At 40.5% G+C, this 144,179-nt stretch overlaps 2 protein-coding genes across 3 annotated transcripts in view; both read left to right on the top strand.

Moving 5' to 3' along the window:
- The window catches only part of zc3hc1 (zinc finger, C3HC-type containing 1), a 14,145-nt gene extending 3,299 nt beyond the window's left edge, over positions 1-10,846 (top strand). Inside the window, exons 2-10 of the mRNA XM_052033730.1 lie at positions 485-599; positions 1,690-1,840; positions 2,821-2,904; positions 4,540-4,667; positions 6,140-6,297; positions 7,154-7,397; positions 7,483-7,689; positions 9,360-9,584; positions 10,527-10,846. Of these exons, the coding sequence (XP_051889690.1) occupies positions 485-599; positions 1,690-1,840; positions 2,821-2,904; positions 4,540-4,667; positions 6,140-6,297; positions 7,154-7,397; positions 7,483-7,689; positions 9,360-9,584; positions 10,527-10,595 (1,381 nt within the window). The 3' untranslated portion in view covers positions 10,596-10,846. The remainder of the gene's footprint in view (positions 1-484; positions 600-1,689; positions 1,841-2,820; positions 2,905-4,539; positions 4,668-6,139; positions 6,298-7,153; positions 7,398-7,482; positions 7,690-9,359; positions 9,585-10,526) is intronic.
- Positions 10,847-30,788: 19,942 nt separating this feature from the next.
- ube2h (ubiquitin-conjugating enzyme E2H (UBC8 homolog, yeast)) lies at positions 30,789-129,943 on the top strand. Of its 2 annotated transcripts, none has more exons than XM_052033737.1 (7): positions 30,789-31,450; positions 82,106-82,182; positions 91,866-91,940; positions 106,996-107,035; positions 111,650-111,702; positions 119,686-119,814; positions 126,801-129,943. In XM_052033737.1, exons 1-7 carry the CDS (start codon positions 31,398-31,400, stop codon positions 126,923-126,925), a joined length of 552 nt encoding a protein of 183 aa, XP_051889697.1. In that variant the 5' UTR covers positions 30,789-31,397; the 3' UTR covers positions 126,926-129,943. The 2 variants fall into 2 exon arrangements, with proteins under 2 accessions (XP_051889697.1, XP_051889698.1); XM_052033738.1 differs by lacking the exons at positions 30,789-31,450; positions 82,106-82,182 and adding exons at positions 48,225-48,463; positions 49,093-49,191.
- Positions 129,944-144,179: the final 14,236 nt, after the last annotated feature.

The raw sequence follows: 144,179 nt of genomic DNA, 5'->3' as shown, positions 1-144,179 counted from the left end.
GACATGGGGAGAACGTACAAACTCCTTACAGGCAGTGACCGGATTTGAACCCAGGTTGCTGGTACTGTAAAGCATTACGCTAACCGCTACGCGAATGTCTCAGCCTTGACATTAGCACTCATGTCTGGGCCACACCATGGTGTGATTTGTGCTCTCTAGTTTATCATTGCCACCTAAATGTAAAATTTCACCTGCCATCCATCTGCTCGTTCCACCAGCCTGTATGTATCTCCTTGTATTCTATTACCATCTTCCTTGGAGTGTCAGCCTAGTTTATATGCTCAAGTCTCTGGAGTGGAATTTCAATCAACCATTTTCTGATGGGCTTGTTTACCCACTGAGCCAAGTTTGCTGCTAAGGCTCACACCTGATGATCACAAACGTATTGCTCAAAAATAAACTCAAGTTACTACCATTGCTGAGCTAGTAGAAGATCTAGCATTATAGTATTGGTATCCAAGTGTTATTAACCTTTGTTTCCTAGCGATCAGTCAAGTTCCATCCTTGAATCACCGGATGACAGTGATTTACCAGGATTGCCCGTTCCTTGTGACTCGGCTAATAAAGAAGCTTTTTTCTCACGGGTTGAAACTTTCACAATATCCTTCAATGTTGTCATATATTCACAGAGGCATGCATCAAAGATCTTAGTGTTTAAGTATAACAAACTGTAACACCCAATGGTTCAATTACAGAGTATTTCCTGTACTTGAGTGGAAAGAGCATTCTGGGTTAGGTAATGCCAAGGTGAAGCACTGGTGCTGACAAGTTCTAGGTCAACTTTGAGGTATTGAATTTCTGGTTCAGTGGAGGAAGGCTCATGTGACATGTAAATGTGCTATTGATTAATGGATCATTTAAAAGAGATAGGAGGAAGACAGCTCCAGATAGTTAAAAGGCTAAAACCAGCATGGGCATGAGGGGCAAAATGACAGCCTCCTGGAGGATGGTTTCTTGTTTTTTCAAGGTGAAATAAAAAGCAGAAAATAATTGATAGAAGAAATCTTAACATGAATTTGCATATTAAATGCTAGGAGGTAACGAAGTGCCATGTGTGAGGCTGCATCACAGTAGGGCCAAGGTTCGACTGGTGATTTGTACTGAGATAGCTGAACAACCACAAACTGCTGTGAACTGTGCTAGGTTGGGTAAAAGGCCAGATATGCAGCAGAAGAGCAGAGTTGCTGTATCTAGAAAACTACAGTCTGATTTATTTCCAGTGCCCCATATGGTTGGCTAGCTTGTCCCTACCAATATGTAGGTGCATAATGAATGACCATTTATTCAAGCCTTCTGAAGGGTGTAGTGAGTCAACAACCTCACAGAGTAGAAGAAAGAGAATCTGGGAGGGAACTTAAGAAATGTTTTGGACAAACTGCATCATTCCTGGTATGCAGCTCTTCCTTCCCACTTTCCTCCTCCATACATAGTTGTGGAAGGAGTTGGAGCCTTATTTTGAGCCAGCAGTGTTCTACTGAACTCAGCTGATGGGAGGTGGCACTTCCCCCTCCTTCTCCATGCCTGTGATGTTATGGGATTAAGAAAACTATGCTCCCACTCTGCATACACAAGTGACCATTAATTTTACGACAGACTGAGAATAAAATAACTTGTGGTGGGAATGTTGTGCACAAAGTTGGGAAAGCTTCCTGATGAATGGACTAAGCACTTTTTTCTTGACAAAGATACTCATTCAGGTGGGCTGGGATGTCGTTTGAGCTCTCCCCTTTACAATGTGCTAAGTATGGCTGGACCAATGTTGAGTGTGATATGTTGAAGTGTTCCAGTTGTCAAGCTTTCCTGTGCGCGACTCTGCATCCATTACTGGACGTCAATAAATGTAAGATGTGTGTTTTATATTGAACCAACAGCTTGTTCCTTTTTAAATTGTTTTTATTTGCCTTTTCACCTTCCAGGTCAATCTTTACTCTGATGTAAAACAAACACGCTTGCTCAAGCTTTGTTGAAGGCCTAGACCCTGTAGAGACCATGGAAGATTAGGGTCTGATTTTTTTCCCCATCACCATTCAAGCCCTGCCCCAACTCAACGATGCATGAATTAAGCTCCAAAAAATACTTATTTTCAAAAATAACAATACAACTACAGGGAGAAAATGGCTTATTTAACCCAGCAGGTACATGCTGGTTGTTAGGTTCCACCCTATTTATTTGAACCTGATCAGCAAGATTCCTTTTCTCCTCCTGAAATTAACTGTCTTCCTCTTAAATGCATCCTCTTTGTGGTAGTAAGTTCACATTCCAATTATTTTATAGGTTAATTTGTAATATAGAATCCCTGTTGAAATTACTGGTGGATTTCTTATATCTATGGCCCCCATTTTTAGAATCCTACACAACTGGAAACATCATCTGCACAGCTATCTTTTCAAATCTATTTGTAATTTTTAATTAGGTCACCCCTCAGTTTTCTACTTTAAGGCGAAGGGAACAAGCTGTTTGACTTTTCTTGAGAGTTACAACTTCTCAGTTCCAGTATCGTCCTTAAGTCTTTTTTGCATCTGTTCTAATGCCATTCATGACCCTAATGTAACACGGAGATGAGAACTGTGCAGAGTATTTCTTTTGCACTCTTCTCCCTCAATCCCTTGTGCCTCTGAGACACCTTCTTGAATTTACATTTTCCCTGCCTTAGTATCCTACTTATTGATGATTCCCATATGCTCAAGTAGTGAAATCTACCTCGTACCAAACTTGTGATGAGCAATGAACTGTTCAGAGTTTTCCTCAACTGGTTTTATGTTGAGGAGTGGTTTTACTTAAAATGGACCTAATTTTTTTTTTGCAATTTTTACCTTTAAGATAAAGAAAGGGTCGCTGGGCTGCGGGATAGTTTGAAAACAGCGCACGAGAAGTTCTGCTTCTGGCCTGACAGTCCCTGTCCAGGTGAGGTGGGAGGAAATATGTAGAATTTTCTGTGTTCCTCACTGTGCAATTAAGGCTCATATCTGCAAGTACTTGCAATCCATTCTTCCTTATCTCCTATTTTCTTTCTTGTCCTGGAATGCAAATTCTACATACAGTTGGTTGGGGGTTGTAGATAGTGGTCATTATAACAGTTTAAATTCAAGGTAATGGAAGATTATTAGTACCCTGATAATCTCAAAACTTGGCCTTAAAGTCTTTTGAGAATAATCATCTGTTTTGTTGAAGCTGAATATTGTTAAGCATTGCATGATTAAGTAGACATTGCCATTTCCCTGCTCCTAACTTGTTCTGCCTGTTTACTTCTTTTTGGGGAATGAATGAATTCTTAAAAATCTGGCACAAGAAGTTTTGTCCTATGGGCAGTGATTGAATTAGACAAGGTTCTCCATGTTTAAAAGAATTGGAGCTAATTTTATTGAAACATAGTTCTGGGATAGTTTGATTTGGTAGCCATTGAGAGACTGTTTTCCATGGTTGGTGTCAAAAATTGCGGTTCAAGATAAACTATTTGTTATTTAGATTGAGATGAGAAAAAAAGATTCTTCACCCAGAAAGAATGAAATTCTCTGTCCCAGAAATCAGTGGATGCTCAGCTGTTTAATCTCAGTCTTGAGGTAACAAATGAACTTTTGAACAAAGGTGGACTTGAGATAATTTCATAATTTTTCATAATTTTATTTACAGCGTGGTAACAGGCCCTTCCGGCCCAACGAGTCCACGCCACTCATTTTAAACCCATATTAACCTACCCGTACGTCTTTGGAATGTGGGAGGAAACCGGAGCACCCGGCGGAAACCCACGCAGACACGGGAGGACGTACATGCTCCTTACATACAGTGACGGGAATGGAACCCCGATCGCTGGCACTGTAATAGCATCGCGCTAACTGCTACACTACCTTGGAAGATCAACCACAATCTTATTGAATGCAGATTAGACAGAAGGCCTACCCTTACTCTAATTTACTCTACCCTTACTTAAATGATTTTAAAAATATGAGCAATGTCAAAATCAAAATGATAGTAGGACTGAAAATTTAAAGTAACTTTTTGTGAAATTAGGGACTGGAAATGAACAGTGGAAAAATGAGGGAAAAGATGGGCAAAGAGGGTATTAGAAGTGTATCTCCAGAACAATACAAGAAACATTTGGATTGAGAAAAGGGCAATGGGTATGATGACCTATTCCAGTGTGTTCTATGTGAGAGTGCCTAGTCTTATATAGTCTAGGATTGTCTAGTCTTTTATATTAGGATAAACCCCTTGATGAAGGTGATGGTAGATATGCCCTTGTTTTCTTTTTTGACCAAGGACTTAATGCCTTGTGAAGAGGAGATCAAAGCAGATCAAGGGGAAACAAATAACAATGGTGTAATGTCTCTTGTTCCTTTAAGTGTCAGTGTCATTTTATGCATGAGTTGGAAGTGTTGAGGCCTTTTCTTTCTTGTGAATTTCCCTCCTGTTTTTCTCTCTGTGTACAATACAGTAAGTTTGTGAGCAGTGGATTTTTCCATGGTAACTTTGAATGAAGCAGGTCAAGGACTGGATGACATCTATGTAGGTTACTCCATTTTTTTTCCATTTTCCTGGCAGATCGTTTCTGGGCTTTACCTCTGAATGAACCAGCAGCCCTCCTTCATGGGATGGTGGAGCGGTTCAAGAGTCTGTGCTTGCTGGATGTCCAATTACCGGTCCTCAAACAGGATGACCTCAAAGACATGGTGAGTTCAACAGGTTGACCACCCACCCAGCTCCTGTCTCTCTGCTGGGGTATCATTCCATGGGCCACAGGGTCCCCTTCATCAGGCTGCTTTCACCTTAGTTTTGCTGACATGCAGCAGTTTTGACTCAATGCTTCATCTTTTTTTTCATCTCATCTGCAGTAATATTGATTAAATGAGGTCACAGGAAGTTGAAGTGACTCCATGCATTGAGTCAAAACAGCTCGGGAGAATTTTCCATACTGGACAGAGGGCAGTAATAAGCTGGAAATGTAACTTGTGCTGAAGCAAAACTTCCTTTTGAGCTTCCTGTGTGACAAATAATTTTTTTTCATTGACCTAGGAGTATAAGTGCATAGTTTGTTGAAAGTGGCATCACAGGTAGACAGGGTGATGAAAAGGCATTTAGTATGCTGGTCTTCATCAGTCAAGGCATTGAGTGTAGAAGTTAGGACATTATGTTCCAGTTGTATAAGTTTTTGGTGAGGCTTCACTTGGAGTACTGTGTATAGTTTTGGTCACCCTATTATAGGAAAGACATGGTTAAACTGGAAAGAGTGCAGAAAAGATTTACGAGGATGATGCCAGGACCAGAGGGTTTGAGTTACAGGGAGAGGTTAGCAAGTCTAGGTCTTTATTCCTTGGAACATAGGAGAATGAGGGGTGACCTTATAGAAATGTTTAAAATTATGAGAGGCATGGATAAGGTGGATGGTTATAGACTTTTTTCCCAGAGAAAAGGAGTCCAAAACTCAGGGCATGGGTTTAGGGTGAGAGGAAAAAGATGAAAGGGAACCTGAGGGGCAACTTTTTCACGCAGAGGGTGGTGAGTATATGGAACGAGCTGCCTGAGGAAGTGATTGAGGCTGGTACAATAGTATCATTTAAGAAGGATTTGGATAGGTACATGGAGGGCTGGGGCTTGGAGGGGTATGGGCCAAACGCGGGAAATTGCAGCTACCTAGGTGGACAGCATGGTCAGCATGGACTTGTTGGGCCGAGGGGCCTGTGGCTGTGCTGTATTACTCAAATACTCTACAACACAATGAAGAACAGGTCAGTGCAGAAGCATATGCGATGAGTTTCCATTTTGATGCAGAGAGCAGAAAGATGAGAATCTTTAGTGCATTGAAGAAGCAGCTTGTTATCCTCTTCTGGTGGTGTAACAGCTCATTAAGGCCTGGTTGCCAGATGGGTGAAGTCCTTGCTAAAACTTGGCTCACTGATACAAGTGCTCCTCAAATTTCTTTGTGATAGTGAAGTTCCTTGATATAGATCACTGTCTATTGATATCCTCCTTCGTGTTACTGTTACTAAATTGATCATTTGAAAACCCACTGGTGTGCTGGTCTTGGATCAAACAATGGTGAATTATGAATCCATTGTTCCTGGGAATGATACCAGATTTACTTATTTTGAATTCAGTGGTGATAGTACAGTAAATGCAGCACTGACCTCCTCCTCTCAAACAGACCATCATGGAAGAAACCATCAGTGTCCTGTTGCAGTTGATAGAAGATGAATTAAAGTGTAACGCTACGGGAGACAGTCCTGTGCTGAAAAGCAGTGGGGATCTCCTTTCTGTCCATGTTTCAGCCTGTATCCTTGCTCTGTCTGGCTGGACTGCTGGGTAAGAATCCAAAATGAATTAGCAGTTTCTGGATGCTTTCGTGGACCTGTTGCCTGCTTGGAATCACTGCTAGATCTTGAAACAACATTTTATTACTGTGTCCTTTACCCCTCATCACACAATTTGCTTCTCAGTCAGAGAATCCAGTGATTTATCACCCATGTTATCCATGACCTTTCAACCTTCAGCACCTCCTCCTTCCCCCATCTTCTCAAAGCACAAAGGCTAACAATGAAATGCAGTTCCACAGACAATGACCATCTTCTTTCACCCAAAACTTTGGCCATTCTTCTTAAGCATGGATAGGTAGTACCAGCAAGTGGTTCAGTCATTGTCGAAAGTGCAACAGTCAAAATACATGCAGTACACTCCCACAAAAAGAAATATGCAAATATGATAAAGGGATGAATATTGTCCTGGGGAACTCCACAAAATACAATTTGAAGTAGTATCATGGGATCTTTTACATCTACACAAGGCGGGGGGGAGGGGGGGGTGGTTTGCGAAGGAACCTCTGTTTGACATCAGAACTGAGAGAAGGCACATCCAGTCATGCAGCACATCCTCAGCACTCTGCTGGAATTTGTCTTTTGCATGCTCTCCACCACGAAAGATCCAATTATGGACATAAGACTGAGCTGTATCTATGCGTTGTGATTTGATGCATATAAAAAGTGAATTTCAAATGGGATTGCTGGACTGTGTGTCTGTACACCCCACTGCATGACACATCTCCCAGCTGAGTCACTGAGGAGGGTGAGGGGCTAATGGTGTGGGGAATCAGAATCTGTTTCTAAGTGGGATTTGCACCATCACATTTATCTAACTCTCTTTCCTTTATTTCCAATGTGACTAGACCTTCCTCAGATTTCCATCAACTGCCAGTTATCACCTGCTCCTATTGCATGAGGAAGGTGGGCCTGTGGAGTTTTCAGCAGATTGACACCGTTTGCTCAGCGAATGATCCTGACAACCCTGTGTGTGGTACCTCTCCACAGGAGAACAAATCAGAGGCGTCAATGCCAACTCCCCCTGCCATGTCTCCCCGTAGGATGATTACACGGAGCCAGGATGCTGCCCAGATACAGACCAATGAACAGGTACCATAATCTTCTCTTTGGCTTATTCCTATCATATTCACACACTCCTTTGCTAAAACTATGATTTCTTTTTTCTTTTAATCAGCATGAAACCAGCCCTTTGCCTATTGGGGCTCGGACACGGAGTCGAGATGCCCACAGCCCTACTCTGGTCGATCGAAGTGAGCCAGAAACCATCAGTCCACACCAGCGGAATAAGCGGCCTGTGACTCGAAGCATGGGCCAGGGCGATGTACCCTCCAGCCCACAGAGGAAGCCTAAGCGTCTGCGCCTGTCTTCATCTACCAGCTCTGTAAGTAGCGACATGAAGTGAGAGGATCACTGGGGAATACTGTGCCACCAAGCTGTTACGTTGGCAAATCCACAGCACTCAAAATCAAACTACAAAATGTACTGGAACTACATATCAGAGTCAGCTCACTGTCACACCCAGACTCTGAAGCTGTTCCATTTCTGTCCACTTCAGTCCACTGTTGGTAGTCATGTCCTCAGCCAGCTGGACTCTAGGCTCCAAAATTTCTTCCTTAAGTCTCCCTCTCCCTCCCCCTCCCCCCACCCCCCCTCTCGACCTCAGCACTGTTGATGTCGACAGGAGCATGTGCACTGCCCCCCTTCCTGAAGTCAATGACTAGCTCTTTTGTTTAGCTGGCATCGAGGGAAAGAAAGGTTGTTGTCTTGACACAACATCACTAAGCTCTCTATCTCCTTCCTGTACTCCGACTCATCGTTATTTGAGATAAGGCCCACTACAGTGGTATCATCTGCAAACTTGTAAATGGAGTTAGAGCAGAATTTGGCCACACAGTCGTGAGTGTATAGGGAGTAGAGCAGGGGGCTGAGGATGCAGCTTTGTGGGCACCTGAAGGATGTGATTTCACTGGAGAGCGTGCAGAGGAGATTCACCAGGACGTTACCTGGATTGTAGTAATGGAGGGAGATTGGATGGGCTGGGCTAGTTTCCCCTGGAATGAAGGAGGCTAAGGGGTGACCTGATAGAAGTATATAAGATTATGAGAGGAAATAGATAGGATAGATAGTCAAGGTCTTTTTTCCCATGTTAGGAGTATGAAAAACAAGAGGGCATAGGTTTAAGATGAAGGAGTTTTAAAGAGAATCTGAGGGGTACGTTTTATTTTCACAGAGGGTGGTTGATATCTGGATCTTCTGCCAGAGGAGGTAGTAAAGACTGGTACAATTACTATGTTTAAGTGGCATTTAGACACTTGAATAGGCAAGGCACAGAAGGATATGGTCCTAATACAGGCAAATGGGGTTGGTGTAGATGGATGGGGCGGAAGGCTGTATGACTCTGACTCTATGACTGGAAAATTGCAAGTTGCCTTGTTGAATAAAGGATGTGTAGTTAAACCAAATAACTACACAGCAATCAGTTGAATCTCAGTGGTGGGTAATCTCAGCAATCAGTTGAATCTCAGTGGTGGGTAAGCTTTAGAAATGATAGTCAGGGACATAACTGGCAGTCATTTAATTAGAGGGGAAAGTGTGGGGGAACCGTGAATACTGAGGGTTAGTTGGAGCTTTCAAGGCAGGTTTGGAGATATATTTGTTAGGAAATGATACAAAACACATGGATCAAAGGCAGGTAAATGGATTGATGAGCTGTGATCCGATTGAATGAGTAGGTGCTGAATGGGCATCTTTTATCCTGTGGCCAGTTCACTAACCAAGAAATAGACACAGTGGGCAGAAAGACCTAGTTCTGTGCTGTACAACTCCATGACCTTATGACTCAATGAAACCCAGATAATAATGACCACTTGGGTTGGCACAAGAAAGTAGTCACAGTCCATGAAATTACACAGTGGCGAGGAGCATTTGGGAGAAGATAGGTGGATGTAAAGGAGATTGGAAAGTCCAGAAAATACACTGGTAATTCTAAGTATGTTGTTGAGTAAGGTTCTGTTTGATTCCATTTTCTTCCATTTTAACTATGTTTTACAGGATAGTAACCGGGGATACTTCAACCCTGTCTCCCAGCACAGGGATTGGTGTCCATGGATTAGAAGAGAACTAAAACCAGGAGATAAGCTACACAGCCCAGAGCCAGAGGAGCAGGGCTTGACCCTTGGGTCACCTGAGAAGACAGAGCCAGGGTGGAAGGCAGTAATTGAGGTCCTGTTGTCACTGAAAGGATCTTGCAGCCCAAACGAGGGCTTGGACAGCATTGTAAGTAGACAGTTTTGCTTTTTATAAGGCCGTTCATGTTCCTCTTTCCTCAAAAGGATGAATTCCTTGCAGAATATTATTCAACTGACAGGAATCCTAGATGGTGAGTGGAGTTAGGACAAAAACTATGGAGATTTAAATAAGCAGTTCTAATTAGTAGTGGTGACATCTCGTGGCAGAAAATCGGTATAATGCCTGCTTTTACTTTTACTCTATTGACGGCCTGTCCGATTTGTAAATCTTTTGATCATTCTGAGGTCTGATCTGAGCATCCATTAGATTCCCAGACACTGGCAGCATGCTGTGGCCTGTTGCTAATCTCCAATTTAAAAAGCTGCTTAATTTGGATGCCAAGATTGGAGTCCTTGTCAAGTTTTAACGGGAGGGAGAGAGAAATATTTAACCTCTGCCTGCTTTTGTCTCCTTCCACATCCTGGGAAGCTGCAGAGATCATTATCCTGGCCAGATTGGCCAGTGTTGCTTATTCAATCAGACAGGATAGTTTATTTGTGCCCACAATCATCCTTCAGGTTGCCCTTCATTTGAAGCACTCAACATAATTTTTTTACCTTTTGTATTGGGAGAGATCCTATTGGAGCTGAGAATGGGTTGGATTCATCGGTCTTCTGTGGGAGGTAAGGGTGGGGATGGGGGGGGGGAGGGTGGGGTTGGTATCACACACACCCAGCCCAGATGGGCATGGCATTTTCCTTTCTTTGCTTAAGTGGGTTTCTGGCTAATGGTTCTCTCTGCAACTGATTAGAGAGATGCTGTGAATTCTGTGCTGACCTTCTCATGCTCTTCCCATCTGGAGTAACTAGATGCAGCAAAATGCCATGTTATCCATGGTAATGTTATAGTTCAGGAGGAGGCTATTTGGCCCCTTTAGTCAATACTCCAGTCAAGCAGGCCCTGCTCATGTACTTTTTTTTATGTGGTTAGTCTCTTTCAGAAAAATCGAGCAAGGTGTTCCGAATATTCCGACAGTGGCAAGTCCCGTGTTCCCTATAGTGAGAGTCTTCCTTTAGAGGCGCTGGAGGTGCAGCATCTTTAACCAAAAAAGGGAGAAGTAAATGTCTAACCTTTGCCTGGTTTTGTCTCCTTCCATTTCCAACGGATTGGGTGATGTTAGTTTTGAATGCTTACAGCCTGGATGGGCTTGAAATCTCTTTGTACCAACTGACAGATTAAAACGAACTCCAGGTTTCTTAGAAACATACAAATGTCTTTTCAAATAAAGCAGCAAAACTTGCAAAAAAGAATGGAACTGGTCCATGTTTAATACATCCTTTACTCTGTTAAAGGGCCCCACCTTTGCTGATTCTTGTCTCAGCTTCATTGGTATTCATTTTCTTCTGGTTTTGCATATAATAAAATGGCACAACTGTTTGTGCCAAGTATGAATAAAGACTGTCTGTTTTAATAAGATAATTAATTGCCCTTTAATCTGTAATCCAATAAAAAGTTCCTATCGTGCATTGTGAGGGAAGGGATGTGACATGAACATCAAATGCAATTTGGTCTGGGTGTCATGGTAAATTTTAAGAATGCAGAAACATGAGAAACCATTCTGTCCCCTTCCATACATTCTGCCATTCAGTGATACCACAGCTGAGAAAGCAGAGGAGTTGTAATGCTAAGTTTAGAAAGGAATCCCAGGCTGTTTAACGCCACGTGCTATCCCACTACAGCACCATTCTGACGTGGACAAGACTGCAGAATAAAGGCGGGCAGGCTGAGTAACTCCCCCATGCCTCTCCCCATACCACCACCATGAGTCATATCAAAGACACATCAAAGGTCTACTAAATGCTGTTTAAATTATGGACAAAAAACTGGTGGAGTTTAGGGTGTCAAAACCAGATTCCAATGAGAAGTAACAAGACGGGGAAATATGAGGAGAAAGGAATTCGATATGGCTGCCAATAGCACAACCATGTTATTGAATATAGAACTCTGCAGTGTATCAGGCCATTCAATGTATTGTAACTATGCTGGGCAAGAGCTATTTGATTATTTCACTTGCTGGCTCTTTTCCCATAGCCTTGTAAATGTTTCCATGTAAATATTTCTCCAATTCCCTTTTGAAAATTGCTATTGGATCTACTTCCACCACGATTTGGGCACTATGTTCCTGATCATAACAAGTTTATTTTAAACACAGGGTTCTTTTTCCTCCTGCCTCTGGTTCTTTCACCAGTACCTGGCTTCTGACCCATCTGTCACTGGAAATGTTTTCTGTTTTGTTACTTTGTCAAATATTGCATGTTTTTGGGAAATCCCTTCTCACCATTTTCTGCCGTAAGAACAATCACAGGTTCACCAGTAATCCTTGTTGTCTGATTGCCCCAGTCTGCTGCTGCTCTGTGGTGCAAACTTCACAGCATCAAGTTGAACATGACCCGTCCCTGCAAAAAAAATTAAAGCAGTTTTAAACTAAATAGAAAACACTGATTGGTAACTGAAACCCTACAGAGACTATTGATAGCAAAAGTTCATCCAGAGAGTTCATCTCGAGTTCATAAGCTGTTTTTACAATGTCCTTTGAACCTCATGAATAGTTTCAATGTTGAGATCAGTTACACAACCCAATCATGAGAGCCCTCGCTAGTGTAATCGGAACCAGAACCCTTTGCTGCCCTCCTCACGTCCTTAATTTATAGTAGCGTTCAGTGCATCCTTGCTGCTGTCAAACTGCAAGTGGCCTCACTGTGACCCGGGTTGGATCCTGACCTCGTACTGTCTATGTGGAGTTTGCACTTTCTCCCCACGACTGTCTGGGTTTCCCCAGTTTCCTCCCATCTACCATAGATGTGCTGGTAGGTCAATTGGCCCTGGTGTAGGTAAGTGGTAAAAGAGCTAAAGGGAAGTTGATAGGCACGTGGGAAGGAATAGGCTCCAGGGAAATAAGAGGATTAATGGGATTGTTCTGCTGGGAACAGGCATAAATCCACAGAGTTGAATGGCTGCCTCCTGTATCATAATCAGTAAGGTTATGAATGGAACTGTCTGCCTGCTGATGGACTCCCACAATACACAGCTGCCTGAATGACCACAGATTTAAGAATCAGGCAACATGCCATCTGTGAGATGCCTATGGCTTCTCATAACGGCAGTGAAATCACTGGTGCAATGATAATGCAAGCCAATGTCTGTCCTGTGGCTCTCCCCAGTCTGACCCTGTCTGCCCACAACCAAGCAGTCTACCTTCTACACTGTTCTTGACATGCTCTAGTGCAAGCTACAATTACTGTAGGGGTGGAAAATGATTCATTTAAGAAAATCTAGATAAGCTCATGAGGGGAAAATAGAATGGAAGGTTATGCTGGTAGGCTGAGGTGAATAGAGGTGATCAGAGGCTTTTGTGGAATGTAAATATTGGTATAAACTTAAGGCCTCTCTATGCCATGTGTATAAGGTAGTGTTAGGCAGATCTTACAACAGAACAATATTGGTCATATTATAAAGCAGCAGAATGTTAAGCAGAGTGTCTAAGGCAGAACAATTGACCTCAATATTCCTCTGGCTTGACATAAGAAATTTAATTCTTCTCATCATACAGTGATCCTGGAAGGGGCTTGGTCTGTAACACAGAAGCCTCCCCAGTCAAATAACTTGCTGCCAGTTTACCCTGTGAAGAATGGCTATCTGGAAGGATTATTGCATGATTTTCTCAAAGGTCTTAGACTCCAATATCCTAACCTGGAAGATCAACTGTGGTCTAAATCAGGAAGTGATCACATACCACTAAGTTTGGCTTTGTTGGAGTAAAGGGTGAATATGAAAAATAAACATATAAAGATCTTGCAGATCTTTGCCCTGATGTATAACATATATTTGACTGCAACAATGGTATAAAAAACAGTGCTGTTCCAATCAGTTGTTTTAAGGACTTTAGTCCAAGGCTGTAACTAATTACTACCAGATCACAAATGTAAGCAGGTTCACTTCACTTCATTTTGCTCTCATGAGGCCCCGTGCACAGTTGTGTGACGTTAGACTAAGAGTTTTTGAAGTACGATGTCAAGATAGAAATATATATGGTTAATTGCTGCTTACAAATGTGAAGTATCAGTAGGGTAACAAACTGTTGCAGAAACTCAATAGTTTAACCCAGAGGCTTCTGACAAAATCACTTTTTCCTCAACTCACCCAATTTGGTGCTGATGCTGTCAGTAATTAGAGTAAGTGCTGCCAAGGTGTCTATCAGAAGAATGGTGTTACATCTAAGCCTAATCTGGGTTACTGTGCATCGATTGCCATCTTCAGCTACTTAAAGAATGACTATATATCTATCAGAAGCCAGAAGTTGGGATATTCACAGAGGATAACAGTGTTAAATTCCATTTGCAACACCTCAGATAATAAAGCACCTTTGCCCTGGTGTGGAAATTATTTCCAACAGGATGAAGTCTAACCACTTCCCTCTGACATTCAATGGTGTTATGATTGTTGAATCATCACTATCAACATGTTGTGAGACACCGTTAAACAGAAACTTAAATGGATAAACACACAAATACTATGGATTCCAGAGCAAGGCAGAGGCTGGGTTTGTGTGACTGAACTCCAAAGCCTTTCCACCATCTACAAGGAACAGGTCAGGGAAAGGGCCAGACTGAGTGAGGCAATTAGGGAAAAGATGTTAGAGGAGGGAGTCTGAGGAGGTGGGTATTAAAGGTGGGTGGAAAACAGGTTGGGAGAATGTAGGGAAAGAGCAGTTCTCATGGTTGTGGTCCAAGTGGGCCTATGTGCTTAGATTGCGTGGTTGTGTATGTGTGGGTGCTAAGTCTGTGCAGCAGAGCCTCTGGTCTCCAATCATCTTGAACCTCCATGCCATTGGGCCAAGGCTTCATTCTGTTGAGCCCATGTGGTAGCTGGTGCACAACAGCCACGCCATGTTACAAGAATTCTCGCACACACATCTTCCACTCCTCAAAAGTCATCCTCAAATCCGAGGGACAGCCTATGAAGAAGACTAAGCAAGTCCTCATGACTTGGATAAAAAGGTACGGAACTGAACTGGTATTGCACAACTCAATCCAGCCTGAATGTTTCATCAAAATATAGTCATGTCCTGTTAACCTCAAGTTGGGTAGCCAAACTCTGACCCACAGACTCCCATACAATAAGCAGCACTGTTGTAATTTAAGTGAACTCAGCACTCAATTTACATAGAGCAAAGGTCAACAATGAATTAAAAAGAAACTGGTTTAGCTGTTTGTTGAGGATGGACTTTTGAGCAACATTCTACAAAAATCCATGGCTTTTCTTTAAAGAGTGCAGTCAAATATTTAACACCAGATCAAAGAAAGAATTATACAGAAAAGACAACAAAGAAACAAGTTATTTGGCCAACCTATTCTTCCTGTTGGTTGTGATTCTTCTGAACTTCCTCTTTCCTTGTCCAAGTCTATCAGCATAATCTCCTATTCCTTTCCCCCTTCATATGTATCTAGGTTCCCCATAAACGCAACAATATCATTTGCCTCAACTGCTCTCTACGTCAGTTAATTCCACATTCTCACCACTCTTACATCTTCTCCTGTTTGGATAAATTTTCTTCTGAACTCCCTATAGAAATAGACAAAGAAAGAGTCACAGTTCCAGGTGGCCTTCCCAAATCCATGCCTTCCCAAAGCACTGTAACAGCTAATTAATTGCTTTGGAAGTGTGGTCATTTTTTATAGTAGGAAGTGTAACAGCCAATTTGCACACATCAAGGGTCCCAAAAGCAACAGCATGCTCATGGCCTGATAATCTGATTTCACTATAATAGTTGAAGGATAAATACCAATCAGGACTAGAAGGAATTCCCCTGAATTTCTTCAGACAGTGGCCATGGGAACTTCACGTGGGAGATGGGGGCTTGGTGTAATATCCCATGTGAATGGCAGCCCCTTAAGTGGTGCAGCAATGAAGTGTAGCCTAGATTATGTCCTTGCTTCTGGAGTGGGAGAAGGGTTTGGGGTTTAGATACCATATGGTATCTGTTAAAAGTTTTTGGACATGTGGAAATTGATTGATCTCATGAGACAGAGAAATTTGATCTTACAAAGAGACATTTGTTAAACATCTCCCTGAGGAAAATAATTGTAATGTCTTGTGATATCATTTTACTTCTTACATTCCATGACCTAATCAGCTCACTCTGGATCTTTATTTATTTATGATTCATTGAAACATAGATGGGGTAATGCTCTAATTTTTATGTTTAAATTAAAATAAATTTCTATCAATAAGGATGATCTGAAATTTGAAGTGTAACACCAAAAGACAGTTAAAATAAGATATTGCATTTGTTTCTGTTGTGGGTGAGGGTGTGATGGAGGTGGGAAAATATTTGCAGGCTTGATTTTTTTTATCACTTATTCATATATGGGTCATATTCCAAATAATGGTGGTGGATTGTGGAGGAAAGACGAGAAATGAAAACCTTGTGGGACGCACCAAATACCACATAATTATATTTCATTTAGTACCACAGGGTATAAGGCCTCTGTTCAACCCCTGGGCTAATGCAAGGCAGATGCTGGTTGCAAGGAGATATGCCAGCGGTTCATTTACCTGGGTGGCTAGCGATGCCAAACTAAAGGAGTAATTTGTGGGTCAAGAACCAAACAATATGTTGAGCTTATATTTGGGCTGTTTAGCTTCTTAGCCTCAATTCCGAAACCTCCTGCCTTACGACCCTGCACGATTGCTGTACTACTTTAATTCTAATCTCTAGTCCACTTCCAATTTTCATCACTACACATTAAAGATTATATTTACAACTGCCAAGGCCCTAAACTCTGGAATTCCATCCCAAAGCCTCTGTCTCTCACGTCCCAAGAAACTCCCTACAAGTTGTTTCTTTGGCCAAATTTTTGGTCATGTGTGTTTGTATCTTCATATGCGGCTTGGTGGCAGATATTGTTAACTACAGCTTCTATGGAACACCTGGGTGTATTTTGTTACATTGAGGCTGACGTTATTGCTGTTAAATATTAGATATCTCTAATCATGAACACAGACCCACTTTATTAGCCCTTTCCCTTAGAGGGAAACCCACCATATGACCTCGGCCAAGGCGGCTGTATGGACGGTGAATCCTAGCATGGAGTCTGGAGCCTGCTTCATTGACCCCATTCCCTTCTGTGGACAAAATTTTGTAGACCACCAGATAAATTAAGAAAAAAGTGTGGGGATTTACTCACATTATTCACTCACAGAAATATATCCAAATTAGAGCCATGGAAAGGAAAATTTCCCAGTATACGATCTCTATACACAATTTTTAGTCTCTGATAGGAAAGATTGGTTCTCAATAGGTATCCAATCACACATTTTAAACATTGTCTCTATTTCTCAGGACTAACTTAGTTTCTGTTCAAAAGTCAACATTTTCTACAATTCCCAAATGTGACATAATAATGGGTGAGCATCAATGTGATCCAACAGTCCAGCACTATCCCACCTGTTTGCAAAGATCCACTCTCTGTGTCACTGGACTACAGCTCAGTCTCTGAACTGAGCTGTGGATACAACTCAGTTTCTCTATGTCCATCCTGGAATATAGCTCGGCCTTTGTGCTCTTTTCTGTCAAGAAAATAATTCAGTTGGTGGTGATTGTACAACATCGAAGGCAATGGCTCCAGCCTGCTCAATGTGTAACCGGAGTAATTATTATTTATCAGAGACTAGGATGTAAACAATGTCGCTGCCCAGTGGATGATTAACAGAATTAGGTTTTATTAATTCCACATTGTAATGTTAAATTGTTTTTCTTAATCGTCCTTTGTAGTCATTTTAAAGATTGTTTATTCCCCTTGCCCTCAGTTCTTGCCCAAAGGATCTATCAAACCCAATGTAACTCGTCTTGCGTAAAGTGGTCATTCAGCATGAAGGAACCATTTCATGAAGCATGCAGAATTCCACCCTCCCAACCTCCTAAAGTGAGATCTTGTGCTCAGGTTCCCCTCTCTTAGTCAAACGTTCCTGAAATCACATTGCTAAACATACCCTCAGGTTTCTTAACATACCCTCAGGCACGGTAGTGTAGCGGTTAATGTAACGCTATTACAGCACCAGCGACCCGGGTTCGATTCCAGCCACTGTCTGTAAGGAGTTTGTACATTCTCCCCGTGTCTGCATGGGTTTCCTCTGGGTGCTCCAGTTTCCTCCCACGTTCCAAAGACGTACAGGTTAGGAAGTTGCGGGCATGCTACGTTGGCGCCGGAAGCTTGGTGAAACTTGTAGGCTGCCCCCAGAACACTTTACGCAAAAGATGCATTTCACTGTGTGTTTCGATGTACATGTGACAAATAAAGATATCTTAAATTGAATGACTTGTGGTTCCCTCTGCTTTCACAATGGGAGGGAACGGACCAGGGAGGAACAGAAGACATTCGGTCGCCAAAGAAGATCAACCAAAAATTCTGCCTAAAATTGGAGAACCCTTCACTCCTCCAATGCTGACATTTGTCAATTCAAGGAACAGAGGGAAATTACGTGGTACAAGAATCTGATAAAACAATAACGCTTTTGGATATTAGAGGACCTGTTGTATGCTTCCAGCATTTGAGCCTCCTCTCAACAACAATTATTTTGCATTATCGAGATCAGATTCATGAAATTCTCCATACGTTGATAAGATTTGTCCATGTCTCACTTTTCAAACCCTACACCTCATACCCAAATCACATATCTACTGCTGTCCTTCTTTATGGATTGCTTTTACATCATAAACACCAAGTGCACAGAGGACAAATGACTGTAAGCTGCTGTTTTTTTAAATTATTCCCCTAAACACCAGACCTGAATGTGAATTTTGTGTCGAACTATTATTTCTAAGCTGGTGCCAGGGTCAGGAAAAGCTGCAGAAAGACTTTGAATTAGACACTCAATTCACATATAAGGCAATTAAATCAGAGAAGTATGACTCAAGTGTCTATGGAAATCCATCACAGTCTTTAGGTTATGTCATGATTAATGATTTGACAAAAAGAAATCTTTTTTTTTGACTCCTTAAACTGTTTGAATGTGTCAACAATTGCTAAAGCAGAAACCAAGGATTAAATTGTGCACTATTGGAGGATTTCGTCTACAATCTGGTAAGGTTGGCTTTTATCATCAGTCTCTAGTTGGCCTCTGAAGGTGACGATTGAACTAATGCAGTGTAACTGTTTGAATCAATTGAGCAGACTTTTTTGGCTGTTAAGAGGTGACCACGCTAAAGTAGGGATGAAGTCACATGTAGGCCAATCCAGGTCTACAAGTCCAGGTGAGGTAACATCAAGAAAAAAAGCAAGGCTGGGCAAAAGCTCCCCCCTGTATCTGTTAGAGATGGAGAAAGAAAACAGACTTCTTAACGTCAAGTTGATGAGGATGAGAATAGGGGTGAGTGGGGCAGTTGTACTGCAGGATTGTCTTCAATACAGAGGCTATGTCTTAACACAGAAAGAAAGGTAACACCTGAGTTTTGTCCTTTAAGAAATTTATTTATTTTCTTGAAGCCTGCTGAATACACATATCTGCAAACACAATCCTTAGAGAGATCTTTAACCAGCTGAAAGAACTTTTTTTTCTGTTCCTGTAAGCATCCTGGATTTAAATCCTATCAGCTTTTCAGAGTCATCTTCCATCACATGGGACAACACAGCACCACACCATACGGTGATATGTTACGCATTAAGAATAGTCCTTTGCTGGTTAAGTAGTGTACTGACACATTAACACACTGTCTGCACAAAAGCCTCTTCTTCAGCTCCAGTCCACCTCCATTTCACATTCTTTGTGCAATTGGTGCAATGAAACTAGGACAGCTGCTAGATTTAGCAAAAATCAATTAAAATAATTTAACAATCCCAGATGTGCCTCAGCTCAGTTTCCTTAGTTGAAGCAGATCATTTGCAATGGCATTTACCTTCTCTTGAACTGGGTGTAGCCCTTTAGGGAGTACACTCTGTCCCAAGTACTATACTTCATTTGCCAAGAAAATTTACTTTTTCTTCTTTAAACATAGGCCTGCATTTTCCAGTCTGATCAACTCTTGTACCAGATTCCACAGGTGTTCTGCCCTCCAGGCTCCCATAACCAAATTATCATTCCAAGCATATAGTGATCCTGGGAGTGTCCTACAGCAGCCCCTCCACAGGTCACTGAAAGATAGCAGGTGCAGATGAAATCCCGAAGGGGAACTGGTAGTAAGTGAACAAGTTGTTGTGTTTATAACAAATAAAAATCTTCACACTGCTCCACCAGATAAAAGAGCGAATAAGTTTTCTATTCTAGGAATGGGATACTATTCCAGGAATGCATCATAGAGCACGGGGACAAACCATTTGGCCCACCGAGTCTGGTCCAACCATCAAACACCCATTTTAACTAATTCTACATGAGACCCATTTTACTCTCTTCACATCCCCATCAAATCCCCCCAGATTCTATCACCCAGATGCACACTTGGAGCATTTACAATGGCCAATTAACTTATCAACCTCCATGTCTTTGGGATATGTGAGGAAACTGGAGCACCCGGAGGAAACCCACACAGTCACAGGGAGAACATGCAAATTCTACAAGTAGCTCTGAAGGTCAGGATTGAACACGAATCATTGGAGCTGTGAGGCAGCTGCACTACCATCTGTCCCACAAGACTCAACTAACAGCCAGTTTGTGATCTCCACGAATCCTGATTTAACATGGTTTAACACTGTCACAATAAATGCTGCCCACTCTGCACTCTGTACTAACTCAATGTAACTGCACTGTGTAATGAATTGACCTGTACAAATGGTATGCAAGACAAGTTTTTCACTGTACCTCGGTACAAGTGACAATAATAAACCAATACCAATACCAGGGGACTTAAAAGGTTCCATTATTTTCTTTCTGAGAAGCCTGTCAATTTCATGCCTCCAATTTTGGCTTAATTGCTTAAGGCACTGATCTTGGTTTCATGAACAGTGGTGGGGCATCAGGATCCACATAAACTTGACAGTGTTCAATGTGTTCACTTTACCTTTGAAAATCACTTCACCTCCTGTAATGTTCCAGCCTCATCATTTTAACATGATGAACATTCCTCCATTCAGGGGAATTTCTTTCAGCTAGCCTCTTCCCAACAGATTTGATCTGTAGCCTGCAACATTTCCTAGTAATGATGTTTTAATGTCTTTATTACATATTGTAAGCAATTCCAGTTACTTCAGTGCTTTCACCTGTACAGGTTTTCAGACATAGCTGTACCTGGCCAGTCGCATATTCAGTCTGATTCATCAGTATAACTCAGCACGCACAGCCAAGCTCAAATGTCACATCCCTGCCATTCACTTTCATGACACTATCAGTGGTTATACCCTTGTTAGGTAAGCCCTTCTTCTCATAAATTATCTTGAGCAGTTCCTCTGAATTACAGTGTGCCCTTGCTTCCTTTACTTGATAAAGAATGAATACTTGAAAATTTTGTGCATTTTCCTTTAATTTCTTACTTTTGACGCAAGAGATTCTGCAGATGCTGGAATCTGCAGAACACATGCAAAATGCTAGAGGAACTCAGCAGGTCAGGCAGCATCTATGGAAGGAAATAAACAGTCGATATTTTGGGTCAAGACCCTTCATCAGGACTGGAAAGGAAGAGGGCAGATACCGGAATAAGAAGATTGGGGGAGAGGGAGGAGCACAGGCTGGCAGGTGAAAGGTGAGTCCAGGTGACAGGGGGAAGGTAGGTGGGTGGGGGAGGGGGGATGAAAGGGAGTGATGTAAGAAGCTGAGAGGTGATAGGTAGAAGAGGCAAAGGGCTGAAGAAGGAATCTGGTAGAATAGGACAGCAGACCATGGAATAAAGGGAAGGATGTGAGGAATAGATAAGCAGGTCATGAGGGCAGGGAAGGGGAAAGAGAAGAGGTGAGGGGCCCACAGGAATGTGGAAAAATGAAGGGGTGAAGGAGGGGGAGAAAGAGGGGAGGCGTTACTGGAAGTTAGAGAAATAAATGTTAAGGCTGCCAGGTTGGAGACAACAAAGGTGGAATACGAGGTGTTGTTCCTCCAACCTGCGTCTGGCCTCAACGTGACAGTAGAGGAGGCTGTGGATAGAAATGTCAGTATGGGAGTGGGATGTGGAATTTAAGTGGCTGGGCACCAGGAGATCCTAGCTTTTGTGGTGGACAGAGCGAAGGTGCTCGATGAAGCAGTCCCCCAATCTGCATCGGGTCTCACCGATGTAGAGGAGGCCGCACCGGGAGCACCAGATGCAATAAATGACACTCTTGGATCTCCACGACTCCCTTGTCCACTCATCCCTCCCCACAGATGACCCTCCCCATGGATGACCCTCCCGGCACTTTTCCCTGCAACCATACAAAGTGCTACACCTGTCCCTACACCTCCTCCCTCACCACCATTCAGGGCCCTAGACAGTCCTTCCAGTTGAGGCAGCGCTTCACCTGTGAATCCAAGGGTGTCATTTATTGCATCTGGTGTGGGCTCCTCTACCTTGGTGAGACCCGATGCAGATTGGGGGACCGCTTCGTCGAGCACCTTCGCTCTGTCCGCCATAAAAGCCAGGATCTCCTGGTGCCCAGCCACTTAAATTCCACATCCCACTCCCATACTGACATATCTGTCCACAGCCTCCTCTACTGTCATCTTGAGGCCAGACGCAGGTTGGAGAGCAACACCTCATATTCCACCTTGGTAGTCTCCAACCTGATGGCCTCAACATTGATTTCTCTAACTTCCAGTAACCCCTCCCCTCTTTTTCCCCTGCCTTTGTTTTCCCATGTTCCTGTGGGCCCCTCACCCCTTCTCTGGCCCCTTCCCTGTCCTCATGACCTGCTCATCTATTCCTCACGTCCTTCCCTTTTCCCATGGTCTACTGTCCTATCCTACCGGATTCCTTCTTCTTCAGCCCTTTGCCTCTTCTACCTATCACCTCTCAGCTTCTTGCATCACTCCCTTTCATCCCCCCTCCCCCACCCACCTACCTTCCCCCTCTCACCTGGACTCACCTGTCACCTGCCAGTCTGTGCTCCTCCCTCTCCTCCGACCTTCTTATCCTAGCTTCTGCCCTCTTCCTTTCCAGTCCTGATGGAGGGTCTTGACCTGAAACGTCGACTGTTTATTTCCCTCCATAGATGCTGCCTGACCTGTTGAGTTCCTCCAGCACTTTGTGTGTGTTGCTCCGAATTTCTTGCTTTTATTTCGTTTACTCAACATTATGCTTATTCCCAAAAGCTCTGGAAATGTGACCTTTTAAACCACATGCATGACCTTTTTTCTTTCCTGACCAACATTCAGATGGTATATGTTTCACTCACTCCATAGTGGTAACAGCCTTTGTTTAAAATCTTTCTAAAATAACAATCAGTTTGTTTGGAGACAGCGTTTTGTCACTTGTCCTGTGTGCCTGCTGTTAAACGGAACAGCCAGCATCACTTGCAAATCCAGAATGTTTTTGCCAATTCCACTGCTTATGCAATTTTCGGTACATTCTCAAAGGTCAGATTTACCTCTGGTAACAACTGCCTCTAAATTTGTCACTGTTTTGATTTCTTAAATGTGAATGAAACTTAAACCTTTGCACAATCTCACTTGGCTTTGGGTTAACGTACTTCTTCAACAAGAACACCAAATCCTTATTTTTTTATTACCAGGTACTTCCAGGCTCAGCAAGTTTCTCATTAAACTCTATGTAGACACCCTACCACTTTAATTAATATAGCCTTATATTAATTTTCATCATCAATGTTCCTTGCATTGAAGAAGCATGACAGTATCTTGCAATCTGTCTCCCATTTCTAGGTTTGAGAATTAAATGCTGCAAAGCGAGCCTATCGTAGCCATTTTCCTCTCTTTTTAAGGTGTCAGACTTTCTCTTCTCCCAGTTATTTTCTGAAAAAGAGTTTTTCATCAGTTCTACCTGACTCCCAGAACAAATTTCCTTGTCACCAATATGTTTTATCATAACACACTAAGAAATGTGGAGGCTTAGTTTCATCCTTTAGGAACTTTTATTTTTTCAAGCCTGCAAGGCGCACATCTGCAAACACAGTGCTGACAGACATCTACCAAATGGTGTCTGCCAAACATCAAAATAGTGACATTAGATAAGCCTCACAAAAGTACCATGAACAATGCACCTTGCTGGCTTTGAGGAGAAGAACCATTAACTATTCACATTCAATTAAGTATATATTACTATGTAAACTAAATTCAGTACATTATGTATAATTCTCAACCCAATCTGGGGTAATGTTTTCATCCTGTAGCCATACAGCTAAGAATTACAGGATGAGTGTCCTTGACATGGGAGGGATTTGGACCTCAGTCAGAAGGTGAAATGTCAGGAGCCCCAGTTGCCATGAAAACTGTTCCTCTGTGAGTGCACCGGGTTAAGCAAGAACCTGAATGGACAAAAATGCAGTTAAAACCATAGTTAACAGGGTCAATGGCTACAGATTCAATCTCTTTAAAATATTACAAATTTACCAAGGGCATCTTTAGGTTCCTTAGTTGCATTCTTGGAGAAGGTGGGGTGGATTATTCCATCAGCAATTTGTTACAAAATATCCAAGTCATTCTAGGAATTAGGTTCCAGGAAGGAGGGAATGAAGAAAGCATTTTTAGGCTTGAAGAGAGGAGTGTTCAGTGGACCATTAACCATGGTGGGACTCATCAAACGGAGAGACAAGACTGGTTGTCTCTCTCATGAAATGAAAAGAAACATCTAAAACAAAAAGAAAATAACTAGTGCTTTTTGTGACCTCAAGGTGTCCCAAGGTGGCTTACATCCAATTAAGTATATTTTGCAAGTGCAGTTATTCATGTAACATAGGAAGTATACAGACAGTGAGATGCTCCAAATATTAGCATAACAATGACCAGATAATATTTGGTTGAGGGATAAGTATTGAAAGCACATTAGGGATAATTTCCTGTCTATTCTACGGACATTGGAATGTTTAGACTACTCTGAAAGATGAAGCAGCAAATTGTGCTGCATTCCCTCAGATTTTTGGGGGGTAATGTCAGCCACGGTATTGTGCTCAGGACTCTGAAAGAGAACATAGATCCTTACCATTTTGGCTCAGAGGTGTGAGTGCTGCTTAGTGAACCATGGCTTACCAGCAAACAACAGGGATCAAGAACTGGAGAGGCAGATCCATAAGAACACAAGGAATGGAATCAGGAGGAGGCCATTCATCCACCTGTGGTTTCTAAACCATTCAACAAGATCACAGCTGGCCTTTTACCACTTACCCCATATCCCTTGATTCCCTTCACAACTGATTTTTTAGAGAAGTTGATATATGTTTGCAATAGTTATGGCAATATAATTGCTGTGAACTGAAAGTGTTGTAAAGCTTAATTGTTGAAGGAATTGAAATTCTCAGAAAATTGTGGAGGTTAGAAATTCACCTCTCCTTCTGCATCTTACTCAAGACCCTCTTGCATTAGCTGGTAAAAGGATCTCAACCACTTGTAATGAACATGCCAACTTCAATCTGCTGTCAACAGGCAAATATAATTTACCCCATCAGATGAGGGAAATTATTAATCTAGCACCTGCAGAATGTCCCCCTCCACTGAAAATTAATCATTCTGAACCAGTTACTGTACTTTACCCCCTCAGACAGATTATCTAATTCCCGTCACATTGCTGCTTTTGATTCCTTTCTGTGTCATATTGGCTGCTGTGTTGCCTGCATGGCTACCATATGACAACACTTCAGGAAGTAGTTCATTAGCTGTAAAACACCTTGGGATAATCTGAGATCATGAAAAACACTTCTTTCTTTTTCTGTCAGCTTGATCTGCTGAATATTACTGCCATTTTCTGCTTTGAAATTTCTACCACATGCAGTATTTTATTTGACCTACAAGATCTCCTCATTTAAATTAAATATTTATCACACATCTTGTTTATCTCTCAGGGGACAAACAGTAAATGGTTTAAATGAATCTTTCTTCTGGGCTCCTTTGGTAACATGTCCAAATCTTTGATAGGCAGAATCTTCCATTGTCTCTGCCAGGATCCATTCATACTGGACCCCGGCAGACACAATGGAAGACTCTGCCCGTCAATGATTTCATCCTCTCTTTCTAAATTCTTTTTCTTCTCTGTTTCATTCTCCACTTTTGAAATCAATCCATGGGATTTATTCTTTTTGTTAAAGCTTCAATTTTTTCCCTTTATTTAATGCTTAAAAGTCTGTTGCATTGTTTGAAATTAAAGGATTCCTCAGATGTGCTGAGAATTATTTTTTTGATTGGGTTATTTCTGCAAGGATTCAAAAGCCCTGGTGCTCATCAGCACTGAATTCTGAAAAGAATAAATGATAGGGTAAGGTAAGCCATGAATTAATGGAAGGGCAATGGACAACTTTTTTTTTAGAAGTTTAAGGCGGTTAGATTGAAGGAAAATTTGACAAAAAATGGGTAATTGATTGAACTGCAAAATATAAAATGGCTTTCTTTTGATCTACAATTCTATAAGTGATACAGAGAAGAGAATATGACTGCAGAGGTCTCAATGAGAGTTCAGGAATCATCTTGAAATTTGATCTTTTTTTATTTATTCATCTCTCAGTACCTGACGGTCACTGGCAACGTCAGCATTTATTGCCCATCTTTAATTTCCCTTGAGAAGATGGTGGTGAGCCAGTATTGATGAAGGACTACCAATATACTTCCAAGTCAGGATGATGTGTAATGTAGGTGGTAGAGTTTCCATGTGCCTGCTGCCTATGTCTTTCTTGGTGGGGAGGAGCTGCAGGTTTGGAGGGTGCTGTTGGAGTAGCCTAAGTTAGTAACCACAGTTTTGTTTGTAGGTGGTATACGCTGTGCTGGTGGCTTAGGGAATGAATGTTTAGGAAAGTAAATGGGATACAAATCAAATGTACTCCTTTGTCCTTAATGGCTAAGGACATGAACTTCTTGAGAGTCTTTGGAGCTGCACCCATCTAGACAAGTGGAAAGTATTACTCCTGATTCATGCCTTGTAAATGGTGTATAACCTTTGGGGTGTTAGCAGGTGAATCACTTCCTTCAGGATACCCAGCCTCTGTTCTTGTAACACATTCATGGAATGTGTGTGGCTGGTCCTTTTAAGTTTCTGATCAATGGTGGATGCTGATGGTGGGGACTCAGAGATAGTAATGCCATTAAAATGTCATTGTGGCTAGGCTCTCTCTCTTGTTGGGGATGATCATAGTCTGGCACTTTGGTCATTCAATGGTTTAAGGTACATGCAACATTGCCCAACGTCCTCACTATATGTTCGATCATAACAGATGATCTTTAGCTTATCATCCACTGAACAACAATGAATGATGCGTTACTTTATTAACCTGGAAACTGGCCTTGTTCTGGCACCCATCTAATTGAATTTTGTTAGCTTCAGGTTATATTGTCTATGTCAATTCAACTCAATTGGCTGCTTTGAATATATCACCTCTCTTTTTCAATGTCTCTATTTCAATTTCTATCACAATTTTTGGGTAAAGACAACAGCTTTTTTATTTGCAGCAGAGATGATTTCCTTCAAGTCAGGTCAAGCTACAGCCTCAAATAAACTGTCAGTTAGAAAATAATATGGTTTATGATTCTTTCTATGATTCTTGTGTAGGTAAAGATACAAAATTAGAGCACAGAAATGGGGCCTTTCAGCTCAGCTTGTCCATGCTGACCGTGATTCCAGTCTATGCTAATCCCATTTGCCTGCATCAAAAAATTGAACTTATATGATACACCCAGATCATCTTATGCTTTACAAATGATATGCCTTTTATAATGTATTACTATTGTAATGAAGAAATTACAGCATCTAACTTGAGCGAGATTGGACAAACAGCAATAGGAGACTGGCTGTATAATCTACTTAGTGATACTGCTTGAGATATAAATATTAGAACAATACAACACAGCAACAGGCCCTTTGGCCCACAATGTTATGCTGAACTAATTAAATTAGTAATCAAATGCCCAACTAAGTTTATCTCTTCTACCTACACAATGCCATATCCTTCCATTTCCTGCACATTCATGTGCCTATCTAAGAGCATCTTGAACACCCCATTGTATTTGCCTCCACCACCACCACCCCAGGCAGGGCATTCCAAGCACCCACCACTCTCTGTATAAAAAACTTGCCAACATGGATCCGATTGACCAAATGGCCTTCTTTGGCTATAAGAACAAGAGAAAAAATAGAAAGACAGACACATTTTATAGAGCCTTTCACCTTTCACTCCATTTTCAGAATGTCCCAAAGTAATTTATAGTTAACAATATTTTTGAAATGTAGCCTTGACGTAATGAAGGAAACACACAGTAATCTAACAAGACTTGATTATCTGTTTTTATAATGTTATTGTATGTTATTATATGTTTTTATAATGAATAAGAACAACAGACTTAGTCCTGGTGATCTGGTTCCTTGCTCTTCTTCAAAATTGTGCCATGAAATATTTTGCATCAATTGGAGGGAGATAAGGTTTAACATCTCATCTGAGAGATCGGACCACCAACAGTTCAGCAGTCCCTCAATATGGGACTGGAGAATCAGCCTAGAGCTTTCTGCTCAAGTCTCAGGAGTACAATTTGAACCTACAAGCTTCTTATTTTGATACGAGAGTTCAATTCACTGATCCTTTGCTGACTCAAGAAGCTACTGCTGATAAGCAATGATATAAAGTTAAATTGTTCATGATCTATTCGTTTTACACTATCAGAAAATGAAAGGCAAATGACCAAGTTTGGACTAAGGAAAGAACATACCCTTATAATGTTTAGGGAAGTTCCTGCTTGTATTTTCTTACATATGTATACATATGAACACATTTTTCACAGCTCATGACATCTGTATTCATACACCTCCCAAGCAGTTTAGTTTCCTTCTGCCTAATATTAAGCCTGTGTAAAGGGACTGATGACTTAAGCTCAGTGTGATTATAGGGGATTGAAACTCATTCATCCTTCTGGTCCGTGGGGTGTGGGGAACTGGGTTTCTGGATTACAGTCAGTTCACAATATTATCGAGGCAGCACATGTGATGAAGTTGAACTACTGAGCTGGTGACTGTAATATATACACTGCTTTGCACTCCAAATCAATGGATGAAACCAATCAATTAGACGTAAAAGAAACAAAGAAAGAAAAAAAAACTGAAAAAGTATGGAAATAAGTAGCAGGCCAGGCAGATGTGGAGAAAGAAACAGTTTATGTTTCCGGTCAATGCCTTTAATGAGAACGAAGAAAAATTAGAACTGAAGCAAATTTTCATTTGCAGAGAAAGGGAGGAGGGCAGAGAGAACAAAAAGGAAGGTCTGTGAAAGAGTGGAGATGAGGAGAGATAAAATGATGCGAATGGTGGTGCTAGCTGAAAGAGAATGCTAAAGGACAAGAGGAATGTCCGGTGGAGGCATAAATAGGAAGAGATGGATGAAACCTAAAATGTCAAAAGAGAAGAAAGAAAAAAACCTGAATACTGGAAACATGAAATAGCTGATTACGTGTGGTTTTTTTTTAGTGCTCATAGAGATGCTGCCTCACAAATTCAGCAACCTTGGTTCAATCCTGGACTCAGGTGCTCTCTGACTGGAGTTTGCACATTCTTCCTGTGACCTCATGGGTTTCTTCCAGGTGCTCTGGTTTCTTCTCACACTCCAAAGAATTATGGATTGGTAGGTTAATTGGCCTCTGTAAATTGCCGTGGTGTGTAGTTGAGTGGTAGAATCTGGGGGGAGTTAATGAGAGTGTGGGAAGAATAAAATGAGATGAGTGAAGGGTTAGCATAATTGGGTGCTTGATGGTTGGCATGGACTCAGCGGGCTGACCAGTTTAATTCTATGCTGCACAACTCTGTGAGTGCTGAGTCCTGAAGGCTGAAAAATGCCAAGCAGAGCTTATGTTGAGCTTCATTGGAGCCCAAAGACAGGGAGGTCAAAGCAGGAGTGGGATGAAGAACTGAACAGAGGTGTTCTAGTAAGCTGCCATTCTGCTTTATGTTTCCCCAATATAGGGGAGATCACTTGGTGACCAAATGCATTATATTAAATTGGATGAAGTACAAATAAATTGCAGGGCAGGTGTTGCTTCTCCTACAGTTCCACAGGAAGGTGCTGTGAGAATGGGTGAGCATTGGTAGCGATGAAAGATTGGACCAGAGGATCAAGTAGGGAATGCTCCCTACAGATTGCTGAAAGGTTGTTTTACCTAAGGTGATAGAAGTTTGCTTTGAGGACTTTTTAATAAAGTGAGGCATACGTGGCCATCAGGATTGTAGCAAAGCACTGAAGAATCTTCTACAGTTCTTAGGGCTGGAGAATGAGGGAAGGTATGTGGGAAGGTGAAGTGGAGGAGAAAAGATCTAGACTGTAGTTAAAACATCTCCATTTTAAAGGCCTCCCATTGTTCAACTGCGGTTTTGCCTGCCAAACTTTGATTACACTTCACCCATTCCTGATCTGTTCTCTTTCCATTGAGATTGGCCCTTCTTCAATCTACTATTTTCACCTCATAGTGGTCTTCATCCTTTTTTAATTGCTGTTCTGAAACTTATGATCACAGTTTTTAGATGTTCCCCCACTGATAACCTGCTTCGCTGAGCTTGGCACATTTCCCAGAACCAAGTCCAGCAATGCCACTTCCCAAAATTTGTTCAAGTACTTTTCTGTTTGTGGGATTTTTCTATATGCAAATTGCCTTTCTCATTTCCTACATAAAGCACACGATGAAAACACTTTTTAAAATTTGTGATGCATATAGAGACATTCTGGAGATGTGAAAGGCAGTATATAAATTCAATTTGTTTTTCTTCCTTTGCATTTATGCACGTTTTGGAAACAATTTTTCATGAAGAAAATTGCCCTTTAAATCATTCCAATGATCGTTCCAATGTATGGTATCCTTACCACATTTCTTTAACATACCTTCTCTGCCGCCACCTACTATCTTCTCTCAGCGAATAACTAGCTCAGGATACCAACTACAACTCCCGTCATGCTTTACCACGCAAACGCACTGTCGACACATTCAATTGGATAATACCTACCTCGACACCGTTGGTATTTGGATGACCGCCCACCTTTCCCCCCAACATTAAAGTAATGTGCATCTTCTTAATATAAAATAACAAGTAGTTTTATGAAAGTTTATTTGAAAAAAAATTGTGAATGTGTCACCTCAGTTAAAAGGACTACAAGTCCCAGAAAGCCTTTCGAGGAAGGGGCGGTGAGCCGCGGCGTCTGGAGCACGTACGGCGCCGTGGAGGACGACGCTGACAAACAACAACGTCAACGTCACGGGCGAGTATTGGAGAGAAGGTTCAGGATCAGAGAGTCAGAGTGAGAGGAAGCTACAGAGGAGGTGAACAGAGGCCACGGAAGAGAGTGGGGGGAAGGAAAAGTGCGAAGTGGGAGGAGGACGAAGGAGGGTGGAGGGTGGGATAACCGTGTGAGGAGAGGGGCCAAAACAAACAGCCGCCATCACAGCGCTCATTAAAGTGAACCTCACAGACTGGCAGAGAATCAGCTCAGCCTGAACAGGACAAAGTGGCGTCGTCCGAGTGAGGAGTGCAGAGTGGGGGACCAACCCCTCAGACGGACGCCTAGCTCCCCACATCCCCTGTCTTTCTTGTTGGCTGAACGAACGCACACGCCGATAAATATATATCTTTGCGCCCCTCGAAAGGGATTTCGTGCCTCGATTACACCTGAGAGAGTTTGGTTGTTTTCTGTGTGTTGTCTACTCGGGGGTTTGGAGGAAGACAGGCCCAGGGAAGGATTTAAAAGCCAGCTCGCCTGCCGTCACCTCCTCAACAGCACCGACATGTCATCCCCGAGCCCTGGGAAAAGACGAATGGACACCGATGTGGTCAAACTGTATCCTTCAGACAAGCAAACCTCCCCACAGAGGGGCTTCATTTTTCTCCCTCTCTCTTATTTCCCCCTCCTTCTCTGTGTCTTCTTTGTCTCGCCTGTTAATTATCGTGTCAACTGCGCCGTTTGTTTGTGTTAAAGGCGGATTTCTTTTATTTCATGTTGTGCCGCAGGTTTAGCCCATCAGTGGATATCTTATTGAATTGTGTATCTCTAGTCATTTATGAAAAAGCAACTGACATGATGGTTGAGATTTTTTTTGAGGTTCCGTTTATCAGGTTCTCGGGATGTTTAATGGTTTATATTAGAAAACTGTTATCGTTCAAATGGTGACGGATTTTAAGGCGTCCCCTTTTATTTTGAAGTTTTATTACTCCCCAAGTCGACCTTTTTTTTTGTTTAAGAAGACATTGATTGGCATTTTAGGAATGTTTATTTAAATTCGTGCTATGCAGTTCTGAATTTGTGACAGTATTACAGTTTTTGATCGTAATGTCAAATTGTTCTGCTGCCTGTTGGGCCTGTATCTTTGGAGGGGAGGGAAAAATCTAGCCCTGTTATTTTGTTGTGTCGTTTGTTTGAAAGCTAGATGCTTCACTAGACGGTTTATGATTATAAAACACCGTCACATCTCATCAAACCTTGTTTGTATGTTTTCAGCTACAAAAGAGGTTGGGGATTGTCTGACGTCGTTTATTTGCAGGGTATTTTTGGCTTGTTGATCAGTGTAGGTTTAGTTGAGAGGGGGATGGGGAGAAAAGGAGAAAAACTAAAGGAATTTGGTCGTCGATGTCAACTAGTTTTAACCAGATCACACTTTCATGCTCCATTTGTGCATTCGATGGGGCAAAGTGACTTTCTTGAATATTTGCTGTCTAATTATTGTTTTATTTTTCGTTCTTGTGAATAATTTTCAGTTTTTTTTGTTTCCTGTTGTGTTTTGTCACTTTCGTTTTATGGTTAAAATGTATGAAATGGATTTTATTTTTCTTCTTGGATGGGTGGATAAATGTTTCATTTTTAATATCTTGTTAGCCCCTCGCCCATTTTGGCCTTGTTTTTTTTAACGGTGTTACCTGCTGGAACTCGTTGGACAGCAACTGTTGGTCCTAAAGTGAGCTGCAGAGAGCGATTGGTTGCACTGTTACCAGCCGGAATTGGGTTGGAGGAGGAGCTTGCTTAACACACAAACACACACCAGCCGATACCTCAAAAGAAAGATTTAAATATCTAGCTCTCTAGTTGGAGGTTGAAACGCAAGTTACAGCAGATTAGTACTAATAACAATTTGGCTTCCGTCACTACTACCCTTAACCACAAATTGTCAAAATTTTTAAAAAAGGAATACTGTAATGTTTTAAAGTAGTTATTCCAAAGGTTACTTGTGTTAAGAGGTCACTTAATTCAGAGAGGTTGTTTAATTCCATTGTCTTGAATTACTTATTCCGAGTTGCCTACTGTTAGAAAGATCAGTATTGCATGTAATCGGAGAAAAAATGTGAAAATTTATCCTTTTAAAAATGTAAGCACCGATTCATGTCTAAATTTAGTTTGTTTTTTTTAAACATGTTTACGGGAGTATTTCTTTTAAAAATGCCCTCTAAGCATCAGTCAAGGACTATTTCATTTGTATCATGCTATCATTTGCACCATGCTATCATTTGCACATGTGCAAGCTTGATGACACCAGTGTTTTCTAATTTATCTGGCTATTGCAGCCCAGAGGATAAGCATCCAGGTTATTCCCAGACTGCCAGTGTTCTGTCAGCAGCTGGTTTTGTATTTTTTTTGCATGTTGTCCTGCAACAAAGGCACCCAGGTTAATATTTGGTGTCACTGACTGCTTAGTCCTGTTTCTTCTGCAGTTGTCAGGAAGGTAGTTAGGTCTGGCATGTTACTTTTTTCAAGCTTTGTATTTGCACTTAACTGCTAACATGATACAAATGTTGGCATTGTCCTGCTTGATGAAGTAAGATTGTCAGAATTCAATATTGGTTCTCATAATTAGGTGAAGTTCATTAAAATAACCTCTGCACCGAAACTATTTTCTGATCTATGGCTGATATTTTGTGACTGTGTTGAACTTGACCATTAAGAAAATGGGGGGGAAGATTAGGTTCACTGACCACAAGAAGCTGAGTTTGATCATTTGATACTTGGTCAGGCCTGACAGCTTCTGTCCTTGAGAGCATCTGAGTTGGATGTTTTCATAGGCCTCTCCTAACACCTGTTGAACTAATGCAATATTTTTCATCCATTCTTGATGTGAGGGCAAGAAGTAGTAAGACTCGGGGGGGGGGGGGGTGTATGTTTTTGTCATTAATGTTAATCTTTTAGTGAGGATCTTTTAGAAACTATTGTCTGAGCTGATGTCCTTGAGTTCACAGCTCCAACCACATCCCTGAACTCCTGATTTCAGTTTACATCCTGAATGTTAAATGCAGGAGATCTGTTTGACTGTTAAAGGCAATGCTTCTGTGCAGGATTCTGTTCTCCCTGATCTACACATATACTTTAAGCAGTACCAAGTGAGACCTTGGCTGTTTTTATTTCCCCCCAGTACTGAGTGTTCTTAGTTTCATTGGTTAAGGTCATGTGATATGGTTGGACTTGCTGCTGTAGAATGTGAGATGCTATTTAGGGTGGTGTTTGCAGATTATCCTTTTTGCAGTTAAGTGATTGCTTGACTGTTGGTATCTCTAGCAGTGCCCTGTAAATGAGGCTTTAAAATCATGACTAATTCACTAAAACTCTTCCAGAACACTTCACAAAATGGGAAATAAGGCTTCAAGCAGGAGTTGATTGAAAAATTTGACTGAAGAATTAGTGTGGGTCTTGATGACTGAAGTCTGCCTTTGCTGAAGTGGGGGAGAGCAGATAATGGAAATGCTTACCATAATTTGGAGTTTGGGCCATTCCTCACTGATTAAAATTAAAGTGCCGTGCGTGAAATTAAGGTTCTGGAAAATTTTTAAACTTTTAAAGATCTATTCTTGCAGTGTACAATTTGGATCTACTCAATTGGATTGATGTTACACCCATGTGCAGCTGATTCCAAGACTGGATATCTGTCTTTATTAAACTTAATCCAACCTGATGCCTCTAAAAGGGAACTGAAAAAGAAATATTTTATCTAGTTTTGGAATGCAGTGTACATTCCATGGAAGCAAATGGAACTGGTTGTACAGGAGGTTATCAGTTCTTTTGTCTTATTGTGCCATTATATTTGCCAAAAATGACCCTGAGAATATCATTCTGCAGTAGACCTAATTGAAGTAGGAAGATGATTGAGAATTGAGAACATGGCTGTCTAAAGAATGTAACTTATCTGATGAGCGTGAATTGCTGATTTTGCTAATGTATATGCAGGTGTTGCAGTTTGAATTTTGGTTGCGATTCATGAATTTGCTGAAGCTCACTCAATATTCATATAACACAGTCCACAAAGCCTGCATCTGTAAAATGTTCACGTTATTCTTGCCTGATTTTTGTTTTTAAAAAAAACATCAATTAGGATTTCAGTAAAGAATGTTGGGTTTGTGGTATACTCTTGGTCTTCAGAGTTCACCAGTAGGTGAAAAGTATCAAGCAATATAATAACCTGCCTTTCCAAACTAGGGCTGTGTCTGGAAAGAGAGCCTAACGGGTCTAGAATGAAGTTCTGGTAGTTATAACTGTTACATGGTGCTGGCTAGAATTTGAATTGATGGGTGAAAGCCTATTGGCATCTGTATTACTTATTTCAGTAATCTTTTGCCTATGATACATGAATGTCAAAACCTAAATCCAAGTAAGGGTTATATAACTTAAAGGCAAAAAATCCCTGCAGATGCTGGAAATCACAATGTTGGGGGCAGACAGTAAATCAGGCAACATTTGTGGAGAGAAAAAAGGAGTTAACATTTACAGTAAATGAACTTTCATCAGTTTATTGGCCTGAAATGTGAACTTTATTTTTCTTCAAGATAATAACCAAGATTGCAGCAATAGGCAATTCTTTTTTTAAAAAAAGAATCTTTACTCAGTGATGACTTGTCACTTATAGCATCTTTTCCTATTATAGCCAGGCAGTTGTGAATACACTAGGGTGCACCAGGAATTGTACTTGTTTTTGGTCTGTATGGGTCTTGTATGTCCAAGGCATAGCAGCCTGCTTGATAGGCACCCCATTCACTCACTCCACACCAATGCACAATAACAGCAATTTGTACCATTTACAGGATGCACTGCAGCAACTCTCAAAGGTTCCTTAGCACTTTCCAAACCCTACCAGCTAGAAGGACAAGTGCAGCAAAAGCATGGGAACAGCACCCAGAGGTTGCTCTCCAAGCAACACACTATCCTGACCAGGAAATATATTGCCATTCCTTCACTGTCACTGTGTCAAAATCCTGGAATTCCCAAATGGCATTGTGGGTTTACCCACATCTCAAGGACAGCAGCAGTTCAAGGAGGCAGCTCATCACCTTCTCAAGGGCATGTAGGGATGGGCAATTGAATGGTGGCTCAACCTGCAAAGCCCACATCTGTTGAATGAATAATTTTAAACCTTTAACAACTGAGTGATTGAAGAACTTTTAACACTGGCTTCAACAGTTAATTATAGATGTATTGTGGTCAAGAAATTTCATGGCTGTTAAGATTTTAATTCAGTGATGTTGTCAATAGATCAGAATGGCATAGTTTCATTATGATACCTGGGTTTGTTGGACTAGGGTGATCAACTTCATGAATTACAGATGCCAATTTTGTTTAAGTTTGTATTGTGGTGAAGTGTTAAATGTCATGACTGTTTTGGTTGGAAACAATGCCAATTTTGTATAACATTGTTTTTTGATAGCCTGATATTCCCCAAGGGGGATAAATAGGAGGTAAAGACAGAAGGAATTATTTCAATAAAAACTGTCCCTGCCCTATAGAAACAATGTGCAGTTTCTGAATCAAATAATGCGAGATTGAAAGGCAACATGGTGGGGCTAAGATAAGACAATGGCTAAACCTGAACAGAGGGACAGAACCTATTAAAAGAAGTTGCAGTTGTGCATACTGTTGTTGCTTCTGATTACTAATTACGTTTATAATCCTTTGCATAGTACAGGCAGCTAACTAAGTGTGAGATTATCAAAAGTGATATTGCACAGACTTGAGGCCCTGGTCCAGTTTCTGAGTTGTGTAGATCTGTCAGAATAATGTATTCACAATACTGTCTTTCAACTGAAGATGGGTAGTTTGATGTGGATTGGTTGCTGTATTTTCCCATGAATATGACCATGCAGTTCAAAAGGTAATTGTATGAACAATTTTAAAAAAATTAATGTGAAATTTAGTTAATGTTGACTTGGCTATAGTTGGGATTTGAAGGCGTACAGTAAAACTCTGTGAAACAGTTTGGAACTGCTATAACAATTGCCATTCAAGTGATATCTTGACTGCTGGCAATTGACAGATGGAAATATGGCTTTAAGTGTTTAAGTATAAACGGTTTTGATTGTTTTCACATTGGAGGCACTTGGCAGCTGTTTATTGAAGAATAGCCCCATCTTGTTTGGCATTGGTGTACATGCTATTCTCCCCTCTTGGGATGCCAAACTTTTTTTCATTTCAGAAAATGTAAATTCTCATTCTCTAAGCCATACAGCAACTGTTTGTAAGGCTTCACAAATGTTGCTCTGAAATGATTACTGGAAGATGCAGTCTGGTGTCAACTCCATTTTGATTTCTTCCCCCTTTTTTTGCCTGTTAAACTAGTGGGCAACATTTAGAAAATTGCCAGTTGAAGTCTTGGTCCTTCAAATTAATACTATCCAAAAGAAGTTAACTTTTATTATGGGAAAGTCCATAACCTGAGAGGTCAATCCTATTATGGATCAATGTGGCAGTACATGAATGCAGCAGGATCAGCATTCAAAGCAGATTTCTTTCTGTCAATTGGCTTTCTCAAAGGTTTGTGCATGAAAAATGTTGTGCTTGAATTGTTGATCAACTTTTCCTTTTTAGTTGAGAAAATAGATGCAAAATAGAGGAATGCAGTGAATCTTGGATGCATACAAGATTCTGAGAGAGACTGGCAGTCTGGTTAGAGAATCTAGAATACAAGATCTTCTGAGGATGAAGAATTGACTGAGGACTGAAATGAGAAGTTTATTAATGGAAAAAGTTGTGGATATTCTAAGTATATTTAAAGTTGAGATTTTTGAATACTAAGGAAATCAGAAGATTGCCTGTTTTTGTTTTCAAAAGATGGATGAAACAGAATAATCAAATTTCATGGAAGAAGACACAAACTTCCAAAAGAGTGAAGAAAAATAGGTCTGAAGATGATGAGCAGGAAGAAAGTAGTATTAATATTTTAAAAAGCATTTGAGAGAATAGATTGAAAGCCATTTGGGCCCCAGAACCTGATGACCAGCACTCCAAGGTTTTGAAAGAGATGGCAATGGAGTTGGTTATCATCTTAAAGTTACATAAATTCTAGAACCTTTTCTGCAGATTGGGAGTTAGCAATTATGTCCCCACTATTAAACAAAATGAGAGGGAAAATCAGGAACTATAGACTCATTAGTCTGACATCAGTAGTATGGAAAATGCTGGAATTCCTTAAGTGGTAACAAATAAATTTGAAGATGGGATTAGATTTTCAGAAGGCCTTCTGTTATTGTACAGTAGAGCAGCAGAGATTAATGGTGTGGATTGAGTGTTGGTTTGTGGACAGCAATAAATGGGTCATTTTTGGACTGGGAGGCTCTGACTGGTGGGCTGCTGCAGACTGGTGTTAGACCTTGGTTGTTCAATCTACATCAGTGATATATGTTGTTTGGGGGGGGGGTGGTGGTGGGGGCGTGGGGTGGGCACAAGTATAATGTATCCAAGTTTGCTGCTGATGCCAAACTCTAACAGTGAGAAGGGAGAGAAACTTCAAGGGGAAAGAGGCAGGTTTAGTGAGTGGATAAGGACATCATAGTTGGGATATAATATAGGGGAAACTATCATCCACTTTAATAGAGAAGCAGAGATTTGCTTTAAATGGTGAGAACTTAAAAGATGTTGGTGTTCAGAGGGACTTGGGTATATCTAGTTCACAAATCACTGAATGATGACATGCAGCTATGGTAAGCAACTAGGAATGTGCACAGTATGTTGGCCTTTTTATTGCAAGCAGATTTTTATACACTAGTAAAGAAACCTTCGTATACAGTGAGATTGCATGTTGAATATTGCATGCAATTCTGATTACCCTACCCAAGGAAGAACATACTTTAATTGAGTGCAATAAACACTCACCATTTTTGATTGCTGGGATTGGGAGGGGAAAAGCCCTAGGAGGAAAGTGTAACTTGGGCTGGGCATATACTTTGTTTAGACGAGTGGTGATCTCATTGAACCACAAAGTTCTTGCAGGGCTTGACAAGGTAGATGCAGAAACGATGTTTCTCCTGGCTGAGGCGTCTTGAACCTGGGAACTGTACAGTCTGAAATAAGACATTGACCACTGAGGATAATGAGAAGAAATTTCTTGTCCAGAAGATAGTGAATCTTTTGGAATTCTCTACTCCGGGGGATTGTGGAGGTTCACTCACTGAGTGCATTGAAGAATGATTAGATTTTCAGATAGTAAGGATATCGAGGGATATGGGGTTGCCGCAGGAAAGTGTTAAAGTATCAGCCAAGATCTTATTAAATGGTGGAAAAGGCATGAGGGCCAACTGTCCTACTTCTTGTGAAATTATATTAATTGTTGCTTCAGTAAAGTTAACCCAGCAACAACTGCAAAATGTTGAGTGAGGAAACAGTTAACAAGTCAATGATCTTTCATTAGAATAGTTAATTTCTGATCATCATTGACCTGAAATGTCAACTGTTTCTCTCTTCACAGATGCTCCCTGACCTTAGTATCTTGGCATTTTCTGTTATTTCAGATTTGTAACAGCTGCATTTCTTTTTGCTTTTCAACAGTTGAATATTGTCATTGAGGACTATTGTAATGTATTGATGTTCCTGGTTGCAATTGCAAGGCATGATTTTCCCCGTATCTCCACTTAACTGCACCACTCCTGAAGTTACTTGAGATTAGGTTTTTTCCTGTATATTTTTGAGAAGCCTGAGCTGTTTAATTATGTAGTTACTTGTTTTCATTTGACCTCTTATTGTTACGATCTATTTTCTCCTGGTCATTTGCATTGTTTCCATTTGGATTCTAGATAAGTATTTCATCACCACCAACACTCCAGTGCAGTGAAGCAATAAAAGGTCGTGCTTCGTGGTGTCATGAAGGATAAACAACTTGAGTTTAAAAATGAGGTTTGGTTTATGGGAGCTTTACTCTTCAGAAGTAATTTATTTTGATGTAATGAGGCTCTTGATGAATGTAATCGTATTTGTTCATGTCCATAGATTGATCTGCAAACAGGTAATGGGATGATTCATGGGAGGCTATTGCAGCCTTGCTGATCTGTGGCAGGTTGTGGATTTGGGTCCCATTTGAGACATGGGTGCAAATAGGCTAGCTGCCTAGTGCAGTGTTGAGGAAATGCTGTGGATAAAATGGTAAAATGAGGCATTTGTTTTCCAGAGCCATATTTTTGGAGAAAAGCAGTGCCATTATCCTCTGTCCTAGTTGATGTTTGTTCATCAATTATCCTTGCACAACAGAGTATCTGGCCACTTTCACACTGAGGCCTGGGAATTTAAATACTGACATTCTCACCCAGGGTGAGACTTGACAGGCAGATTATGGGCAGCTCAAGGAACAAAGTGGTGGGTACTACTGAAAGGACAAACTAGCAGAGGAACACCATCTTCATTGGGGTGGGTTTTGCAGTCAAGAATAAGATAGTTTGGTATCTCAGTGACTTGCCCTGTGGAAAAAGGAAATGTCTCATCCTCCAGCTCATTCTAACACAGAACCAGCAAGCTATGGTCATCTGCACAACCCTAGAAGCCTCAGATGTTGCTAAGGAGTACTATTTCTAACCTTGGGGGTGTGGAAGAAAAACACTCATGGCAATAGCCTCCATCCATTGTCATCGTCCAACTAAGACTGTTAAGGATGTCTGTATTGCCTGTGCCATGACAAATTTAAATGACGCTTGGACTGACCACAGCCTAATCCTCTTATATCCACCAGTATAGCCCCCAAACGATGGCAGTAATAGAAATACTGCTGCAAAAAAATCATTAGTTGAACATCCCAGAGTTTTTCCTCAAACAGCACCTGGTAGACATCCTGACAAAGCTAATTACCAGCAGCTGCAGTGTCTGTGCCTGGATAGCCCTGAAGACTGCTGTAATTAGCATCAATAAGGTACTCTTGGTTTTTAATAGAAACCACTAGGACTGGAATGAAGAAAATGATGATAAGATCCATAAATGCAAGGTGTTCTTAGATTTGTGAACTCCACCACCCCTCAAGAGGAAAGAAATGTTTAATGGTGATGTGGATTCTTCAGCACAGTCAAGACCAGTTATGGCAAAAACATCTAAGGGTCCATACTACTGAGACCCAAAAACCGAGGCAAGTTTATCAAGGATAGAGAGGTAGTCAGTGGCCACTGGGAGGAACACTTAAATTAACTCTGAAGTGAAAACTGAAACAGCTGGGGGGGGAAAATCCTAGCAAGTCAGTCTGCATCTATGGAAAGAGAAACAGTTAATATTTCTGAGATCCTGCATCAGAACTTCATCTTTCCACAGATGCTGCCCTACCTGAGTTTCCTTAGCATTTTGTGTTTTTATTTCAGATTTCCAATGAATGCAGTTTTCTTTTAACATTTCCTTAAACTCCTTAGCCATTTACTCTGCCACTGATGTGGTGCTCTTGACTCCATCCCACAGCAAACTACCTGGTCCAGACACACAAGAAATCAAAAATCTTATGTCATCCAAGGCCTCAAACTGAGAGTGTCCCTGCTGAAGTTCAAGCTTGGCTGAAAGAGTCTTTGGTCTCAGATTTATAGCCTTGCCTCCCATATCTGGGAAACAGTGGACATGCGAGAGGATCACCTTCAAGAAATGAAGCAAATCTAAGAGGGATCTTCCTGCTGTGTACCAAAGGGAAAATCATTTCAAACATTGTCCTGATCTTTCACCTTCAGTGATCAAAATGTTTCTCTTCTAATTGCAGTGTGGATTTTGTTCATTTTGATAGCATAATGGCTATGATTTTCACTGATAGTTCCAAGGGAAAAATAGGGATTAGCATCAACTACTGCACATGGACTCTTTTGACTTCCAAAAGCCTTTGAGTCTGTCAAATGAGAAATTTGACTGTACTTGGAAATTTGTCTCCATCCTGTATCTGATGGTATGCAGGTAGTAATCAAATCACTGTTAACACAGATCCCAATCTCAAGGGCAGACTGAAGTTGAGCAATACTGTGTCATTGCCTCAACACTTAAATTTTTTTTTGCTACTGTACTGCATCTCGCCTGCAATAAATGTGGGAGTTGAGCTGATCTTGAGGACAAAAAAGGAAACTGTTCAATCAACATTGCCTCTGCTGCAGAACCAAGGATATTTCAAACTTGGTCATCAAACTGCAGTACACAGATGATGCTTGTATATGCTCATTTAGAGGCCAATATGTGTCATCACTGACTTGGGCCCTCATAAGTCTTGGTGAATGTTTTGTTGATATTGGGTTCAATGCCCAAAGGTTCTCTACCAGCCTGTCTCTTCTGCACATCAGTGTCCATGTACAAGACCTGGAAAATGTGGAATTCTTCTCATACCTCAGAAGCTACCTCTCTGAAGGCAGACATTAAGGATGATCACTGTTGGCTTCAGTAGACTTGTACAGCTTTGGCCATCTCGGGAAGAGTATGCAAATTGCCAGCACAATCTTTACCGGGAAACAGTATATGTGATGTGGACATAAGCTACTTCAAAGCACCAGAGAGGCACCATTTGCAAAGTTCGGCCAAATTAACAGGCTGAATAAGCAAACTCCGTTAGGCTGGCATTATGGCTTTAGTTGAACACAGTTTGCTCCAATGAGCAAACCATTCTGTTCACATGTGAGACAACACTCTCAAAACAGGCATTCAGAGCTGCTAAATGGCAGAAGATTACCAAAAGGGCAGAAAACCATTTGAGATATTCTTAAGCCTCCCTGAAAGGGTGTCATATTTCCACCAACTGGGGAGCCTTGGCCTTTAACCCCACAAAATGGAGTATTTAGGATGGCACCAGGTACCTTGAGTCTCTTCATTGGGAGCATGTGAAAGCTGAGGGTAAATGAGGAAAAGATTGCACCACTTCTCAAACTACAAATCCAAGCATTATCTGCCAATCTGTGTCAGTCTGTTGATCCCACCTTGGAACCCACAGAATTGGAATGGAGACAAGTCATCCTTTATCCCAAGGGATTGCTGAAGGAAAAGACAAGTGACTTCCCTTTCATAAGTGCTCAGATTGACAGGTGTTTTGGGATGACTGTTGTTGAAAATACAAAATAAATGCAAGTCTTGTTTTACACAATGGCCTGTCCCCTTATTAATCAAGGTTTTGAGCACAAGATTTCCATGGAGGTTAAACATTTAAAAAAAACTGAACTTTCTCTGCCTGAATAAAGGCTCATTTCATTTAGCAATCTTCCAACTGCAGTCCAGGGATTAATGCACTGATTAGCATAGTGTCATAAATTGTGCTGCAACCTCATTGTATGTAATTTAAGCTATGGAGCTATTTAACATCACTCACGAAATACAGCATGCACATCCTTGTTGTGATCCAGTGACATGGAATGGTTGAGCTTTATCAGCTGTGATAATTTGAAAGGAATTCAGTTTTTTATCATTGCTATCTTAATAGCATGGATCATTGTATGGTTACCAGATTGCTAGTTAGTCTTTAATACTTTCTCTACTTTTAGCTACACTGGGGATAAATCTACCTTGAGAAGTGTATTCTGGGGGCTAAACTTGCATTTTTTTTATATAACAATTTGCTGAATAAATTGGTGGGTGACCCAATTCAGTCTCCTTTCATTTGATGCTACTAGCCCCTCCCCCCTGTCTACTCAACATTGAAGTCTGGTGGTCACTTGTAACACCACCTTTTCATGTAGTATTGGATCATCTGATTTGGTTCTTGAAGTTGGTTAAATTTGCCATCACTTTAGGTTCTTAATGCAAGATCACCTGATACTGGCTCTTTCTTTGACCATGTTCTCAAATTGACTTGTCTTGGTCATTTCCACAGATGGCAAGTGATTCCTGGTACTTTGAGTACACGTTTTGATGGTGGAGCAAATTATTTGAGCCTCTACTCTGCAAATAAAATTAATGTGGTTTCCCCCCATACCTTTTCTCTGATTTGAGATTGCTAAAATTTGTTTTAAAATATATTAATTTAGTATCAATGGAACTTGATAGTATTCCAAATCTACTTGTAACTGTAGTCCTGACTATGATTTTTAGACTAGACTAAGGCTCCTAGTTTTAGATACACCAACTGGCAGAAATGCATTTTGCTACCTATCCCATTAATTCCCCTTTAAATCTAACATTTCACTCATCCCTTAATCTGCTAAATTCCAGGAAAGCAGTTTCTGTAATTTCTCCTTGTAATTTGGCTCTTGGAGTCCAGCCACTAATCCATACTGCATTCTCTCCAGTGCTAAGCAGTTCCTCCTGAGGTGTTGTGCCCAGATCTGCACAAAGTACTGCAAATGTGGTCTAACCAGGCACAATGAAACTAAATTATAGTTTGTCTCCTTTTATATTCCATTCCTCTGGGTTTAAAGACTAGCCTTCCATGTCCTTTTGCACTTATGATATTTATACTTACCAGTCTTCTATATTTTCACTGTATAAATTTCTAATGTTATTGTGTCCAATGTGAATGAATGATTCAGATTTGATCATTTTGATATCCAATTGCTATAGTTTCTGTTCACTAGATCTATTAATAGCTCTTGTAATTTAATTCTGCAATGATATCTTTCTGTTATTAGCATATGGCTTTCTGTTCCATTGCTGCAAATGTCCTGACAATTCACACCCAAATACTAACGTGCTACAAATTTTTAGAACCTTCATGTTGAGTAGGTACTCTAATTTCCAAAGGTGTTAAATTGCCTCTATCTTTCACTCTCCCTTTGAGTCAGAAGGTATGGGTTCATGTTTCAGGCTAAGGTGTTGCTCTTCATTAGGCCACGATTGTGGTGCAGTAGTGAGAAAATGGCTCTAAGTCCAAGCTCCCTGTCTGAATGCCATAAATTCTATGGTTGATGAAGAGTAGCAGCTTCTCATTGTGCCCAACTGAATCTTGTCCTTGTAACTAAAAGGTCTAATCTGTGGGCTAGTTCGCAGTTGTATTTGCTTGTGATAACTTTAAAAAATTGGAGTAAAGTAATTTAAGATGATTCCCCTAAATGTGATAGTACCACATTTTTCATATTCGCATCCCTTTCCTACAGGAGAACTAAATAATCAGGAACCCTGAATGAGATTTTCTTTCCCCCCTAGCCTTGTTTTGAAAACATTCATGGCTTTATCATGTACTAGTTGAGATAGTTAAACCAATTTGAACCCAGGACCTTCTCGGTGTCTTTCTGTGTTGCCTAGTTGATTAACCCAGCTGTGTCAAATGTTTGTGGTTAAGTCTTGAAGAATTATTGAACTTGTGCTGCACTGGACTAGTAGGTTCTTTACCCATTCTATCATGAACAATGTAGTGATGCAGATCGCTGGCTGAAATTTCAGGAGCCTACAGACAAACCTCGGGTTTGTTTTCCAGTTGGTTCTATGGCTTTTATGTAGTGGACTGCATGCTTGTCTGTCAAAAGTCAGGTTTCTTAACCTTGATTTTGCTTCTGGTTCTTGAACCTCCCTACTTTGTTCCCACTTAGCTATATGCCTGTGCAGCTTGCCAGCATTCAATCTTAAAATGCAAAGTAGTTAATTATCACTTTAGGTTGTTAATGCTTGATCACCTGATATTGGCAGACCTTGCTGAAAGCAAGGAATTAACTTAATGCTCTTTATCTCCCCTCTACAATAGCATTGTGGCAAGAATAGCTTGTTGAGTTGAAGCAAATATAAGAATTTCTGAAAATCGGCTTGACAATACGTTAATATTTTGGATAGACAGACCAGAGAACTTGACGTGTATTGCACTGGTTTCCTAATAACTCGATTGCTGTCACCATTACAGCAGTAGATTCTATGTATGAATCCTATTTGCTGGTATCTGGAATTTGTCCAGTTAGAGTACAAAGCAAGTAACTAGCATGCAGGAAGAACTACAGCAGGGTTTCAGTCAACAATAAGCAGGATTTTCATTGATAAGAGAAGGATGCATAACCAGCTGCATAAATTTGAGTATTTATTCTGTTGTTAATGACATTAGACTGGTTATCTATTGAAGTTAATTGGTAATAATTAGACTGAAATAAAAGAACTTGATTTAAAAGTCTAATATCTGTGGAACTGGTTGCCTTTTAATATGTTACAAGCACTGTCTGCAGTTATTGGAGGTCAATGTAAGGATCATTGTGGTTGTGCATTTCCTGAAAATTGCCTTCTAGTTAAGAAAATATCTGCTATTCTCATTTGTAAATGTTGATGGAAGGAAAGTAGCTAGGCTTTGACTTTTCAGAGGTCTGATGGATATAGGCTAGTTATAAATCTGAAGAATTGATTAAATATGGAGCTGCAAAGCTGATCTGAAGAATTCTGGTATTTGAACATTTTTGTATTGTTTTTTGTGATCAGACATGATTTATGTCCTTGCTCTGCTTTTTAATTTGCAGGACAGTCTAAAGTTAAGTGTGCATAGATGTCTTTGGAAACAAGTTGCTCATTGGAATTTCTTCAGTCCTTTTTAACTGCATAATTCATGCTACATTGTTTTCAGGTTTTTAACTTTGTTTCTTGCGGGCTGCCCCCAGGACATTTAACGTAAAAGATGCATTTCACTGTGTTTTTATGTACATGTGACTAAAAGATATCTTTATCTTATCTCATATATTGGTCTTATTCATGTGAGCCTAGAGCTGGTTCAAGTGTTAGGAAGCTATTCAACTACATTGCAGTTATGCAGGAGTTGGCGAGACTGTATTGCAGTAGTTACTGAGAGCCCCACACATGAATTTCTAGTAGAGAAATAAGCATTATCAGAAGTAGGAACCTTGTCTAGATTTACTAGTCCTAAACTGGGAGTTGAAGGTAATTTTAATACTGACTGAGATAATTGATTGAGCTGTTGGCTGAGGAACAGTCCCAAATATTCTGATTTGTACAGCTTTATTGCTTGTTGACTTGACCGGCTGAGTCAATGCAAGGAGCCTAGTGTAATGTGAATTTTTGATAGTGATTTGCATTTTAGGTTTACAGAATAGCAACTGTTGCTTGTCTGAATTGAGAGTGAACAGGAAATGAACTGGCTTAGAAGAGGCATTTGGGTATATCATAACAAAGCGAAGGGCGTTGGAACTTGACTATATGTAGCAAAGTGGTAGAAAGGAAGGGGAAAGGCAGAATGTCTTTGAAAGGCTTCATGTTTGTCAAAAACATGTTTGAGATTGGTGGCTAGAAGGTTTGCCAGTTTAGGGCGCAACAGATCTAACTCTTAAACGCACAGCTTATGAAGGTAGTAATTTAAAATCAGAAAGGAGTTGCTTTAGTCTGTTTTAGTCTAATAGACTTCCATTAGCTTTTGAATGTTCAGTTAGATGGGGAAACTGAACTGTATATACTTCAAGTACAAGAAATTGCATTGTCATTTGCATATTTGGGTTAAAATTTCAGTTTTTGCAGCTCTTTGGAAGGAGGAAACTGATGCTTATTTCCAATCATGTCTGTCTAGAATTTTGCTGTTTTGTTCCAGTGCATCATCTAAAAGATGATTACTCATGGTACACAATGCCTGTGGATCTTTTGTAGCCCTGCCCGAAATTAAGTCTAATCATAAACGGCTGTAGCCCATTAGTGCCTTGTCCAACAGCAGCTACCTACCAATTAGGAGGCACTGGTGGGAGGAGTTTTGCTGTATACAGGCTTTATTCTATTCTCACATTTATTCTCTTTTAAAGAATTTTAGCTCTTGATTTTTGTGTTTGCTTGGGTTTTTCTTTGGTCTTTAACTCCAGGATGGCAAAATTCTTTGTAGTTCTGTGTTTAAATCTGTTAACAGATAAATATAGGAGTAGTGACTTTTAGGAGGAAGGGAAGACTGAGACAGGAGGTCCTTGGAGCTTTTCAGCACACAATATGGTAAATAGCACTTTCTGAATAGTTCTGCACTAAGTAGGTTCATTAACCCAAGGATTTAACACTAAACTTTCCATTACAAATTACTGTCCTAATGATGAGCTTTCATGAATTGTAGCTGGTCCAGTGTTTCCTCCAAAGGCAACCTGACCTTGAGGTATCAGTCTTGTAAGCCTTTCCTAAAATAAGAAGATTAGTACTGCGCATAGTACTCCAGATGTGATCTCTCCAGTGCCCTGTATAACTTGAGAATTACCTCCCACTTTTGTGTTGAGTCCTGTTTGCAATAATATTTTGTAAGCTTTCTTAATTACTTGCTGCACCTACATAGACTTTTACTGAACCCTTCATTAGGTCACCCAGTCCCTTTTGCATCTTGGAGCTCTGCAGTCTCTTACCATTTACATAATGGTTTTTCTTGCCATAAATGGACAAATTTTCATTTTCTCAATGTATGCTTTTCTATATGCCAGATCTTTACCCGGTCACTAACTATCTATATCCTTCTGTAGGCTCCATTTCCTCACAATTTAACTTCCTACCTATCTTTGTTGCATTAGCATCAGCAAATTTAGCAACTGTTCTTTCAGTCCCTTCATCCAAGCCATTTATATAAATTGAGGCCCCAGTGCCAGTCTCTGTGCCTCATTACTCAACACTCAAGGATTCAGCAGGATACAGACCAGTCGGAAATGTGTGCAGAGAAATGGCAGAGTTTAATCCAGACAAGCAAGAGTTGTTGGAGCTGCAAGAAACTGCAGATGCTGGTATCTGGAGCAACACAGTGCTGGAAGAACTCGGCGGGTAAGGTAGCATCTATGGAGGGAAATGGGCTGTTGACATTTCTGGTCAAGACCCTTCATCTGGAAGTGAAATTTGTTGCACTGTGGGAGGTCAAATGTAAGAGTAAAGTATTCAGTAAATGGTAGGACCCCTGGGAGAATTGATGTACAGAGGGATCTTGGGGTACAAGTCCATGGCTCTCAAAGTGGCAATGCAAATAGATAGGGTAGTAAAGAAGGCATGTGGCATGCTTGCCTTCAGTTGGGGTATCAAGTATAAAAGTCAGGATGTCATATTGCAGCCTTATAAAACTGTGGTTAGGCCTCATTTGGAGTTTGTGTAAATTTCTGATTGCTGCATTACAGGAAGGATGTGGAGATTTTGAGAAGGTGCAGAAGAGGCTCACCAGGATGTTGTCTAGATTAGAGTATTAGCTACAAGGAGAGGTTGGACAAACTTGGATTGTTTTCTCTGGTATGTTAGAGGCTGTGGGGTGATCTGATGGAAGTTTTAAAATAACAAAAAGCCTAGATGGGGTAGATGGTCAGACTTTTTCCCCAGCGTGGAAATTTCAAGTACTAGAGGGTATAACTTTAAGGTGAGAGGGACTGTTTAAAGGGGCTTCATGGCAAGTTTTTTTGTTTCTACAGCAGTAGATACCTGGAGCATGCTACCGGGGAAGGGAAGCAGATGCGATACCAGTATTTGGACACATGAACAGGCATGGAATTGAGATAGACCACATGCAGGTAGATGTACAGTTTAAATTGGCATCATAATTGGCACAGATGTGGGTCGAAGGGCCTGTTCATACACTGTACAGTTTCTGTTACATCTTCCCAATCGGATAATGGTCACCTACATTTACTCCATTTCCTAATAAGAAGATGAGAACACAAGAAATAGCAGGAGTAGGCCATCTCGCCCATCGAGCCTCCTTCACCATTCAATAAGATCATGGCTGATCTGACTGTAGACTCAGATCCACCTACCTGTCTTTTCCCCATAACCCTTAATTTCTCTTCTATACAAAAATCTAACTGTCTTAAATATATTAAATGTGGTAGCCTCTACCACTTCCATTGGCAGAGAATTCCACAAATTCACTACTCTGGGGGAGGGGGGAAGCAGTTCCTCCTCATCCCTGTCCTAAATCTACTCCCCTGAATCTTGAGACTATGTCCCCTAGTTCTGGTCTCACTTATCAGTGGAAACAACTTTGAGATTAGAACTGGGGGATATAGCCTCAAGATTCAAGGGAGTAGATTACCAGTTAGAGTGCTCTAATAGCCAACCAATGTTCCATCCACACCAATACTACACTACAAACTATTTTTCCCTGCATAGTATGCTCACCAGTTCCCCTCTATCCACAGCATGTTACAAATGTAATAGTGCAATTGAACCTGAATGGCTTGTTAATCTGTGCAGCGTTTTAGATGATTGCAAGATTAGTCTTTTGGAGGGGGGGGGGTGGGAGGGAAGCTGGGGTTGCTCAGTGAGAATTAAGCAAAAAGCATCACCATTTTAAAGGGGGCTTTTTTTTTTCTTTTGAAGTTCCATATTTCAGGTGATTTCAGTTACCAGTAAGCATTTGGGTTCTATATTTTGACTTTATTTGCTTCATTCCCATTATCACTAAAGAGCTCAGTCTGTGAAACATTTCTTGTATGGAATGTCATTCATTGTGTGAATTCCAATAAAGAAGCTGTCTTGTTAGAAATCACATCGGATTGTAGTTGTGGTTGAGTGACTGAATTGAGATACCCGAACCATTAGCCAACAATTGGTGCAAAATGTAGTTCTAATATTTTTCAGCTCTAGTGACCAGCATCATTCTTGACCTTTGTGTCTCTGTGCAGTTAGCATATTCTCCCTGTGATCATGTGGGGTCCCATTTCCTCATCATCAAAGATGTGCTGGTTGGTAGATTAATTGGCTGCTGTATATTCACCCCAATGTAGGCGGGTAACAAGAAAATTGTTGAAGTTGGTGCTCCTGCAAAAGAATGTTACAGAGAAATGAGAGGGGGATAGGATTGCTGAGACCCAACAAAGACTCTGGGCCAAAACTACATCATGAAGGTTACTTGTGTTATTTGTTTAACTTAGTTGGCATTTTGAATATCCAGTGTGGAACTACACAAGTGTATTGATTGCGAACAACTGAAGGAAAGATCAGCTAGAGCTGCTGCTGCTTCTCACTACTGCATACTGGCTCCTGCTCGAATGTGTATGTGTTTTTCTTGAAGACAGTATTAGATGTTGCTGTGATATGTGTTTCAGTGATCTGCCAACGCTAGCTTTGTAGGCTTCAGTTTGGAAGATGATTACTTGAGAAAGCCATCACATTGCAAGGTATTGAATACGAGTTGGCATCTTCGAGTAGAATTATTTTTAAATTGAAGTGCTGCCAGCTGACATCCATCAAACAGTTTAACCAATGTGATGGTGCTGTTATGAATTTGAAGTTGGAAGCAATGTTTGATGTTTAAAAACATGTTACATGTAATAAGCCACATTTTTACAGTGGGATTTAAGAAAACAAATTGTTTAGAATCTGTCCCAGTTTACGTGGCACATCAGAATTTCCACAGGGAGAGAGGAAGTGCTGTTCTTTGAATGCCAGCAAGCTTAGAGCTGATACAGTCTTAGAAAATCAAAATTAGGAAAAAAATTTCAATTTCTCAATGTAGTGGTTTAACTCTTAACGCTTTAATTGGTAATGAAGTCCAAAGTGAAAGAATGTCAGTCCAGGGAAGAATTCTGGGAAAGGAGCCCAAGTGTGGTAACCAGAATTTGGGTAATAAAACTTTCCCTTTTGACAAATCATGGAAGCATTCAAAAACTTCATGCAGATTGCAGATGATGAAAAATTAATAAGGGAAATAGTGTATAAAATTCTTCTTTCTCACCACCCACCTTGGTGAGTGTGTAAGGAGGGTATAGCATGAACATGATGGGGCCTGTATTGCTTTTGCCATGGTTTTTTAAAAAAAAGCCATGGTTTAAAAAAAAATGGCAGAATGAATTGTGTTCATTTGAAACCCAGGATGCCCAAAAATGTGTTAGAGCCAAACAAGTAGCTTTGAAATGGAATCACAGTTGTAATATAGGAAGCATTAGAAACCATTGTAAGTGCAAGATTTTAGAAACTGCACATTGATAAATGATGTGATGGGTTCTCATAATTTAGACACTCTAAAGTTACTGACTCCTGAACGGGAAATGTCTGTTTCAACATTGAGCCAATACCTTAATACTACAATTTTTTTTGGGAGGGTGGGGTTTATAGTTTACACTTTATTTTTCAGTGGAACTTCTGATAAATTAAGTGGCACCTCAATCCCATTAGTGGCCAGTTAGATCTTGAAGATTGGAGGAGGAGAGGCTCAAGTAGAGAACAGCAAATGGGGATTCTTGTTGCTAGGAAGTGGCAAAATGAAATCTGAATTCAGTTTTTTAAAAAAAAATTGTTATCTGTTGTGGCCTGAACGTGCTATTCTTATAGATCTTGTAGTAGTGTAACAAGTTACTTTAAATGTAAAATATATTCCTTTTTCAATTGACTGCACTTTGTCGAATTTTGTGACATTGTTTATTGAACTGATGAGTGCCACTCCAAGCTGTTACTGTGCCTTTTTAATTTGTGTAACTTTGCTGGCCAGCTTTCCAGATCTTCCTTTTTGTGTTTGGAGAAAGGAAGTTGTTCATATCACGCTTTCCACTTTGCATTTGCCTTTCCTCCCAGGTTTCTGTATACCTATCTGGGCAGAGAATAATTCAAGAGAAGCAAGTTAAATTTTGTGCTGGGGAGATTACTGTGGCAGATTGCTGCTTGTGAAGCATTCATTGGGTGCTAGGAGAAAATTGGATTAATACTTAGAGTTGGTTTTCCCAACTGGTTTGATCCAAATAGGATATCGGAATATGTTATAAGATGAATTTTTTTAAATTATTGGACCCACATTCATGAAGGCTGCTCTAAATTGAGGGCAAAATAGTTATTCTTGACAAATGGGCCTACTGTGTTGCAACAGTACTGATTTTTTTTTGATTTGGCACTTTTTTCTTGTGGTTCTGATTACTAACCAGTAGAGACCAAGTTAAACCTTCATTTCCAGATCATGAAATATCTTATTCCGAGACTCCTTGCTTGCTTGGCCACCTACTTATTCCATGTAGAATCCCAGTAGGCAGAGGAGGAAGAACTGGCTCTATTGTGATTAGGGATTGGTGGTGATTCAGCTTTTTAAAAAATTCTTCTTTTTCCAGTATTTGGGCACTACTGACATGGCCAGCAATGTGTTCTAGTTTTAATCTGTTTGTGTGAAACTGTAACCTCCCTTGTGCTTCTCAAAACAATGCCATTTGCATTTATTAAATGGATGTAATGTTTGCATGAATATCAATATATTTTGAAGCACTATTTTACACTAAAGATTCACTGAGTTTTATTTTTATTCTCTCTCCAGACTTGACCACACATCTTTTTGATATTTTTCTTGTGAATCCAGATTTTTTTCATCAAACAGTTTGGTAATGGAATGTATCAGTGTCTAAATCTAGCCATGGCTTTTTCATTCTGATGGGCTTATCAGCATGAGTTTGATATTGCCAGATATATTTCATCAGAAGAGGGTTTAGGAACACCCATCTTCAAATGCTGTTTTTTAAACTTAAGTGAAATTTCATAGGTTGCAAAAGATCAGTGGTGTTAAGAAATCTGCTATTTTGTCGTCAACCATGTAACAAACAGCCAAAGCTATCATGTACCAAATAATAGAAAGTACTTGAAATTCTTGGCAAATTAAGCATGTACCATGGACAGAATACTTATCTTGGGTTTGTAATCTTTGGTTAGAACTTGTTTAAACTTGTTATATCTACAATATTTAAAAAAAAAAGTGGAACTAAGGCAAGATGTGTGATACTACAGAAAGCAGGAGTGATATAAATAACATGGGTTTATCCTGCAAAACAAGAGGTGGTGAGATAAACAAAATGTGGGTCCACTCTGCCAGTGTCATCATTCAGTAGACAATCCTTTGCAATTTCTAACAGTTTCAAGTTTATACCACTAGGCACATCTTGCCCTCCTCTCCCCTTTTCAACATTTCTGTTCATGACTCCCTAGTCCACTTTTCCTTCAATGAATAAAGATACGCCATTGTCAGATGACCTAGCGTGAACCACTGAGGCAATGGGTAGAGGTTCCCTGTGAGGCCTGGAGTTGGACAGGTTGGGGCGAGAAATGTGATTGCTTGACACTGAATTGCAGGATTTAAAAGGTGCATCCTGGCTGGCATGTGAACCATGCAGCAATGAGATCACTTGAACTGTTTCAATGTGGTGGGAGTGCCAGCAGAAGCCTGATCTCTCCATGAAGTTCCTGTCACAGTAGTGCACAGCAGGTAGGGCAGGGCAGTACTGTCAGTAAGGCAGCATCTTAAGAAAGGTACCAGGGTTTTGTTTTAAACTGGACTGTCATGATGAAAGTTTCCTGACCTGAAATGTTAACTGGTTCCCTGCCCTCGGATGCAGCCTGACCTGCTGTGTGGTTTCAGCATTCTCCATTTTTATCTCATAAATAGACGGTTAGAACTTGGTATGAATCCATCATTCAGCTCCGTATTCAGTGTAAGGCTGCAGATCCATCAAGAAAATGGATTGATTAGACTGTTGTCATCCCAATTAGCGGCTCTGCACTCACTTGGTGTAGCAGTGTGCATCAAGGAGGTGGAAAGGACATAATCCAGAACAATGCACAATGCCCCGACACCATTCACTGTAATGTACTGCCTCCACCGTTTGCCTCTTATCTAAGAAATCAGTTAAATCAGGGCAATTTGTCTCCTCCCCACAATGCCCTGCTTCCTTTGTTGTGAGGTTGGCTGAAGTGCTTCTTTTACAATTGATCTTCCAAGCAATCCAGTACTGGTTTGCAGCCCATACTTTGGGGGGTGGGAATACTCCAGTCTTGATGAAAATAAATGCTTGCAGCTGTAAAAACATTACTGGCATCTGCTATTCAAAAAAAATACAAGAGCAGTAGTTCTGGTGCCATTCATGTACAGCAGTCAACTGGATGAGAAGAAAGCCTTGGATGTTGGGAAGCTGCTAGAAATTGCACACCTTAAGGACTCAGCCCAGAGCCAGTCAGAATCACTGAGCTGATTTAGAAAATGTTTGTGGGATCCCCAAAAGGAATAGTGTAAGGTTTGTGCTTTCAGTAGGGCACACCAGGTTCCATCTCAAAAAAACCTCTCTCTACATCTGTCTGCACATTCCGGGAAGTGAACCTCGGACCTTCTGGTCTAGCTTTGTACCTTGTGACATCTATTCAACTGTAAAGTGGTTGAAGAGTTGGAACACTTTTTTTCAATGAAATCTATTGAGAATTAGTTTTAATGATAAGTTGGAACAATGGCTTAATTAAATGTTGTAAATGAGATCATGTTGCTATCCCCCCAGGCTAGGGAATGGACTATTGCACAAGTAATCCTTCAAATCTGAGAAAGATTAGGGATATTATGATGTATTGTAGATCTGTACCATGTAATGGCACAATGTTTTCGTCAAATTGGAGTGCTGCAGGGATATTTAAGAGGTACAGGGGTTACAAATGACCTGACTTTACAAATGATTTGACTTTATGCAAATTCTCCCATATTTAAAACATTTTCAAGCTCTTAATAACATTTCATGGTATTCATTAATGACTGGATACAGTATATATTCCATTAACATGGGTAGGATTAATGTGATTATTCAATGAAATGAAAGAATTATAAGAAGTGTATGTAGAGCAATATGATATGGGTAGCTGTAGAAAACGTGGGTTTCTGACGTGGAGAAATTGGTTTATGGGCAGTTCTCAGGAACAGAACCCTTGCGTAACTTGGGGACTGCTTGTACTCACCAGGAAATGGCATGTATGCAGTCCAAAGTAGGAACTGATGTGCAGTTGTACAAATGTTCTGCATTAATTTTTTTTGATTCATGCAACAGCATATTAGTAACTTGGCAATGTTAATGCAAATCTGGGCTCTGCAGTTGTACTAATCTTTATTTTTAAAAACAAACAAGGAACTGTGATTTTTTTGTTGTGTGCAGGTGCCAATAAACTTGGAAACTTCTGGCTCGTAGAAAAATATAATGGTTCAGTTAGAGCCAGGGTGATGCTCAGACTAAATGGGGAAGACTGTGGTAACATCTGAGAAAAAGGGGAAGGCTATTGTTAACAGATGACCAAATTTCATTAAGCAGCACATTTGCTTGTGTCATAAATGTCTTGTTTAACCTTTGGGGGAAATAAACATTATTGGGATTATAGTGACAATGGTAGCACAGTGATTAAGTTACTGGACTAGTAATCGAGGCCTAAACTAACTATCCAGAGTTTAATTTAAGACCAGTTAATAATCTGGAATTTAAAAAAAATGTAGTTAGTAATGATTTTAAAACTATGGGATTATTGTAAAACTGTCTGCTTCTCCAATGCTGGTCTACATTGATTCCCTGCAGTATTGTTGATTCTTAAATGCCTTTGTACAATAACTATTGTACTGAAATAGAAATAAAATAAGACAGAGCACCTGTCATCAACCTAGGCAAAGTTGTTCCCAAATCAGTCCATTCTGTCAAGTATCTGCAAACCACTTTGCCCAAGCAAGCACAAAGGGCTGAATTCCAGAGATGAGGCAGGGCCAACAGCCTTTGACATCAAAGCAGCATTTGACTGAGTATGGTCTCAAGGAGGCTAAATGAAACTGAAGTCAATGGGTATCAAGGAGAAAAGACTCCAACCTTTGGACTTGTCTTACACAAAGGAAGATAGTTGGTGATTATAGGAGGTCAATCATCCTTGCCCCAGATGTCATTGCAGAAGTTCGTCAGGACACTGACCTTGGTCCAACAATCCTCAGCTGCTTCATCGATGATCTTTTCACCATAAGGTCAAGCTTGGATGCTAACTGCACAATATTTAGTTCCACAGTGACTACTTGACAGATGAGGGCCTTGCCTGCATCCAGCAAGACCAAACAACATTTAGGCATGTGACTGTGACTTGTCACTTATAAGCACACCACCGAATAACCAGATAATGAGCATCTTTAGAGAGTCTAACCATCTATCCTTGACATTGACACGGAAATACAAAATAGAAGTGCAAAAAGCTGCAAATACTTAGGTCAGGCAGCATCTCTGGAGAAAGGAACGTTAACTTTTAAGGTTGATGATCTTGCATCAGAGCTCGTGACAGTGAGAGGAGTTCACCATTGCTAAATCCTCCACCATCAACATCCTTGAGATTGCCATTGACCAGATATTGAACTGGTGAAGATCAAGTAGATCAATGAACTGGTGAAGTAGTGAAGATCCAATAATATACAAGCTCAACACCATCCAGGGTAAAGTGACCTGCTCGACTGGTACCCCATCCACCACCAAAACATTAGTTCTTGGTGTACACTGCAAAGTAAATGCTACAAAATGCACTTGTTAGTTAACTGGGCTTTTCTGACAGCATCTCTCAAACATATGACCCCTCCCATCAAGAAGGATGAGAGCTACGTAAGAGTACAAGAAAAAGAACTGTTTTAAGTGCAATTTGGGACGAGTAATAAATGCTGGCCTTGCCAGTATACCTATACTTCTCCTCCCTTTGCCCTCCTTCTCCCACCACCCCGCCCCCTCCCCCCAAATAAAAATTGAAATAAAAGTTAGTGTGTACAAAAACAAAGTTGGGAACTGGAAAGTGTGTTTTTTAAATACCATTCTTTCATCTCTAGGGAATGTTCATTTCTTTCTGTGGATTAAAAATCAGACCTGGCTTTATGGATTTCTTGTTACAGAGAATGCTGTTGGAAGTAGTATTGGGTTCAGAGCCCCAATCAGCCCTGGTTCACCATTAAGTGACAGCTAACAAAGTTTCAGTGCAGCTAATAGTGTAAGTGTGAACACCCAGGAGTTGGAACTGATTCATGAGGTTGGGACATGGTGAAGGAGCACTTTTCTGCATTTAATGTGACATTTTGAAAATTTGGCCATGCAACAGAAAAGTAATGATAAGCCAATCCCTTTTTGAATAGAAATGTATCATGAGAATTCTTTTAGCAGAAGTTATTGTGCAATTTTTGTATGGCATCCTGATTTGTTTTAATGTTGCACTTTTTTGGCTTTATGGTGGATTCCATTGTTACCTTTGGCTCGGTAGGCTCCCAAAGTGCAGGAAAGTTTTAATTGAGCGACAAGAACTTGCATTCTTCTAGGACAGGGAAATCTTACCTTGGGGACTATCTTCCAGTGAGCTTTAAGCATCTCTACCAAGGAGAAACTACCAACTTATTAACTTCCCAGTGCCCATTATCCCTGAAAATATCCTTGTAACTCTACAATAAATTGTTAAAGATGATGTATTGTTTCAGAAATGTGGCACCCTGAATTGTTGACAATACTTATCAACTCTTACCAATGCCTGATCTGTCATGAGGTAGTACTCTTTTAACTTGGTTTCCTTTTCCTTATAACTGTTCCCTCCTGTGGGTATGAAAGATTCTATTGAACCAATTCCAAATCATTGGAATATTATCTTTAACATTCCCTGGTAAAACTGATGGCAGTGGGAAATATCACAGTTGGTCAAATGCTGTCTTGGTGTCAAGGGTAGTAACTCTCACTTCACCTCAACAATTCAGATCTTTGGTTCCTATTTGGATCAAGGCAGTGATGCAAACTGGAGCCAAGTGGTTTTGGCAAAACCCAAACTGGGCATTAGTGAATGGGTTATTGATGAGTGAGTATCACTTTATTACCATCAGCGATTATTTCCATCGCTTTGTAGATGAATGGTATACCAATTGGGTTGGAGCTGAACTAGTTCCCTGCTTTTTGTGAAAGGAACAGGGCAATTTTCCACTTTCAGGTAGTGGTCAGTAAGATGCAGCTAATTCTAGAGCACAGGTCTTCAATACTGCAGCTGGGATTTTGTCTGATTTCTGTGTAGCCTTTGCTAGATCCAGTGCTCCCAGCTAATTAATATCCTGTGGAGTGAAGTGAATTGACTGGCAACTGGCATGATGTTGGGGATCTAGGGATAGATTACCTATTCACCACTTCTGGCTGAATGTGGTTGCAAATGCTCTAGTCTTTAGCACTCATGCTAGGCCGTATCATTGAGGATGGGGATGTTATTGGATGTTTAATTGTCTGTCAGCATTCACAACTAGATGTGGTAGGACTGCAGAGCTGTGATCTGACCTGTTGGTTGTCTGATCATTTAGCTATGTCTATTGAATGCTGTTTTTGTTCAGCACATGAGGGTCATGCATTGCAGCTTCACTAGGCTGACACTTCATTTTTGGATATGTCTGTCACCACTGCAGGCAAGCCCTTCGACACTCATTGAATCACTACTGCGATACACTGCTCCATTTCTAAACTCTTGTACATCCCCAAATTTGATCTCTCCATTATTGAAAGGTATTTCTTAAGCTACAAAGGACCTATAAGCTTTGGTTTCCTACCAAAACCACCCCCCCCACCCCCCCCCCCCCCTTCTCTCGTCTCTCATCTAAGCTGTTGCTTGAAATCTTTTTCAAAAAAAGTGAAATGCTGGAAATACTCAGCAGGTCAGGCCACAGATGTGGAAGAGAAAAGTTGATATTTTTGGTCAAACTCTTCATCAAAATCTATATGTAGGCCAAGTCTTGGGTCATCTGTCTTGCTATTTCTTTATGGTTTTGTGTCAGTTTTTATTTGGTAAAGTGGCTGTGAAGAGTCTTGGAAAATCTTGCTAAATTGAATGGATTATGTAACTACTTTTTGGATTCTTTCTCTCCCAACTACAATCATTTTTTTTGCCCAGAACTTGCAATTCATCAACTCACCACATTACTCATCTGTTTAAAGTGGATGTGGTGGTCTGTCTGTTCTTTGACCAAGTACTTGTATGAAATGTCTCCTTTTTAAAATGAGGTGTTAACAGTTGGTGAAATTTGTACTGTCTTGATGCCATTGCTTTTTCTCCCAAATTCACGAATTAACTGCTATTGTGGAAGAGCAGTTTGGGAGTTCTTGGCATGCTACTTTAAAATTCTATTAGTTGCCTTGGGTCATGTTACCTGAAATGTTATTTAAAATCAGAGCTGCTGATAATTGTGTTAGTGAATTAATCAATGATATTGTGTTGATGTAAAGGAAATAAAATTCTTTCTTTGAGCTTGTTTGGGAGAACAGATAAACTTTGGCAACTTAAGATCTGGAGTGGCAGTGTATAGTATTTCCACACAGTTTATTTTAATATTGCCATCTTGTATTGAAGGAAACTTCAGGATGTATGTTAAAGATGGAGCCATTATACCAAACAAAGTAGAAATCTTAAAGGAATGGTGTAACCAGTATAATGCAAGAGCCACAGCATAAGGAATGGGAGTGGGCTATGTGAGCCCCCTGCTGCCCTGCCATGTTGAGTATATCACTACTTTCTATCTCATTCTAAATTGCCAGCATCTGAAATATTTTGCTTTTGAACATCCACTATCCTCTCAATTAAAAAAAATTGAACACATCTCATTGGGGGGGTGGGGGTGCTGGAAGGAGGTGGTTTGAATTGAATTGTCCAATCAACAGTCACTTGGCTTCTGTGGAGCCCCCGAGGCAGAGATGTACATTCAGAGGTAAACTCTAAAATCAATGCTGAGAACCATTTGGAACAATGCACAAAACAACTTGGAATCAGTTTGAACCTTGAAGGATGGAAAATGTTTCCACTTCCCCAAGTCAGGCCAATGGACACAATTTCTTCCCTGTCCATGTTCAATAATCATTGTGCTTCACTCCAGGTTCATCTGAAAATCATTCATGTTAATATACTCAGGTCTGTCCCAAAAAAGAAAATATGGGATGGAGACTGTGGCAGGAATAATAATCCAATAGAATCTTATAGCCCATTTGTGCCTGTACCACTTCTGTGAACAAACTTTTTGAAATTGCAGTTAAAGCTAGTAAGTGATTGTAATCTGTAGTAGAGTATCCCAGTAAGTTGGTGACAAGCATATGCGACTACATCCACAACTGAATAGATGGGCCTGATCTTGTCCCTGGACTTGAGGCCCAGTTGGGTCACAGGATGGGCATTGAGGAGTGGAAGAAAGGAGCATAGAGTCGACTCCTATCTCCATACTTCCTGGTCCCTATGTGCTTCTGCCTGGATATTTCAAGGGCTACTTTAGGTTGTCGTACAGGTAACTTGTCTTGGGCCCAGCATCTAGATGCAATCACAAGGAAGGTGCACCAGAGTCTTACTGAAAAGATAAAGGAGGTTTGACGTATCACTGAACACTCTGACAAACTTCTACAGATGTACTGTTGGAAGTATCTTGACTGGTTGCATCATGGACTGGTATGGCAATTCAAATGCACAGGAATGTAAGAAGCTGCAGAGAGTAGTGGACTCAGTCCAATACATGGGCACATCCCTCTCCACCATCTATAGTGTGTACATGAGGCTCTCCCTCAAGAAGGTAACATTTATCATCAAAGATCCTTGCCATCCAGGCCATACCCTCTTGCAGCTACCATCAGAGCTACAGAAGCCTGAGGTCCCACACCAGGTTTAAGAACAGAGACTTCAACCATTCGGTTTTTGGACTGACCTGCACAACATTAATCACTACCTCTGTACAGCAACACTATGATCACTTCACAGTACCATGAACTTCTGTATTCTTGTAAAAAAAAATTGTGTACAATTTGCTTTTCTTGAATGCTGCTCATCTAATGCAATGTGCCCTTGATCTTGCTGCAAGTGAGTTTTTCATTGCACTTGTACATATGATAATAACTTTGACTTTGGAAGATTCCTGCCAGAGCAGATGGAAGTGGGGCTGCTAGAACAGCAAGTTTCAGGTTGGAATCTCTCAGAAGACTGTAGAATCCAATGTGGTTCCAGAGCAGCATGTTGTCAAGCTCGTGTTTAGAATATATGCCAAAGCCTCTGGTTTAGGACTTGCCTCTAAGTAAGGAGGTTGTGTGGTCAAGTACTACCCACTGCCCAGTGAGCCCAGACTGATGGTTTTGAAGCTATTTTTCTGGTGACTGGGGGAAAAGACCCTTCACCAGGAGCCACAGTCTCTCGTGTCTATATAAAATACAAGACTTCTGGTATTCTGGGGCTCAGCCAGCACATAAATGTATCCTGTAGACCACCTTGATCTATTTGTCGTCCTACTTTCAGGGAGTTGTGGACATTCACTCAAGAACCTTTCGTTCCTCTGAACTAAACATCCTACCATTTATCATGCATTTATTTAGCCTCACAGAATGTACATTTGCACACTTCACTGCATTGAATTCCACTTGCCATTTTTATGTTCATCAAACCACCTCATATTAATACCTTCCTGTAATTAAGAACCTCCTTCCTCACAATGGAGTGCCATTTCTGCTACAACAAACTAAATTATGGCCCCTGTATTTAAGTGCAAATCATTTTTATATGCCCTAAGTGAGGAACCTTTCCCTGACTGCATTCCACGTAGTCTTCCAGTCACAAATTCTTAGAGACCACAATTGGCCTTGGCTTTCTGCCTCTTTTTAATCTAACTTGCTACTTTTGGATCCCCTGTGATTTTTTTTTTGCTTGATCAACCTACATCGTGGGATTTGAACAAACAACATTCTAAAATCCATGTGTACTAAGTGCAAAGTGATACATTTTGGGAAGTTAAACCAGGGCAGGACATAATGGCAGAACCCTAGGGACTGTTGTAGAACAGAGACTTGGGAGTACAAGTACGTAGTTCTCTGAAACTGGCAACACAAGTAGACAGTGGTGAGGAAGGCATATGCTTGCCTTAATTGGCCGAGGCATTGAGTACATTTCAGTAACATTCTCAGCACGTTCTCAGTAACGCAAAAAGACTTATTTCACTGTTTCGATGTACATGTGACTAATAAATATCTTACAAGAGTTGGGATGTCATGTTATAATTGAACAAAACACTAGTTAAGCTGCAGTTGGGAGTATTATGTGCAGTTCTGGTCTCCACACTACAGGAAAGATGTGAGTAAACTAGAGAGGGTGCAGAAAAGATTCACAGGGATATTGCCTGGATTGGAGAATTTACATGTATAGAATTTGGAAAGGCCAAATCATGTTTTCACCCTGGAGCAAAGGAGGCTGAGAGGCCACATGAGGTGTATAAAATTGAGAAGCATGGAAAAAGTAGATGGCCAGAGTCTGTTTACCACAGTAGTAGTGTCTAAAACTAGACAGCATAGATTTAAGGTAAGAGGGAGGAGATTTAAAGTGGATCGGAAGGATAACTTTTTTAATACAGGAGTTGGTATTTGGACTGAGGTGCAGGAGGCAGGAATTTATCTGGACAGGTACTTGAATGAGCATAACAGGGACATGGTATTAATGTAGGCGTGGGGTTAGTATAGATAGCCATGATGGTCAGCATGGATGCAGTGGGCCAAGGGTCTGCTTCTGTGATGTACAACTGATATCGTTCTCTACCCACATTGACACTTTACCATCTCAATATAACTCTGTTAGTCAGACACAATAATAAATCCACCCTGACTGAGTTTGATTGACCTGTCACTCTCTAAATCATTTAAGCCATCTGCAAATCTTTTCATGCATCTAATGTGCATCTTAACATTTGTGCCTTTTTGGATATTCCATCCCAGAAAGGGAGCTGAGATACCCAGCTCATATTTGTAAATTGCTCCAACATAACCAGCTGTTGTGTATTCTGTCTGATTTCATTTGCTTACACTTTAAGGTGCAAGTTGTTTAGCTGCAGGAAATAGAATCCGAATCGGGTTTATTATCACTGACTTAGTCATGAAATTTGTTTTGTGGCAGCAGTACAGTGCAGAAAACCAACAGCACAATTCAGGCCCTTTGGCCCACAAAGTTGTGCCGAACATGTCCCTACCTTAGAAATTACTAGGCTTACCCGTAGCCCTCTGTTTTTCTAAGCTCCGTGTATCTATCCAAAAGTCTCTTAAAAGACCTTATCGTATCTGTGTGCACCACCATTGCCGGCAGCTCATTCCACCCACTCACCACTCTGAGTAAAAAAAAAACTTACCCCTGACATCTCCTCTGTACCTACTCTCCAGCACCTTAAATCTGTGTCCTCTTGTGGCAACCATTTCAGCCCTGGGAAAAAGCCAATATTCAAGATTTGTAAATCTTTTTGGGTTTGGTTGCTGGCCTAAGGAAGGCTCTGAGTAGGATAATATGATTGATAGATGGGAAATATTGGAGCTTTGCATTTACTTGTCAATGATCAGTTGTCCAAAAGAATTTGAAGGACAGACTGAGAGGAAGGTTCTGTATAAACTTGGTTAAATCAGTAAAATACCTCTGTGGGAAATTGCAGAAGATTTGGTGTACTTTCATTTTAGTATAATGGATAAATGATATTTTGGGCTTGCAGCAGCTCCAATTTTGTATACTTTAATGAATTAGTTAATTATGAGGTGACTAATTCTCTGGGGAATCTTTTTGTTTCAAAAAAAAATCAACTTTCCTACACCTATCTGCAATTTCCCTACATATTTGCTCACCTAATTCACATTGATACTGTCTTTTTATTTCTGGATCATGATGTTTTTGGAAGTGTGGACAGATACACAAGGATCTATTAATTTTATTGAAGAGTACTACTTTCTCTCAAAAAGTGGTGCAAGCTTTCTAATTTTGTTTCAGTGCTATACAATGGAAAACTGAAAATGTATTACAAGGCCTTCATTCAACCAACATCAGTGAATTTATTCTTTAATGAAGTCCCAAGGGACCTATCATGGAACATGGTCTCCATTTGTAAGCTTGTATATTTTGGGACGAGGTTAATAATTTGACTTTGGTACTCTATCCCTGTTAATGAACAGCCCCCCCCCCCATTACAGCCACTTGATTAATGGAAAATCGCCCTTATAGAATTTGCAAATCACTACCCAGAAATTTGAGATGTGGAATAAAATTTGCTCTTCAGAATTCTTATGAAAAGTAAAGCATGCACTGATGATGCGGCTTTGCATTACAGAAAATATCAATAGATAGTTTTCTAGGAATGTGACCCACCTGGGGGTCATCTGTATATCAAAAGAACAAAGTTTTTCTTCAAGAAATTAGGATACTAGGTCCAGATGTGACAGCTTGGAAATAGGTTATGGGATGGCATGGTATGGCAGGCACAGTAATGTAGCAGTTAGCGTAACACTATTACAGTGCCAGTGACCTGGGTTTGAATCTGGCCACTGTAAGGAGTTTGTACGTTCTCCCTGTGTCTGCGTGGGTTTCCTCCGGGTGCTCCAGTTTCCTCCCATGTTCCAAAGACATACAGGTTAGGAAGTTGTGGGCATGCTATGTTGGCACCAGAAGCTTGGCGACACTTGTAGGCTGTCCCAGAACACTCCACACAAAAGATGCATTTCACTATGTTTTGATGTTCATGTGACTGATAAAGATATCTGATCTGAATTTATTAATCTTGGCTTGAAAGGGTTTATTTAAACCTCTTCAGGTTTTAAAGCAATAGTAGTTGCTTCCATAATAAAGGAAGGCCTACGGCCAGTGGAAGTACATTGTTCGTATCAGTAGGTGAGGATATTCAAGTGATTGTAATTGAACAAAAAGGTGACCAGATTTTTATCCAGCATGTGACAGAATAGATATAGAGGGAAATTGACTTTGCATTGCTGGTAAGATGTTTAAGATTACTATTGGTAGAGCAAAGGAGTATTGTACTGGAGTTCCATTCCAAAATCCTGTGCCCTCTTCATCTGCGGGATAGGGAGGACTCTTGGATCCTTTTTGTGTAGAAGAAACTGAGTCAACTAAAATGTATTATTTCCAAACAGCAGAATGTTTTTTTTCTCAAAACAAGACCTGACAAAAGTGATTGATATTTTGAAGCTACTTGAGCTGATATGGCTTAATTAACAAATTGTGTAGACTGCATAACTGACTATAGTATTCATTCCCGAAACGCATGGGAAAAAAACTGGATGCTTGTGCTTGAGATTAATTTGCTAGCCTTGACTCCTGATGGGAGCTTGGCTTGAAGGGAAGGTATGTCTAGAGAGGACTATTAGAGGGCCAGTTCTCCATGAGGTTTTTGTTCTTTTAGGTATTTGTCCTGGTCCAGACTTTGATAAACTGGCCAATTGACCACTACGTTACCACGCTGCAACATAAGTGAGATGATCATCCATGGTAAATTTAACTTGCTCCGTAGACCTTAATTCTAATCCATGTTGATACGTAAATACAAAACTGAAGAAATACTGTCCTGCTGTATAGGGGCTCCCTGGGTTACGTATGACTTGTGGAAATTCAACTTAACACAAATTTTCCCATATTTGATAGCATTTTTCAAGGTAGTAATAAGAGACACAAGACACCAGATACTGGAATCTGGAGTAAACAAGATGCTGGAAGAACTCTGGGTCAGGCTCTCTTCCTGATCTACCCAACTCTTCCTACACTCACCCCAGTCCCCACTACCCTGTTTCTTTCCCCTCCTCCACCCAATCCTACCCATCACCCACACACCTCCCAGTGGTTCCCCTCCCACCTCCCTCACTTTATTCCATGCTTCACCTTCTCTCCTATTGGATTCCATCACCTTCAGCCCTTTGTCACCTCCACCTATTGCCTCCCAGCTTCTGTCACTATTTTCACTCTTTCCCTCTGTCTGCCTATCACCCCTCCACATGTATCCACCTAATGCTTGCTAGCACTTGCTGCACCCTTTCCCTCACCTTTATACTGGCCATCTCCACTCTATCTTTCAATCCAGATGAAGGGTCTTGACCTGAAACACCAACAGTCCATTTCCCCCACAGATGCTGCCTGACCTGAATTCTTCCATTTTGTGTTTTTTGCTGATAATAAAACACTTTGTGGTATTCATTAATGACTGGATGCAGTATATATTCCATTAGTTTAATTATGGGTAGCATTAGGGTAAATATTCAATGAAACAAATTATAGCATGTGTAGGTAGAAAATGGATATTTCTGACTTGTGGGAAAAATCAGCTTGCAGACATTTCTCGGGAACGGAACCCTTGCATGACCCAGACACTGCCCGAAATGGTTTTCGAAGGCATTAAGTTGAGGGTTAGTCAAGCTTCCTGTACAAAAGATGGGGGGGGATAAAGGCTTGCATTTATATAACATGGGATCCAAGGGGATATTGCTTTGTGGATCCAGAACTGGCTGGCTCACAGAAGGCAAAGAGTGGTTGTTGAAGGGTCGTATTCTGAGTGGAGGTTGGTGACCAGTGGTGTACCTCAGGGATCTGTACCGGGACCCTTACTATTTGTGATTTTTATAAATGACCTGGATGAGGAAGTGGAGGGGTGGGTTAGTAAGTTTGCGGATGACACTAAGGTTGGGGGTGTTGTGGGTAGTTTGGAGGGCTGTCAGAGGTTACAGAGGGACATAGATAGGATGCAGAGTTGGGCTGAGAAGTGGCAGATGCAGTTCAACCCAGATAAGTGTGAAGTGGTTCATCTTGTTAGGTCAAATATGTTGGCGGAATATAGTCTTAATGGTAGGACTCTTGGCAGTGTGGAGGATCAGAGGGATCTTGGGACCCGAGTCCATAAGCGGTTGCACAGGTTGACTATGGTTAGGAAGGCATATGGTGTATTGTCCTTCAATCGGGGAATTGAATTTAGGAGCCGTGAGGTATTGTTACAGCTATATAGGTCCCTGGTCAGACCCCACTTGGAGTACTGTGCTCAGTTCTGGTCGCCTCACTACAGGAAAGATGTGGAAGCCATAGAGAGGGTGCAGAGGAGGTTTACAAGGATGCTGCTTGGAATGCAGAGCATGCCTTATGAAAGCAGGTTGAGGGAACTCTGCCTTTTCTCCTTGGAGAGACGGAGAATGAAGGGGGGGACCTGATAGAGGTGTATAAGATGATGAGAGGTATTGATAGGGTGGATAGTCAGAGGCTTTTCCCTAGGGCTGAAATGGTGGCCACAAGAGGTCATAGGTTTAAGGTGCTGGGGAGTAGATATAGAGGAGATGTCAGGGGTAAGTTTTTTTACTCAGTGGTGAGTGCGTGGAATGGGCTGCCAGCAACGGTGGTGGAGGCGGATACGATAGGGTCTTTCAAGAGACTGTTAGATAGGTACGTGGAGCTAAGTAAAATAGAGGGCTATGGGTAAGCCTAGTAATTTCTAAGGTAGGGACATGTTTGGCACAGCTTTGTGGGCCGAACGGCCTGAATTGTGCTGTAGCTTTTCTATGTTCTATATACAGTAAAACCTCTATAATGGGCACCCTTGGGAGCTGCAGGACTAGCAGATTTTCCATACTGTTGTGTTACTGCTATTAATATTCAAACACTTACTTCACAACATGTTACATATTAGTATAATCTTCTGGTGAATTTGAGTTTAAAGAGATTGGCAAATGTAACAAGTACTCCAGAGTTTTACTGTAACACCTGGCATCCCACAACATTTTGCAGCTTTTTGTTTGAAGTGTAGTCATTTTGTAACACAGATGAGCTCACCATGTTCTAATAAACTGTCCTGAGGATCTTTATCTGGTCACTATATATACGTTTTGCTAATTGCAGATCCAGGCCATGTCAGACTTCCCAAGAATAAATCATTGGTTCCGAGGAATTTTGGAATGTTGAGGTATCCTGAAAAGAGGCTAAACGCTAGTTCGTTTTTCTAAAACCAGTGGAAGAAGTGGCCCTCTATTTGTTAAACCTTGTCACTTATGCACACCTTTAACCCAGTGTGCATTCAGAACCAAGTCCAGTAAATTTACCTTTGAACAATGGAGGAACATAATAACCCTGGTACATTGTATGAGAGTAGTCCATGCTTTGTTTTTGCTGTCATGCCTACGTGCCCCTTGAGTAATGAATAGTAGTCAAAAGGTTCAGAGACAAGAAATACATACCAACTCTCTGCCTCTCTGTCGTAACGCGAATATTACCACAGCAAACTTAGTATTTTCAATTTAAGAATTAGAATTTTTTTTTAGTATGGAGCAACTGGTATGTGACATAATTGCAAACTCAATTAGTTGTCCTGTTGCCCTGTCTGGCTTATACTTGACTCCAATTCAATCACAAATTTAGTTGATTCTTAAATAAAAACTGAAAATGATGGGGGAACAAATAACAGGTCAGGCAGCAGCTGTAGAGAAACAATTAATATTTCAGGTCAGACTGTTCATCAAGATTGAAGGGTTTCCAGTATTTTCATTTTAATTGATTGTTAATTGGCTATACAAGTTATTTGATGCTGTACTAGTCACTAATCCTCTCAGTGAAATCCACACTCTGAAAGTGAAATGGTAATCAGATGAAATAGAGAGAGAAACCTTTCTTAACTTCAACTTTGCAAAAATGGTTCTTCCCTCCCTTTCCCCGCTTCTTTCCCTGCCCCCACCACCCCCAAAAAAAATCCTTTGGCTGTCAGATGGCTGGATGTATTGCGAAAGAGGAAATTGAAGTTCTCAATTATTTTTTTTTCCATATCAGTCAACCATTGGATGATCTCATTTGTGTTTAGGCTTTCCTCAGGAGGCTGTGGTGTGTGTGTGTGTGTGTATATTAAAATAACTGTACTATACTTTGAGAAATAGTTTTTGCTTAAGTTGACAATCATTGCACTTCTGATAAGATTGTTGCTCAGTTGCTTTTTAAGCATTGAGTAGCTTTGCTTTTCAAAGCCTAGTGAGTGGAGTATTAACTAGTTATGTACTGTTAGTTTGGCTGAGGTCCTACATTGGTGGAGTCTTGCAATGTGCAGAATGGCTGCCATATACAGTTGCTTAATCCTTCCCTAACAGAAATTCCTGACAAGTCACATGCACAAACTGTAGTAAAAAATGCCTTGCTGTCAGTTGGGTAAATTGGCTTTGTATTTAATTGTCACGAATTTGCTGCAGTTTAGTTTGCAATTTTGGAATCATTCTTTCACTGAAGTTTATAGTTCTGCCATGAAATTACCAGGCAGGACAACTTGATACACCTTCCAGGTTTTTGTTCAATGGTTGATTTGAGTTCAGAATAAATTCGCAACATCAATAATGTGACGTGCCAAGCACACACCATTATACCATTCTTCATTCAGAACATTGCTAGATTGAATAGTGTCCAATGAGTGTGTCTACTTTCCATTTATTAATATTGTAAGATGCACTAACCTGTCTGGGTTCCAATTATCCATATATAGTTATGGTTTAATATATTGAACAGCACTGATCTATATGGATTGTGATTACTCTTAAATCTTCTGCTCATGCACAACTCTACATGCAATTCTGAATATTATGTGATATTATGTATAGGTATCTTGTTTTTAAATCCATTTTTGGCTTTGGTTATTGATCTAAGCTGAGTTAGTGATCTTAGTGTTGGCATACTTGATGCTGGCAATTGTCCTTATAGTCTCTGGGCTAGAAAAGGGAAACTCCAGCCAAATTTCTTGTTCATGGCCATCTCCATTGCGCCAACTCCACTGCTGACAAATGTCAATTTTCCCCTACTGCAACCAGCTCCTCCGTGGCGGGGCCCTCCCTTTCACCCTACCCTTGTTGACCTCTGTAGGTCCACACATTAAGAAGGGTGTCTCATGGAAGAGCTGTTGAACAATTATGGAACCATAAGCTAGCAAGGGTCAGTGCTTCATGTGAGAAGAAGGTACTTAGTTCTTAAAGTAGATTAATATCCATGTTGATCTATCCATTCATGCCATTAGGCCCCCAAATTAATGGCTAATATTTTTGTCAAAACAATGTGTGTAATGCCATGAATGGTTGTGCTATGTTCCCTGGGAGATGTTTGTTATAATGTTTAAAATGAAGAAGAGAAAAAGCACAGTCTAGGCTTTTGGTTTCACTGAGGATTGTAGCAGTTTGAATGGAGATCCCTGATCAAGCAATACCAGACTGAAACTCCGCCAACATGGCAGCAAATGTCTGTGTTAATAGTTTTGCTATTCCAAATCTTTTGCAACCCCTGTCACTTTTGTGAAGTTAATGCCCTGTGACATCTCTGCATTGACTGAATGGCACTCTTGTGTTTCGTCCTAATTGAAAGACTTGACCTGTGTTTTTTTCAGATAAGCTGCCTGCCCTCAATTGTAACTTGCATTTGTTTATGCTCCCTCATTACCTGTCTTTAGGCTTGTTGTACTGTGGCAAATTGTACAGTTTGCAGCATGGTTACCAGGGGTGACTAGACCTCTTAATACTAGCTAATTTTGTTTTTCACCATTCCTCCTGAACATACCTTTCTTCAACTAACCCCCCCCCCCCCCCCCCCCCCCCAAAAAAAACTTATTTCCTATCCATCAACCTTCACTGCCAATCATGATTTGTCGGGTCTGAATGCAGTAAACTCGTAAGTGATCTGGAATCTTCAAGACTGACTATATTTATCTACTAGACTACTAGGAGAACTGGACAAGTTTAAAAGATTGGTATATGCTACAAGAGTCACTTAACAGTGTAGCCTCAAGTAGGGAGAAGTGGAATGGAAACCTATCTGAATTATTAAACCCATCTAATTGTTTTGTTTGCACGTTGAGTTCATACTGAATAGGATTAAAACTTGTAGCTGTTTAAATGGGCTTCCTTTTTAAATCTGAGCGTTAATAGTTTGTAAATGTGCATTTGGGGTTAGGTAATAGTGTTCAATTGGCTCTTTAATGGTTAAGTGAAATCTAATTTTCTAAAGCAGTTCACTTCCCCCAAATGCTTCACCTCTTTCCTTCCCACAATCCAGGGATCCAAACCTTTTCAGGTGAGGGACAACTGTTGCAAATCCTGCAGTTGCATGAAAAAGTGCCATAAAAAGAGTGGTTGGTGGGCATGGAAGAGTTGACCAGGGAGTTGCAGTGATTTTTTTTCTCCCTTTTTAATGTTGAAAGGGAAAGTGAATGTGTGTCTTTTATAGAATCTTGTTGCCATCCCTGGTTCTTAGTCTGAGCTTGGAATTCAGTGTATTACTTCACATTGTAAAATCAATATTGTTTTGCTAAATCTGTAGTATGTGAATTTTTTGAGCCCAGAGGTTATAAAGAGCACTTAGTCTTGTCTTCAGGAAATTTTCTTTGTGATGCAGGTGTAAAAGAATTATTTGGCTTCAGACAAATTGCTACACTTTTCACCATGTAGGTTTTGAGCCATTTGGATTGCCTCTCCATTGTCATTGACAAGCCACTTTGTTCCAAGACTGCAGATACTGCACTCTTTATGGGTGTGTGCTTAATGCATAAGGTAGCACTGTAGTAATTCCCTTGCCCAGTCTTTCAAGTTTGAATGGGAGACTCCCTCCTGGATGTGAGGTTAGGTTTGAGACCAGAATGGTGGTGGGAGGGGGAGTTGGGTCACGTTCTGCTATCTCATCACTTATTATTCATAAGTGAACATTCTTGGTAAGGGCTAAGGGGCATCAATCCAATCTGATCTCATCCTTGCCCTTTGTCTGCACCTCCTATATTCATTCAAGAATTAGATCCCTGGCCCAACCCATGTGTGCTGTGGCTAATTGTGACACCAAGCTGAGATCTAATAACAATGCAGATGGTAGTTGGGTCCTTGTGTGTAAAACAAAACCAAAGTAATGTAAAATGGAATAGCTTGAATTACACTGCAGGTCAAGTAGCATCTGTGGTGAGAAATAAAGTAAATGTTTCTACTCGATGGTTAATTTTTGATAGAGGATTAGCTAGATGTTGGCACAACATTGTAGGCCGAAGGGCCTGTACTGTGCTGTAGTGTTCTATGTTCTAAATAGCAGAGAACTATCAGCTGAAATGTGTCATTTAGAAGTTGCCAAGTTGTAACTAGGTGGGTGCCCCAGCAATTGGCATTAAATCTCAAATATTTACAGTGTATTGTCAAATTTGCTGAGGATACAAAGAAATGAAAGCAATCAAATTGTGAGAACACCAAACCTGCAAAGGGATATAGAGAAGTTAAGACAGTGGGTGAAAGTTTAGCAGGAAGTATGAGGGGAAATATGAAGTCGTACACTTTGATGGAAAGAATAGGAAAGCATAATATTTAAATGGAAAGATTTCCCTGACTGCTGTCCAGTGGGATGTAGGTGTCCCCATACAGAAAGTTAGCATGTAGATTTAGCAAGTTAGTAGAAAGGCAAGGTGAAGTGAAGAGTAAAGATGGGGAAGTCTTGCTACAACTATGTAGAGTTTTGGTGAGACCATCTCTGAACTCCAGAATGAGATGTGACCTTATTGAAACGTAAGATGCTGAGGAGGCATAACAGGGTGGATGCATCTGAGGGAAATAAGCGGTCACCTATTTTTAAAAAGCAGAATTTCTTCTATGGGGCATGAATCTTGGGCACTCTCTGCTTCCAGAGAACTGTGGGGGCTGAATCATCAGCTGTAACTAAGTCTGAGAGAGGCAAGATTTTTGGACAGTATAAGGAATAGGCAGGAAAGAAGCTGGTGCGAAGATCAGATTATCTGTGATCTTATGGAATGACGTGCCTACTCCTAGTTCTATTGAGCTGGTGGTTAAACTACAATATTAAATGAACCTTTTTAATGACAAGGTTGTGTTGACAACAGTTGCAATGGTAATCCATTGAATGGAATTTGTAATAATCATTTGATATAGTTAATTGCAGAACTAATGGTTTTGAAACTTCAAGGAGTGGCTCATGAGAAAACAAAATTGAACATTGGTCTTTTCACAATTGAAGTGAAGAATGAGAATGCAAATGATGGAACTGTATTGGTACAGAGTTTAAGTTCATGGATTCATATTTATAAATTAGGGCAAAAAATTGGGAATGCAGGTACAATAGTTTTACTAAAGAGCGAGAATTCTCTGGAACAGATTACTGACAGGAATGATGGAAGATTCAAAGGTTTCAAAGAAACTATTACGGTTCTTGCCAATCATTGGGATTTAGGATTTTAAAATGGTCCATCTGTCCCACTCAACCACAACAGAGGTTCATTTGCTATATAAGACTTGTGTTAGACCAAAATATTTGCCTCCAAGATAGGGAATTTATTACTAATCATACAATTTGGTTTCCAGCCTGGAATGATTGACATTTGCACACCATGGTATAGAATTGTTGGCTCTAAAAAGTTAAAGATGTTTACAGTATAGAAACACTTTGCACCAGTGCTTTTCTCCATGATTCAAGTCTCCTCTCAGTTTCTCTCTACCTCTTGCTTTATATTTTTCAAGTTCCCATGCATGTCATTTGAGCACTCCCCACAGCAGATCTTTCTGAATGGATGGGATGAGTTTTTTTTCACTCATAGATAAAAATGAGCTTCAGAAAGCTACAAGCTCACATTCCAACCCCTCCAATGAAGTTTATCACTCTGGCCAGTAAAGGATAATTCTTAACCATACTATGTTACTGGTTAACATTATTTAACTTGTATTCTTCTCAGGCAGCTCCTCAGAGTTGCGGATGACTTGCTTTCACTCCAATTCCTGGCAGTAATTACCAAGCCTTTAGAGTATATCCAGCAGTCTGCGTTTATTGACCATTTCCAATTGCCATGGAATTGAGTGGTTTTCTGGGGCATTTCAGAAGACAATTAAAATGGATAGGCCAGGTAGGAAGGGTTTCTTTCTTTGGAGAATGTATAAACTTGTGGGGTTTTAATGATCTAATGCCAGCATTTTGATTCCAAATTTATTTAATTACTCGAATTTAATATCTGCAGCCACTGGTGTAATTCAAAATTGGTTCAGTTGTCCAGGCCTTTTGATGCTTGTCCAGGAGCTGAGCCATTGCACTAATATAACCTCACCATTTGCTTTGTCTGCAACTATCTCGTTTGCACTGGAGTCGAGATTGTGTTGAAGTCTCTGGGGAGGGATAAGCCTTCCTCTTGATTCAGATGACTGTTACCACTGATTCCCATGATGGTGCATATACTGGTGCTGATTGTCCACAGCAAAAGTTGCCCTGCAGTTAAAAGGTGCTTAGATGATTCTTTTGCTTCCCTATCTCAAATTTCTAGTACCTTTTATCACCCCAAGTTGGGTGACTTGAGTACCCTTCAGAGGTTCTTAGCAAACAAGCCATAAATAGAAAGGCAGCCTTTATAATGTTATTGTTGGGTAATTTTGAGTCATGCTATACATAGTTATTATTAGTAATGTCACAAACTCTTGGTGCTTGTATCTCCTGAACTCTGGTTAGTTGTACTTGAGAGTTATCATTTAGGTCCAGGTTACTTAAGGCAAGCAAGATCTGGTTCATCCAATGGAAAGCCTTTACAAGCTCTTTTCTTGTGGTAAGTGTTGACACTGGAAGCTGCCAAGTCATTTGTTGGGAAGTGAGTCTGACTGAGAACTGGGTTAATAGTTGTCTTTTCCCTTCCCCAGGGGTGGAAGGGGGACTTCAGAAGCTCTTGTCAGTGCCCTGATTGCTGAAATCCTTTACTGAACCAGATGCAAAACTAGTCTTAAGGGAAAGCATATTGGACCTTTCTTGTACAAAATCATTGGCATTCACCATGGCTCATGTACTTATCTAATGAACAGCTGAAATGCAGAGTCTGGCAATGTCCTGGCTCTGCTGGATAAGCTGATTTCTGGCACTGTTAACAATATTACACTTGGCCTTATTCTCTAGATTTAGGAATAGAATTTCATGCGTTATGTTAAATACTAATACATGTCTACGGGATCCACTTCTGCTGTGATGTCCCAGGCTTTCCATCTAAACTCAAGAATGAAAAATAGGTGGCTGAGAGATTTGTGCATAGTCAGCACTTTAAAAGAGTGGAGAAAATTTCCTGAGAAAGGGAAAAATAACTTACTTTTTATTGTGAGTGTTTTTGGATTCAGTGGAAGTCATTGCCTGCAGAATGAAACCTCTTTAGTAGCACTTGAAGATGCTTTTTGAAATCAAAGGCCCATGAGACAATTGGAATCATGCAAAATTTAGAGGCTTTTAAGAGTTAATTATTTCCATTTATTTCAGTTATTACCAAATACTAAATAGTTTTTAATCTTTCCTTGAAAACAGCTACAGTTCCTCACATTCCAGTAGTCCTCTATCTATACATTCCAGTAGTCCTCTATCTATGTACTACAATACCTATTTTCCATTTGATTACCTGGACAGTGTTAGGCTGAATTGGTTTGTGAGGAGAAATCTCATCTAAATCTGTTTAATTACCTGATGTCCACATGCATTTCCTAGTGATGGTTACAGTTTGGAGATCAGTGACAGGAATATTGCCCTTTTCCTTTTCTTGCATAACATTAATTCAACTTTTTAAAACTAAGAATTGCATCCATTTCTGTGTTTTTCAAAGGCATGGCACAATCTGAGCTAACCATAGGTTGGAGATCAATTGCATGGAGATGGTTCTTGTTGGGCTCAGTGCCACTCACTAACTGGAAGTTGTGATGGTAGTGGCAAAGTTTTCTATTGAAAGAGCAGTATAGTGGGCAAAATTACATTCCAAGTTGAGACCACATTCAAATCACTGGAGTAATGAGGCAAATGTATATTTCTAATTAACTGAAGTAATTGAGCAATTTAACGTCAATTTAATTTTCCTTCCACTCAAAAATAGACTATTTTACTGTAGTAAAGCTTGCGCAAGAACTATTTCTTTGTCTTGTCCTAATTTTATTAAGCATTTAGCCCTATTGAATGTTTCCTTGGTGTGCCACTCACTCCCTGGTCTTCCTTTGGAAATGGCTATCCTGGATTCGGTTATCTTCTAATGCCAGCATCAAGCCAAATGAGGTGCTAGATTCTGCAAACTTTTTAAAACTGTTTCCAATGGTGCACTTGTAGTGAGTAATAAATTTTTCTCAACTTCACTCCATTATTTTTCCACCCATGACTTTCCTTCTCTTGGCCTAAAAGACTTTGCTTGTCATTTGTAAAGTAAGACTGCAAATGCCAAAGCTACCTGATGCACAAAATTGAGCATCTGTGGTATGTGTAAATCACTGGTTACTTCCTTGCTAGAAACCGCTGAATGAATTCCATGGGCCCTAGAGGTAATCTCAACTGTTTAAAAAATCGCTCCAGAACAGCTTCACCAGTGCAAACTGGTCAAGAAGTTAATGTTCTCAGTTTGAGTCTCAACTGCTAGAGTTGGATGCCTTCAAATTACATTTTCATTTAATGTGTGAGACTGTCGGCCACACAAGTAATGGATAAAAATGACCACATTGCAGCTTGCATGCTGGATTGTGATGCCTGGTGTTCAGTTTGGATTTTGTCATTATTCTCACTGGTTATGAAGATTCTAAACTGTTTTATTGCATTATTATCAATATGTTGTCGAATGATATATACGATATTTTTAATTTGCCAATTACTCCTTTAACATGACATTGTGTAACTAGCAGTGATTCATCCTAAAGTTATGCAGTTTAAAATCATCTGACCAGAGATGATGAACTATGGATGGATTGAAGTCTGCTGGCATTTTAGTACAATAAGAAAATTTCACTTTAAATTCTGGTAACAACACAAGGTCTTCTAATTGTGCAACAATATCAACTTAAGCAATAAAATGAAGTAAGTCTCCTTATTTTAAATGGATTAATTCCTGAGAAATTTGTTCATTATAATGCAAGTGCTGATTTTAAAGGATAAAAGCCTATTAGATCTGATCATTTGTTTCAATGTTTGTATCCAACTTTGACATATCCTGGGGGAGGCATTGAGAGCTGGCATTGTCATTTTGGCAGGCATTTTAAAATCACCATTTATTACGAAATTGAAAATAAAAACATTCTTGGCTCATCTATCCAATAGAATTTTGCTTTCATACCATATGTGACAGCTAAACTGCCAAAACAGGAAAATAATGAAAAAGGATAGTAAATTAGTTTATTATTGTCACTCTTACTGAGGTACAGTGAAAAACTTGTCTTGCATAGAGTTCATACAGATCAGTTCATTACACAGTGCATTAAGGGAGTACAAGGTAAAACAAATCAGAATACAGAATAAAGTATTACAGTTAGAGGAAGTGTAGTGCAGGTGGACAATAAGGTGCAAGGTCATAATGAAGATTGAGAAGTGAAGAGTCCATCTTATTGAGTGGTTCCCTAGTATGATGGTCTTAACAGCAGGATAGAAGCTGTCCTTGAGCCAAGTGGTATGTGCTTTCAGGCTTTTGTATCTTCTGCCTGATTTGGTGGGGGGGGGGGGGGGTGGGGAGAAGAGGGAATGTCCAGGGTGGATGGGGTCTTTGATTATGCTGGCTGCTTTACCAAGGCAGCGAAGTATAGATGTAGTCCATGGATGAGAGGCTGGTTTCCATGATGTGCTGAACCATGCCCACACCTCTGCGGTCATGGGCAGAGCAACTGCCATACCAAGTTGTTATGCATCCAAATAGGATGCTTTCTGTGGTGCACAAATTTAAAGATTGGTGAGGGTCGATGGGGATGTGCCAAATTTCTTTAGCCAACTGAGGAAGTAGAAGTGCTAGTGATCTTTCTTGGCTGTGGCATCTACATTGTTGGACCAGGATAGGCTATTGGCAATGTTCGTTCTTAAGAACTTGAAGCTCTCAACCCTCTCGACCTCAGCACCATTGATCTAGACAGGAGTGTGTGCACTACTCCCCTTCCTGAAGTCAATGACCAGCTCTTGTTTTGCTGACATTGAGGGAAAGGTTGTTGTCATGACAGCATGTCGCTAAGCTCTCTATCTCCTTCCTGTTCTCTGACCCATTATTTGAGATATGGCCCACTACAGTAGTGTCATCTGCAAACTTGTAGATGGAGTTGGAACAGAATCTGGCTCCATAGTCATGAATGTATAGGAAGTAGAGCAGGGGGCTGAGGACACAGCCTTGTGGGGCACCAGCGTTGAGGATAATCATAGTGGAGCTGTTGCTGATCCTTATTGATTGTGGTCTGTTTGTCAGTAAGTCAAAGATCCAGTTGCAAAGGGAGGTGTTGAGTCTTAAGTCTGAGTTTGGAGATGAATTTGCTTGGAATTATAGTACTGAAGGCAGAGCTGTAGTCAATAAACAATAGTCTAACGTAGATGTATTTACTGTCCAGATGCTCCAGAGATGAATGTAGGGCCAGAGAGATGGTGTCCACTGTGGACCTGTTTCGGCAGTAGGCGAATTGCAGTGGGTCATGGTTTTTTGGGAGGCTGGAATGAATGTGTGCCATGACCAGCCTCGAAGCACTTCATGATGGTGGATGTCAGAGCCACTGGGCAGTAGTCATTAAGGCACGTTACCTTGTTTTTCCTTGGTAACCAAGATGCTAGTGGCCACCTTAAAGCAAGTGGGAACCTCAGATTGAAGCAGGGAGAGGTTAAAAATGTCTGCAAATACCCTCACCATCTGATCGGCACAGGACCTAAGAACATGGGCAGGGACAACATAGAGGCCAGAGGCTTTTTGCGGGTTCCCTCTCCAGAAGACTAACTTTGCGTCTGCAACGGTGACTGGGTTTGGGTGCATTGGAGACTGTCGGGGTGAGCGGTGACATTCCAATCCCCTTTTTATTCGAAAAGTGCATAGAATGTGTTAAGCTTATTGGGAAAGTATGCGCTGTTGTCAGCAATGCTGTCTGACTTCATTTTGTAGCCTATTATAGCATTGTAAGCCCTGCCACAACTGACAGCTGGTCTGGGACTCTATTTTGGATTGGTATTGTTTCTTGGCATCCCTGATAGCTTTATGGAGGTCGTATCTCAATTTCTTGGTGAACCTGATCTATAGAATGTGAGTGGAGTAAAAGATTATTTAAAAAATATATTTGAAAAAGCAAACTAAATAGTGCACTACTAGTAACTTGGGTCATATTACTTTTGTAGATTAAAATTTAAGTTAAATAATGCAGGTAACAGAAAATGAAATGCTTAAGAATGCATCGTCAAATTTTGAGTAATGTAGAATTCAGAAGAGGAGCATATTTTAAAAATGCAGTGCATGTGCAGGATTGTATGATCAACTTGGACCTTGGAGGCACAGAAGTGATAATCCAAGTACTATGTTATGCTTTCTGATTGAATCAGTCCTTTTGAGTGTCGCAGTGAAATCCATGATACTTGGTGAAGGACTTCAGGATGTTGGTAACCAGTCCTTTTATTCATTTGATCTTTTTTCTTCCTTGTCCTCCTGTTGGGGTTTAACATCAACATATTAGAAAAGATGATGAATATGTAGTATCATCCTTTAGTTGCTTCCTTTAAATTACTGCAGAGCAAAAGCTGCTCTTAGGTTTTGTGCTTGTAACTCGTTCCTCTGCCATCAGGGATCAATATTGTGCCTCTGAACTGGTTCTGAGATTTGATTATCTTTGTCTCTCAGAAAGATTGGATCATATAAACTTAGATCATGAAAATTAGTTGTAGTAATAAAACCAGGGTGTAACATATGATTTGTACTCCAAAATTAAAACTATGGTGCTTTTCTCCAGCACTGATACTTAAATACCAATTATTTTTCAACAATTCCTGTCTTCCTCTGATTTCTCAGATGTCCTTTCCCAGTCTGTATCCATTCGGGTCATAGTTGATTTTTTTAAGTATGTTGCAGAGCCTGGGCTGAAGCTGGAATTTGGTGGTGGTAGCCATGCGGGGTGGTGGGGTACAAACCACAGTGAAGCAGGTGTTTGGAGTTCTTGGTTTTGTGCTACTGATGGGTCCACCATATCTTGGTGGTGGGAGGAAGAAATTTTTTGGGATGGGAGAAAACTGGGAAAGTCGCAGGATATTGGAAGAGCTCAGTCTAACCTGAAAACACTTGTGCTAAGTAATACAAATCCCCAAACAATAAATAATTGCACCTCAGGTAAACCACCTCAGCTATGATACTGCTGCTGTGCAGATGGATGTAATGAGAATGAGTGACCAGGCCTTAAAGTTTACATATCGTTAAGGTAATACTGATAACACACCTGAACTCTACTAAGGTTTCAGCTCCATTGCTTCAGAATTGTTTTATAATCCACTTTGGCTCTATTTATGGACATTTTGGTGGTCTTTGATTTTGAATTTTGCTGCAGCTTTTCTGTTTCAGAAGATAACGTACTGTGTGCTGGCATTGCAGCAAACAAATTTTGTCCTAGTTAGGTACAACCATGTGCTGCATCAATGTGTCTCCCCAGGTATTGTTCATTATAAATGATGCAAGTGATTCATTCCATGAACAATATTTTGACATATTTCCTCAAAGCTGTTACTAGATGGTGAGTGCTTAAACTGAGCTTTCAGTATAACTGGGCTATTTCACTTGACCTTTTTCTTTCTTCCTCCTTTCCTCCCTGCACCTCTCCTTGAACATCCCCACCCCTCTCCACATCCACCCTATTTTACTGCATATCCAATTACTCTGTAACATTAATGGAGGATAAAGCAAAACCATTTTTCTTCCACCAGCCTTGGCACTTTTTCTACTCTATCCTCTTCATTGTTGCAGTAATTGTGGGAATTTACCTAAATAGTGACCCCACTAAGTATGGAGATTGCAGTGGTACCATATCAAGGTGGTCCCAATGAGAATTTCACCTGTGAACTGCTGTAGTACAGATGAGAATTGCACCAATAATAGCAAGAGTATGAGGAAGGCTTGTAACCAGTCAAGTTCAGAGAATGTTCAGAGTAATCTTATTTGACTGCGCAAAAGTACAAATGAGAAGCATGCTCTAATTTTGATTGCAGATCTTGGTCATATTACAACCCAACCTCATCGTCATTGAAGTTACTTTAAACTCTTGGTAGAATGTACTGAAGATTCTGTACCATAAAGTACTTGTCATCAGTGGGGAACCTGTATAGTTAGACTTTGGGCTTGGGTTTTGGTTTCTGTTTCTTGCTGTTCTGTGAGGGCAGCTTCAAGCCCGTCTGTTTCTCGGGTTGAATTTTGCCCTGGCAGTTCCAGAGTATGTTTAGACATCAGGCTCTCAGAAATGAGTGGATTATACATTTAGCATTAACACTTCCTACTTGCTAATGTTTGTTTCTACAACTAAACCTTGATACCAACTAAACCTTGCTATTTCTCTTCTGCCTTCCAAAATCTCCAATTTCATTGACCCTGGCTATTCTGGAAAGTCCAATTTCTCAATCAATTGGTTGAGACCTTTCAAAGTTAAATGTGCTCTAAAGGTTGTTAAAGCAGATTGGCGATGCTATGTGGGGAGCAATTAAAGTTTGGAAAGAAACTGAAGATTGTGTCTACAGCACTGAATTATTGTATTATTTTGGCAGAATAGAGTTGGTTTCAAAACCTGATTTATTCTGAACACTGAAGAAGCTGTTTTGACAAAATGGTAATGCCCCACAATATTCTTTTAAAATAAAATGCAGATGCTGGAAAGCTGAAATAAAAAAACAATGTTGGAAGCACTGCAGGTCAGGCAACATCTGTGGAAAGAAATTGGTTTCGGATCAGTCAAGGATCTTGGACTTGAAACATTAATTTTTTTTCTGCAGATGTTGCCTGACCTACTGAGTGTTAATGGAATTTTCTGTTTGAATTCCCACATGGTTCAGACTATACTTTGCTCAGAACCCAGTGTAATACATGGCATTTCTGCTTGAACTTTTAAAATAAACATTCAGTTAAGATCCTTTAGTGAATTATTTGGACGTTGTCTGTCCGTTCATTTTCCTGTGCTTTCCTTGACGCTTCTTTTTCAGTATTGAAAGCAAGCATGAAGTTACCATACTTGGTGGGCTGAATGAATTTGTAGTCAAGTTTTATGGACCACAAGGAAGTAAGTAGACATGCAATTAAGAACAAGTCATGTCAGTGACTTGTACCGTACTGGGTAATGGGAGTGATAGAGCAGATAAATATCCAACTTCTAAATGATATAATGGCACTATGCCTAAGGGCATGGGGAGAAATTGTGAATTGTTAGTAATTTGTACATACTCCCGTTCTATGTAGAACTTGGTTAGCACCACATACTTGATGAGTCTATACAATTAATATTTCCTCAGTTAAAATTATCCAGTCTGAAGACGAGTAAAGTACAAGATAACATTTCATCACCTGTGTAAATTGTGTACATCTTTGTAGTCCCTCTAATAGAAACTACATTTTTAGCTAATAAAGGAAGAGGTCCTTTTTTTGTAATTTTAAGTTACTATTTTCCTACAAAACTGCTTGGCAAGGGTACAGTCTTTAGTTCCTTGCCAAAGGTGACCATTTTTCCATGTATAAACCTAATCTTGTTCTACAGTAGGTGGTACACTGTTAAGTCTCAATTTGTCTTAAATGAATATCTGCACCTACACTCTTCAGCCTACTATTTCAAACAACAAGTGCCGTCTTGAGCATGAAGAATGCTCATTTGGTAAAGGTGTTGGAGACTGTCACCTGTGGAAATGTACTTTGGCTGAGTGTCAACACCTCCAGGGTGAGGAGAAAACACAAAATGGGAAGAGAATCCATGAGTGTAGGTGGCTACTTCCTGCATCCCTGCTATGACCATCACTAAGTCATCAAACTCTTAAGCAGTATGTGAAGCTTGTCAGTTTTAAGTTTTGCCTGTTTATCATGAGTGAATAATTAAACTAGTATTCAACCATTACACAATACTGAATCAATACAACAATGACTTGCAATTAACTTTATAAAACTTAACTCAAAGGGTTGAGATGGATCATTAATTGTGGATCCAGCAACTTGTCCTCCAATTTCATGATCTTGAAAAGTCAATGCTGCAAGTTCGTTGCAGTCAAAGCCTAGGGGTAACCTTGAGCTCTGTTTGATTCAGGTCTAAACCACTTTTTACCATAGCAATTCATGTGATTGATAAATCTGCTTACAAACCATGATGTTGAAATTGTGGATTCAGTATGAAAAAGTAAACAAAATTGCAGAGGACTTGCAAGAGCCTTCTGTATCAGATTAGGGGAACCAGTTTAACTGTGATCAGGGCTACTATGTGCTGACATTGACCTTTCCCGAATAAACCTTAAATAGGTTTAAATCTAATTTTGAAAACCTATTAAGGTATTAATTGGGTATGATTTCAGATGGTCATACAGCATGCAAACAGGCCTTTTGACTGACTGTATCTGTGCTAGCTATCAAGTACTTATCTGTCATAGTTACACCACATGGAAGCCGGCCTTTGGCCCAACTCATCTATGCTGACCAATGTGCCTTTCTGAGCTGGTCCCATTGCATGCATTAGGTCATATCACTCTAAATCTTTTCCTATCTATGAAACTGTCCAAATGCTATTTTAAATGTTTGTAATTGTACACACTTCTACCACTTCCTCTGGCAACTTGTTGCATAAACCCACCACCCTCTGTGGGGGAAAAACCTTGCCTCTTTTATCCCATTTAAATCTTTCCCCTCTGCTTAAACTTATGCCCTCTAGTTTTAGACTTCCCTTTCCCTGGGGGAAAGACTGGTAATCCACCTTGTCTGTTCCCCTCATGATTTTATAAACCTCTAAGATACCCCCTTGGCCTCCTTCAGTCTAGGGAAAGCAGTCCCAGCCTATCCATTATCTCCTCATAACTCAAGCTCTCCAGTCCAGCAACCTTGTTTATGATGTATACAAATCATCTGGATGAAAATGTAGGTGGGTTGATTGGTAAATTTGCAAATGACGCAAGTTCGTGGAATTGTGGATGTAAGGAAGATTGATACAGCAAGGTATAGACCAGTTGAAATATAGGTGGAGAAATGGCAAATGGAGCTCTGTCCAGACAAGAGTGAGCTGTTGCAAATGTAGGAGGAAGGTATACAGTAAATGGCAGGACCTTTAGGAGCATTGATATACAGAGCGATTTTTGGGGTGCAAGTCCATGGCTTCCTGAAAGTGGCAACACAAGGAGGTAAAGAATACTTGCCTTCATCGGTTGGGTCATTGAGTATAAAGTTGGGAAGTTGTGTCAAAGCTATATAAAATTAATTTTGTTGCTGCATTACAGGAGGGGATAGGGAGGCTTAAAAGGGTGCAGAAAAGGTTCACCAGGATGTTGCCTGGATTAGAGTATTAAATGGAGGGTAGACAAACTTTGATTGTTTTCTGTGTAGTGTTGGAGGCTGGGCAGCAATCTGGTAGAAGTACATAAAATCATGAGGGGTGTGGACAGTATAGATGGTCAGTCCCCCCCCCCCCCCCCCCCCCCCCAGGTGTTGACAACTAGAGGGCATAGTTTTAAGATGAGGGGGGAAAGTTTAAAGGAGATTTAAGAGGCAAGTTTTTTTTTAATATAATGGTAGGTACCTAGGATGCACTGTCAGATTATGGTGGAAGCACATGATGGGACATAGGATAGCAATATTTAAGAGGCAATTAGACAAGTGCATGAACAGCCAGGGTATGGGGATATAGACCATGTGCAGGTAGATGTGCAGTTTGAATCAGCTTCATGGTCAGCACAGACATCATGGGCTGTACTGTTCAAACTGTTGTTAACATCCTTGTGAAACTTCCCTGCACCCTCTTTAGCTTAATCATATCCTTCCTGTAGTATGGTGATCAGAACTGCATACTATTCTAATATTAATCAGATTTCCAGAACACTCCCCACAGCCTTCTATGCCATAACATTTTGGTGCTCTTTGAAGTACATTTTTGAGAGTACCTGTTTCCACCCTCAAGCAATGTGTTCCACATTTCAACCACCCTAGGTGGAAAAAATTGTTTCTTAAATCCCTTTGAAATCTCCTGTTCCATACCTTAAACCTCTGCCCTCTGGTTATAGATAATTCTGCCATGGGAATATTTTCTACCCTGTCTATGCTGCCCATTTGACCAATCTTGCTGGCACAGCTGTCCTGGAGCCAAGCAGAATGAAAGTGCAGCACAAGGGCCACCAACAACCAGAATGAGCTGTCCCCATGACATTCTTCTGGAAACCTGTGACAGACGGCAAAGTCATGCCTTTGGCAATGCCATCTGTTAAAGCTGTGAAGTTTTAGTCAACATTTTGTGTACCTGACATTCAAACAATTAAAAGGAATTTCTTTTTAGTTTTATTATACATAACCCAAGTTGCTAAAATGTCAAACACAATTTTAAAGTTGACTTGCCACTTTGACAGCCATGCAATTACCATTCAAATGATCTCGTTGATCCTCTTGCCAGGTCTAGAGGAAACTACAATGTAAAAGTTAGGAAATTCCAACAGGTTTCTGCTACACAGATGAAATCTGGGCAGAATACATCTAGGAAGTCTGCAGAGCTCAACTGTCAAGTTTGAGGCTAATGCATTTGCGTGGGTGTCTGGATACTTGTGTAGATGTTCTGTGCAGGACTGTCAGCAAAACCTGTGACAGTATATTTGAAAATTGTCTCAGTTATTGGCTTTACCTTAATATGAAATAGTTAACTGTTTAATGTTATCCTTCTACTGCCTGAACAAATTCTACTTGTTTGTATTACAAAATGTGTTTCCTTTGAACATTGGTTACTCAGAGCATAAATAGTCTAATATGCAGCCAGCACGTTGTACCCTTGCCCCTTGTATAGGGTTATTGGCTTCAGAGCATTGTACACCATCCTATCATTAGATTGTATGTTGGAAGACTTGCAGGATGCTCAATATACAGGCTATCCCTGGGTAACAAATGGGGTTGTTATTAAACATCCATAACTTGATTTCACACAAGCTGAAAAATACACAAAATAACTCTATGGTAACGATACCTCAGTATTGTATTGAACAGCACAAGAGCACAAGACTAATGAGAAAGGACAATTTATTAAAAATGAAAAGAGTGAACATGTGTACACCAGACTTGTGAATTTAATAATATGTTGGGAGCTCATTCTTATGCTGGGGTGGGGTTTCAGACATTCCTAACCCAGGGACTGTCTATATGCTTCTAATATTATGGTGGCACAAAAGTTTAAGCCATTAGCCTTCAATTCTGCCTAAAGTTACAAAACAAATTCATTATGTAGAAATTTTCTGACAAGCATGACTGCAGTATTGGATTTGTAACTTGTTCTTGACTAAAACGGTATTCTTGAATTTGTTTTCCTTTTTTGTCTAAGACAATTGAATATTTTGCCTTGGAATATTTGTCATGTCATGTGATATGAGTGCACTTGGCATAATGTGTATGGTTCTAGTCACTGCACTACAAGAAGGATGTAGCAATGGAGAGAGTACAGAAATTCATCAGGATGTTGCTTGGAATGGAGGGTTGCAGTTACAAGGAGAGGTTGGATAGGCTGAGTTTATCATCACTGGAATATAGGAGGCTGAAGTTGAATTATAGAGATTGAGGGACATGGATGGTCAGAATTTTTCTTTCTCCAGGACTGGAGAGTCTAAAACTGGAGGCACAGGTTTAAGGTGAGAAGGGGTTAATTGAAAGGAGTTCTAAGGAGCAAGTATTTTAGAAGATGGTTGATATCTCATATATACACCTCTGCAGCTTGCTTGTCACATCAAATCAATCTTTTTGAGTAGGTTAGGTTCTTAAAGAAAATCTCCAGTTAGTAAGAGCAGTGATCAGTATTTATCTATTTCCTCAAAGGGTATTGGCCAAGGATACTCTAATCTCCTAGTTGTCTGCTTAGTGCATACTAAATCAGGATTGAAACAGTCTGCTCAAAATTTTCACCTGGCATTGCACTATTTTGCTGTTCTGAAGGGTGAGGGTGGGCAAGTCTATATTTGCAGGTTTAAATCTGAGCAAATAAAATTTAATTTGGGTGTCACTTCACAAATACCAACAAATTTTAAAACTTTGTGCAGGTTCCTTTTTACATTTTTCCGTTGTTGCTTTTACTGATTAAAATTACTTACTCTCCCTTAAATTTAATTTGTTTTCATTGTTTACTTCAAAGTGAAGGCGTAACTTGGCTAATGATTAAGTGTGCCTCTGGACCATGTATAATTGTAGTTTTAGGAACAAGTTTTGACATGCTCTTGAAATACAAAGATTGCTTTGTGTAAAAGATTTAAGATATCTGGAAAAAATGGTGGTCATGACTAACTGTACTTGAACCAAATTGGAACATGAATTCTGATCTTGTCTGATTTATAATTGCCATACCAAAGAGAACCTTAAAGCCACCTAGCTCAAATCTGGTCTCTTTAATGGCTGGTCATTGGAAAATAGTTAATTCCAGTGAAGTGCTCCTTGCTGTGGTTATATGGAGCTTATTTACATTATTTTTCAGGAGAGGTACCTGGCTACACTAAATTTAAGGTCCATTATCCCAGTGCTAAACTACAGATTAGTAGGAGAGGGCTACTATGATTCTCTTGCTCTATTGGAGGGACTTGCATCTGTTGCAAATTTGTGATCAGGATCATAAACACATCTAAAGCGTCCCCTGAAAAACCAGGGGAAGGAAATGTGCAGAAGATGGGAGAGACACTATTGAGCCACTTTTGCCTATCAGAATAATACTAGAAAAGGGTCTAAATTCAGCTGAGTCCAGGAAGGATGGTTCATTGAACTAATGAAGGGATAAGAGAAACCAGCAAATGGTTTCATAAAACATCAATGTCCTACCAAATTTGGTCCATAATCCACTTGGCTATAGTTCCTCAAAGGAAGCATCTGCAATGAATTTTTTAATGATTTCCTGCTGTCTGTAGTCAAATGTGCATCAAGTAGAAACAGGAATTTAAAAGCGGTCAGATAGCAGTTTGAGTTTCTAGCTAGAACAGTGGCCAATACATTATAACAGGCAATGCAAGAAAGAATTAGATACGCGGTTTCTTATTTTTCCTCATCGTCCCTTTTTACGTTTAGATATGTGGTAGTTTGAGGCTAGTAGATTTATTCTGAAGGGAAGATTATGCAACGCCAATGATTACAAACCCACTTGTTTTTTTTCTACATGGTGTGCAAGTATCAGCAATACCAGTACTATGTTATTAACACCCCATCACCATTATTGATCATCCACAAAGTGATTAGGGATCATAGTAATGCTATCAAATGATAAATGTGCGCAAATAGTGCTTTCTACCAATGCCCTTTCTGGGTCACCCCAGGATCACTTGACTCCAAACCTCATTAAAATTTGTCTTTACTCATGTGTAATGGCTGAAATTCCAAGAGTAAGGCACTGAAGAGTTTCAGTAAAGATGTGGGGATTAGGTTTAAAAAAAAGTGCAGTGATTGAGTCATACCTAGCACAAAAATGGTTATGCTTATTATTAGCCAATTATTTTTGCTTATATCCTGTGCCCAAGTATCCTAATCTGTTTTCAATAACTTCCCTCCATCAGAAGGTCAGAACCAGGGCCGTTTGCATGCTGTTAAATTTTATTCAAATCTATTCTCAAAGTAAAGAATCCCAGGGCCATTTCAGCGAAATATGAGCAAGAAGAAATTTCAGTGAGTACGAGGTATTTGTGCCACAACAAGAACAGGCAGGGTAAATTTTCTTTAATATACCAACAATGTCCTAATCAAAAACTGAACTGTATGGTTTGGACAAAAGCAGAAAATGCTGAAAACTTGTAGCTGATCAGGACTGGGGAAAATACCCTCAGTAATCTATCACTTGGATCATTTCAGCAGCAACCTTGACCTTGCCTTACCAGAGAGATTCCACTTCTCTATTCATCCCTCCCCCACCCTATCCACAACTTTCTTTCCTAATTGTGACAAAAGGTCTTCAATCTGTAACATTGTTTCTCTTTCCACAGATGCTGCCTGGCTGCTGAGTGTTTCCAGCATTTTCTGTTTTTTTAAAATTTCAGAACTCCAATATTTGCAGTTTTGTTTTGGTTTTGCATAAGTAGTGTGGTTACTGGAGCAGGTTGGAGGTTGGTTATTCTGTAGTGAGTAGTTTTTGACTCCCCAAGTATCTTTGCCATCTACAAAGCATTGGCTAGGTGGGCACCCCATCTTTGCAATCAAAATTAAAGCTGCCTGCTTGATTGGCACACTACACAACCCTTAGGCTGCATTTAGGAGTAGGGCAAAGCTGCTTCCAAAACACCTCCCAAACTTGCAGCCATCACCACCTAGAAAAACATGACCAGTAGGCACTTGGGGCCAATATAACTTCCAAGCTTTCTGCTAAGTAATTAACTACATTGATTTGGAGACTTGCTGTCATTCCTTCATTGCCATTGAGCAGAGAGCTAAGAACTCCCTACCTAACAGCATTGAGAACATGTGCACAATGATTGCAGCAGTTTAAGAAGGTGTACTTTTACCTGCTGTAGGGTAGTTAAAGGAGTATTTTTATTCATTATTAAAATGCAGATAATTACTTGCTCTTTTTTGTTGTCACAGATGCAGTTTATTCAAGAGGCAGAGGGTTACACTGATCTTTGAATAGACCTTTATGAGCACTATGCTGCATCCTGCACACCTGTTACCCTTTGACTATTTTCCTCTCCACAGATTTATATTGGTAAACTTCTGTGTTTTATGACATGGGTGATAGACAGTTGGAAGCAGGTGAGAGAAAGGAATGAAGCTGGGTTTCCAATTTCACCCTATGTTCCTTTGTCTCCTGATCCACCCAGATTTACTTGCCCCCCCCCCCCCCCCCCCCCGCCACCAAATACCCTGCTTTGTTCCACTCCCTCACCTGCTTCCATCTGCCTATCACCCACATTTAACCTACTGGGTGTCCTGTCCTCTTCCCCCAACTGGCTCCATCTGCCCATCATCCCTTATCACATTCAAACATTTGCAGGCTCTTGTGTCTCCACTTATCACCTTGCAGTCTCTTTCTCCAACTCCACCTACCTGCTTTTTCTCTTTTAATTCTACCTATTGCCAACTTGCCACTCTGTCCCAGCTCCACCCCTCTTCCTCTCCCACATAGCTCCATCTGCCCATCATCCACCACTACCTCGCCTGGTTTCACCTATCCTTTGCCAGCCCCTCCTTCTCACCTGTTTATACTGGCTATCTCTGAGCTACAATCCTGATGCAGGGTTTTGACCTAAAATGTCAACCGTCCCTCTCTACAGATGCTACCTGACTTGCTGAGTTCCCCTCCAATTTGTTTTTTGCTCTCCTCATAACTACCCTCCATTCCAGGCAACATCCTGGTGAAATCTCCTCTGCATTCATTCTGTTGCTACCACATCTGTGCTGTACTATGGCAACCAGAACTGTACACAATACTCTATAAATGCCTGTACAATGTTCTGTATAGATACAACATAATGTCCCACTCAATGCCTCAGCCTATGAAGGCAAGCATATCAAATGCCTTCACTACCCAGTTTTGAACTAGTCACCTTGGGTTGTCAGCAATAAAAATCCAGTGCCTTTTACTATGGATACAGGTAAGCATGTATGCATTTCTGAAGTCTCGCCAGTTTCACCATGACTTCACTGAGTCTATATACGGTGGTTACATAACATTGGTGTTGGCCCTAACTCCCAAGAATTAAAACCGTAAGTAGTTTCAGCAACATGAAGTTTGTCTTGAATAATGTCCTCTTTCTGATTTCATTTCAACTTTCCTCTTATCTCTGTCATTCCTAAAACATCTATTGATGCCACTGGGTGCCATGTTTTTGGTGAGATTTTGAGAAAGCTGTGTGTTTTTTTTTGTAATGAAGTTTCCATTGAACGTGCTGCAAAGTTGACATTGACATTTGTCTTGCAGAATGTAATTAAATATTTTCACCACTGCTATCTCAACTTTTCTGTGTCAATATTTGTCCACCACCTTAGGCCTCTTTCTGTGACAACATTCATCTGCCACCCCTCACATCATCAGTACATCAACTTGTACAAAGATATTTCTGCTTTTTGGAGTAATAGTATTTGCTGGATGACGGTTGCCTTTGTTCTTTGTGCAGGTTGTAGCTAGCTGTGTATTAGCAGGCCATTGAAACCATCGTAACAGAACCTGTTTGCCTAACATCTACATGCGCACAAGTGTTTCCACCAGGAGTTGTTGGATAATTGACAGGGATCCAAATCCTGTCACTTGCTTTTTTTTCCCTATCCTCCTAAACTAGTACTGCTCTTCCAATTGATATTTGTGAATTTAACAAAATTCGAGGAATGAATTCCAATACTTTAATGGCGTTTATAGCCTGGCTGATATGCTTCATTTGAAATGTTGAGTGGATAATGATGGATTAGAATCAAGAGAATCCTTTAATTGTTCATTTCTGGCTATTTGCAATATTATCTGTATATGAGTTATAATTTTGATTTCACAGCTATACCAAAAGTTTCTGCATTACCTGGTCATTGGTGTGACTGTCTAAAATAAAAAAGGATACCAGCAAAAACTACAGTACCAATAAACGGGAAATTGCCTCAAACTGTTACAACATAGCATTTATTATGAAGTATCAGAAGATCAAAAATCTGCAAAGGGATTTTGGATTCGATGTATAAAAACAGCATAATTTTTGCAGGTTGATCCAAGCTGGGTATGTGTTTCTAAATGTTTATTTTACAGGGTTTGTTGTGTATCAACTTGTCTGAATGCAGTTAAATTATTTCCTTTTCCTATTTGTTTAGCTCCCTACGAAGGTGGTGTATGGAAAGTTAGAGTGGACCTACCAGACAAATATCCATTCAAATCTCCTTCCATAGGTAAGGATTTGATTGTCTTTTTGTGTCTAAGTGATTAATCAAGGAACGGTGTACTTGGAGAACCACAAGGATTTCCTTGATCACTTATTATTTATCCAAAGAACGAATCATGTAATGTCGGAAGATTAAATCTTCTATGACTGCTGTAGAGCAATGCTTGAAGTACTTTGTGAATAAACAGGTGAGGTTAGGATAGGGATCAGATAGAATTAAGTAGCATGCTTGAACTTGCTCTTGAAGTCCTTGGGTCAATGTATTAGAGGGCAATTAACTAAACTGTTCCTTGCAAGGTATTTCTGCCTTTTTGGAGAAAAATGCATGAGAAAAGAGGACCAGCAGTCCAGCCATTTTTCCTGGGTTCTTCCTCAAACACTTAGCATGCTTGTGCATTGTTAAGGTGCATCATGGCGCCTCAGCGGCACAGTATCAGTACATAAGGACAGATTTGTAATACTGTCCTGAAACAAAACATGTACAAATGCATCCATTAGCAAGGACCTGGATGTATCTTAATACCAATGCTATTTTGGAGAGGACTACAAGGAGTTCTTGCTATTACAGTAATTAATTTCTCTGCTTAATTGAGATTAATGTCCATTTTGGCATCATTGAAGATGAAAAATGAACTGATACCTTGTGTATAAATTAGTTTTAATTCTGACGTACTTAGATTTGGAAGTGTGCAATGTCTATTTATTTCGCGTTTCTGTTGTTTTCCTTTAGTTGTGATGGAGTAATTGGGCTAACAAGCTGTGCTCTTATGCCATCGGAAGTCTTTATTATGATGCTTAAAATTGTTTCAGATATGTTAAGTAACTTTTCCTGTCTTGCATCAAAAATTTGGGTTTGAAATACAAGGAACCATTGAAGCTGAAAAGAGCAAGGAAAGAATCCTAGTTAATTGACACCAAGATTGTACTCCATACACTTGTAACCTCTCAAATGTGTGCCAACTTGGGCTCCTTGTTCTTTTCAATCAGCTTTCCTTGTACAGTACCCAAGTGCTTCACTGCCAGTATCCTTTGTGATTATGTCAGAAACAAAACATGTAGTCTTTCTCGACTTTTCAGACAGATGATCACAGCATCCACTTCCAAATGTCTCTCCAATGTTGTCCATCTGGGTTTGATCACACTTGTCAAGTTCTATTTGTAATTATTCTTTTGTATCCAGCAAATTACTAGTAACAGCAACTCTTCTTACACCTATGCTGTTACCAGTGGCGTCTCCAAAGCTTCTGCATAAATATTGGCATCCAACCATGTATTAGAAATGAGTGCAGTAAACCAATTGCAGATTTTTCACATTGTGGGCACCATGTGACCAAGGGCTGAAGGATCAAAGGTAAGGAAGGATTTGATGATGGGGATCCCAATTTCAGCACTCTAAGGAATAGTTTTTTGGAGTGAAGAGTGATGCAAAGCTTCAAGGTGATTAGAAGTTTGCCCAGCATTGTTTCAAATGGACTGGCATTCTCAACACTCCATTAAAGAGTAATTCATGCCCAGAGGTGTTGGGTAAAATTTCTGGAATGATGAACGAGGACCTGAAAATGCCTAAGAATATAATGGTGGTGAGGGGTAAAATCTATTTTCAAGGGGGGGCAAAAAAACTCTTAACTTTGCCCTTCATCTCAGTTGACTTCTCCACCGTTCCTAATTTGTCAGACTTATTTGTCCAACATCCAGCATTAGATGAACGGAAACTTTCTCCAATTAAATATTGAAAAGTACAAGGACTATGGCTCCCACCAAGAACTCTCTCTCATTGACTTGATCCGACTCCCTGGCAAGTTTATTAAAGAAGGAAGGTAGATAAGGTACTGTTTTCAACCTTGGTATCATATTTAACCTTGGATTGGTTTCAGACCACTTATTCATACTATCATTAAGAATGCCCTGTTAAATTGTCTTGACTCCACCCTGCCTCAGATCATCTCCAGAAAACTTCATCCCTACCTATGTTATTCCTCAGCTCTTTAAAGCACCTTGGGCTAACCTCTTTAACCCTAGGCTACTCTCCATAAAAGTTAGGTCATCCAAAAATCTGCTGCCAGTATCCTTGCACTTGTTTCTATTCATTCATTACCCCTACATTAGTTTATTTCCTCCTTGTACGTATTCAAGTTTACTGATACTGTAGAGCTAGAAGGGAAAGCAAGTTAAGGGGAGGATGCAAAAAGTATGAAAGCCTGTACAGGGCAGCTGTGTAAGTGGGCAAGGAAGTTGCATATGAGGAAATGTAAAGTTGTTTAATCTGGAAGGAAAGAAAAACTGATCTTTAATGGTGAATAATAAATATTGGTGTATGGGGGAATTTGAATGTACTGGTATATGAAGTGCAGGAAGTTAACAGGCAGGTAAAGCAAATATTGAGGATAGCAAAAATAGTATGTTAGGCTTTATTGCATTGCATTTGGATTAAGGAGTAAAGAAATATTGAAGAAATTAGTCTCTATATCCAAGGATAGATAAACTGGGGGTGGTGCGAAGTAAATACAGTAGATTTGATTTCTGGGCTAAGTGGTTGCCCTAAGTGATTTGAGTAGAAGTTTGTAGGAAAGGTAAATTTGTATGAAACTTAAGATATTTAAAAGGGCTTGTCATGGTAGATGCCATACAACTAATTTCCATGGCTGGGGTGCCTTAAAATGGAAATAATATTGGGGTAAGGTATCATTTAGAAGTTACGTCACTGATCAGATGGAGAATCTTTGGGAGTTTCTCCAGTGGTGCTGTAAATGCTCACATTTTGAAGATGTTGATTAAAATTTTTAGATCTCTGAATGGAAGGACAGAGGGATTGGAGAGGAAAGTGGAAGATATTGCAAATCAGCCAGAATTGAGTGATAAAGCAGGCTTATTCTATTCCTATTTTTTGTTCTTGTGGTTAAGCAATGCCTTGATTTTAAAATTATTAGCATAGTTTTCAAATCCTCCATGGCCTTGCAACTCTATTGGTATGATCTCCTCCAGTCTCGTATTCTTGTAGGATATTTGTGCACATGCAATTCAGTCCCCCTGATTGTTTCTGAACACAATCAACGCAGCATTGATGATTGTACCTTCAGCTGCTAAGACCAGTACTTAAGAATGCCCTCTCTAAGTCTTTCCCACCAAGCAAGCTTGACTTTTCAAAGATACTCAAAACTATTTGTGCAATCTCTTGCTATCTGCCCCAATCACTTTGAGATTTGTTTGATGTTGCTGTTTTGATTTAATAAAAGTATAATTAAGTTGCTGTAGCAGTAGGTAGTTGGTGTTGCCTTGGTAGTAGATTGGAGACAGAAGGGAAATGAACACTTTGATAGAGCTAAGTCTTGGGAAGTACTTGGAGAAAGGTCAAATGTATTTCCACTGAAGAATGAAATGCCACGTAGGACAGTTTGTTAAGAGTTTAAATGAGTGACTGCAGTTTGTATTTATGTAGTGTCTTAAACACAGTAAATTGTCAAAACATTGCATGGCAATAATTGATCCAAACTGGAGAGTTCTAATAGGGGAATTCCACAATATTGGCTGTAGGCACTGTAGGAATGGAGTGATTTTAAAATGGAGGTATGAGAGAAGCCATAATCAAAGATCTCAGTAACTCTGAGGGCTGGAAGAAATTAAAAATGTGAAGTGGTAAGATAATGGATTGGAAGAAGAGAATACATTAAATTTTGAGATACTGATGGACTGAGTCCCAGTAAACTGAGCAAGCACAGAAGTGAGCATTACATATGTTGATGTACAGTTGAATTCAGTTGGCTGAATGGACCTCTGAGTGTGATTTAAACATAGTTATCCTATGTGGATAGTCTTTTATTCAATCTTCAGCAATTCTGGATTTAAGACCCTGGGGGGTGGGCATGAGGAATTCCATGGACAGAGTGAGAGTGACTGAATGACTGCCTTAATGATGGGCAATATTGACTGTGGTATCTAGAGTATAATTAAAGTTAGGAAATTGAAGAGAAACTCCATTAGCTGAAGCTGAATGAGCTACAGGGTAGTCAAACTATCTTCAGCTGTTTCATAATGACCATGATTAACTTGCAGTTTCAATAAATGAAGGAGAAGGGTAAATGCCTATAGATCTGTATATATGAAAAGTCATCAAATATTAGTGTGTACATATCCCTTTTTGTGAAGTTCTTTTCTGCTCCATAAGCTAGCTGATCTGATTTCTTCATTCCTACTGAGAACTGGCATAGCTGAATTTTACACTGCAGTATTGTTCTCACTTAAGTAATGAAATTGATGTAATTGCAGGCTGGCACTGCAAAGAAAACCATCTGCAGTGCATAATATCACAAGCCTGGGGTCTTAAAATCCAGAATTGCAGAGTTAGAGTGAAAGACAGCAAAAACAAAACCTAAAAATATTTAGTTGTCCTTTGTTCATAAAGGAAGAAACTTTTGTGTATGAAGCAAAGCATTTCAGGATTAACTACCACTGCCAGCTAGTACCTAAATAGCACCGTAAATGCATAACTCGGATATATGTCAGTAATTTGAATGAACTACAAGGTTTCATCAATTTCTAATCTCCATCTCCTTAAAACCAGTCATTTGTTTTAATGAGAGGATTTATAAAGTGAATTCCAGAGCATGAGGGTTGAACAAATGGTTGAATTGGACAAATTTGGGTTGGAAGAAGATTAGAGAGGAAGAGAAAGAAGAAGCAATAATGTTTTTGGGGGTGGGGGGGGAGAGGAGGGAAGAGAAGGAGAGAGATGAGGATTTAAAAATAAGGATGAGAGTTTTAACTCTGAATTTTTTTTGGAACAGGAGTTATATAGGTCCGTACAGTTGTGGGTGCTATCTTGACAGAAATGGGTGTAAGGTAGGATAGCTAGGCACCATACTTAATTCTCTGTTTATGGAGAGAAGAGGATAGGTCCCCAGCCAAGAATGAATAGAATACCAGGGTCGCATGTAGCCTGGTTTAGACTGAGGTGAGGTAGAAACTCAAGGTCAAATGACCTCAAGGTTGAATTTGTGTCATCTGCTTCAGCTTCAAGGCAGTTTCCAGGCAAAATGTAGGGAATAGGGTATGTGGTGGAGACTGATTCCCATGGATATTCAGAAACATAGTGTGATAATTCAGAGACAATAGAGGTTAAGGCAGGTGAAGTAAATGCTGGGTGTCATTGGCTAAATGCAAACTGATTCTGTTTTTTGGAATATATTACCAAGAGTCAGCACATCAATGTTGAATAGAAGAGATGGAATATTCCAATATTTCCTGGAAGATGACTGGTAACAGTGGAGGCATGGGAAAAAAAGAAGCCATTGCTAATGTTTTTTGGCTACAGATAAAAGAAAGAATAGAATTAAATGGGTGTGGCCTCACCTAGAAAACCTATAAAGGGGAGTTGTAGGAAGTGTGGCATTGTCAATCATTTAAGACTAGTTGAAAAGGACAAGGAAAGATGTATTTGCAACAAAATCTATAGGTTGTCATTAGTGACTTGTACCAGAGCTGGATGAGTAGAATAGCAGTGGCAAAAAAGGTGGGATTTGGGCAAAAGTTTGAGAAAGGAGGGTACAAATTTGAGGATGCAATGCATTCAAAGCAAAGGAGATTGGAGGTAGGGTGATGATCTGCCATATCTGCTTTGCAAACTTAAACAGGAGGGGAGCCCCAGTTGAGAACAATTAACAATGTGCAACCTAATTTAGGGAGCAGGGAGGGAAGTTTTTGATCAGTGTTTTAATGGGAATGGGCAGCAACTAGCATGAGGGAAGAGTAATAATTTTAATGGGGATTAGGATATCAAAGATGGGGTAGGTTTTTGTTTGACAGATCAATAACTACAGAAATGCAGTGATAAATGGGGTACCAGAGGTTAGCCAGTTGAGGTTTTGGAAGTGCAAAAGTAGTTGAACTAGGTGTTTTTTTTTTTCCCCCCAGTGGCATTACAGAAAGTAGTTGGTGTGAGGAGGGATACCAAGATGTAATCACAAATGGCACTATTTATGATTAAAGATGGAATTGTAACACTGATAGCAAGGTCAAGAGATTGAGAGTATGAGTTGGGGTATTTGAGGAAAGCAGTAAGGAAGGAATGGAGGACAGTGAACTCCAAGAGCAGAGAATAAGGTGAATTAAGATTTGATTTGAAATAACTGAGTATGAGAAGCCACAAGGTGCTAAGTCCATCAGGGGAAGCAGTGGAGTTGATCTTTGTGGGAAATTTGTTACTGCATTTGAGTAATGTTAAAATAAACCCAAAATGCAGCAGGGTTACCAGCATCTATGTGGAGAGAAAAATCTGTTTCAGGTGAGACCTGTGTCCAAACTTAGTCTGCACTGTAAAGATGTGCAGTTCTTGTTATTTTCTCAAAAACTGGCTAATGCTAATATTTAACTGTTGACAAAGCATTAGGTAAGGCCTCTCATGTATGTACTATCAAACAATGCTGGGGAATTGCCTTTCAAATTCTTTGCCAGATTAAACCAATTGAGTTCAATGGGGATTGAATGAATGTGGCTTTAATTTTTTTTATTTAATTGCTTGTTTTAGGCATTTAATTGACTTTTTTTTCAATTATTTGCTTCGATAGTTTATAAATGTCTGTGAGCTGGCCAGGGCTTGCTGGGTAACAAATTTCTGCAGGAGGAGGCTTCAGTGCACCACTCGAAGACCTGTCACTGGAGTTCAGGACGCCTTTTGGGCCAGCATGATAAACCCTCCACATTGCATGGGTAGTGATTCTGGATGGGCTGTACCAGGCTAGTACGTACTAGCCTATTATCTTAATTGTGACAGCTTTACTGTTGAGTCATGTTCTACTTATTCCATCAGTGAGGCCAGAGCAGCATGACCCTGCAAGACTCGAATAGGTACCTGGCAACCAGTTTTACTGTTGTGTGTTTGGATGACTTTTTTAAAAATCCAAATGTTTCTGAATTCCATAATGACCAACAAGTGACAAACTGTTCAGATTGGCATGCACACAGTTGGAGTTGACAGCATTAATGTGTATTTGCATGAACAGAAGATTAGAACAACTTGTTTAACGTGCCTGCACAATAGGGTGAGATGAAGTAAAGTGGAGGAGACTTATTTGGAGCACAAATATTGGCACAGATCTTTTGGGTTGAATAGCTAGCTTTGCTATAGGTTCTAAGCAATGTAATTTGTTTATTCTAAATTTAAGGTTGTTTTATGTTAGATTTCTTTAGTTAGATTTTTGCACCTGCTAATATTGCCATATATTTGACTTGCAATATCTTTACCATCAAGAGGCTCTCTGCCATTAAAATTAATTTGCTGCAATGTCAATACTGGAGGTCATGTTAATCGCAATATCAAAGCGGGCAATGCTGGCAGCAAATAGGGTTACGGTTTGTTATTAGAGGAACCTCTGCCTTTGTCAGTTTGTGTTTGTAACCCAGTGGCATTTTAGGGAGAATAAAGTGCTGGAATGGCACTTATTTTTATGTACAGTCCTCATTATCTGTTTTCCTATTTGTGTAATCAAAGTCAGCCACAGGCTGTGTATCAATTTTTTTCAAATGTGTGTATACACTGAGGAACCAACTATTATCTATATAAATATTGGTTTCTGGACAACCTATTAAGCTGCTCCCAGCTGTGTGCTGTTGGAATGGAGCCTGTGTTTACATAGGTTTAGAAATCACAATTTGCAACTATCACTGAATGCCAATATCAAGACATTCTATGGAAAAAGTTTAAACATTTGAGTGTGTTTATTAATGTGTGATGCTTTTAGAACATTATAGGTGTATTTGTTTGGAGGGTGTATTGGGTACAAGGGTTAGGTAGGGCCTTACTGGTATCTGCTTTTGTTATTACTGGTATCAACATTTTTATATGCAGCAAGTCCATGACCCTATCCCTTGCAGAAGAGCTTGGTATGGGGAAACTCCTGCATTGTGTGTGTGAGGTGGATTGCATTCCTCAAAAGTGCACCATGTTGTGATTTTATTTTTCCCATAACATAAAGCTGCATCATCTGCACATGAATCAAAAAAAAATGAGCTGGAAAAAAATAATGTTTATTTATTGTTTTCATAGATTCCAAGAGAACAAACTTTGTTCTGTATCTCAAGTTTTGGGTAGTGATTTGTGAATTCTGTAAGGGCATATTTCCATAACCCAAATGGGTGTAACTCGGGGGTTGCCTGCATTTTCTGGTCTTGCTATAAGTAATGACTAGGATCGAATAACATTCTTAGTCACCACCATCTCACAATAAATGTACTTGAATGTAGTATAGTATTGCTTTTAGATTTGTAGTATTTCTGCCATTTTTTTTCAGTTAAGTTGCACATTACTTTTCCATCAGCAATCATTATTTTCAATCCAGCACTGCTTATGACAAGTGGTGTATTTTTGATTTTGTTCTGTTATTTTCCAATCATTCATTTTCTGCCTTGCTCTTGAAACAAAATAGTCATAATTTAACCATATCAGAATTCTTCTTCCCAGTGCTTGCTTCAAATGTAGGCTCTTTAGGTCTGTTTTGCTGTGTCTGCATGAATCAGTATTGTGTTAATAAGAATCCTTAAGTGCTGACACTGGATAAACTGAGCAAATCTACTTGTCCCATAATTCAGTTATAGCAGGTTGGAATCCTGCTTGCTATTTTTAAATGTAGTTTAGTTAGTGGTATTTAGGGTAAAAGTTAGATGTAAGTGACATTTTATGTGCAGAGTTTTCATTTTTCAGAAGATGGGTGTTGCTGGCAAGGCCAGCATTTACTGTCATAACTGATTGCCCTTGAGAAAGTGGTGGTAACCTAGATCTTGACTGCTGTGAAGCTTGTGAAAGTACTCCCATGGGGTTGGAAGTTCCAGGATTTGCACACTGTGATTAAGAAATAGTGATATTTCCAGACAGAATGGTGTGCAGGTTGGAAGGAAACCAGTAAATGGTGTTCTCATGTACCTGTAGACCTTGTTCTTGTTGGTGTAGGTTGTACATTTGGGTGATGCAAGTAACTACAATACATTTAGTAGATGGCATACGCTACAACCATGCCATGTGGGTGGTGGGAATGAATGGTGGTGGATGGGGTGGCAGTCAAATAGTCTGCTTTGTCCTGGATGATGTTAAACTCTTCCATGTTGCTGCATCCAGACAAGTAGAGAAGATTCTGACATGCTCCTGACTTGTGCTTTGTTGATGGTAGATGGGCTGTGGAGTGTCAGAAGGTGAATCACCTGCTACAGGATAGCCAGTCTCTGACATGCTTTTTTGGCCACTATTTATATGGCTGGTCCAAATGAGTTCTTGGCCATTGCAAATTCTCACCGCCCTCTGCCTCGCCCTCCCCCGGCAGTTTGCTCGGAGACTCAGTAAAGGTAATGCCATTGAATACCAGGAATAGGTAGTTAGATTCTATCTTGTTGGAGATGGGCTTTGACCCTTTTTTGACATGAATTTTACTTGTCACTTAATACCTCAATATCCCATGTCTGAATGTTGTCTAGGTTTTACTACAGGCAGGCTGAGTTTTTGTTGAGGAGTGGCAATTGAGCACTTGTGATAGAAGGAAGATAGTTGATTAAGCCCTTGATGACTGTGCCAAGCATAATACCCTGTGGAATTCTTGCAGGAATGTCCTGGGGCTTGGATGCTTAACCTCCAAAAACCATAACCATCTTTTGTGTAAGGCACCAATAATTGGAGTGTTCTCTTCTCAATGCCCATTGACCTCAGTGCATCAAGTTTCATTGATGACAGTCATATTCAGCCTTGACATTGAGGTCAATCACACTCACCTTGACCTTGGAATTCAGTTCTTTGGTCCAAGTCAGAACCAAGGCTGTGATGAGGTCGGAGACTGGTCCTGGTGAAACACAGACTGGTATTGTTGAATCCTGCTTACCACCTTCCATCTTTGTAATTATTGAGAGTCAGACCAGACTGTCTTTGCCTTGCTCATGGTGAATCAGTATGCACTTGGGCAATCTCCATTTAAGTTGTATGCAATTCCGTACTGGAACAGCCTGGATGGAGTTACGATTAATTCTGTAGTGCAAATCTTCAGTGGTGCAGATGGGCTGTCTTTGGTCCCATAGCCTTTACTGTATCTAGTGCTAATTACCACATGCCTCAATGACTACCAACCAGTGGCTCTGACATCCACCATCATGAAGTGCTTTGAGAGGTTGGTCATGGCACGCATCAACTCCAGCCTCCCAGACAATCTCAACCCACTGCAATTTGCTTATTGCCGAAACAGGTCTACAGCAGATGCCATCTTCCTGGCCCTACACTCAGCTTTGGAACATCTGGACAGTAAAGACACATACGTTAGACTTTTGTTTATTGACTACAGCTCTGCCTTCAATACAATAATCTCAAGCAAGCTTGTCACCAAACTCTGAGACCTAGGACTCAACACCTCCCTCTGTAACTGGATCCTTGACTTTCTAACAAACAGACCGCAATCAGTGAGGACAGGTAGCAATACCTCCGGTACGATTATTCTCAACACTGGTGCCCCACAATGCTGCGTCCTCAGCCCTCTACTCCCTATACACTCATGACTGTGTGGCCAGATTCTGCTCTAACTCCATCTACAAGTTTGCAGATGATACCACCGTTGTAGGCTGTATCTCAAACAACAATGAGTCGGAGTACAGGAAGGAAATAGAGCTTAGTGGAATGGTGTCATGGCAACAACCTTTCCCTCAATGTCAACAAAACAAAAGAGCTGGTCATTGACTTCAGGAAAGGGGGCAGTGTACATGCACCTGTCTATATCAATGGCGCTGAGGTTGAGAGCTTCAAGTTCCTGGGAGTGAACATCACCAACAGCCTGTCCTGGTCAAATCACGTAGATGCCACGGCCAAGAAAGCTCACCAGTGCCTCTACTTCCTCAGGAGGCTAAAGAAATTTGGTTTGTCCCCTTTGACTCTCACCAACTCTCGCCGATGCACCATAGAAAGCATCCTATCTGGATGTATCACGGCTTGGTACGGCAACTGCTCTGCCCAGGACCGCAAGAAACTGCAGAGTCGTGGATGCAGCCCAGTGCATCACGGACACCAGCCTCCGCTCCTTGGACTCTGTCTTTACCTCTCGTTGTCTTGGTGTAGCAGCCAGCATAATCAAAGACCCCACCCACCCAGGTCATTCTCTCTTCTCTCCTCTTCCATTGGGTAGAAGATACAGGAGCCTGAGGGCACATACCACCAGACTTGAGGACAGCTTCTACCCCACTGTGATAAGACTATTGAATGGTTCCCTTATACAATGAGATTTGGACTATGACTTCACGATCTACCTTGTTGTGACCTTGCACCTTATTGCACTGCACTTTCTCTGTAGCTGTGACACTTTACTCTGTACTGTTATTGTTTTTACCTGTACTACCTCAATGCACTCTGTACTAACTCAATGTAACTGCACTATGTAATGAACTGACCTGTATGATCGGTATGCAAGATAAGTTTTTCATTGTACCTCGGTACAAGTGACAATAATAAACCAATACCAATAGACTGAGTTGAATTAGCTGAATACTGGCTATTGTGATGGGATCTTGGAATGATGCCAAGGTGGATCATCTATTCAACACTTCGGATTGAAGGTAGTTTTAAATGCTCCAGTATTGTCTTTAGCACTCCTGTTGGACACCACCATCTCTGGAGCCGCCACCTGTTAGCTGTTTAATTGTCCATCAATACTCCTGTTGAGATCTGATGGAATTAGAGCTTTGATCTGATCTATTAGTGTGGGGAAAGTTTTTAGCTTTGTCCATTTGCATGTGTTTTTCCTTGTTGCTTAGCAAACGTAGTCTGGTGGTATGGCTTCACAGAGATGGTGTCTCAGTTTTGTTTGTCTGCTGCTCCTTCAGTGTTCTTTTGCATGCAGTGATCCTTTGCAATAGTTGAGTGAGCAATATGCAATACCATGGTTGCCAACTGTACATTTTTTGCTGCTGCTGGTTCACTGTACCTCTTGGATGCTCAATTTTGAGCTACCAGATGTGTTTTGAGTCTGTTGCATATGATTAGTGTCCCAAACCTCAAAGGAGATTGCATTTTGTAAGACTTGGCTCTGCCTTGTGTTAGATAATTTACTAACCTTTTAATATACAAAAAGCTAGGGATATAAAAGTGGTGTTCTATTACAGTTATAAAATATTAATCTTAAATGCACCTTTGTTTAACATTTGCTTGTGGAGAGCTTATCCAAGTCTTGAAGATAGGTAGTTGCCCTAATCTTGTAGAGAGGAACTGTCAGCAAACGTCAATGCATGGGCTGGTAGTTTTCTGCGATCTCGAGCAGTCACAGAAGTCTTGAACTTGCTGGCTGTACTGTGATTTCCTGTTTGCTCTTTGCAGCTGGGCTCCCCCTTGTGTCCAGCAGGTTGTGCAGCAAGTTAGAACTGATGTAGGATCTGTGAACCTACTGATTTTAAACGAGTATTTTAGAGATTTTAGGAAGACCTTTACTTGTATTAACTGAGCTGAACACAGTCTGGTTATCATTTGGAATGGTACAACTTTTTAGACTTTATTCACTTTAATTTGAAGGTGTGCCTCAAATGCCAGGTAAGGATGTGATCAGGTTCTGCTGTTGTTTCCCAGTGAACAAATAATATCCTGGCAACTAGTTAGGTTTATGGGCTTTTGCCATTTAGTTGAATGATAAGAACCAATCAAGAAAAGTGAGGAGCAAGAAATTGTGATGCTGCTGAGAAATGCACTGAAGTTTGTACCTGATCAAAGAATACTTGAAGTCAGGATAAGTCATAAGCTTTCCCAGTAACATCACTATGCTCATTTAATATGGTGATCTAATACTTTGCTACCCTGTTTGACTTTCCCCAAGACAACAAGGGGACTAACTTGAAATCTAGTGAAATACACTGCATTTAAGTTTAAATGTCAAGGTACAGTGGCATGCAAATGTTTGGGCACCCCTGGTCAAAATTTCTGTTACTGTGAATAGCTAAATGAGTAAAAGATGACCTGATTTCTAAAAGGCATAAAGTTAAAGATGACATATTTCTTTAATATTTTAAGCAAGATTACTTTTTTATTTCCATCTTTTACAGTTTCAAAATAAAAAAGGAAAAGGGCCTGAAGCAAAAGTTTGGGCCCCCTGCATGGTCAGTACTTAGTAACACCCCCTTTGGCAAGTATCACAGCTTGTAAACGCTTTCTGTAGCCAGCTAAGAGTCTTTCAATTCTTATTTGGGGGATTTTCCCCCATTCTTCCTTGCAAAAGGCTCCTAGTTCTGTGAAATTCTTGGGCCGTCTTGCATGCACTGCTCTTTTGAGGTCTATCCACAGATTTTTGATGATGTTTGGGTCAGGGGACTGTGAGGGCCATGGCAAAACCTTCAGCTTGTGTTTCTTGAGGTAGTCCGTTGTGGATTTTGAGGTGTGTTTTAGGATCATTATCCTGTTGTAGAAGCCATCGTCTTTTCATCTTCAGTTTTTTTTTTTACAGATGGTGTGATGTTTGCTTCCAGAATTTGCTGATATTTAATTGAATTCATTCTTCCCTCTGCTAGTGAAATGTTCCCCGTGCCGCTGACTGCAACACAAGCCCAAAGCATGATCAATCCACCTCCGTGCTTAACAGTTGGAGAGGTGTTCTTTTCATGAAATTCTGCACCTTTTTCTCCAAACATACCTTTGCTCATTGCAGCCGTAGAGTTCTATTTTAACTTCAGTCCACAGGATTTGTTTCCAAAATGCATCAGGCTTGTTTAGATGTTCCTTTGCAAACTTATGATGCTGAAATTTTGTGGTGAGGACACAGGAAAGTTTGCTTTGGACTTGTGTTGCAGCCAGTGGCACGGGGAACGTTTCACTGGTAGAGGGAACAATGAATTCAATTAAATGCTAGCAAATTCTGGAAGCAAACATCACACTGTCTGCTTAAAAAAAAAGCTGAAGATGAAAAGAGGATGGCTTCTACAACAGGATAACGATCCTAAACACACCTCAAAATCCACAATGGACTACCTCAAGAGGCACAAGCTGAAGGTTTTGCCATAGCCCTCACAGTCCCACTATCTAAAAATCATCGCAAATCTGTGGATAGACCTCAAAAGAGCAGTGCATGCAAGACGGCCCAAGAATTTCACAGAAGTAGAAGCCTTTTGCAAGGAAGAATGGGCGAAAATCCCCCAAACAAGAACTGAGACACTTAGCTGGCTACAGAAAGCGTTTACAAGCTGTGATACTTGCTAAAAGGGGTGTTACTAAGTACTGACCATGCAGGGTGCCCAAACTTTTGATTCGGGGCCCTTTTCCTTTTTTGTTATTTTGAAACTGTAAAAGATGGAAATAAAGTAATCTTAAAATATTAAAGAAATATGTCATCTTTAACTTAATGCCTTTTGGAAATCAGGTCATCTTTTACTTGCTTAGCTATTCACAGTAATGGAAATTTTGACCAGGGGTGCCCAAACTTTTGCATGCCACTGTACTTGAATGCTGAAATGAGCATTTCATTAACTTGCATTGGTATCTACACCAGTAGGTTGAAATGTGATTATTAACTTAAACTGAGTTCCAAATGTTCCTGTATAATGTAACTTTGTCACTGTAAGCTTGATGCTGAAGGTGATAATGGATTTCCTGCTTTATCTCTCGGTGTATAGCATATATACTTTTATATCTTCATCTATAGGATTCATGGTAGGAAGATTTTTGCACAAGCAACCATAATTTCTTTCATTGGGGAAACCTTGGGGTGGAGTTGGCAGGGCTACATTACAAAAATATTTTGACAATTTGGTAATTGTGCAAAATGATTAACTTGAGGTGATTGAGTGAAACTAGCATCATAATACAGAACAACATATCATTCAGTTCATGATTTACAATATTTTTCCTTGGAGTGTTGCATCTGTGCTGTTAACATAATGGAAAGTGGCTATATGTGTCGAGCACCGTACCAAGTTGAGATCATTTTGACCATATGAAATATTTCTGTCTTTACCACCCTTCACACACCCCAAAAGAACATTAGATCAGAAATAGTTTGCGTTCTCACTTTGTCCATATATTGTTGCTTTTTTTTCCATTTCTAGGTAGCTAACTGATTTTTGTATGTTTTTTTCAGGATTCATGAATAAAATTTTCCATCCAAACATCGATGAAGCGTAAGTAACTCCTTATCTTCGGTAGCAGCTGAGAAAATGTATTGGGATGAGATGGAAGTGAGACTGGAGAAGTTAGAATACTGGAGAATAACTTTGATACTGTTATGGTTTGAATGGAGATGTTACATTTCATTGGTTGACTTTTACCAAGGCAAATTGGATACATCTAATTTTTCAAAGCACTAAAATTTCATTGTGCATATCAAATAAAATGAGCAATTGTGAATGGTCAAACAAATGTGCCAGAGGGTGATGTCCGTTAAGGCATGTACTCCTATGGATCTGCTACCTGTGGTAGATGTAAAATTGGGAAGAAACAAGTATTTTAAAGTCTATTAATTGGGAATGATGAGTAATTTTTTTGCATCTAGAAGTAACTAGTTTAAGTGCAAATCTGTTATTAATTGGTGGATCCAAAGACTCTTCATTGCACAGTGTCATCAAGATTTCAGTAATTGAGTTTGGGTAATTTTTCTGTAGTATTTGTGTTGCAAGTATAGGATCTTGTCTACAAAATCTGAAGTTCCATGCTATCAGTCAGTCTCAGAATGAAATGGATTCTTCATGGGAGCAGACTGGCATTCTCTTGAGTCTTGGTTGTGGCATGACTTTCAGATACTTCTGTTGCATTCCTTTATGATCAAGAATATACCTATCTTTTTAAGTTCTTTCAAGTTCCTCTTCAATCTTTTCAAATGCTGACTGGAATCAATGTTGGTTAAGATGAGACGAGATATGAGTTAAGATACCTTAATTCGTAGTAAACCTAACATCGATCAGCAGTTACTGTCATATGGACTTCAAACCCTGCAGCTTCATGAAATATAAAACAAAGCCAAAATTTTGTCGTCCAATATTTTTCTTTTGTTTGGCAAAAGCTCTTTTGCAACCTTTTGCCTTAAAAATCCAACTGCCATTACAATCTTCACTGGCCAGGACCTCTGCCTTTTTTTTAATCTCCCTTTCTGTAGTTGGATGGAAATGCCTGAGACCAGAGACTTTCCAGTACTTTGGGTATAAGGTCTTAATAGATTAGTGAGAGTATTATCTCATTATCTGGAGTTTAAAAGAAAAACTATTTTAATTACCATATAAAATCTTTTTTTGCAAAACTTGTGTGACAAGCTTGACTTTAAAATCTGTTGTTTAAACCTGTTTTCCAGATCTTTTTATTTAGCAAGGCTAGCATTTATTTCCCATCCTGAAATGTGACTGTCCTTTATCTTCTGAAAATGTGAAAAACACCCAGCAGTACCATTTTGTTTCCTAACCCTTCAAGTTAGGGATGGGTCTTAAGGCTAAATAAACAATGAATGGTGGTTGCAGAAATGTGAATGGCAGCTTGATATTTGGAAACAATGTATTTGCTATTGTGCATTGACAGCAAAATAGAAACTGCAATGAAACTATATAGGGGTTTCCTCCCATTATTGTACCCAAGATTGACTGTGCAGCCATTAAGCTGAAATTTAATAACATTTTCGCTCCACCTGTTGTATGTTTTACTCTAGACCAATTTAACTCCCTTTTTTTAAAAGAAACACTTCCTCCTCTATCACCAGATTAGCTCTTTTTTTTGTACCTTGTTCCCAGTCACCACTGAATGTGGTTTTGTACAGGGTTATCGTTAGATAGTCAGATCTAACAGGTAGAGAGGCTTTGAGGAAGGAGAAGCAGAGCACAGGCTATAAAAGTAGTAAGGTGGATGGGCTAAAGTGCATTTACTTAAATGCAAGAAGCATCAGGAATAAGGGAGATGAACTGAGAGCTTAGATAAGTACATGGGACTATGATATTGTGACTATTACAGAGACATGACTGACATCAGGGCAGGAATGGATATTGAATATTCCTGGTTTTCAGTGTTTTAAAAGGGATGGGGGGGGAGAAGAGGAGAATGGGTGACGATACTGGTCAGGGACACTATTACAGCTGCAGAAAGGGTGGATAATATAGAAGGATCCTCTCTAGAGTCAGTATGGGTGGAAGTTAGGAACAAGAAAGGAGCAGTTACTCTACTGGGAGTATTCTATAGGCCCCCCGCTAGCGGTAGGGATACTGAAGAGCAGATTGGGAGGCAGATTTTGGAAAGATACAAAAATAACAGGGTTATTATCGTGGGAGACTTCAACTTCCCAAATATTGATTGGCACCTACTTAGTGCCAAAGGTTTAGAAGGGGCAAAGTTTGTTAAATGTGTCCAGGATGGATTCCTGTCGCAGTATGTTGACAGGCCGACTAGAGGGAATGCCATATTAGATCTCGTTTTAGATAATGAACTGGGTCAGGTGACAGATCTCTCAGTGGGTGAGCATTTGGGGAACAGCGACCAATGCTCCATAACCTTTAGCATTGTCATGGACAGGGATAGGAGCAAAGAGGACTGGAAGATATTTAATCGGGGAAAGGCGAATTATGAGGCCATAAGGCGAGGACTTGAGAGTGTAAATTGGGATGACATTTTTGAAGGGAAATGTACTATGGAGATGTGGTTGATGTTCAGGGATCTCTTGCAGGATATTAGGGTTAAATTTGTCCCGGTGAGGCAGAGAAGGAATGGCAGGGTGAAGGAACCATGGGTGACAAGAGAGGTGGAACAACTAGTTAGGAAGAAGGCAGCATACATAAGGTATAAGCAGCAAGGATCAGATAGGGCTCGTGAGGAATATAGAGGAGTAAGGAAGGAACAAGAAGGGGTTGAGGAGAGTGAGAAGGGGACATGAAAAGGCTTTGGTGAATAGGGTTAAGGAGAATCCCAAGGCCTCTTTCTCGTATGTGAAGAGCAGAAGGATGGCTAGAGTAAAGGTAGGTCCGATTAAAGACAATGGTGGGAGGATGTGCCTGGAAGCTGTGGAAGTGGGTGAGGTTCTCAATGAATACTTCAGTATTCACCAAGGAGAGGGGTCTTGATGATGCTGAGGACAGTGTTGGTAAGGGTAATGTTCTAGAGTATGTAGATATCAAGAGAGATGATGTGTTGGAGCTGTTAGAAAATTAGGACAGATAAGTCCCCGGGGCCTGACGGAATATTCCCCAGGCTGCTTTGTGAGGCGAGGGAGGAGATTGCTGAACTGTTGGCTAGTATCTTTGAGTCCTCATTGTCCACGGGGATGGTACCGGAGGATTGAAGGGTGGCAAATGTTGTCCCCTTATTCAAAAAAGGTAGTAGGGATAGTCCAGGGAATTACAGACTAGTGAGCCTTACGTCTGTGGTGGGTAAGCTGTTAGAAAGGATTCTAAGAGAATCTATGAGCATTTAGAGAATCATGGACTGATTAGGGACAGCCAGCATGGCTTTGTGAAGGGAAGATCTTGCCTCACAAGCCTGATAGGATTCTTGGAGGAAGTGACTAGGAAGATTGAGGGTAGCACAGTGGGTGTGATCTACATGGATTTTAGTAAGGCGTTTGACAAGGTTTCGCATGGTAGGCTTCTTCAGAAGGTCAGAGGCCAAGGGATCCAGGGAGGCTTGGCCGTGTGGATTCAGAATTGGCTTGCCTGTAGAAAGCAGAGGGTTGTGGTGGAGGGAGTGCATTCGGATTGGAGGGCTGTGACTAGTGGTGTCCCACAGGGATCGGTTCTGGGACCTCTGCTTTGTGATATTTATTAATGACTTAGGTGAGGGGGTGGAAGGGTGGGTTAGCAAGTTTGCAGATGACACACAGATCGGTGGTGTGGGTAGCGTGGAGGGCTGTTGAAGCTTACAGAGGGATATTGATAGGATGCAGAGCTGGGCTGACAAGTGGCAGATGGAGTTCAATCCGGAGAAGTGAGGTGGTACACTTTGGAAGGACTAACTCCAAGGCAAAGTACAAGGTAAATGGCAGGACTCTGGGCAGTGTGGAGGAGCAGTGGGATCTGGGAGTTCATATCCACAGATCACTGAAAGTTGCCTCTCAGGTGGATGGGGTAGTTGAGAAAGCTTATGGGATGTTAGCTTTCATAAATCGGGGGATTGAGTTTAAGTGCCGTGAAGTAATGATGCAGCTCTACAAAACTCTGGTTAGACCACACTTAGAGTACTGTGTCCAGTTCTGGTCGCCTCATTATAGGAAGGATGTGGAGGCGTTGGAAAGGGTGCAGAGGAGATTTACCAGGATGCTGCCTGGATTGGAGTGTATGGATTATGAGGAGAGACTAAAGGAGCTAGGGCTTCTCTCATTGGAGAGGAGGATGATGAAGGGGAGACATGATGGAGGTATACAAGATATTAAGAAGAAGAGATAGACTGGACAGCCAGTGCCTCTTTCCCAGGGCACCAACGCTTAATACAAGAGGGCATGGCTTTAAGGTAATGGGTGGGAAGTTCAAGGAAGATGTCACAGGGAGGTTTTTCACCCAGAGAGTGGTTGGTGCATGGAATGCGCTGCCTGGGGTGGTGGTGGAGGCTGATACATTGGTCAAGTTCAAGAGATTGTTAGATAGCATATGGGAGAATTTAAGATAGAGGGATATGTGGGAGGAAGGGGTTAGATAGTCTTAGGTGTGGTTTGAAGGTCGGCACAACCTGGTGGGCCGAAGGGCCTGTATTGTGCTGTATTATTCTATGGTTATGGGTTGCAAGATTTTTTTATTGAATTCTAACTTGCTTCAAATGTCATTTACTTTATCCAGGTCAGGAACTGTATGCCTAGATGTAATTAACCAGACATGGACAGCCCTTTATGGTGAGTAGTGAAAATGTTTTTGTTCTTAATGCTTTAAATAAGGGAAGGTCAATAAATCCTTGCCTTGCCAGCATCATCTCCATCCATTGAATGAATAATAAAATGCTATTTAACTGGAAGTCAGCTATAATCCCATATTAAGTGAAGCTGGGCTTCCTGTCTTGACCATAGTGGGATCAAAATGAATGTCTTAAGTATATTTCTACAATGTACTCGTGCTTTTATGTTCACGCCCAGGAAGACAGTCATATGCAGAATCTAACATAACCTTGGAGGCATGAAGGGTAGTAGAAACCAAGTTTTGAAGTCCATGAGTGATGGCATTGAATTTTGCGAAAGCTTAGTGAGTGTACGTGGTTGAGAGAACTGGATGCTTTTTTGCCTGCCTACAAAAAGATAGGTTAAGATTACAATGAAGAGCATGGAATGATGACTGCCATGATCATTGATCAATAATTTTTTAATTTTCATCAATCTTGTTGATTTCCATTGTTAAGAAATAGTACCACAAAGCAATTTCTTGGATCTGTGGTACTACTGCACTTATCCTCTGGCAATGGTAGAATAAAGGTCTGATAAACAACAATGGAAAACAAAATTCAGTTCATGGTACTAGAATAATGGAGTGATTATGCATCCTTCTCTTTACTGACATTTCAGTAAAATAATTGAAGAAATGCGCAGATAAACAAGGGAAAATTAAAAACCAGGGCAAGAAAAATGTACTAATCTGTGTTAATGGCCATTCTGATATTAGTGTGTTTTTACCACTGTTAATTTGTCCATTTATTCTGACATGGGTTCAAGTAGGTTTTTTATCTGCTTGAATAATGAATTCAAATTCATTGTAACTGGTGCTTTCAAAAGACTGATGAATATTATTCAAATTTCTACATCCAGTTCATTATATACCTAAACAACCTTTCAGAGAAGCTAAGTTGCAGTAAGGAATGATCTCACTGAATGCATACAATTGTGCAGTGATCAAATATTAGCAAGTGAGATTTCTTTGCAAAAGTATAATTTTTAAGTTTACCATTCACTGAAAATATATGGCAGTATTGGTCTGTTAAAGTTAATCAGTTGCATGTGTACATTTCATTGGCATTAACTATAAGCAATAATAGCTGCAGGTATTGTGATTTCAATTTTTAGGGCACATTTGAAACATTAACTTGTGGGTTGAGCCCACTGAACAATCAGCAAAAAAATTGGTGCATTCAAGTGAGCTCAAAGTAATTGAAGATGATTTTAGGACTGACTGTTAGCCAACATACAATCTCTTTGCAAACGTGAGAACAGTTTTCAAATCCTGAGAAAAGGTGTTGATGTAAAGTGATTTAGCATTTCCTGACTTCTGGTGCTGTCTTTGTCCCAGTAACTGCATAGGTTTCCTCTGGGTACTCTTTTCTCCCACATCCTCAAAACATGCAGGTTAATAAGTTAATTAACCACTATAAATTGCCCCTAGTGTGTAGGTGAGTGGTGGAATGTAAGGGGAGTTGATGGGAACATGAAGAATGGACTCTGACCTCACGATCTACCTTGTTGCGACCTTGCACCTTATTGTACTGCACTTTCTCTGTAGCTATGACACTTTACTCTTGTGTACTGTTATTGTTTTCACCTGTACTACCTCAATGCACTCTGTACTAACTCAATGTAACTGCACTGTGTAATGAATTGACCTGTATGATCGGTTTGCAAGACAAGCTTTTCACTGTACCTTGGTACAAGTGATAATAAACCAATACCAATAAAAATGTGTGGCTGGTATTTGGCATGGACTTGATGGGCCAAAGGGTCTGTTAGTGTTGTATCCCTCTGATTCTGAATCTATAACCTCTGACTTTAGGATTAATCTATTCCCAACAAGTAGTTTTGAAAACAATTGAAATTCTAACTTGGTATAGTCAGAAGGAATACTTTGGGAAGTTTGGTTCAGTTTTAAAATAGTGATGTTACTTGGTTCATTGCAGCTTTTAATGTATGTAAACTAATTGGCACACCTGTCCTTGAGCAGGGTCTTCAGAATTCCAAGCAGATCTAACTAATAGTATCAATTAACTGGAGCACTTCCATCTCTTGTGTGTCTGACCTGCAAAATGTTTCCCTTTGCACTTGCAGAGTCTCAGGATCCTGAGCATCTTGTTTTCTGGGAAAGCAAGTTATAATACCATGAATGGTACTGGCCCAAATACATTTTAATCAAGCTACTTAAAAAGTCCTTCAAATCTAAAAAAAGGAGTCTGTGTGCAGAGCAGCAAAGTAAATGTGAAAGGGTTTATTTCTGCTAAAACTGGACTGCTTTTAACCATTTTTAAAATACAGTGGTGTAGCTCTTGTTTACTGCAGAACTGGTGCCCATCCCCCTGTGCTCTCGAGTTACTTCAATGTTTAAAAAAAAGGTATAATAAAAGACTTAAATTTTACCAGCAGCTATATTCCTTTCATTGGAACAATAAATTTGTGTTCCTTACAAAAGTTACCCCAAATCTAGAGTTTGACAGCAGATTATTCACTTCCTTTAAATTTGAGCCATTTGATGCTTCTAAGCAGCTATAAATTGCCTTGTGTTTTTACTATTGTGTTGAAAGGCCACTGATCTTAGTTTAAGTGTGATCAGCTCCCAAACGCACACTAGTACTTTGCAATTTTACTGTCATTGGACAATAGTTAATTTCTGTCTATTGGATTCATCAGTCTACTCCCCAAAACCTTTTCAGAGCAATGGGATGAGAGTGTTCACACAATTAGAAGGATACTACAGAGATGATACAGCCTATCATGCCTACCCCAATTTTTGATAAAGCTATCTGATTGGTGCCAGTCTCTGCTTATCCCATAAATCATTTCCCTTCAGTATTTTCCAATTCTATTTTACTGTTATTTTGAATGTATTTCTGCCATCCTTTCAGTCCATTTCATATCACTTGAGGTTTTCATCAAGTTGTGTTCTGTTACATTGTATATGATCATTCTCTTGTCCTTCATTATGCTGATGGGGAACAGGATATTTTGGCTGTGCCGTATCAAGGTCAACAACTTGGGAGGCACTAGCACAGCTAGTAGAGCTGTTCCCTCATAACTCCAGCATCTGGGTTCAATCTTGACCTCTGCTTCCTGTAGGGAGTTTGCATCTTCTCTGTGATTTGTGAGTTTCCTTCGAGTAGTCTGTTTTTCTCCAATATCCCAATGACATTTGGGTTAGTAGGTTAATTGGCCTCTCTTAATTTCCCCTTGTATGCAAGTGGTAGAATTTTGGAGGGAGTTGATGGGAGTGTGGGGAGAATAAAATGGGATTAATGTAAATGGATGCATGATGGTTGGGGTGGACTTGATGAACTGTAGGGCCTGTTCTTGTGCTGTGTGAGTGTATGGATACACTGACCATTGAATAATCCTGAGTCATCAGCAGGTTATGTATTCAAGTCCCATCCAGAACTGGGGACAAAATATAAAGTGATGCTCCAGTGCAATGCATTAAGCTAAGCTTGTTTGTTCTCTTAGATGTAAAATATAGTAACTGTTTGGAAGAACAGGGGAGTTATCCTGCTGTTCCATCCTAATGGATGATAAATCTTGGCCTTGCCGGCAAGACTCTGATTCTGAAAAGTGGATTATATAAAGTGTTTTTGCATTGTTCCTTGCACTGGCTTCAGTGCTTGAAAGTGGGTTGTGTTTCTGAACAGCCAGATCTAGAGGTAGCATTTAATAAGTGATACAGATGAGAATCTTCCTCAGTTGTATCCTACTGTTTGGCTATATAGTTTGACATTTATTGACTTTGATTCCTGTTGTGCAGTAGGTGGACATTTGGTCACAGAGTTAATTTAGGGCACCTTCATCTTAATGTTTTTTTTTTCTCTACCAGTGTACAATAATTTTCACTGCTAGTCACTGAATGGCTAGCAGTGATTTTTGGTTAATGGGGGTTGAGGGGAATCAAGATCATGGGGAACAGGCAGGAAGTGGAATTGAGGACGAGCAAATCGGCTGTGACCTTATTAGTGAAGCCGCCTCAAGATGCTCCAAAACTTGCTCTCAACCCCATTTCTTTTATTCCTATGTATTCATTAACATCTGCCAATAGATTAATTTTGTTCAGCAAGGTTGTGTAATTTATCAGTTTGGTATCAGTAGAAATACATAACTTGCATTAGGTTTAAGTCCAGGTCATGTATGCAAGAGATAAATTAGTAATCATAATGTCATTCTTTCCATTTCAGTAATGTTGTTCCACCACTGATTACTTGATTTGTTTTGGAAGTTTAGGGAAAAATTGTAACTGACTTGGAGTCCAACTTGTGCACAAGTGGTGATCAAGTGAAGGCATGTGCATTTTTTTCAGCTTCACAATGCCATTTGACCTTCAGCAATCAGACACTATCCTTTCAGAGAATCTACTATTATACTTTCATCAAAGTCCCAAATATTTCCCTATAATAGCTTCATAGAAGTCAGAAGTTTAAAGGTTCATTAGACACTTTTTAAATGCTGTAGTGTTTTTCCTGGGTTTGTAAAGCTTCCCTGCATTCCCAAGTAATATTTGCTACAAGGATAAGTTATTAAGAGTTGCCCATTACAATTCTAGATGCATGTTGGTACTTTCAGAAAAGAGCATTGAATCTGAAAACACCTGCAACTTAAAGATTTTATTTTGTAGCATATTCTAACTTTTGTGTATCTTTTTCCATGGTAGATTTATAAAAGCCAGCTCTGGGTTTTACCTGCTTGTGTAAAGCTGCAGTGAAGAAAGTCACTCAAATCAGGAATAGAAATGGGAGCTGACTGCTTCACTACTACCTAAAGACCAACAGAGGGAGACAAGCATTTAGTGAATGGCAGAGAACCATTGTATTTTTTGACTGTGAGCAATACTGTGGGGTAGTGACCCTTTTACAATGCAATTAAAAACAAAGCGTGCTGAAAATACTCAGTCAAAGGCAACTGAAAAAGCAGAGAAATGTGATACCTCTGGGCAGATGCACATATTACCTTCCAGGACCTGAAGGATGCAGATTCTAGATAACGAACATGTTACTTCTTGGCTAATGTCTGGGAGGCCCAAACTTGTTTCGTCTTCTAATTATTGTGATCAAAATGTCAGTCATTTATCCCTGCAAGTTCAGTTGGCTTTCTATTTTCCCCTCCACCAATACCTAAACCCCCAAACACCAAAAGCCAAGCTAAATGTCATTTGATTTGTGCTATTCAGACGAATAGCATCTCCTAGCAACTGTGTTCTCCTAAGCCTTTTCTGGAAAAGCTCCTCCGCATTTCCTCCCTTGCATTCTTTCACCAAAGCGAACAAATCTGCTCAATCCCCATCTGTTCATTCCATTCAGAATCTAAAATTCAGGCCACTTTGTTCAGTAAATGAGCCCAACTTTCCAGTTTGAATTTAAATTGTTAATTAACATTATTGATGCATCCAGAAATGCATTCTTGGGTTTACCTCTATATATACACACATTGGTGTAAGATGAAACAAATTTGTATTTACATGGTGCTTTTCATGTCCTTAATATTCCAAACTGCTTTACAGCTAACATTCAAGATGCAGTGTTATTAACCCCAACAGTAATATAATGGAATTGACCAAGAATAGACTGAAAATACCCTCAGCTGATCTTTTCTGAACAAGGAAATAATCAGTGATATTATTGCCTAGGCAGCTACTGAAGTATAAAATTCAGCCTCAAAATGTTGGGATAATGAGTGGATCAGAGTAGACTTGAGAAAAGCAAATTGAGCTCACTATGTGCTTGGTGTTGAATGGCCTGTTGCTACCTTTGGTCTCTGCACTTTTAAGTAGTGGCCAGTTAAATGAAGTGTCAGAAAATGTCTGACATCCATGAAACTAGACAAATACCTTCTGAGAGGAGAAAATAAGTATCAAAACTTTAATTGGGAAGATAGGAGCTAGATGTGAAAGTGAGCTTAAGGGTTGTTGTGATATTTTCACATTTCCTTATAACTGAGAAGACTGCTCTTTTGGCCCTTCAACTTTGTGCTGGTTCTCAGAATAATCCCATTTAACCCTCTTCTTTCTCTCCCCCCCCCCCCACACGCTTCCCTGTAGTCCATATGCACTCATGTTTATTAACGCATTGATTCTACCACCATCCACCTACACTAGGGGTAATTTGCAGTAGCCAATTAAGTTACCAGCATACCATTCATAACTCTAAGTAGCCTTTGCATGCAGCAAGAGTAGCCAGCATTCTGACATGGATATTTGTACCACAAGTGACAAAATGAAAATATCCAACAAGATAAGTGATATCTTGTGGAGCTATTATTTTTGGATTTGAATGGATATCTATACGTAGGATTCTGAAACCTTGATTGTGACTTGCATCTTAACAAGATAAGATAACATATGTTGGTTATCTGGAATCTGCATCCTTCAGGTCCTGGAAGGTAATGTGCATCTGCCCAGAGGTATCACATTTCTGCTTTTTCAGTTGCCTTTGATCTGCTGAGTATTTTTAGTTTGTTTTTAATTGCACTGTAAAAGGCTCACTATCTTATGTTTAGAAACATAAGATCTACCTACTGGCATTTTGCTTACCATCATGAACTTGCCCCCTCTACCATAGATGCATGGCTTCAGTGTCTACCAGCAAAAAAAAAGTGCATCAAAATTACTCTGAAAGGCCACTTCAACAGCACTTTCCACATCCACAACTACTTTGAAGATTAAAGACAGCCAGCACATAGGAATGGCGTTATCTGCATTTTCACCTCCAAGTTTTTTGGTATTTTGACTTGGAAATGTGTTGACGTGGCTTTATTGCTGAGTTGAAATCCAGAAGCTTCCTATCCAAAATGTTGTAGGAGTACTTTCATTAAAGATTACATCACCTTTTCAGTTAGGGAGGGACACTAAAATGCTGGTCTTGCCAGTAATGCCCATATCTCCTGTATCATTATTGGTAAAGAAAATCCTCTACTTTTGTAGGCACAGTTTGTAAAACTGCTTTCTTCAATAATACAATGCCAGTGTTTCTATAATATTTCTGTTGATAATTAGCCAGCTAGGATAGTGGATCTGATATTGGAGATTGGGATTCTTTCCACTCTATTCCAGATTTCCCTAAACCAATGCGCCATATGGAGTGACCAATGCATCTTGCAAACTTTTTGATCTGACGTTAAAACCCTTCTGCTTGTGTACTGTACAAAGTAAATTTTAACTTGTGTTTATTGAGTTTCCTTGTGTCTGGAGGACTGGAAAAAGACTGATTCTCAATATCTGAATTTTGACCATTCAAGATTGACTTTTCATTGATCTTTCAGGCTCTGATTTCAGTGAGCTGACATTCATGACATTTTTTGGTTTGGGGAGGTGATAAATGTGTATGTGGAACTATCATTTTTTGATTTGGGTGAATATCTGTATGTAGGATTCTGAAACCTTGATTGTTGCGATGTGCATCTTAATTCCTTGGATTAACTGAATGATGTGTTGCTCTGTCTGGAAAATAGGAACCACGGTATGGGTATTAGTTTTAAAAACTGTTGGAAATACCTAGCTGGTAAGGCTGCATCTGTGGGAAGAGAAACAGCTGACATTTCAGGTTGAAGACCCTTTGTCAGAACAGTTCTGACAAAAGTCTTCAATCTTCAATGCTAACTCTGATTCTCTTCTCATAGATGCAGCCTGACCGGAGTATTTACAGCATTTTTGTTTAGATGTTCCGTATTTGCAGTTTCTTTGATTTTTTTTCTCCCTCATGGATATTTGTTTGCATTCAGAATTCTTGGGCAGTGTGATGGGTTCTTTGGACATCTTGCTGACCAAATGTATGTTCCTGGGCTTTGTATTCAGCTCTCTCCCCACCCATGATTTGGCCCAACACAGTTGTTTGCTTGGGGTGGGTGGGGGGGATGGGAGCAGGGGGTCAGTTTTTGATGTGTTAGAATAGTCCTGGCATTGAACAATGGAGTAATCAGGGATTTGTATTTTTCGTACAGATCTCACCAATATATTTGAGTCGTTCCTCCCCCAACTTCTGGCCTACCCAAATCCAATTGACCCTCTAAACGGTGATGCTGCAGCTATGTATCTCCATCGACCAGAAGAGTATAAACAGAAAATAAAAGGTAAGAGTTGCTTTACAATTGTATTTAAAGCGTAAAATGGTTTAAAGTTCGGTTTACATATTTTAAAAAAAACAATGTAGAAGTGAAGATTGGTGGTTCTGGAGAAACCAACAGTTATCGATCACTCCTGAATCAGATGGCAGGGTTAGAGAGGGACTATGACAATGTGCTGTACCAATTTTCTAACCCTCTCCTATATCCCTGTGACTTTTTTCCTTCTGTTCTTTCCAGGGCTGTGCAGGGTGAGTGAGATGGTCAATTATTGCAAAACAGAGTGGTTTTAAAAACAGTAAATTGGCAATTGGTGGGTATAACTGAGTAGCAAGCCCCCATACAGAGAACATATAGTGGAATCATTTACATGTGGCCCTAAGAATCCACGGCCAAGTGAGGTTGTTTGGACCATACTGGCCTGGGACTTTTACTGTAGAGCATGTTTGAGGGGTTCGGCGTCCATGTTTGCAGTGCTGTCTAATGCCAAGTTCTGATGGCATGTCCCACTGGCAACATTAAGCCAGAATTACCTTCAAGTTATCTATGGATTACAATTTTGTGAGCATGGGAATAGAAGGGTAGTTCCAATGAATGCATGGTGCAGGAGGAAGCCCTTCTGAATCACTGGGAATGTCTGGGAACATGGGATGATACAAACTGGATGGGTTACACCTGAACTAGGAAGAGTCCAATATTCTCTCAGGAGAGTTTGCTGGAACCGTTGGGAGAGTTTAAACTAATTTGGAAGGTGACTGGGTCACAAAGTAAGAGTCCATTAAGGTGTGAGGCGCAGGCAGATTAGAAGGAAGACAAAGTCTCCAGCACATGGGAGGAATGCAACCTTGGACTGTATTTTAATATAGGGTCTTAAAAGTAAGGTTGATTAACTGAAGGCAGTGATAAATATGATATTGTTGCTATCACAGAGTCACGGTTGCAGGATGAGCAGGACTGGTAACTCAGTGGTCCAGGATTTAGAATCTTCAGAGGAAAATGTGGGGGTGGGGGAAGGAGGAGGAAAGATTTAAGAGGTAGCATTGCATTTTTAATCAAGGAGTCTATCACTGCAGTAAGGAGGGAGGGTTTCCTGAAGGTTCTTCAAATAAGGCTATGGGTGGAGCTTAGAGATGATGCAGTAATTGCTTTTCCAGAGATGTATTATAGGCCTTCAAACAAGCAGTAGGGGGGTAGACAAGCAGATGTGTAGGTAAATCAAAAAGTATAAAAATAATAGGGTAACAATGTAAGGGATTTAAACTTCACTCAATAATAAGATTGCTTTAGTATGAAAGATTTTAGAGGGGCTGGGATTCCTAAGGGGTATTGAGGACAGCTTTTTGAATTAGTATGTAGATAGTCCCACTAAAGAAGGGGTGATGCTGGATCTAATCTTTGAGAATGTAGCCAGACAATTGGGGGGAGTGTCAGTGGGTGAACACTTTGGAAATAGTGACCATAAGTTTTGTTGTGGAGGAGAACAGCGATAGACTGGAAATTAAGATCCTGAATTGGGGGAACACATTTCAGTAGTCTAAGATGTCACCTGGCAAAAATGGACTGAGAGCAGCAACTTGCAGGTAAGTCTACAGGCAACCATTGGGCATTCAAAAGTTAAACAGTGCAAGCTCAGGACCAATGTGTTCTCCTAATGGTATAGGCCAGGGTCAATAAGTCCAAGGAGCCCCGGATGTTAATGGATGTTGGGGGCTGCATAAAATAAATAAAAGCAGCTTATGGAAGGTTTAGAGAATTGAAAACAGGTAAGGTTATACAGGAGTATATAACATTTGGGGTGGGGGGCATTTTTAAAGAAATGTAATTTGGGAGTAGGAGAGGGGGCACAAAATGGCACTAAAGGGCAAGATTGAGAAAAATCCCAAAATATTTTGGAGTAGGGGATAACCAGGAAAGGAGCCTTATTTGGGACTGAATTGGCAATCTGTTTGCGGAGCCAAAGGACATAGGTGAGGCCTAAATGAATACTGCTCAATAGTATTCACTATGGAGAAGGTTATTGTAGTTGGAGAATTCAGGGAAGGGGATGGTGAAATTCTAGAACAGATCATTGGAAGGGAGGTGGTATTAGATGCCTTAGCAGGATTAAAGGTGGCTAAATCACCAGGGCCTGATGAGCTGTATCCCAGCTGAAATGGGAGACAATGGGAGATTGCTCTGTCCCTGACAAACATTTTCAAATCTTTTCTGGCTACGGAAAAGGTGCCAGATGACTGGAGTATGGGGAATGTTGTATCTTTAGTCAAAAAGGGCAGTAGGATTTTTTTTAATTTTTAGTTACAGCATGGTAACAGGTCCTACTGGCCCAACGAGTCTGTGCTGCCCATTTTAAACCCCCAAATTAACCTACCCGTACGTCTTTTAGAATGTGGGAGGAAACCGGAGCACCTGGCGGAAACCCACGCAGACACGGGAGAACGTACAAACTCCTTACAGACAGCGATGGGAATCGAACTCCAATTGCTGGCGCTGTAATAGATAATTACAGACTATTGAGTTTGACATCAGTGGGAGGGAAATTATTGGAAAAATTGAGTATTAATGTGCAGCTGGAGAGGTGGGGATGGTTAGCATGGCTTTGAGGGAGGAGCTAGTTGACTAATTTGACTGAATTTTTCAAGGAGGTAACTAACTGCATTACCTTTATCAATACATTTAATGTTGTCTACATGGACTTCAGTAACTCCTTTGGAGAAAGTCCCACTTGAGAGACAAGTGGAAAAGACGAGCCCGTAGAGTCCAGGACAATTTGGCAAATTGGATCTGAAGTTGGTTTGGTGATAGAAAGTAAAGGAATGATGGTTGAAGGTGTTTTTGCAAAGCCTTTGGCCAGTGGTGTATCACAGATTGTCTCTGTGACACACAGTAATTCAAAGTTGAGTTTATTGTCATATGCACAAGTACATGAATGCACAGGTGCAATGAAAGACTTACTTGCAGCAGCATCACAGGCATTTAGCATCAGATAAGCAGCATTCACAAGAAAAATGTAAAATAAACAAAGTATACACAATTTTTACAAGAAAATCACAATTAGAACATAAACAAGATCCATTTTAGTGCAAAGTGGTCATAGTATTGGTAAACTGTAGTGCCAGTTGGTTCCAGAACCTAATGGTTGAAGTAGCTCTTGAACCTGGTGGTGTGGGACTTGAGGCTTCTGTACCTCCTACCCAATGGTGGCTGCAAGATGGTATGGCCTGGATGGTGGGGATATTTGGAGGGATGTGCCCGTGATGTATTGGGCAGAGTCCACTACTCCCTGCAGTTTCTTGTGTTTCTGCGCATTTGAATTGCCATACCAGACGGTGATACAAACAGTCAATATTTTCAGCAGTACATTAGTAGAAGTTTTGGTGTTTGGTGACGAGCTGAACCTCTTGAACTACCTCAACCTCCTAAGAAAGTAAAGACACTGGTGTGCTTTCCTTGTGATTGCATCTATGCTTTTTGTGTATATTGACAAACTGAATGTAGGAAGTATGATAGGTTAGCAACTGACATGAAGATTGGTGTTGTGGATAATGGGGGTGAGGCTCCAGTCCTTGGCTACAGAACAAAATTGATCAGTTGGTAAGATTTGCAGAGAAATGGCATATGAGATTTAAATGTGTGGCAATACATTTTGAGAGGACTAAAAGGCTACGATATACACAGCAAATGATAGGACCCTGGGAAGTAGAGGGACTTTGGTGTACGTATCTAAGGATCCCTGAAGGCAGCGGCACGGGTAGATAAGGTGAATGCATATGGGTGTTCGCCTTCAGCAGCTGGGGCATAGCATATAAGAGCAGGGTGGTTATGGCACAACTATAGAAATCATTAGTTAGTCCACAGTGGTTGGTGTGCAGCTCTAGTTGTCACATTATAGGAGGAGATTGTACCAGAAAGGGGTGCAGAGAATATTCACCAAGATGTTGCCCAGGATGGAGCATGAGAAGAGACTGAGGGATAAGATTTGCATGCATCTGGAAAGACTGGTTGATTAGGACTAGTCAGCATGGCTTTGTGCATGGGAGATCACGTCTTACAAACTTTAGTTTAATGACCAAGAAGGTCAGTGAGGGCAGGGTAGTAGATGTGGTCTATATGGACTTTAATAAGGCCTTTGATAAGGTGCCACTGTTAGGCTGCTCTGGAAGGTTAGATCACATGGAATTCAGGGAGAGCTGGCTAATTGGATACACAATTGACTTGATGGTAGAAAGCAGAGGGTGATGGTGGAAGATTGTTTCTTAGACTGGAGGCCCATGGTTAGTGGTGTGCCTCGGGACAATGTTGGGCCCATTGTTGTTTGTCATCAATATCAATGATTTGAATGAGAAGACACAAGACACGGTTGGTAATCTTGCAGATGACGCTAAAATAAGTGGTGTTGTAGACAGTGAAGGTTATTTAAAAAAAATTGCAGTTGGATCTTGATCAGCTGGATAAATAGGGCACGGGGTGGCAAATGGAGCTTAATTTGGATAAGTGTGAGGTGTTGCATTCTGGGAAGTTAAATCAAGGTAGGACTTCCTCAGTAATGGTAGGGCCCTGGGGCATGTTGTAAAACAGAGGGATCGAGGAGTACATGGTTCCCTGAAAGTGGCATCGCAGGTAAGCCAGGGTGATGAAGGGTTTTGGCATGCTGACCTTGATCAGTTGAGTACGGAAGTTGGGAGGTTATGTTGCAGTCGTACAGGATGCTGGTGAGGTCACACTTGGAGTATTGTTCAGTTTTGGTTACCCTGCTATAGGAAAGATGATATTAAACTGGAAAGAGTGCAGAAAAGATTTACAAAGATGTTGCCAGGACTTGAGGGACTGAGTTTTAGGGAGAGGCTGGACAGGCTAGGACTTGGAGCATTGGAGACTGAGAGATCATAGAGGTGTATAAAATCATAAGGGGCATAGATAGGCTGTCTTTTTCCCCAGAGTTGGGGAATGAAGAAATAGAGGGCATAGGTTTAAGCTGAAAGGGGAAAGATTTAATAGTAATTTAGACAACTTTTTTATTTTACAGAGGGTGGTGCATATATGGAATGAGCTGCCAGAGGAAGTGGTTGAGGCAGGTACAATAACAACTTTTAAAAGACAGTTGGACAGGTACATTGATAGGAAAGGTTTAGAAGGATATGGGCCAAATGCAGGCAAATGGGATTAGTTTGGATAGGCATTTGGTAAGCATGGACCAGTTGGGCCAAAGGGCCTGTTTCTGTGCTGTATGACTCTCTTACTCGAAGCTGGATTTGTTTATGCAGAGCAGACAAGACTGAGGGCGATCTGATTGAGATATTCAAAATTGAGGGGCATGGATAGGGTGGATAGTGAGTAACTTTTCCCCTTCGCGGAAGGCATGGGCTTAAGGTAAGGGATTGGAAATTTGGAGAGGATTTGAGGAAGAATTTTTTCACCCAAAGGATAGTTGAAATCTGGAACTCACTGGCAGATGTGCTGGTGGAGGACATGGATACTCTTAACGTTTAGGTATTTAACTGAGCAATTGAAGCATTGTGGCGCATAACACCATGGACTGAATGCTAGGAAGTGGGATTAGTATAGAAAGGTAATTGATCTTAGGGCCCTATCATTTGCAGTGTATATCCTTGCCTTTAAGTCTCCCAAAAATGCATCACCACACAGTCTACAGGATTAAATCTCATCTGCCATGTTTCTGCTGATCTTACCAACTGATCAATTTTGTTCTGCAGCCAAAGACTACCCTCTTTACTATCCACAATGCCAGAGTCTTTTCATCTGCTAACTTATTGATCATACCTCCTACATTGACATCCAGACTGTCAGTGCATACAACAAAGAGCATCGGTCCCAGTGTCATGGTGAGCTTGAAGGGCCTGCTTCCATGCTATATGACACTAATGGCTTATTGCTTGACAATTTGTTAAACCTGTTTTAAGCAGGTTTGTTGATAATCTCCTTCAGGAAATTGACTCAGAACTGATCAGCAAGGCTCTGCACCTTATCACAATTCCCACACAAATATTTTGGTGAAGCCACTGTAACATTTATGAATACATCCCTGCCATTCACAAACCTTAAAACTAAAGTTGACCATATATTAAAAAAAATTAAATGCAGAAAAAGACTTGAGAACAACAGAGCAGTTGGAAATAATTAACTAAAAAATTGTAACATACCCAAACTTGATTCCTTTCCTTGCAGCTGTTCTTCTCCTTAAAATATGTGGAGTTGCTGAATCTACACTGTAATCTGGTGCTGGTTCAGCTGGCTCATTACTCAGTATAGCTGCATTTTTTTAGAGGAAATTTCAGGCTACTTGTCTCTGCAAGGCTACCATCCCCTTTGATCCCTACTCATTTTAGTTTTAATTTTTTGTGTAGTTTTGCTGTTAAGAAGCACATTCACCTGAGTGAGAGGTTGAGGAATCCAATTGGCCCATGGTTTAAGCATACAATTACAGTGCAGAGTTCATGGTTGTGACCTATAAGATAGATCTTTATTAGTCACATGTACATCGAAACACAGTGAAATGCATCTTTAGCGTAGTGTGTTCTGGAGGCAGCCCGCAAGTGTTGCCACGCTTCCAGTGCCAACATAGCATGCCCACAACTTCCTAACTTGTATGTCTTTGGAATGTGGAAGGAAACCAGATCACCCGGAGGAAACCCACGCAGACATGGGGAGAACGTACAAACTTTACAGACAGCGTCCGGAATTGAACCTAGGTCGCTGGTGCTGTAATAGTGTTATGCTAACTACTGGGCCTGCCTTTCGATTGTGATGTTGAACCGAGGGGAAGTGAGAGTATTAGTACTTTCTGACATAGTGGTAGTATCAGTAACTAACAACATCACTTTGCAAGATCAACTGACCGTTTATTTTGTTGCTGCTTGGAGATCTTGCTGTGTTGCATTGCCCTAATATTACACTTGAAATTGAGAGATGTGGTTGATTCTATATACCAGTTACTGATTTTTTTCTCTTTTTTTTCCTTCACCCTAACCCTCAAATAGAATACATCCAGAAATACGCAACAGAGGAGGCACTAAAGGAACAAGAGGAAGGTGCTGGTGAAAGCTCATCAGAGAGTTCCATGTCTGACTTCTCCGAAGATGAGGCCCAGGATATGGAATTGTAGTAGCGTCACCAACCTCTTTCCAAGAGACAGACTATATAATTTCCTAACCATTGAAAAGCAGACTATAATATTCATATTTAAAAACAAAAAAGCAATTTTTTTTTATTACTAAAACCAGGTTTTTATGGATAGCATTGGTATATTATCGCCCTGGATTTTTTTTTTCTCTCCTTGGTCATTGCTCCAACTTGAGGTGCGTCTTACCCCACATTCCAATGGTAGCTATGTGAGGCCCAAATGCATGTTATCACATAACCTTGGTATTCCTAACTCATAAATATTTTGGCCCCAAATGGAAGAGAGCAAGAAAAAGAGAGCGACGGATTGGTGAGAGCAGGATATCAACCAAGCAAGACCAACTGTTTACCCTGTCCATATCTTGACCAGAAAAGCAGCGCTAGAGAGAACAAAGTTTCAGTAAAATCGAAGCACAATGGAAGGTTTACTAGGCAGAAGAAAAACTAATATTATTTGCTCTGCATGTTTTTTTTGTTTCTATTTTTCCTCGTGAATAAAATTGGACGTACAGATTACAACATCCTTTTTATTGTGGCATGATATGGAAGAATACAACTTGTTTAGGACTTTGGTTCGTAAAGCAGATTTAATTATAAAAAAAAACCTAGTGTTTGTGGCTTTAACCTGAAGGGTAGTATTAAGTAATTACTAGGTAGTGGTGAACTTGATTACTCTAATTAGCACGTTGTATTATTATTGGGGGAATACTTGCCGGCACCCTATCTTGCTATATAGATTTTTTTTTAAATGCCTATTGCTATGTGCTGACTTATACCTGTTTGACTTATTTAGGGTTAGTTAGTATGCTCGCTGGTGATTTCAAAATAAAAAAAAATGTATATTTTCATTGTTACAATAGTTGATTTGGAATTGATTGTAATGGTTTTTACCCTGGTATGGAATTTTGTACCAGTAGTTGTAAATACTATATATACTACAAGAGAAGATTTGATATCTTCTCCTTCATATGCCTATATTCATTTCCAGCCACTTCCCCATCCCACCTCCCCACAAACCTTAGTCTCTGTGGTTGGAATATAGGGAAATTGAACTTGCATTTAAATCCAGATAAAATTGCTCTGTACCTGCTACTTCTAAAGGGCACCCCAACTGTAGACTCATTCAGCTCAGGATGAGCCTTTTCACTCAATTTCTCTGGGCCAGGTCTTTGGAAATACCTGTCAACCTCTGGTCTTTCCCCGTAGCCTGTCTATTTTTCTATTTCCATGAAGTAAACACAGTATATATTAACATTTTGAGCTGGTTGATGATCATATTTAGAGATCACATCATTGGGAAGTTGCACCATTGCAACACTTTACACACTAGTCATCTTTTGATTGAGACCAGAAATACTGTGCAGCTGGGATTAGGATCAAAACTGCTCTAATTTATGTGGGACATGAGCCTGAGGTGACATTGAAACTACAAGCGGAGGTGGACTTAATTTGGGTGAAAGGTTTGTATCTTGTCCAGTGCACTTCAATTTTCCAGATCATCAGTTTGACACATACTGTTTGTTTGCTTCCCAAGTGACAATGTATTGGAATCCAGTTTCCAAAGCAAGTCTTTGAGGCTTCATTGTTGAAGGAAAGCTGTTTGTCTCCTTGTCACATTTTTTATATTTTTTTTAAGTCATTTAGAACTCTGTAAAAAGTAGATATGGATACAGTGGTGCAGGAGAATTTAACATTGACAGATGGGGATCTCAGATACTGGCACAATTCTGGAAGTGGCAGAGGGATTGGATACATTACAATTACCAGAGACTAGGTTCAGACTGTTGATGGGTCTTCCATGTTCTAGCTACACAGCATTTGGGTTTTTAGTCTTTTAAATGAAAGTGTATAGTCCTCTGGTTTGCACAGAGCCTGCACTGGGTATTTCTATGATGGGCATATGTCTGGTGCTCTGTCTTTTGGGTATCTCTAGGGTCACAAACAGCTGCATTACTTCATCTCTGAATTGGTTGCTGTGATACATTGGCTAAGTGATTAAACTTGAAATTTTGCATTGCATGTTTGTCTTAACCAAGGAGGACTAAAGATCTTTGGTCACTCTACTGCCTGATTGGCATGTATATCTGGACCATTGTGGTGAAGCTTGCTTTCTGAATGAAAGGCTTTGCCCTCGAGCATAATAATATGGAGAATGAGAAATGTAGAGGATTTGTACAATCTATACACTGCCTCATAACTGTTATTTTTTTGGCTGGGTAAAATAGATAGGGCTCATGACGTGGCAGACTGGATGAGTCTGGTTTCTGCAGAATGTTATTTGGGCATTTCATACTTCAGCCTGTGTGTTCTACGGTGTTCCTTGGCTTTGTTTTAAACATGTCTTGCTTTGTAATGGAATGTATAGCAACCTTAGTGTCTGGAGACTGGTACAACAGCAGCATGTTTTCAAATTTGGATATAGTCCATCTATACCTTCACTGCTGAAGTCTCTGGTGGTTCAGGAGACGATTAACGATACAACTTCAAAAAGGATGTTCACCCATTTTATTCTGCCAACATTCCTCAACTTGTGCAACGAAAATTGCCTTTTGGTTGCTGATTTTGGATTATTGTTAAATGGACAATGGATGCTGCATTTTCCTAGATATGTGTTGAACAATAGTTATTCATGGTATGTAAAGCACTTTTATACTGTGACCAATGCTGTATTGTAGGTTTGATTAGGTGAAAGGTATTGTGCACAGGCACAGTGATCAGTTGAGTGGTATTTTTGTGTATGTGTGAGAAACAGATTTGGGTGGAAAAATAATCTACATGAAACATTAATCTTAACTTCCCCTCTGCAGATGCTGTCTTAAACCACTGAATGTTTCCAACGCCATTTTTATTTTGGAAGTGTCTTTAGGCTGCCCTGGTGTGAAATACTGGAGTTCACATGCCTGTATAATTAGTATCATATTACAAAAAAGTCCATGCAGTTCAAATACAAATAGTTGTAAGAATTCATTAAACATATACTGACATTTTTAAAAAAAATAAATGGCCTTTTAATGTGTTTTGGATAAATTAACTAGAATGGATACATTTGGCAACCACTTTCCTATTGCCTCTTCATCTTTTTAAGATGCTTAAAGCCTGCTTTAACCAAGCTTTTGTTACCTGCCCCAGTCCAATGAACATTTACCTTTGTAGATACTGTTTTAAAACAGGTTATTGTAGCTTGTAGATTTTAGCTTCATTCAGAGAACCCAAAGACAAGGGTTGGTAGGTTAATTGGCCACTGTAAATTGCCCCTAGTGTATCAATGAGTGGTAGAATTTGTTGATAAGCATGTGGGGAGATTAAAATGGAATTAGTGTTTAAAAAAAAATGGGTCCCTGGTTAGTGCAGATTTGATGGGCCACAAGGCTGTTTCTGTGCTTTATGACTCTATAGCTAACCTCATTCAGTGTGATGTGGAGAATGGTGAAAAACTAGAGCATCATAGTGAGGTAGAGATAGACTACTCAGTATTTTAAATTGTTCTAATATATGCTACAACCATATGATTAGCCTTTTTTCATTTTTTCCAAAGTCCTATAGTTTAAAGACTAATGCCACCTTTACAAATTGGTAATGAAATTTAGTTTAGTTAGGCATTTAATTACTAGTTTAAATAGGCACAACATCGTGGGCTGAAGGACCTGTTCCCGTGCTGTATTGTTCTATCAACTGGCCCACTGACTACTGGCCCAGTATTTGTAAACATAAGTGAGTGAATTCTCCCAATAACTTAAGTATATGTCCTCGACATAATGGATGTGGCTTGGAACTGTTGGAAAAGCTACGGGACATTGAGCATTTTTTAAAAAAAACACTTGACACCAGGATGTGACAGTTCTGTAATGTAGCTGCGTGGCAAGTGGTTATTGCTGAATCTGTACATGGACAACATTGGGGAAGCTATGCTTGATTGGATTTGTACGCACTCAGGCTATAGTCAGGAGGCTGGTGGCAAAATATTTGCATTACTTTCAACATGCCATTTGTTGCCTTTCCTGTTTAAACCTTGGTCATTACATAATGAATAAAGTTAGGTCTACCACAAAGAAGTGAAGGGTGATGAATAAGTCTACTAATTACTGCACTGATTGTTTTTCCCCCCCTAATTACTGAAGATTAGGCCAGAGTTAATTCAATGACAGGAATCCAGTCTTAATTTTTGAGGCACAGATCTGTGGTGCTCCATGCATGTTGAAAGGCAAGGGCGTGTTACTTCTGATGGCTTGTAAATTCTGCAGGGGAATACATCATTAAAAAGATTTGATAGCATGAACACACAGTATCTCCTGTGATGAGCTGATGAAGTTTGAGGGGGCACACATATAAAAACTAAAGCCTGCCTGTTTAGGAGAAAAATTGCAGAGCACTTTTCCATAAGTCCTCCAAAGATGGGAGCATTACTTTGAAGGCCAAGCAATAATTTATCAGGTAAGGAATAAGAAACAGAAGCAAGAGTGTGCCTTTCACACCCTTGTGCCTCCTCTGCCATTCAATAAAATTATGGCTGATGCTTTACCACTTTACAGCTCTTGCCTTGTATCCCTTAAAATCTAAAAGTCAATTGATTAATTTGAATATACACAATATCTCCACAACCCTCTTAGAGAATTTAAAATATTCATTCCCTCTGGCCGAAGGATTGAGATGAGAAATTACTGAACACCTCATCCTGAGGAAACATCATCTGCACATCTATCCTGTCAAGCCCTTTAAGAATTTTGTACATTTTGGTGAGATCTTCTGCCATACTTTTAAATGCTTGGATATTTTGTAGTCTGCTTTATTTCTTGTATGACAAAGCCACCTTCCCAAAAATCAACCAAGTGAACATTTGCTATGCTCCTATCACAAATATATCCTTGGGCAGAGTGAGATCTGTAAATTACTTCAGATGCTGCCTCACCAAGACCCTATATAATTGGAGAAAGGTATTTGTACTCTTAATACATTTGCAATTAAGACCAACATACCATTTGCCTTCCTAATTGTACTTGCATGTTAAATTTCAGTAGTTCATGGATGCATTATATTACATCTGTTACATGCTCATCCATGCTCTTAACCTGTCCCACTGCAGCTTCTGCATCCTCCTCACAGATTTTGTATCATTGACAAATTTGGATGTATTGCACAGAATCCTCTGGCACCCTTCTAGTCACCAGCCTCCTAACCCAAAAATGACCCATTCCTACTGTTTTCTATCTGTAAACTAATCTGGAATCCATGCGGTATTTTCCCCATACCTTGTGCTCTTGTGTTCAATAATCTCTAGTGTGGCACTTTATGGATGACCTTTTGAAAGTCCAAAAGCAATTAAACTAGTTTGAGGTATGGATCAACTGTAATTTAATTGAATAGGTATATAGTCCTGGGAGACTGCACCTGGAACCTAAAGGTCTGATCTCAGGATTTTCTTGCATTGTGGAAAAGGTTTGCCTGGCCAATTCCTGGGATGGCCTGCTGCTGTTCATTACTGTGAAGTGGAACATCTTCCCATGATGAATGGCAGACTTATTAATGTCCCTTAATTTCAAGCATGATCAAGCACCTGATAATATAGTGATTTGTACTTTTCAAGCACCTTTTAATGTAAACAGAGCAAGAATTGGAAATGAGTTTAGAAGAGGCTAGCAAGATATGTTTTGAGAAACTTTCTGAACTGAAGGTAGAATTGTGGGAATGAATGAAAGGTGGTGCCTTCAGGTTCTGATCCTATTCTGTTACAATTAACAAATCTAAGCTCAAGCAAAAGTTGAGAAACTGCATTTGCTGGAAATCTGAAATTATAACAAGGCTGGAAACATTCAGTGAATTAGGCAGCATCTGTGGAAAGAGAATGTTTGGGTCAAAGACCCTTCATCAGAACTGAAAGAAAACAACAGGTGGAAAGGCCTGTGAGTTGGATGAGTGAGTAGGTGAGCAAAAAACCAGGCAGTTTAATGTGGGAAAGTGTAGATTCCCCTCACTGAAGTGCACATTCTCAAAGTTGGACTATTCTCTGAAGGGAGAAAGATAGCAGATGAGTGAAGTACAGATCTGTTGTGCATGAATTACAAGAAGTTAGCAAGCAGGTGCAGCATGTAGTTGGGAAGGAAAATGGTATTGACCTATATTGCAGAGGGTTGAAGGGCTTACAAATAAGGCCACATTTGAGGTGCACAGTTTTGGTCCCCTTGTTTAAGAAAGGATATACTGGCATTGGAGGCAGTTGGAAAGAGATTTACAAGACAACTTCCTGGGGTGAGTGGGCTGTCCTAACACGAATGGTGAAAAAATTAGAACTGTATTCTTTGGAGTTTAGAAGAATGAGCAGTTATTAAAATGTACAAGATCCTGAGAAGGCACAATAATGTTGATGTTTCCATTAGTGGGAAAATCTCAAACAAGGGGATATAGTTTTAAATGACTGCCCCAAATCTTGTAATGTAGTTGCACAGGATCTTGAAAGGGTTGTGAATGTCTGGAATTCTCTGCCACAGAAGATTTTGGAGGCTGGATCATTGGGAGTGTTCAATGAAGTAGATGATTTTTGAAAGATCAGGGAATTGAGGGCTATGAGGAACTGGCATCAAATTGCTTCTGGGTCTTCCAAACATAATGCGTTTACCTACAGAGGCCAGACATTAGCCATACACATTTAGATTCTACCTGCCAAATGCAGTCAGGCATTTGTGGAACTTGTTGAAGCTGGCCACAATAAATGTGAGACATGCTTCAATGAGATTTAAAGAAGACCCATCTGACCAGGAACAATGTAATCATATCTGATGTTCGGCACTCTGACAAGTGGGTCCTCTAAGTTATGCACTTTGTGGGTTGTTCTTGCTCCTTCATTAATGTGCCCCATCAGCTGATTGTGGCCTCCCCTGCCCCATGCCCATACCTGATTACCTACCACCCAAGCTTCTCTGAATGAATGCCTGTGCCTTTGCTCATGTTTGGTCTTGAGGCATGTTGCATTGGATAGGAAAGATGTGATCACATTGGAGAGAGTACAGAGGAGATTCACCAGGATGTTGCTTGGAATTGAGGACTTTAGTTATGGGGAGCGATTGGATAGGCTGAGCTTGTTTTCCCAGGAGCAAAGGAGGCTGAGGGGTGATCTGATAGAGATGCATAAAATTAGAGGCAAAGATAGGGTAGATATTCAGAATCTTTTTCCCATGGTAGGGTTATTGGAAACAAAATGAGTGAGTTTTAAGGAGGATCTGAGGGGACCATTTTTTGCATGGTGGTTACTATCTTGAACTCACTGCCAGAGGAGGATGGTCGAATTGGATACATAGAACATGGAACAATTACAGCACAATTCAGGCCCTTTGGCCCACACAGCTGTGCCAAACATGTCCCTACCCTAGAAATTACTAGGCTTACCCATAGCCCTCTATTTTACTCAGCTCCATATACCTATTTAACAGTCTCTTGAAAGACCCTATCGTATCTACCTCCTCCACCGTTTCCGGCAGCCCATTCCATGCACTCACCACTCTCTGAGTAAAAAAAACTTACCCCTGAAGACATCTCTATATCTACTCCCCAGCGCCTTAAACCGATGTCCTCTTGTGGCCACAAATTCAGCCCTGGGGAAAAGCCTCTGACTATCTACCCTATCAATACCTCTCATCATCTTATACACCTCTATCAGGTCCCCCCTCATCCTCTGCCTCTCCAAGGCCAAGTTCCCTCAACCTGCTTTCATGTGGCATGCTCTGCATTCCAGGCAGCATCCTCTGCACCATCTGTATGGCTTCCACATCTTTCCTGTAGTGAGGTGACCAGAACTGAGCACAGTACTCCAAGTGGGGTCTGACCAGGGTCCTATACAGCTGCAACAAGATCTCACGGCTCCTAATTTCAATCCCCCGATTGATGAAGGATAATACACCATTTGCCTTCTTAACCACAGAGTCAACCTGCGCCGCCACCTCGTGCGTCCTATGGACTCGGACCCCAAGATCCCTCTGATACTCCACACTGCCAAGAGTCCTACCATTCATATTATATTCCGCCAACATATTTGACCTAACAAAATGAACCACTTCACACTTATCTGTTTTGAACTGCATCTGCCACTTCTCAGTCCAACTCTGCATTCCTATCTATGTCCCTCTGTAACTTCTGACAGCCCTCCAAACTATCCACAACAACCCCAACCTTAGTGTCATCTGCAAACTTACTAACCCACCCCTCCACTTCCTCATCCAGGTCATTTATAAAAATCACAAATAGTAAGGGTCCCAGTATAGATCCCTGAGGTACACCACTGGTCACCAACCTCCACTCAGAATACGACCTCTCAACCATTCTTTGCCTTCTGTGGGCCAGGCAGTTCTGGATCCTCACTGCAATGTCCCCTTGGATCCCATGTCTCCTCACCTTCTCCTCCATAAGCCTTGCATGGGGTACCTTATCAAACGCCTTGCTGAAATCCATATACACTACATACTACACATACAATCACTACTTTTGAGAAACACTTGAACAGCCGAGGCATAGAAGGACACAGGCCTAGATGTGGGCAAATGGGATTAGTGTAGATAGGCAAAATGGTCCATGTGGATGTGGTGGGCCAAAGGGTTCCCCTCTATGATTCTGACTCACCGCAATGGGGAATATTTCAATACCTGGCTTGTGTGCATTGACATGCTTTGTTGCCAATTTAAATGGAGAAAAAAGACATTTATGTGGAACCTTTCAGGACAAGAATGTGCCTTTTCTTTTCCTCAATCTACCCCAAAGTGTAAAACAACCATTCAATACTTGTGGGAAGCAATCACAATTTCAGAACTGCAGCATCCAATTTAAACACAATTTAGTTGTCATAACCCACAGGGTGTAATGCTAGGTTTGACCTGAAACATTAATTTTGTTTCTCACGCCACAAGTGCTGCCTGACCTCCTGGGTCTTTTCAGCATTTTCTTGTTTTAGTCATGGAGTCATAATCATACAACACAGAAATAAACAGAGAAATTCAGCCCATCTGATCCATGCTGACCAAGCTGCCCATCTAAGCTGCTCCCATTTGCCCTCGTTTGTCCCATATCCCTCTAAACCTTTTCTATACCTGTACCTGCCAAGCGTCTATTCTGATGAAGGGTCATTGACCTGAAATGTGAACTTTCTCTCTGCAGATACCAGCATGGTACCTCCAGCACTTCAGATTTTATATAAAACCAACTTTTTTTTTGCTGAATCCACACACATGTAGATAACTTAAATGCTTTGAAAGGTATGGATTTTCATATTTTAAACAGATCCTTGAAAATGAGTGACCCCAATGAGAGGGGAACTGGTTTTTGAGCTGCCATCTACTGGCGGCTAGTGAAATAATGACTTTATAAAGTCAGTCTACAGCCATTCAATAAAAAGTAACATCCAATCTGTTGCGGATGAGGTCATTGGATTTGATACTTGGCACTGTTGACATGTGGGTTTTCTATCGTAATAATTACTTTTGAAGTGTGATCATTATTGTAGGGAAGGTTAAACCCAGTCACTGCCCATGGGTTGGATTATAGAACACAGGGTGTGAGTGGCCTGCTCATCTCTTTTAGAACATCAATCCCAATCTTTATTCTTTTCCCAGAGCTGTAGTTTTCCCTTCAGATGTTTAACTCAGTGTTCCATATTTATGGCAATCAGTGTCTTCTGTTGCTCTGTTAAAACCATCTGTGATTTTTGAAAACAATCAAATCTCCACCTAACCTCCTTCCCCCTAAAATAACCAGCTCCAGGTCCTTCCATCTTGTTACTGAAAGTTTTTCATTCCAGGCACCTTGCTGAGGATCTGACAACCTTCCTACAAATGTATGATTTAAGGATTTTTGCTATAATGCTACGGACTTTTTGGGGTGTATATTTTCAATTTGTGAAGCTAATTTCCACTAACGAAAAGCACACTACTCTCCATCCATGGCAATACAATGTACTGAAATGCCCACAGTGCATTTTGCCTGTGTTTTTTCATTTACAAAATTTATTGAAACACTTTCCAAGAATGCAGCTGTAGTGGCTAGACTGCCTGCATTACTCTGGAGGTAGCACAACAATTAGCTTCAAGGACCTGGGTTTGATCCAGACCTTGGGTGTTGCCGGTGCAGAGTTTAAATATTCTGTGACTGTGTCCCCTCTGGGTGCTGTGGTTTCTTCCCCCCTCTAAAAGATGTGCTTTTCCATTTCTGTGGCTAGTCCAGTTGCGTCTTTGTTTAATGATAATCCTCAGGATGTTGGCCATGGTAATGCCAGTGATGGTTAAACTCCTGTTCTTTGGTAGTTATTGCCTAGCACGTGTGGATATTTCTTGCCTCCCATCTGTGTATCCATGAATGTTTAGGCTTTTTGCATGCAGGCATTCACTACTATATTCATTAAAGAGTTGCAAATGGAATCAAACATTGTGCAATCAGCAGCAAAATTCCACACATCCGAGAACTTTGTAATGGAAGGAAGTCATTGAAGCAATTGAAGATTGAGCTGAGGACATATCCATGAGGAACTCCTTCAGTGATATCCTGCAACTTAATTGGTTGAGCTCCAGCAGCCAAAACCATCTTCCTGTTGTGTAAGGTATGACTCCAACCATTGGAGTGTTTTCCCCTTGACTTCAGTTTTACCAAAACTCCTTGAGGGCACACTTAGGTAAAAGCTGTCTTGAGGTCAATGGAATTTAGCTTTTTGGTCCATATTTGGACTTGAGCTGTAAGTTCTGAAGCCAAGTGATCCTAGTGAAAACCAAACTGGGCCTCAGTGAGCAAGTTATTGGTGAGTAAATGCTATTCAATTGCACTATCAATGACACCTTGCAGTTCCTTGCTAATGACTCTGTTAAACAGTTTGGATAGGTGCTGCTTTTTGAGAGGGTGGTTCTTTCCATTATTTAATAGATGCCAGGATTGTGACTATACTGGGGCAGTTAGGCCATGTGTAGAACACAGTTCAATACTACAACAGGGATTATGTTTGATCCTGTAACTATTTGAATCTAGAGCTCCCACCCATTCTTGATATTGCATGGAGTGAATTTCATTGCCTGAAGACTGGCTATTACAATGGTGGGGATTTCAGGAAGAAGCTGAGATCAATCATCCACTTGGCTTTTTGGACTAAATATGGTGTAAAAATTGTTTTAGGCTTGTTTAACTGGGGTCTGCCATTGTGAAGGTGAGGATTTCTTAGACAATCTCCTTCCCTTAGCCATTTAATTGTTCACCACGTGTTGTAGGACAGCGGTGAGTTGATCTGATCCATTGGTTGCAGAATTGATTAGCTCTTCCTCTCAGTTTCCTCATGTGTGGTCTGACATTGCAGCTTCACAAGGCTGCTGCATCCCTCATTGAGCCAAGGTTAATCTACTAGCTGGATTGTAATCATAGAGTGATGGATATGCCAGGCCACAGGGATACACAAGGAACCATAGTTGGGCATATTGCTGGTGGTGCACAGTGCCTCATGGAGCCCAGTTTTGAGCTACGTGATCTGTCTGAGTTTGTCCCGTTTAGCACAATGTTGGTTTTGACAGCATGCTGGAGGCAATCCACAGTGGGGAGGAATGGGGAAGGAAGAATTAGTAAGGTCATTGATGGGCTGGAGGGCAGAAGGGACGAATAATGAGGCCAGTTGAAAGGATGCCAAAGCATTGGTGAATTACAACGTGTAGGCATGGAGAAGATGCAAAAACAAAAGAGATAATTATGTGGAGAAAAGAGGGGAAGAAAAACTGACCAGAGGAAACAAGATAAAAGTCTGGAATTGTTAGTTACCTGAAGTTAATGTACTGACTGAGCTCAAAAGGTTATAATGTATCTGGTCAGAAGATGGTTGAACTTGAGAAGGTCTTTTAGGAATAGTGTAGAGGGGTGGTGGGGAAAGATGTGGAGAATTAGGAAGTTTTGATCATTTGTGGACTGAATGAAAATGTTCTGCTTAGGAGAATTTGCACTTGGATCCCTCAAAGTAGAGGGGACTACATTCTGAGCAATAACTGCCCATAGTTAATGGTTAGATTTGGGTATGAACATCTTGCAGTACTGTCAATACACCAGGAGGTGGTGCAATAATACCAGCTGGAGTGGCCACCTTCTGCTGCTTTGGAATTTTTGCAGTGTTACAGCAGTGACTAAACTTCAAGTACTTAAAGCGCTCCAGAACATCCCTCTGTCATGCAAGGTACTTCCACCACTCCACCATCACCACCCCGCAACCCCCCCCCCCCCCCAAAGGGTCCTGTTCCACCTGGTTGCTTTAGTCTGAGTTCACTTGGGTTACGTTGAATTTTAGTGCAAGCTTCACCTGGTCAAGAAGGACATCAGTTGTACTGGATTTCGTGGTGGCATTACCAACTTCCAATGAAGCTTCAGAAGTTTATTTTGGAGATCCTGTCTAACAATCCGTCAAAATGGATTGTAAAGAATGTTACTGTAGTAGCCAGGTAACACTGATCTGGAAGAACTTGTCGAAAAACGGGAGGTGGGTGGAAGTATGGCAGATTCACGTGTTCTCCTGAGCATGAAATATTGAAGAGCAACCTGACAGGGATGTTTAATAAAAAAAATAAAATGGAAATTTTCTCACCTGGTGTGTGGAATCAAGAACTAAGGGGCATCTTTTTCAGACTGGTGGTGTTGACAAGGCCAGCATTTATTGCTTATCCATAATTGCCCTAATTGTGGTGGAGAGCTGCAGGTCTTTCTGGCGAAGGTACTCGCATGGGACTATTGGGGCGGGAGTTGCAGGATTTGAACCTGATGATGAAGAGGCAGGGATATGATACCAAGTCAGGATGGTGAGTGACTTGAAGAGGAACCTACAGGTGTTCTCATTGTGTCTGCTGCCCTTTTGTTTCTTTTGGTGGTGAAGGTTGCAGGTTTGGGAGGCCCTGTTGGATTGGCCTCGGTCAGTAACTGCAGTGCATGCTAAAGATGGTGAACACTGTAGCCACTGTGTGCTGGTAGTGGAGGGAAAGTTTAAGGTGGTTGATCAGATACTAGTCAAGGAGGCTGTGTAGTGTTTTCCCATTGACCTTCATTTTACCAGGGTTCCTTGATGCCACATTGGTCAAATCTTAGCTCACCTCTGGAATTCAGATCTGTGGAGCTGCAGTAGCCGTTGCCAGCTCCTCCAAGGAATGACTTGTCCTTTACTCCACTTCCATAAAGTCACTGCACTTTAACACATTACCCCCTGAACTCCTCTACATCTTCAATGAACACTGATCCTCGAAACCCATCTATTTCCCTGATATCCCCACTTCCTAAACCCCTTCCTAATCCACAAGCCTTGCACATCAAAGAAAAGGCTTTGCAGATGAAGAGTGTCAGTGCTGCGCTCCAAGACATCTGTTCGCGTGTCCTCGGACTGGAGAGGATGTGGCAAAGTAAGGACTTGGCTGTGACTGCCAACCTAATCTGTGGTGATGTTACAAACACATCTTATTACCCCACGGTACTGACTGACTAAGAATTTTAAAATTGACAAAATTTTATGTTTCTTTGGCACAAGCTTTGTCCATTCCAGAGTCTACTGTTGGTTAAAGCTGTTAAATAATGGCAGTGGGTCACTTTGTCAATAAAACGGTTTAATATGAGAAAAATATCCTGTAGGAACAGATCTCTGCTTAAAAGCATGGGATTCAGTGGGTAAAGGGGGTTCATGTTACAGAAAATCACAATACCAATGGTTTCTGGGAATGCAGAAGTGCCTATAACCCATTCTTCTATCTATTTTCACAGGATGAATCCCTCATCCCATGAATCATTCTTGTGAATCCATGCTACAAACTTGGGGCCAGTGTATCCTTTCCTAGGCATGGATACCAAAACCACCCATGTAGCCTTAAAGATGGTCTCACTAAAATTCTGTCCAGTCTCAGCAAGGCTGCCTTATTTTCCCTGTTGACAAAGCTGCAGTCTTCTCTGAATAAGCAGGATTTAGATGCAAATAGAAATCCTATTCTCTTCTTCTGAGTCCTGTTTCTCCAATGCCACTTCCTTTCCCTGCTAGTTCTTACTCTTCAAAAAGCCCAGAGTCCATCCAAACTTCCAATTGCTCCCATATGGCCGGCATTCTGAAACCTGCTGAGAACACTGTCTCTAATCTTGCTCCTGCTCCTGCCACCACCACCACTTCACATGATGTTCGACTTGCCCCTCTGCAGCTCACTGTGTGGATTCATAGGGGGAAAGGCACCATTTGACTAAGGTGTGTGGTCAACAGTTAGCATTGTGCTCTTTCAACACAGGGCTTCATCCTTGGGATTGGGGAAATCCCTGGATTTTGACATATCTCTGTAGATGTTTGTAGAATCTCAGCATGCCAAGTATTCCTAATGCGCAAGGTCAACTGCTCGTCCTATCAGGGTAAAAGAGGTCCAAGGTGTTTTTACATTATCATAACACGGCCTTGGACTGATATGGAACAGAGAGACCTAGGGGTAAATTACATAGTTCTCTGAAAGTAGTGATACTGGTAGACAAGGTGGTGAAGATGTGGCACACTTGCCTTCATCAGATGGGACATTGAGTACAAGAGCTGGTACATGTTACAGCTGTATGAGACTTTGAAACTGCACTTGGAACATTGTGTGGTGTTCTGGTTGCCATCCTATAGGAAAAATGATGATTAAGCTAGAGTGGGTGCAGAAGGATGGCAAAGATGTTGGTGAGACAGAAGAGCTTGATTTATAAGGAGAGATTGGATAGGTTGGGACTGTTTCCCTGGGGTGAAGGAGGCTGAGGGCTGACCTTAGACGTTTATAAAACTGAGGAACATAAGATGGATTATAGGGAAGTCTAAAACCAGAGGGCACAAGTTTAATGTGAGAGGAGGAAGGTGTAAAGGGCACCTGAGATGTAAGTTTGTTTTTACACAGGATGGTGGGTATATGGAACAAGCTGCCAGAGGAAGTGGTAGAGGTGAGTACAATTGCAGTGTATAAAATGACACATGGACAGGTTCATGGACAGGAAAGGTCTAGAGGGATATGGGCTAAATATAGGCAAATGGGACTAGTTCAGGAAGACTCTTCGGTTGGCTTCAATGAGTTGGGCTGAAGGGCCTTTTTCTATGCTGTATAACTAAGTTTCTCTCTACTCCAAGGCAAAAGCTACAGAAACCACATATTAGAGTTCACATCCTGATGTGCGGTGCCAATTTGGGATAGCTGGTGATTTGTTTGATGTTCTGATTGCATCAGGGAAGTGAATTCAGTGCAGTGACATTGGGGAGAAGGCAACATGACACCTAAACTGTGCAATCATTGGTGAGTCGAATAGCCCAGGGGAACCTCCACCTGTTCTGCTCAGTCATGACCTCAGTCACACTGCAGGTGAAATCTATGTCCTATATTTTGTACACTGAGCACTGAAGCAATTCCACTGTGTCACCTCTTATTCAGACTACAAATTATTCATTAATCTGTTCTTGTACAGAACCAGATTTATTCACTCATTTGTTCCTAATTAGGAACAAAATTATTCATTGATGTATTCTCCCCAAAACTATTTTCCAACAATGATCAGAAAGGGAAATGATCATAGAAAATTGCCAAATAACACAACAGGGTTGAAGTAGGATGGGTGAGGTGGAGACCTTTATCCCAGACCCCTGATCCTTTTCCACACGTCAAGTCTGTGTTGCCAGCCATTCCTGCTTTCCATCCTGAACTTTGATCAGAATGACACAATTGGACTGTGGAGAAAATATTAGAGGGAGAAATGGAAAAAGAAATCACAGCTTGTTTATTTTTAAATGCACATGGCACTCAAAGAGTTAACCACTACAGCGTGTATGCAATGAAGTATTCAGTTCCTGCTCTGCATTGCGATAAACAGGTTGTCTGCAGGTGATTTTGCTGCAGCCCAGAGATGAGGTCATGGGTATCTGTTGCCTGGCGCTACTATAGAAACCCACTAGTATGCAAGCTACATGACAACGGGGTCTAGGTTCTATTTAAAAGGGCAGTCTCTCAATTGTGGGTTGGGTTGAGGTGGTCTGAGTATTGATTGTGGAATTTTTGTTTTTCTTTTGGGGGGGAAAAGAGAAAGAATTGACTTTTTTTCCCCCAATAGTGAGGTGTTTACAAGATTTAAGTCTTGAAAGATGAGTGAAAGGATTGTTAAAACGAGAAGATCCTGCCATATTAAAACTCCATTAGCTTCCTGCAGTTGACCACAAAAACTAAATTGTGGTTACTGGAAATCTGTATTGCAAATACACAGCTGGTTCAGCAGCATCTCATAGTAATAGATGCAGCACAGAAACAGACCCTTTGGCCCACTAAGATGGCTCTATCAACCACCTTTTGCACTAATCCTGCGTTTAAACCATTATTTTTTTAAAAAAGTTCCATAGATTCTACCACTAAGTCACATGAGGGTCAATTTACAGTAGCCAATTAACCTATATGGTATTTACTTTAACTTTGTTCTGAATATTGAGAGCAGAGGCATCCGCCCAATGGTGGTCTAAACCTAGCTGTTTACTCATCTGCAAAACATTCACAAGGTTCCCAAAGATGAAGGAGCAGAACATCAAAGCTCACTCCTGGAAATTTAATCTAACACTTAGTGGGAGCACTGTCTCCACGTAGACTAGTGGTGCAAGAAGGCAGCTCATTCCTCCTCTTTCCCCCCCCCCCCCCCCCCCAAAACCCCCAAAAACCTCCACACCTCCACCCATCTCAAGGGCCTCTAGGGATGATAAATATTAGCCTTGCTACAGCCTGCCAATTCCAATAATTAATGAGTTTTCTTTTCCCCTGTTGAATAGTTCTTTAGCTCCTGGAGAGACTAAGGGAGCTAGGGCTTTACTCTTCAGAGAGGAGGAGGATGAGATGAGACATGATAGAGGTGTACAAAATATTAAGAGGAATAGATAGTGGACAGCCAGCGCCTCTTTCCCGGAGTATCAATGCTCAATACAAGAGGGCACGGCTTTAAGGTAATGGGTGGGAAGTTCAAAGGAGATGTCAGAGGGAGGTTTTTTACCCAGAGTGTGGTTGGGGCATGGAATGCACTGCCTGGGGTGGTGGTGGAGGCAGGTGCATTGGTCAAAGTCAAGAGATTACTAGATAAGCATATGGAGGAATTTAAAATAGAGGGATATGTGGGAGGAAGGGGTTAGATAGTCTTAGGTGAGGTTTAAAGGTTGGCACAACATTGTGGGCCAAAGGGCCTGTATTGGCTGTACTGTTCTATGTTGAGGACATTATGTGGTGTCCCTTTTCATGCTTGCCAGC

This window comes from Pristis pectinata, chromosome 19 (assembly GCF_009764475.1).
Source record: "Pristis pectinata isolate sPriPec2 chromosome 19, sPriPec2.1.pri, whole genome shotgun sequence".
NCBI classification, from domain to species: domain Eukaryota; kingdom Metazoa; phylum Chordata; class Chondrichthyes; order Rhinopristiformes; family Pristidae; genus Pristis; species Pristis pectinata.
Note: the sequence above shows the minus strand (reverse complement) of the source record. Positions and strands in the feature narration are given on the sequence as shown.

What these genes read in the sequence shown, in the direction of transcription:
- ube2h (XM_052033737.1), top strand. Translation starts at nt 31,398, where the DNA reads ATGTCATCCCCGAGCCCTGGGAAAAGACGAATGGACACCGATGTGGTC. An exon ending in GACACCGATGTGGTCAAACT is followed by an intron (nt 31,451 to 82,105) that starts GTATCCTTCAGA and finishes CTTCTTTTTCAG; the next exon opens with TATTGAAAGCAAGCATGAAG. An exon ending in GACATGGACAGCCCTTTATG is followed by an intron (nt 111,703 to 119,685) that starts GTGAGTAGTGAA and finishes TTTTTCGTACAG; the next exon opens with ATCTCACCAATATATTTGAG.